The following is a 144,179-nucleotide window of genomic DNA, read 5'->3' on the forward strand; positions in this document are numbered from 1 at the left end:
TAGATGATGTATGCAAGCATGTTTATGTCATTCCATGAAGACCCTGATGAATTATCGAATGTTTATTAATAACGTAAGCTTATCTGCATGAACCCTAACTTAGGACTATTTTCTGGTGTGCATAAGTGGATGAATAGACTGTCAAGGGTCTGCAAAGACCAATTGTAGACCTTCGTGAAGGTCTAAAGGCTGTTGGGATAGAGTTGCAGTACCGAGCCCTAAGGGCTTATAGATCTATGTGAAGGAAGATCTAGGGTGCTAAAAGACATCGCACTGATCTATGGATGCGGAAACTTGGTTCTAGCATCCCCCCATACTACTTCGAGTGAGATTGAAGCCCACACTACACAGGTTGTTGCCGAAAGGGCCAGTAGTGTAGGGTTTCGTTTGTTGGCGCAACTAACTCTGAACCTGGGTCAGGACCCCCTAAGACAACACTTGGAAACCACATGTCCCAAGTAGTGGACTTCATTATGAAAGAAATTGAACTTGTTGAGCTTAGAATACAACTAATGCTCTCTCAACAATCTCAATATTGTTGCTAAGTTTTCGACATGCTCTTCTTCATTTTTTGAATATACCAATATATCATTGTTGGATTGTATGGGCCTAACCCAGGTTCAGAGGTGATTTAGCCAAGAAAATCCCGATACTACTAGCCCTTTCGGCAACATTCCGTGGAGTGTGGATTGAGGTCTCACTCGAAGTAGTATGGGAGAGTGCTAGAACTAGGTATCTACACCCTGGGGATGTCTGATGAGCTTCTAGAGGTCTGCAGGTTGACCCTACGCGCACGTCTCTACACACACCTATTAGTCCCTCACAACCTGTGATGCTTCCTTCGCGCAGCCCTACTTGGGGCGCGACCTATATTATACCCAAGTTCCTTGCTATTTAACCTGTTATTACCCAATTACTTAACTTATCTGTGTAAGACTAGTGATAATTAACGGTAATCCAGCAATCATATAAGTGTGCACGATAAACAAAATAGTATAAATGTAAAGAATGAAATACACAAAAAGATGCACTAAATTCGGAATCAACTTCTCTTTATTATTCTTCATTCAAGATTACAGACTCAACACCACCCTGCGCACTCAGTTGCGGACTCTACTAGGCCTCTGCACACTCAGCTGCAGAGCCTCTTCCTACTACTACAACCCAATACACTTAGACTCTTACTCTATGCTCTATCTTTGCTACTCCGCTTCCTTTACAACCTAGAGCCTTGCTCTACTTATACAATCCCATGGTTCGCGGACCATAGGTAGGCTTACATGACATTACATTACTTTATAATACTTAGGGAAGACAACCCTATGACTCAACCTATACTTTGTGCTCCGCGACCGCAATTCACAGAGTCTTACAATACATTTGACCAAAACTTGGGCTTTGAGCCCCAAAACATGCTGTGGGGGGATTCCATGCACAACAGGCCCATAACACAATCATTGTGACTGGTCCTGAGTCACACTGTTAGCACGGTGATCTTGGCGCAGAGCCCCTCCAACTGGTCCCATATTGCTCGAAGATTCGTAGCGCACTGTTCTGTGGTTTGTTGGACCTGCTGCATGCACTCTTCCTATGCTTCTTTGTGAGGATCGAATCCATACCTTAGCACGTAGAGCCCCTGCATCTGTGTGAGCTTTCCCTCAATATCTGTCGTAATGGTGAAGGCATCATCAATCCATGGCTGCACACATGCTTTGAGAAGTGCCTCTTTCTGTCTTGCGGCATCCACCTGCTCTTTTAGTGCCCTTGCTTGCTGCATCTTTGCTAGCCGTTGAGTGAGGATGACTGTCTATGGAATTCCCCTTAAACTATCGTACTGCTCCTGAAGCTCACACACCTCTGTTTCCAAGCACTGTATGTTGGGGTCCTCCTGCAAGGATGTGAGGACACCAAAGGCTTGGTCCAACATATCGGTACAATCCTGCACTATCCATCCAATTTCTTCCAATCCTGTTTGAATAGCGCTAATGCGCTGCTCTCTAACTTCTAAAGGAGTGGAAGGCTATGCCTTTAGCCATAGCTCGGAAATATGGAGATTCAGCTCCAGCTGAACTCATGTTGTTTCCTCACGCGCGTTTCAGACTCCACTTGCCAAATAGTGGATCCCCATTTCTGTTGGTAGATCTGTGGCGATGGACAACTTTGGGACTTGCCAACATGCTTCATCAACTGTCTGCACTAACTGTTGGTTTTGTGACATCAGTTCATCACGCTATAGGTTGAGCTCTTCGATGTTGATCTTTTGCTCACTCATCACCTGAATCACGTGACCCTCCTTGGCACGGAGCTCTGCTATTATGCCATCCTGCAGTTGGTAAAGTGTATCTCGTGGAAGGGAAACCAAATTAAGGCCAAGTCCCTTGATCCTTCCAACTGCGGCTCTGTCGATTTCATTCTCTACTGCTAACGCCCCTTCCAATAGCACTGTGGTGTTGGCCATCTTTGTACGTAGCAGCTGCTCCACTGCTGATGTGCCTACTGCACCGTAGGTGACTATGGTTCCTCCCTATGGGGGCCACACCTGTAGTTCCTACAGCTACACCCTTAGGGCCCCCAACACAGTTTGATGCTCCGACATGGCTTCTTGGAGCACTTCCTTGGTGACCTCGCGAACCGTGTCGCTGATGTTGTAGAGGTCGTCTTTTGTTAACGTGATCGGGTCGATGGCCAATTTGGAGGCCTTGACCTTTTTCTGTGGACCCGATCTCTCTATGATGCGTGGCCTTTTAAGTTGGGTGGAAGTTGTGGCCAGATCCGCACCTTCTTTTGCACAGTCTATATCCTCTGCCTCCTATCCTGTAGACAATTCCTAGCCCTCCTCTTCCTGCATTGTTGTGGCCCCTGTTGTCTGTGCTACTGCTGCTACTTCAGCGGCCTTTTCCTACTTCGCAGCTGCCTTTGCTGCCTCGCGGACTGCCCTTACTTCTACTACCAATTTTTCATTGCACCTCTTCTCAGCCAACTTCGTGACATGCAACTTGGCCTCATCCTTTCTTTTCTCTGCTGCTTTCCTATCCAGCTCCGCCAAATCTGGGGCGCGCCACTCGGGAGGCCATGATTCTAACACTGTAAAAATTGCATTATCAGTGGTGATGAAGGGGAGCTTGGTCCACTGCTGTGCTGGATCCTTTCACACCTTGATGTAGATGTTGTGCATGTCCACCTTGAAGTCTACAAAGATCTGCAGACTATTATGCACTGTGGGGGACAGGCACGGCTACCTTTTAATCCACATTTGGATGCTTGCCTCCATGAGCACCCAAAAGATCTTTGTCTCGCGAATCCTCTTCACATTGTTGGTAGCCCAGAGCAACGCGTACTTTGCAACCTCTGGTAAGTCCTGCTCAATGCTCAAGAAATGACTATCCTCTAGTAGTTTTCCTGCTACCAGTAAAATGGACAAGAGAAACCATGCGTAGTGGAAGGTCTTACCCTACTCCTCGGCTTCCTTGCAGCTGGTCAAGAATTCCTCAAAAAGGAACTCCACCCAGTTGAATTGGACCCCCTTTGTGCATTATTCGGCCAAGCAACTACCGGTGCTGGTACTTCGTTGTCATGACATTTTCTCATTACCTTCCCGGCCAGGAGTTGGGTGGCTACGCGCAGCCCTTCATCTTTGATGTTGTTGATTGTGTAAACCCTATTTTTCTTCTCGAGCTTATATTTTTTCTTCATGACCTCCGTGAGAGCTAAATCTCCATTTTTTCCTGTTATCGCCATGGGGTCCTTTCACTTATAGGGAATCTGAGAAATTCTGTGGATGAGATCTGCCATGATGGGAATAGGCTCCTCCAGCCATAAGTACCCATCGTGCACTAGGAAAAGTAGCTGCCTAATGACGAAAATAGTGATGGGCGTGTGGTGAAAGTGTGGAATCCATAGCAAATGAAGCAATCTGGCCTTCTCCACACCACATAGCCATTTTCACAGCTCTAATGTTTTGACGGGCCCCTCCATGCTTTGCTTCATGAGGCTTTCTATCTCTAAGTGTGGGAACTTCCTACTGTCCGTGAGGTCCCAATATTCAAACTTCATTGTGGGCACGCAGCCCAGGTGCGAGCCCTCAAACACAATTCCATCAAGGAGGAGCGAGGTCTTCAGTGCGCTTTTGGTGGCATCCAGATCCTTTGGTATCTTAGTTTTCCCTTTCCGCGGAAGGACCTACTCAGGAAATTTTGCTGCAGAGCACACTGGCTGGATGTCCTCTTCCATGTCCTCTACTTCCTCTATCTCATTGACGAGAGCCTGTAGGTCCTCCTCCTCGTCATCTGTCTCAATGGTGACAACCTTGCCCTTTTCTTCCATTGAGAGCTTACCGAACTGCAGATTTCATGGGGACATGCAGACTAGTCCTACTGCCTACTTATCTTTCTTGGGTCTCGGCGTCCGAGGCGATTTCAGGATTTCCAGCACAATCCTAGTATCTTCGGGAACATCGTGTACCATGGGGTTTTGCACGGCCTTGTCAACAGTTCCTTCTGCAAAGCCCAAACCTCTCCTGGTAGCTGCCATCTTGTTTGAATTGTCTGTGGTCGTTTGCAAACTTCGGGGCTCGAATATCATTCGGTGCTCAACACTCTGTGCTCTAATCAACTGCTCAAATCTCAAGCGAACAAGTGCTGTCTCGTGGACAACCCCTGGAGTTTTATAGTTCCTTTTGAATTCAAATTCGACTGTTACCCCCAATTCTAGGCCATCAATGCTTTCTTGGCGGTAGATTGTCCCAAGTCCTTCCCTTAATTCGCGTCTTAAATGCCCGCCACCTGCTCCCTTTTGCCTTAAATCGGACATCCCGTCATGAACAGTGACACCAACGGTCACTTCCCAGCCTATCCGCGCAGCAGCGCAACCCCCCATGTGCGGGCATGAACCTTATGACATGCTGATTCTACGCGCACCTCCCTTATCGCACAGCTCCCAAATAGACTCTTTTATAGTCCCGTGCTCTCTTTCAACTGCCTAGAGCACTGAGACTGTGCTCCCTACGGCTAGTTAGGTGGTTGCACCACCTGTGCGAGACTTCAACTCACCTTCCAGTATAGTCCGCAGAAACTCCTCAATTACCCTTGCGACAGTGAGCATCACATGTTCTATTGTATGTAGTGCACTTCTCGCGTTACTGTGTTTGATGAAGTGCGGTCGTATCCATGGCAGCAGAGTCATAAATTCTCGGCGATAATCTTCTAATCCAGTGGTATGATCATCCTTGGTTTATTGATGAGGCATGCCTACTTGATCTCGTTTTCTAGCCTCTTGATCTTGGTGTCCATCAAAATGCTTTTCCTCCTCAGTCATACCTAGTATTTTTTCAGTTCGCGAAGTCTAAGGTTCCCTCGCTGAATGGCTTCCTGAATCTTTATGTGTTCAACCTCCGGTAGCTGTGTGATCTCTTTGTCCTGGTCTTCACGCATTGTCATAACTACGGGAGCTCTTACGAGTGGACTCCTCTTTGCATTCTCTTCAGAAATTATGGTCTGTACTTTGTTCCACACCTTTGGAATCGTTCTCGCAGTCAGGGTTTTGCACATGGTCTTGTAGGCCCATCGAATCGCTGGTATGCGCAGGTCCCAATCAGTTTGTCTCACCTGGTGAACCCTGTTCAATACTTCACGCGCCCTATCGAATACTTCTCTGTGGACAATTAGTAGTGCGCGTCGCCTTTCCTGCTACTGTGGTTTATTTTGATTCTCTATTCTGGGAGTGGTGTGTACTTGTGTGGGTTGTATAGCATATGTTCGTATCCATCGGGAAAGGTGGGTCCACAAGTTGTTCCACCCCTGCTGACTGGCTCACGTTTTGAGCTGGGGTTTTCCAAAGTGTAGGTGCATCATCCTTCTGTATCCATACCAGTCCTCAAAACTTCTTTTATGCATGCCCCACCATCGTGCGGGCGTTGTGCACAGCGCCCACTTTAGAGCATTGAGTCGCTGCTGTTTTGGTACTGCGATTTCAAATTTGTTTAGGAATTTGTTATAGACATTTTTGTGCCTAACAGCATGGAGCATGAAATGTCAATAATCTGAGGGATCCAAAGTCCCTAAACATGTTGTTCTTACCCTTAGAGGAACAAGGTCAGCAAACCACAGCACTGAAAATCAGTTCTCCACCTGAAAACACTCAAAAACAAGCTATTTCTGGATCATGTCAGCTGCTCCACTGAGCATCTGCGCTGAATGTCAACTGCTCCACTCTGTACCTGCGCTGAATGTCAAATCTAATGAAGGCTACCTGCGCTGGGCGAGATTGGCCAAGTGGCACAGTCATTCTGCAAGGTGTCAATTGCCCAGGAAGCTTCCAAACTGACACTTGGGTCAAGGAATTCGCCTTGTAATGAGTCAGAGGGTCTTGATCTCCAAGTGGAAGCAAGAATCTCCAAGTGGACTCAAGAACTGAAGATTAACTAAAGTGGGAGAGGACACTAGTCAGCTTCATGCCAGTCTCAAGATGACTCATCCTTTCTCCAAAAACCCTATATATAGAGCTCTCTCATGAGGTCTGGGGAGGCTGGAATTTTGTGCAAGTAAGGAAGTGTTGTTGGTTTGTGTATAGAACTATTGGGTGATTGCTTTGAAGGAGGTGAAGAGGAGATTTCTTTCTGCTGGGAGGTGTTGCTGGATTGGGCCTCTTATGGTTGTAACATTCTCAGAACTTTACTTCTTCCATTAATAAAGCATTTGAGGTTCTTCTATATGCATGTGTCTCTATGGCGAATTGATGCTTGTATATTTGATTTATTCTAATCCTTGAATCAGTTATGGATGTATGCTTCTTGTAGTTTCCCTTTCTTGTGCTTTTGCAGGATCTTTGTGTAGCTGGGCCAGTTAAAGAGCAAGGAGCTGGGAGCAAGCAGCAAAGAGGGAAGATTGGATCAACCATTAGCGGAAGATAACGGTTAGTGGATCCCTTTCTCCTCTCTCTTACATCTCATAAAGAAGTAATCTTGAATAGCTTTGTATTCAGTTGTTGCTGAGGTACTATCACCCTTAGAGTGGGATAGTGTCATTCCGTATTGGATACTTTTCCCAACAACAAATTGGCGACTCCACTGGGGATCGTATCTTGTTGGTTGTTTGTGTTTTTTGCTATTCATTTCATAAACAAAGGGAGTACCGAATCGAACTGTGTTTGAATCTTTCAAATGCAAAGTAGAGGGCAGCTACTCTGGCTCAGTTTCTGGGCAAGTTTATGATTTGAAGAGCTGATCCACAAGGACTCTAATAAGCTCTTAGTGATAGCTTTTCATCCTCCTTGTCATCCCTTAGTGTGTCCTTGACTGATAGCTTCTGATTTGAGCAAAAACTGTGAATTTTTGAGCAATCTGTGACCCGGAAACCACCAGAAACGAAAGTTTCGTTCTTCAGTGCAGGCTGTACAAAGGCTGTTTGCATTTCAGCGCAGTTCCCGAAGGGGCTACCTGCGCTGAAGGTCAAACAGGCAGTGTTCCACCTGCGCTGGACCAGTCCTGCCTTGTGCTGCTGGGGTTTCCTGCTGGTTCTTGCCTTGTTTTCACTCTTGTTTTTGCTGTTTGTTACCAGTCAGTGGGCCTATCTGAAACCAACTTTCCTTGTCACTATTCTGCCTCAGTTGTATAAAGAAACTGTGTTTGTTCTTTGTGTATTTCTTGTACATTTACAGTTTCCCATAACGAAAGTGAACTAGTCTTGATGTGGCCTCTTAGATCTAGACCTGTGATAAAGTGTCGTTTTGATCTTAAGAGTTAGTTTATTTGCTGTTCATAGCTGATTGAGCTTTTGCTTTCGTCATTTGGTTTGAATTTATATATTTGTAGTGTCGAAACAAGTAAATCTTAAGGTGTCTTTTGATTTTGGACAAGCTTGTTTGCTTTCACTTGAAATTGAATTCAAAATTATACAACAGCTTTCTTTTTGTATTGTCGCACAAACATTAAGAAAGAGAAAAGAAATACTTGCATCTTTGCATTTTGCATATAAGTTTGTATGTTGATTTAGGGAAAAAGTGCATTAGCGAGTGCTCTTTGATCTGTGCGAAAAGATTTTGTCTCTCTTTTCCCTCAGTAGTTAAGATTTTCATAAGTCAAAAAGATTGAAAAAAGCTTGCTTCTCATCTTAGACTGCATTTAGGAATTTGTATCAATACATCTCGTGGTGAACCTTGAAAGGCAAACTTAAAAATATCAACTTAAAATATATTGAATGAACCTAACAACGCTTTGAAACATAACGCAAACATCTAGAGGTCTAAGCTAGAGACGTGTTCCGACGTCGTTAAACGTAGTGACTGTCGATCTCGACGAAGGTGGGTGATTCCTCCTGAGAGTCGGTGGCACTAATACGGACTTGTGCTCCCACGTACCGTCGCGTATATATTGGGAGACCCCTATAGGAATAAAGCCTTTATCCAATAGGAAACCGTGTCGGCCGCCCTACTGATCGCAATGCAGTGAACACAGCATTCACGAAGATCGACCACTCGTACCGTAAAACGTATTCTGTGGTTTTGCGAAAGGTTTGGCACACCCTCTGCCTAGATCTCCAGAGCAGTTTCTTTTGGCCTTTTTCAAACTCTATAACTGAAAAAGTCCAACCGAGCATTTGTCACTTCGGGCTCGTTAATACATCGAAGGAGACTAGAGTCATCTTTAGCTTTTTCTCGACTCTTAAAAAGTGAAAAAGCAAGTTGTGTCTAAAAGCGTCTAATAAAATTCGTTCAATTCGGAAACACAAATTTCCCCTTTTAATATTTTAGTTGATCGAGTAATCCGCAATCGTGGAAGAAAGTCAATTGAAACCCCGTCGTTCGCGGAGGCTTACGAGTCAACCGTCTTTGTCCCCGGAATCGAAAACAGTACGGGCAAAGCGAACTCGTTTAACCGGTTCAAAATCTCCTTTGAAAGTTAGAACAAGTGTTCCTACTACATCCGAGGTTCCGGTTACTCCTAACATTTCTGGAAACCCTGCCTCTATAGAAGAAGTTCAACAGCCACAGAAGGACAGTAATATTGATCCTAGTCTGGGGGCAAATCCTTGTGTAACTGAACCAGTTCCACCTGTAACCGGTCCAGAAAGTTTTGTTCCCCAAACAACTGTCGCTGTCGAAACAACCACTTCTTCGGCACCAGAAATATTTTACGGACCTGACGGTCTTCCTCTTCCACCGGGTTTGATTGCGATAGAAGAGATTGCAGAGGATCCGCAAGCAAGTACTCCAACTCATTTTGGAGTAGGGGTCACTCTCTTTCCTTCATCAGAGGTTAATCCACCACAAGTGGAAGTCCCTGTAGAATCGCTAGGCAATCTATTGGATAGACTTAAAATGTCTGAACAACCATCATCATCTAGGACTGTGTCAAATGACACAGCGACAGCAGAAGCCCCTGCCGTCACTCCAACGATGTTTGCCGGCATACCAGCTGTCCCAACTAGCTCTCAACAGCTAGAAGGAGTCCACCAAGGGACTATTTCGACAGTATGGTCTGTTCCAGTTTGTTCATCCGGAGTAATACCCGGTAATTCTTATGTTGAAACTCGACAGATTGATCCTCATGGAGGTCAATTTGGGCCATCTAGTCCTCAAGGACTAACAATCCCTCTGAGTTCCGGATTGCTACCATACGGGGGGCAGTATGCCCTTTCATTACCTCCTCCGGGAGGATATGCATATGGCAGTTCTCAACAGTATTCTGGTTATACTGGAATTGCATCAAGTAGTTGGGTACCTATGCTACCTCAACAACCAAGGATTGTATATTCTATGCAACAGTGTGTACCTGTGACAAATATCCCGACCACCCGGCTATTGTAACCGTGTCCCAAGTTCAAGCGATACCTGTTACATGTCAACCTCAGATTTCTCAGGTTGTAATGCAACAGTCGCTTGACCATGGGTCACAACCACAATCGCCAACTGGTGGGATGACACAAGTACAAACGGGTACAATTACCCCACACCTTGGTCCAGTGGTTAGCATGGCGCAACAGAACATGGCGTCACAACCATGGCTTGTACAATACCAACAACCGCAGTTCCAGCAAATGTACCAAGGTCCTGAGCAGCAGATCTTTGCGAATAGTGGACAACCGTATATCCAAAACGGTCAAAACCAACCACTTTACAGTGGTCAAGTCCACCAGCCGTATCAGTCATACCAACATCAATTACATTATGCGGGTATGCAAAGACCCACTGCTCAAGCGATTCCATCGTACCCTGGTTACGCTTCGCCTAACCTGAATCAACAGTTACCATTCGTGGCAACCTTAGAGTTACCCGATTTACACCGTTTAACAAACGATCCGATTGCTTATGCCCCTTGGTGGCCAGCGATTCCTCATAAACTTCCATCTGACATTCCTAAATTCAATGGAAATCCAGGTGAAGACCCGTCGAATCACGTGATGACTTTTCATCTGTGGTGTTCGTCGAACACCCTTAATGACGATTCGATAAGACTTCGCCTTTTTCAGAGGACATTGACAGGTCCAACGGCTAAATGGTATATTGAATTGCCAAGAGCCTCTTTCGACAACTTTAGTTCCCTAGCCACGACTTTCTTAACCCACTTTCAATTACCGATAAGGTATGAAACGGGAACAGAAATATTAACCAACTTCAAACAGACAACTGCTACCCACATATCTGATCATATACATGAGTGGCGTCGTTGTCGTAGGATGGTGAAAACATATGTTCCCGATCAGCTATTAGCTGAATGGTTTATAAAGTCGTTACTTCTGGCTATTACGGAAGATGTGGCCAAAGGGGGAGTCGTAACAGAGGAGCAAGTTATTGCTCGTGCGCAGTATTTGGACTTAGTTTATACTCAGTCCGACACACTCTATGACAAAATACCTAACGCCCCTAGACCAGAATTTTCAATTCCTCCCCCTCCTAAATCAAATAGTGACTCTCATGCCGGTGATGGCGTGATTGGCACGGCAAACGCGAAATCGATAAAGGCTTCGTCAAAGAAAGCCCGTAAGAATTCGGATCAAAATGCAAAAGAAGAAATTCTTGCTTCGGAAGTGAATGCCGTATCAGAAGATAAAGGCAAAGAAACCAATCAACCAGGAAGCAAGAAAAAGCAAAACAAAGGGAAGAAGAAGAAACAGGGTGAGTCATCCCCTGGAAAAAATTCTTCAAACCCTCCTGGAAAAGGGAAACAAAATTATCCATGTCAAATATGTGATGATGAGGATCATTACACAAAGAATTGCCCATTCAAAGCTGAGTTAAAGAGGTTCTTTAAAAGTTCCCAAACCTCAGCTGTGTTAACTGATCCGTTTCCCAACCCAGGTCAAAATTTGGTTGATAGTGGAAATGCTTCCCCGTCGCAAGTCCTTATGTTGTCGGTTTCGAAACAGCAGAATGATGCTTTGATTTCGACAAGGAACAAAGATTATGGGAATCCTCAGGTATCGAACGAAAAAGGTAAAGATCAACCAAGTAGTTCGACAACAACTTCGACAGAAGTTGTAACGCCCACCATCCCTGAATTAACAATAAAACCGCCAAAGGGTGTAGTACACAAGTCGACGTTTAATCCTCGCGCCAGAGCGGCGCAGCATTATAATATAGTGGAAGATTTGGCCCAATCGCCATCTACTATGTCGACTCTTGAAGTGCTACAAAATTGTCCAAACCAAAGGCAGGCATTGTTATCGGCAATTGGTGGGGTTGATCCTAAAGATTCCAATCTTGTATCCTTTGATCACAAGGGATATGATCCTCAGTTACCAGCTCAGCTAGCTTTCCTTATTCAAGTGAAAGCACTCAACAAAACTGTTCACAGAACGATAATTGATGAGGGAGCCTCGACATGTATTATGTCAATGAGTTGCTGGAAAACTTTAGGATCTCCAACCTTGTCACGATCTTCGACGACATTAAAAGCCTTCGAAGGAAGGACTTATACCCCTTACGGTATCCTTAATAACTTGAAAGTTGAACTACGAGGAAAGACAGTAGAAATTGATGTGGAAGTCATTGATGGAAATCTTGACTATAACATCCTACTGGGTAGACCATGGATTTATGCCATGGCAGCTGTCATGTCGACTTATTTTAGGAAGATCGCATTCCCGTTTGAAGGATGGATTACAATCGTCGACCAACAGAATTTCCTCCCTAATGGTTCACAAGTTACAGGAAGCATTCCCATGATCCATGAGAGCAACCATTCAATTCAAGATATCGGAGTAGGATTATTGAAAGACCCCACATTAATGGGAACTTTCGCGCTACCACCTCCTATTTATATAGGAAATGTACCGTTTGTAGCAACCTGCAACATGATATCTTCCATGAAGGTCAACATGGATCATTCAATGGTTTTGCCCCCAAGCCCTTTAGAAATATTGTAGCAATCAATGTTTCAAGCATGGGAGGCGAGCCCAAATCAACGCTCCTCAAGCATTTGGGTAGATAGAACTAGAGAATACGGAACCCCATTAGATCCTTGGTCGAAAGTACATGGGACTGACGAAGGAATGCTACAATCAATGATGATTGAGGGGGCACCATGGAATGATCACCACCATCGTTCCCTTCTTCCGGAATATGAAGAAGATACTCAAAGTGACCTCTATCACCCTTCAGTATTTGAATTCCTAACGAATACTGTAAATACGGTGGATTCCGAGTGAAACCTGTCCAATATTGAAGAGACTATAGCCATAAATATCTCGACCAAGACAGATGTTGTAGAGAATATTTATGTCAGCAAAGGTTGTTCCCCTTCAGAACTGGAAATATATAACGCTCTTTTTCGCGAATTTAGAGATGTCTTTGCTTGGTCATATGATGAAATGCCAGGCATTGACTCGAGTATGGTTGAACATGAAATTAAAATGTATCCTGATGTCAAACCAGTAAGACAACGGCTTTGGCAGGTGCACCCGAAGAAAGCCGCTGCCATTAAGGCAGAAGTTGAAAAACTTCTCCATGCTGGATTCATCTACCCGGTTCCTCTAACCAATTGGGTATCGAATATTGTCCCTGTTATGAAAAAACAAGGGACGATTAGAGTGTGTGTCGATTATAGGGATGTAAACCAAGCTTGTCCTAAGGACAACTACCCTACACCCTTCATCGACCAGATAATTGATGAATGCGCCGGATGTGAAATCTTTTCATTTATGGATGGATTTTCCGGGTATAATCAAATAAATATCCGCCCACAGGACCAGTCAAAGACTGCATTTATTTGTCCGTGGGGCACATTCGCTTATCGAAAATTACCCTTTGGGTTAAAGAACGCAGGGGCGACGTTTCAGAGGGCAATGAATTATGCCTTCCATGACATCAAGAACATCGTTCAACCTTATCTCGACGATCTTCCAGCTCATTCGCGAAAGTGGACTGATCATCCGCAGCATTTAAGAGCGATATTTCTACGTTGCCGACACTACAAGATAAGACTCAATCCACACAAATGTGTGTTTTGCGTCGGTTCTGGTCGTTTACTTGGCTTTGTAGTCTCTAAAGATGGGATTCGTCTCGACCCCTGCAAGGTTCAGGCAATCATTAATTTGCCTCCACCTTCAAATTTGCTTCAGATTCAGAAACTCCAAGGGAAAGCAAACTTTCTGAGGAGGTTCATTCCAAATTACGCAGAACTTGCTAAGGGTTATACTCGTCTTTTGAAAAAGGATGTACCTTTTGTCTGGGACCAGGTGGCACAAGCTTCCTTTGATGCTCTGAAAGAGTGTCTAGTAAAAGCATCATTAATGTACGCCCCAGACTATCAAAGAGATTTTAACCTGTATCTGGCTGCAGCAGATACGACCATTGCGATGGTTTTAGTTCAAGAAGTCGATGGAATTGAACATCCTATCTATTATTTAAGTAAAAACTTAAACGATACAGAAAGTAAATATTCTTATGTTGAAAAACTAGCGCTTGCAGCTGTTCAAGCGATTCAAAGGTTTCGACATTATGTCCTCTTTCGGAAAACTACCATCTTGTCAGATTGCAACCCCATGACGTATATACTGTCGCGACAGTTGCTGGGGGGAAAATATTCAAAATGGATAGCGATCCTTCAAGAGTTTGATCTGGAATTTGTGAAATCCAAATCAAAGAAAGCTCTAGTTTTCGCAGAATTATTATGCGACCTCCCATCATCGTCCAACGATAAAACATCGGAAGAGTCAATCGTGGACGAAAGTTTGTTTCTGATATCTGTAAGCGATGAGTGGTATGGAGATATCATAGTTTATCTCCAAACCCAAAAGTTCAGGTCTAATACCTCTCTCTCCGAACAAAAACGTATACGATACCAAGCAAAAGACTACATGATCGTCGGTGATACACTTTACCGTCGGGGTGTCGATACAGTTCTAAGGAGGTGCCTTACCCATGAGGAGGCCGAAAAAGCCCTGAATGATTGTCATTCAGGCGCGTGTGGGGGGCATCAGTCTGGGTATGCAACAGCATAAAGAATCTTACGAGCAGGATACTTCTAGCCAACCATATTCAAAGATTGCATAACCACAGTCAGAAGTTGCCATGCTTGTCAAATCTTTGAAAGCAAAACCAGACGACCACCCGCACCTTTACAGCCGATAGTTGCTGTTGGGCCCTTCGCCAAGTGGGGCATCGATTTCATGCAATGTAACCCCACCTCGACCGGGGGGCATGGGTATATTATAGTCGCTGTTGACTATTTTACCAAATGGGCCGAGGCGATGCCTACATTGGATAACACTGGTGAAACAGCCGCCCTTTTCTTTTTTAATCATGTAGTCGCCAGGTTCAGCGTACCACAGGCTATAGTTACAGATCATGGGTTGCATTTTCGCAATCACATGATGGTCGAATTAGCTGTCAAGCTAGGGCTATCTCATGACAGCTCTACCCCATATTATCCGCAAGCCAACGGACAAGTTGAGGCAATCAACAAGGTCCTGAAGCGTATGTTGCAAAGGATGATCGGGGTTCACAAAAGAAGGTGGCACCTAATCCTGTACTCAGCCTTGTGGGCCTACCGAACGTCGGTAAAGAACGCAACCGGGTTCACACCTTTTCAATTGGTGTATGGCCTGGAAGCAGTCTTACCGATCCAGTGCGAAATTTCATCGCTTAAACTCGCAATTGATCTTCTCCCCGGAACCTCAGAAGAAGAGGCTCGTTTCTTGGAATTAATCCAGTTGGATGAAACCCGTCGTGACGCCGCTTTGACTACCGAAGCTCATAAGAAATGAGTCAAGGCTCAGTTTGACAAAAATGTCAAACCCCGTGTCTTCTCGGAAGGTGATTTGGTCTTGCTTTATGACCAAGAATCCGATAAATTGGGAGCAGGTAAATTCAAGTCCTTATGGATGGGCCCCTATATTGTTAAAAGGGTGTTAGCAAAAGGAGCCTACGAGTTTATGGATTACGATGGAATTCCACTGGCGCAGCCCCGCAACGGGTTGTACCTCAAGCGTTACTATGCTTAAATAGTAACCTACATGCTTTTGTTGTATTTTGTTTTCGCTAAAGTGTTTGTTCTGGTCGAGTGATCCACCTTTTTCCGTTGCAGATGTCGAACCTTATGGAGACATGTGTTGGATATGCCGACGGAGCGAGTCGTAGTTCGCGGAACCTATCCTCCGCAGCCTAGGCCATTTTTGATCCAAGCAGCAAGTTAGTAAGTTTCAGAGGTGTATGTATTGGGCAATCAATGAATAACATCGCTGAGTATAGCGCGTTGATAGAACTACTCTCTGATGCCATCACACGTGGCATATGCCGACTAATTGTCAGGCTAGACTCACAGCTCATAATACTACAACTCAATGGTATATATTCTGTTCGCAATCCAGCTATTTATTGCATGTTCCTAAGGGTTAAGATCTTGGAAAGACGATTTGATTCAATTCAATATCAACATATTTCAAGAAACTTGAACACATTAACTGACTCATTGGCAAACTATGTGTTAGATAGACATTTGCAACATTTATAAAAAGGACACATCATCAAAAAATTGTACATATGGATCACGTAAATCAACCAGAGTAAAACCCGAAAATCAAAATATATAAGCTGTTTATATAAGTTCATACATAATGTTCTGTAACCAAGACAAAATTGGTCATATGACCTAAGAACTCAAAAAGATGCTAGGGGGCACCCTAGCCTAGTGGTGCTCATGATAGTACGTCACGGCCTGTGCAATCATGCGCAAGAGACGAGTCCATCGTCTAGGCACACCAATGGTATGCCGCTGCATCTGTAAAGGTAACTCGTCAATCTGTACATCCGGAAGGCCACGAGTAAGGCTCTCAACCTGCCCCTGCACAGCTGTAAGGGTCTCGGTGTCATCAAGATCGCGAATAACAACTCTCCTAGCAGGCTCCCCTACCGGGACAGCAGCTGGCGATCTCGGACGAACTGCTGGACGAACAGGACCAATATCTGCATGCACCCAAGAGTACAATTAAAAGTCTTGATAGAATAAAGCACAACAACATTATGAGTAAGAACAATAAACAGTAATATGGTCAAAGAGTTTACCAATGGCACCCCACTGCTCGCCATCCGGTAACACCAAATCCGGATCACCTCGGAAATCCATACCCACATATGGATACTCAGAAAACGCCATCTCCTGGCACTCGAACCACCTAAAGAAGGCCTCAGTGAAAGTGATCTGAGGTTGACCTGCATGCCTAGACATGTGGTCAACCCACCTCTGCATGCGTGGCTCGGTCGGAGAAGGCAAGTCAAGTATGATGTACTGAGGCTGCATCAGTGGGATTTTCTCCAAGGCGAAGGCAGTTAGAATAGAACCAAATCCAAAGTTCTTCAGCTTCCCGTCCTTTACCTTGGTCAATTGACTTTTCATCTGAACAAGTACTGCATCACACCAGTTGAATACTTTCGGTTGGAGACACTCCAAGGCGTGCTGCATATAAGACCTGTTGGCAACATGTAGAGCTGCGCTGCCGGCCATCCTACCAATAGTGAACAGAATGGACCTAAGAGCCCGATCAGTAATCTCTCGGATAACAATCTTGCCGTCTCTGCTCAGCTGAGAACCTTCCCTGCAGTACTGGCGGACATAATCTATGGTGGAATCAGTCCCCCGGGCCGTACGTGATAAGGAAATGGGGGCACCTCGTCTTGACAGTCCAGTCAAGAAGTACATGTCCTCTATGGTCAAGGGGATGGTCTTCCCCCTAATCTGGAACACTTGGTTAACAGGATCCAAAGCATCAAGCATATACTGCAGTAAAGAAATCTGTGCTCTCATGCTAGAGATACGGAAGAACTTCAGCAGGCCACAGTTCCGCAGCGCGTTCACCATGACCGGGTCATGGAGGGCAATCATGTCCTCCTCTTCATGTTCTCGTTCTTGCCATGTAAGGGACATTTTGTTCAAGGTTCCCTGCAAAGCAAACAAGAGAAAGAGTGAATTCCTGATTTGATGAAAACCTGGCGAAAAAATCATCAAAAATAACCTTAAAACTCAGTCTTTTTGAGCCCAGCGCAGGCAAGAAGTCTCCCACTTGCGCTGAGGGTCAGGCTGCCTTAAGACAGCTTGACCTTCAGCGCAGGTTTCGAAAGGGAAACCTGCGCTGATCCTAGGGCGCCCTGGCAAAACCCCAGGGGCTCAGAAAGACCGGAAAACAAGCAAAAAATAGGAAAAGGAAACCGTGAAAAGAAAGAGCTAGGGTTTAGCTCCTACCTGGTCCAAACGGCACCGAAAATCGTCCGCAGAATCTCCCGGAATCAGCTGGTGAAAATCAAGGGGGAAGAGGCACCTCCAGAGCTCCAACAAACCAAATGCAAATGAAATGGTAAATGAGAGGTAAAAACACCTTTTAATGGCTTTTTACAGAGTTTAAAGTGAAATATTAGGGTTATAATCTCATTTTCATGCAAATATTATTCATTTCTAACGAAGTTTGTTGCAGCAATTGAAAATGCAGTACTATATTTGAAAAAAGAGAAAAGCTAGTAATGGTAAAAATCAAAATTTGACCATATAATCGAGCAGTTTTACCGCGGAATTTATGCTCGTTAAAAAATAGAAAAACGAAGATCCGAGCAGTTTTAGCACATAGTTCATGCTCGTTGAAAAATAAACATAAGATTGAGCAAGAGTTTCCTCCAGAGTTTAAGCTCATTAAAAAATGAACCTATTCCGGTAAATAACCATTGTGATCGTAAATTTATTAGCCATAAAAAGCCTTGGTCGTGTTTGCACCTGCCACCTCCATTCCATTTGGCCGATCATTCACCCCATATGATTGTTTACCCATTTTGAGGAATAGCTGCAAAGAGTGATTTCACTTAGCCATCCTTGTGACACTGCCGTGATTGGAAAATTCCAACCTGTACCTGGAATCTGCTGCTATCCCTGTTTATCACTCGTTCCTCAAAAGACGAGTCTTCTTTGAGCTCTTTTCTCCTGACTCGTAAAATATGAAAAGTTTGCCGAGTTTTGGCCTTCCAGCTCGTTAAAAGGACCGGAAGAGCTATCCCTCCTCTAGATTTTAATCTTTTTGGACCTGAGGGATTATTGCACAAAAAGGTCGAGCGCTTGTTTTATTCGGCTCGTTAAAGTTATCGAAAACTCATCCCTTCTGTATTGTTTTATACTTTTTCGGACTTAAGGGATTAGATGACGAAAAAGGAATTTTGGAGTTAACTTTCTGTACCTTTTCAGACTCTCTAAAAATGAAAAGGACCGAGTTTTCCTTGTCGTTAGACTCATTAAAATGATTAAATAGTGACAAACTTGTCTTTAGACGAGAACGAGTTTCCCTATCGCTTGGCTCGTTAAAACATAGCGATGGGCTTGCTCGAAGGGCAGCTTATAGAACAAGCATATGTTATCCTCCTCAAGCTTGACAAAAATAAAGAGGTACTGGTCAGAAATGACTGGGGAAAAATTGGGAGAACCTCAAAGCTCTAATGGTAGCAAGTCGCTCTTGAACATGACACTTTTCCTCCGTATCACATCGGGTTGGGTTGTTTCATTCACCGGTCTCATCACCATGGTCCTCGCCAAACCATCCACATTTGGGGTAATGCTACCGATCCATCGCATCAATGTCGTTATATGTTCAAGAGCTGTTGTTCAGAAAGAGTCAACCGTGTCCCATCCACTGCCATACATTATCCTTCATCCACCCATGATCGCCACCCTGAATCATATTTCACAGATTGTTTTCACCTCCACTAAAATCATTAGCTCCGTTCCGTGTCACTGATGTGGGATTCATTAAGGCCCTCCTTTGACGGATCGCTTCTTGTCGACTTCAGCTCATTATCCAAGAAGTTGATCTAGCAACAACCCCCTCAGTACTTTGAAGCTTGCATGCCTCAATGGCAAGTTTCTCACTTCCGGCGACAGGTATACATCAATGACCTTCGACCAGAAGATTTTACGTGGTGTTCGATGCCAAGTCCTATATTCACACCACGTGAATTGTACTGCAGTACCTTGAGGGTCATTATCATTATCGGTGATTCCTCTCGCGCTTGTTAACGGTTTACATTATTGACCGGTAATCAAGCGATGTCTTTCCATGTTCGACTTCAGCGCAATTCTCACATGGATCGACTTGTACTAAGAGTGAAGATCGAACGAATTTGAAGACCCCGGATCTAGTTTCATCCATCCGGGCTGCGATATATATTCAGGAAAAATAAAGACATTTGATATGTACATAATTGCAGCAGATGATCATCCTACTCAAAGGATGATAATTTCAGCAGAGAATTATCAGTCTACCATCAGACGATCGTCTGTTATATGTACCAAAATGAATTTATAAAGCTGAGCATGGGAATGCCCGCCTCAGCTAGATCATGAAAGCAGAATGAAAAATAATGTATTGTATTGTATTTTATTACAGGTCACCTCTCAGCGATTGAATGAACTTCGGATCCTCCTGATAAATCATTTCACCCAATAAACGACGTCATACTTTAGGGGGCAACTGTTATAGACATTTTTGTGCCTAACAGCATGGAGCATGAAATGTCAATAATCTGAGGGATCCAAAGTCCCTAAACATGTTGTTCTTACCCTTAGAGGAACAAGGTCAGCAAACCACAGCACTGAAAATCAGTTCTCCACCTGAAAACACTAAAAAACAAGCTATTTCTGGATCATGTCAGCTGCTCCACTGAGCATCTGCGCTGAATGTCAACTGCTCCACTCTGTACCTGTGCTGAATGTCAAATCTAATGAAGGCTACCTGCGCTGGGCGAGATTGGCCAAGTGGCACAGTCATTCTGCAAGGTGTCAATTGCCCAGGAAGCTTCCAAACTGACACTTGGGTCAAGGAATTCGCCTTGTAATGAGTCAAAGGGTCTTGATCTCCAAGTGGAAGCAAGAATCTCCAAGTGGACTCAAGAACTGAAGATTAACTAAAGTGGGAGAGGACACTAGTCAGCTTCATGCCAGTCTCAAGATGACTCATCCTTTCTCCAAAAACCCTATATATAGAGCTCTCTCATGAGATCTGGGGAGGCTGGAATTTTGTGCAAGTAAGGAAGTGCTGTTGGTTTGTGTATAGAACTATTGGGTGATTGCTTTGAAGGAGGTGAAGAGGAGATTTCTTTCTGCTGGGAGGTGTTGCTGGATTGGGCCTCTTATGGTTGTAACATTCTCAAAACTTTACTTCTTCCATTAATAAAGCATTTGAGGTTCTTCTATATGCATGTGTCTCTATGGCGAATTGATGCTTGTATATTTGATTTATTCTAATCCTTGAATTAGTTATGGATGTATGCTTCTTGTAGTTTCCCTTTCTTGTGCTTTTGCAGGATCTTTGTGTAGCTGGGCCAGTTAAAGAGCAAGGAGCTAGGAGCAAGCAGCAAAGAGGGAAGATTGGATCAACCATTAGCAGAAGATAACGGTTAGTGGATCCCTTTCTCCTCTCTCTTACATCTCATAAAGAAGTAATCTTGAATAGCTTTGTATTCAGTTGTTGTTGAGGTACTATCACCCTTAGAGTGGGATAGGGTCATTCCGTATTGGATACTTTTCCCAACAACAGAATTCATCCACCGCGGTCAACCCATCATAGGTAGGTAGATCCATTGCCTCTGTTATCATGTAGCGCAGTGATCTAACCATCATGTTGCAATTAAGCATTGTTACTTCGTGCAGCCGATTCTGCCATCGCTCTATCTCTTCATCTAAATTTGAAGTGCAAGAGCTTTTGCGCTCCCACAAAATCCTTCCATCTGCAGTCGTATTCACCCAATCCTCTTCTCGTGCGGTTATTTTGTAAATACAATCGAGATTGTCATCACTATCATCGTCACACACCAGTTCAGTGTATCGCATTCCTTCAACTGGATCTAGTGGTACTACCATGCGTAGTGACTTTTTCTCAAAGATCATTTTGTGGTTCTTCATATTTATGACTCCATTCATATCGGTAACCCAGTCTATTCCTAGTAGTGTGGGATAGGGATTACTATCATTGACAATCTCTATCACTTCAAAATCCACCTACGCGCTCGCACCTTCAATATCTACTGTTACCCCTTGCAATCTTCCCATGGGCAAGATCTTCTGTTGGTTCGCCATTCCTAACTGAATAGGGGACCACTGTAGCGTAGGTCTGCCCATGCGTTCCCATGTTTGTTTTGGCAGTACATTCTCATATGATCCAAAATCCAGGATTACCTTATCCATTTCATATTCATTGATTTGTGCAGTCAACCTCATTTCCCTTCCTATGCACAATGCTGCTTTCCAAGTTTCTGGACCACGCACGGTTCTCCTAACCCCGCACACCTAGTGATAAGTTCCTGTAGTCCTTTTGCTGCCTGGTTGTCATGTAGTAGTTTCATGCATGTCTCCAGAAAGGTAGTGAGCATTCAAGGATCCATCCTTGGTTCTATTTGATCCTTACTACCTGAAGTGGAGGCCTCCGTGAAGCTCTTCATAGCTTCCATGAATGTCTCCTCTGCGCATTCTAAATCAAATTCAGGTTCCTTTGTAGGAGCCTTGCAAACCCACACACTTTCTTCTAATTGTTTTCCTTTATCATCGCTAGTGGTCAAACCGCTCTTGAGCATCATGTTTACATTCGAGTCTTCTTTGTGTGGCTCAGACCTCGTCATTTGTAGATTCTGAGTCGGAGGGGGCTGAAGTACCCCTTTTTCGTGCAGTCTCACTATCAATGTAGGGCAGTCTTCTGCCTCATGATCAAACTGAGTACAGTACAAACATGATGTCCTTGTTAGGTTTGCACAATCGTGGGCATAGTGCCTTGGCCCTCCACAATTATAACAAATTAACTATCCATGACCCCTTCCTGGTCCCATTCCACCTTGACCTCGACTGTGCCCCTGAAATCTAGCATGCTCCATTCCTTCGTTCGAGTGGAGGGCTCGTGTTTTAGTCTGCACCCTGTAGGTAAGAGTCCGATCCATCATTAGTTCGTAGTTTCTGTGGGTGCACTCATCATGGCCTATGGACCTACATAAGTTAGAAAACAATTGTTGGGACGTCTGCGTATACTTCTGCAATAGATGACAATTATCCGTAGTGTGTTTCCATCCTATCTGACAGATCACACACCATAATGCAGGCGCCTCACTCAGTCCTGCCTATGCCTCAGGTCTTAACGGCATTGGCCCTCCTCCTGCCAAGTAATTTGTGAACACTAGGTAGTGGTCCTTGTCATGCCCATGGCCTTTTCATTTTATGCACCATACCTCCTTGTGTGCCTCTGGCTGAGGTGTTCTGTCTTGTTTAAAACTCTGCATTTCCAGACACATATTTTGCAGTTGCCCATGGATTTTTTGGACTCCCAAACAAGGGTCTTGTATAGGGGTCTCATGCAATCTCATTGCCATCTCCAAAGCTTCGGCCTGGGTGGAAATTTTTTGTTGTGACAGCGCCATCCGTAAGTGCGGTGTTAGTGACGTTACAAACCATTCGCGATGCTATCCATCCATCAACATCATTTTGGCTTTCCGAATCATGCTCTTCAGTCTCTGGTCCAAATCCCAGGGGGTCTCACCTAGGAGCGTCGAGATCTCCTTAAACCCGATGATTTATTTTGTTTCTGACTTTGGCCTACTAAATTCCCTGTTCAGGGCGGTCTGGATTTCTATGATTCCTGCGTTTGGATGGTTGTTAGAATGCTTGATGTACCATGTTAATGCGTGATCCTGCAACGCACTCACTAGCGTATCCTTCTTGATATTATCATCCACAACGCCCTGTGCTTCCCATACTACTCTTACCACAAACCAGAATTGGTCCGGATCTTCATTCCCCACTCCTCTGAATACTGGTAGTTTGATCGCACTGGCCATACTAAACTGTGGTGGTGGTGGAGGTGGGGTGGGTGGAGGTGGAGGTGAGGAGGGTGAGATGGGTGGTGGTGTAGGTGGAGGTGGTAGGTGTGATGCAGGAAAGTGTTCCCTTTGCGGACAGAGGCAACCCCTCTAGCCCTAGAGTGGGTCTAGTCACAAACAAGGACAGATCAACAATGGCTTTCCTTAAACAGTCATAGTTGGAGGCCTACCTCAACCGGTGGTCAATGGAGTTCCGTTGCGTTGCTCCATCTTCCACTTCCTTCTCCTAATGAGTGATCAACCCGAAACAATGCAAAGGAAATACAACAAAGCACGTAACCAGAAAACAACAATGATCTATTTACTCACAAAGTCAAGAAGTCATGAGCTATCAAGTAAATTACATACAAGACATAGGAAAACATCATTGATTGTATTAATAATGAAATAAGAGCAAGCTTACAACCAAAGTCTTCACATCACAAGCCTTCTCAGAGGGATATAGCTAGCATGTTATTCAAGCATTCACTCTTTGAAGATGGATCTCCCAACATACAAGATTCTCTCTCACTCATAAGTTTTACACAAGATTAAGGGAACTTCACAACCTTCCACAAACTATCAAAAATCCCACACTTGTCACACTCACACTAGCTATCTAGCAAATTCACAAACTCTAACAACACTGCTCAACTAGCCAACTATAAAAAACTAGCAATATATAGCAATGGTGAGAGTTTAAATAGGAGAAGGAGTCTCCATGAAAGGTGGAAGAGTGAGCTTATCTCCAAGGAAGGTAGCACAAATGATGGAACAGCCACACCAAAGGAGGAAAGGCGACACAAACTATGCCAAAAACCAGGTCTGGAGTCATCCAGAAGGTCGATTGTTGGAACAAATTCGCCCAATCTGGATCATCGCAGGGGCATAACTGAGCTATAGTGCTGACATCGCTAGTGAGTAGTGTAGCTAGTCAGATCATCGCTAAATATAATAAGTAACCTCGCACTGGGGCATGAAATCAGACCATCACGGGAAACAGATGTACTTCCACACTGGCAGCACATCTAGACTATTTATGAGCGCCCTTCAGCGCGTCTATTAAGTCCACAGTCGCTATGAGGCAGATAACTTAGGAAAAGTGGGTCATTTGGCAACATCAGAGAGCATTGTTCAATATGAGCATGTTTGACTTGGACACTTGACCCAGTAGAAGCACTGGAGTGAAGGCAGTGACAAATTACTGTGTAACAGTAGGCGTGGAATTCGTTGCCTTATTAGATTGACCACGCTTCTCGGAGAGACTTTCATGAGCTCTTCCTCGCTTTCCCGCGAGGGGGGAATTAAGGGACTAGTTTCCAATTCTTCACTACTTCCACTTCTGTAGATCTTCCCACTCGCTATCCCTTGAGGAAACATTGCTTAGAAGGAAAGGATGCAAAGAAAATTTCATGGATTTCCGTATACAAGTATTGCTCCAACCACTGTTCCTTAGATACTAGCGGATTTCTATTTTCCTACACAGCGAACGCGTGAATCTTCTTATCCAACCACCCTTCAATTTCTTTCTTTGTTGGATTCTAGTGGCACGACATCAGACATCCCTTATGTAGATCCTGCTCCTGGCAACAGAACCATTTGTTGGCTTGTGTGGGCCTAACCCAAGTTCAGAGGTGATTTAGCCAAGAAAACCCTGGTACTACTATCCCTTTCGGTAACAGTCCGTAGAGCACAGACTAAGGTCTCACCCGAAGTAGTATGGGAGGGTGCTAGAACTAGGTTTCCACACCCTGGGGATGTCTGATGAGCTTCTGGAGGTCTATGGGTTGACCCTGCGCGCACGTCACTACACACACCTATTAGTCCCTTGCAACTTGTGATGCTGCCTTCGTGCGGCCCTACTCGGGGCGTGACCCATATTATACCCAAGTTCCTTGCTATTTAACCTATTATTACTCGATTACTTAACTTATCTATGTAAGACTAGCGATAATTAATAGTATATCCAGCAATCATATAAGTGCGTGTGATAATCAAAACAGTATAAATGTAAAGAATGCAATACACAAACAGATGCACTGAATTTGGAATCAACTTCTCTTTATTATTCTTCGTTCAAGATTACAGACTCGACACCGCCCTATGCACTCAGATATAGGGGTCTGTGCACTTAGCTGCAGACTCTACTAGGCCTTTGCACACTCAGCTGCAGAGCCTCTTCCCACTACTACAACCCAATACACTTAGACTCTTACTTTGTGCTCTATCTTTTCCACTCCACTTCCTTTACAACTTAGAGCCTCACTCTACGCCGACATGACATTACATTACTTTACAATACTTAGGGTAGACAACCCTATGACTCAACCTATACTTCGTACTCCATGCCCAAAATTCGCAGAGTCTTACAATACATTTGACCAAAACTTGGGCTTTGAGCCCCAAAACATGTTGTGGGGGGATTCCATGCCCAACAATCATCAATGAATACAATAGCAAACTTATCCAAATAGGGATGAAACACACTATTCATCAAACACATAAAGGTAGTTGGAGCATTATTCAAACCGAATGGAAGTACAATAACCTCATAATTCCCACACTTGGTCCAAAAAGGTGTCTTGTAAATGTCCTCCTCTTTAATGCATACTTGATGATATCTGGATTTCAGATCAATATTTTAGAACGTCATTGCTCCCTTCAGCTAATCAAACAATTCATCAATCCTCAGAAACATATACTTGTTCTTGTTGATCACTTTGTTCAACTTCCTGTAGTCGATGCGCAATTCGAGAGTACCATCCTTCTTCTTCACAAACAATACTAGTGCACCCAAAGGTGATACACTTGGCCTAATGTGTCCCTTGTCGAGCATCTCTTTCAGCTGCAACTTTAACTCTACCAACTCAGGTGTACTAATCCTGTAAGGTGCTTTTGATGTTGGAGCTACCTCTGGCACAAACTCAATAGAAAATTATACTTCCCTATGAGGTGGATACTTTGAAATCTCTATAGGAAACACATCCTAAAACTGTTGTAGAACCGGGTACCTTCTCAAAACATCTACATCCTCAACTTCCTTACCTTTGTCACTAGAGATATGTACGAAAAATAACACATGCCCTTTTTTGTAACTATGCTTTTCCTACATATTTGTCACCATCCTAACTGATCTGGATTTCTTCTTTCCCTATAAGACTCTTGGTTCCCCATTGTCATCCAAGCACTCAATGGATTTGTCATAACAATCCACCTTGGTCCTATGAATGTATAACCAATCCATGCCCAACAACATACCATATGGTCCCAATGGTAATACATTAAAATGTGTTGTGGTATGCATACCATTCAAATCAAATGAAAAAGATCTTACCCAATGGTGAACTCGCTTCTTTATACTTGTACCCAACTGTACTAGCCAATATTTTGCATGCACTTCTTTATTCAAACCACACTTTTTGACCAAGTCAGGACTAAAATAACTATAATTAAATCAAGGGTCAATCAAAATAGAAAAAACTTGATCATAAAGCTTACCATCCATCTCAACGATCGATGCCTGATGGTCTACCTGTCTGTTGTCCAACACTGCTGTTGGGACAGGGTCCCTTAGGGTCAATTTTACAAATAGTTTTTTTATTTTTTTAAAGTCTCTGAATTTTGAGGAGTGGAGTGTGAAGGTCATTAGAAGTCAAAGGGGCTTTAGGAAGGTTAAAACCCCTTAGTTTTTTAGAAGTTAAGTTGTTTTATGACCCACCCATGATTCGCGGACCATGGTATTATAATGGAATAAGCTATAAAAATGAGTCATAGATGGTCATAAGGGATATATATCAATTGAATATCTATATATGGGTAAGTAAGATAAGTCAGAAGAGTTTGTTTTCTTTACTTAGGCGAAGGGGAAGGCTCCTGCAACTATTTATGCAAAGACTTTCGTAAGTCTGCAACTGAGTGTGTGGGCCCCTGCAAATGTGTGCCCAGGGAAGAAAGAGTCTGTAATAGAATATCTTAATATAATAAAGACTATTTTGGAGCAATATCTATGCATTTGTTCATTTATGTTTACTTTTGAATTTACTATGCATTCGCTCTGTTTATTGCATTTATCATAAGAATTACTTAATGAATGTGTAGAAGTGGTAGATCTAGTCAATTACATGATTCTATGAATGTTTAGAACACTTAGAGAAGAGTTTAGATCTGTTATCTATAATTTGCTATAATTTATGCGTTTCAAAGGTTAGGGTTTGCGAAGGTAGGTATAAATCCCTAGGAGTAACAAAAACACATGACATAGACCTCTGGATGTAGAAACCTGGTTTTGTCATCCCCCAATACTGCCTCAGGTGAGATTGCAGCTTTCTCTACGCGTGTTGTTGCCGAAAGGGACGACAGTGTAGGGTTTTATTGGTTGGCACAACTAACTTTGGACCTGGGTCCAGACACCCTCAACTCAATAAATGGTTCTGTTGCTAGGAGCAGGATCTGTTTGAGGAATGTGCGATGTCAAATAAATGGTTCCCAATTAAGAAGGAGATCGAGAAGTTGATAGATCAGAAGTTGCACGAATTTGTAGCCAAGGAAAACAGGAATCCGTGCCTATCAAAGGAAGAGTGGCTAAATAGATACCTATATATAGATGAACTCGAAACATTCTTCTGCTCGTTTCCATGTGAATTATACGAATGTATGTATAAATGGGCGAACAGTCAAGGCATGTGGAAATTGGATATCCCTATTGTGTGGACTCCAAAGTTGGTGAGGTGCCTAGAAGCTTCATAAAACAAATCATGAGGGCTGCCAATTACTGGATCAATAGCATTTTAGGCAGATTCATTACTGAGTTCGCGATCGATACGTTTGTTAGTTATAAAAAAGTTGAACACTGATTTTTCAAAGGACCAAGAGGTAAGTATCTGAAGTCCCTAAAAACTTGGATTAAAATTCTATTATGAAAGAAAAGTGTTATGCCATTGAATTAATGTTTAGAAGATACTTGACAGGAACTATGCGAAGCCGAAAGAAGTTCAAAAGGGATCTAGATTCAGGTGCTAAGTACAATTCTCTATTGGAAGTGTCTGATAGTGACAAAGAAAGTAGTATTCTGAAAATGCCTCAAGGTATGCCGTAGACAGTAAATCAGGGTATCGCAGGAAAACCAAATCCATCCACTCCACCTCCGCCATCACCTCACCTTACATGCCTACATATACATCTCCACCTCTACCTCCGCCTCCACTAGTCAATATGGTGAATGATATGAAGATGCCCATATTCAAGGGTTAGGGGACAGAAGACCCTGAACAATTTTGGTTTGTAGCAGATGTTGTTTGGAAGTCACAACAGGTAATAGATAATGACCTGAAGAAAGTTCAAGATATAGCGCTAAGTTGGTATATTAAGTATAGTATAGCTCATTCAAATGCGACATTGAAGGAAACAAAGGAAGCATTAAATAATGAATTTAAGAAGCCTAAGTCGCAAGCCCAGTGAGTAATAGAGGTCATAGAGATCCAACAAAAGATGAATGAGTCCGCGTGGGACTTTGATCAGAGGTTGAAATGTCTACTCCAACAGGCTAATATGCAGATCATAGATGACCAACAAAAGGACTGGTATATTTCTTCACTACTACCCCATTTGATATTGCCACTATCGTAGTAGAAGATTAGAACGCAGGCTGAAGCACTAGAGACATTTATGAAATTTGAAGCCTTACTTATTCAGGATACAAATCTGGGAGTATAGTAGATTCAGTCATAGTTGGCCAGCCTGCATATGGAGTTACAGAGCCTCAAAAAGGGAAAAGAAGTCTAGATTGAGGTCCACATAGAAGTATGGTGTTTGAAATGTAAGGGCCATGGTCACAACAAGGACCATTGCTGGGTGTATCATAATTATCTTGTTGGGGGAGGTCCTGTCCCCCTAAAGGCAGAAAAAAACCACTAGACCAAGTACAAGAGTGGTACCATGACATGCTATCTGTCAGATTATAGGAAAAGATATGACGGATAATTGTCATTTATTGTAAACATTTGTACAGACTCCCCAACAACTGTTCTATAATTTTTATAAGTCTATGGGTCATGACAAAGGCAATTTTTGAAGTTATGAATTGATGATGGACCGAACACCAATGTATAGAGTACAGATGGAGGCACATCCTCAGGAACAAGGCACATATGCAACACATGGAGGATTTCAGGGATGAGGAAGAGGACAAGGACAAGGAGCTGGAAGAGGTTGTGGCCAGATCATTTGTTACAATTGTGGAGAACCAAGTAACTTTGCGCGATATTGTCATAATCCAATGCACACCTCATGTGAATATTGTCGACAGTTTGATCATGTCATAGAATATTGTCTTGTTCTCATTGCAAAGATGCAAGAAGAGAAGACCCAGACTCAATAGTATACTCAGAACATCCAAATGATGAGATTAGAATCGTGCAAAGAGGATCACATTCTTAATATCATTGGGCGTAGCGGCATAGCTACCGGGGAGGATAAATGGAAACAACAAGAGGAAAATGTATGGATTCGCAAGGCTGCTAACAAGGAGTTTGGATTTGGTGTGAATAAAGTAAAGGAAATGTTTATGGAAGCAAAAGGGAGCATCATAGATGAAAGAGCTTCTACATCAAGGATTCAAATTATGCGCACGAAGAAACATGAAGGAGTTAGTACTGTGCAAGAAACAGATCCATGAGTGTTAGCATCTTTCTTACAAACCTGCATGAAGCTCTTGAGGGACCAAAACACAGTAGAGGGACTAAGTTGATAGATAATTGGACTAGAAAGAATAAGTCACTGCCAGAATAGCGCACGGTACATAAGGTGGACAAAAGTAAGAAAAGGACCGGCTGTGAAATGAGATTGACTGCCCAAATTGGAGAATTCGAAATGTACCAGGTAATCCTTGATTTAGGGTCTAATGCAAATGTTCTGCCAAAGAAAACTTGGGAAATAATGGGAAGACCAGCATTACAGTGGTCCCCAATCCAACTAAGAATGGAAAATAAACAAAAGATTATTCTTATGGGGTGCCTACATGGGGTGACTGTGGATATTGAAGGGGAGCATGCCATAGCCGATTTTGAAATGATCGAAATAGTGGACGAAAATAACCCATACCCAACGTTGCTTGGAATTCATTAGGCATTTGACATGAACGTAGTCATAAACCTTAAGAATCATTGTATGAAATTTGAAAAGAAGGACCTAAGGGTTATTGTCCCATTAGATCCAGCCGAGGGTGCATGTTATACTGAACCCATCCGTGATTATTTTGAGGAATATGATTTTGAGTAAATATATAAGCTTACTACGTGGGATGAAGATTGGATCAACCTTGTGGAAGATGGGTGAATTACATGGGAGAAGGAAAACTCCTGCAATTCATATTCTAATGAGGAGCTCGAGCACTGGAAGAACATGTTGCATGATGTATCGTTGTTGCAATGCAATAGGCTTACTAAGTCACTATGATGTATATCCACTTAGGTACACAAATTATTGTATTAAGATGGTCTAGAATATGTCAATTTATTTATGGATAAATTTGAAAGGGATGTACCTAAGGAACATCGGTTCCAAGAAATATACATCATACTAAGAGTTACACCTACAATATGGTGGGGTACGCATAAGAAAAACTTTGCATATTGGAAGGAATATCGATGGATGATGAAGTTGCGGTTTGGGTAGGCCAATACCTACATTATGGAGCAATATATAGGGAAGGACAATTCACGTGAGCATCTGGCTTGATGGATGAAAGCATGGGGAGAACCACAGCTAGAATGGGTTCATATATTAGGCCACCCTTTGGATACGATTCCGATGAAATGGTATCTAGAAACAGAGTTGTGACATGGAACCATAGAATGGGATGTTCTGAAAGAAAGTTTTTTGATAAAGTTCAGATTTGAGGATGGATTTGAGTGTATTAAAAAAACATTATGGAGATCAAAGCTGCAATATTTAGAATACTTAAAGAACCTGTTGTGTGGGTACAACGAGATTGGAGTACGTAGGTGCGCCAGGTTCTTGAATGCTACAATGTGAACACTGAGGAAGGCGAAGAGGATCCTAGGAACATCAACATTATTGAGTCAGAACGACAACACGATTTGAGAGGGCCTAAGATGGAAGTCCCTAATATATCAAAGCCCTTGAAGACCAAGCAGGTGAGTATTTGATCAGAAGCACAACTAAAGTTCGCAAACATAAGTGACTATTGGGATGAAGAGATAGTGGACAATGTCGTGGAGTTATTACGGGAGTATCATGACTTGTTTCCCACCAATTTCTCTTATCTGAAAGGGATAGTAGGGGATACGGGTATCATGAAGATCACTCTGAAGCTGGATGCAAAACCAGTAAATTAGAACCCCTATCAGTTGAATCCTAAGTATAAGGAAAAATTAAGCGATGAATTCGATAAGATGCTTGCAGCTAGGATTATTGAGCCTGTCGAGGAATCAGACTGGGTTAGTCTTGTGGTGGTTCAAGAAAATAAGATGAAGCATGAGATTCAGATATGCGTAGACTTAAGGAAGTTGAATGATGCTTGTGTCCACGATCCATTTCCTATGCCATTTATAGACGAAGTACTGGAAAATGTTGGAGGTCAGGAAGCCTATTCATTTACTGATGGGTTCTCAAGGTATCATTAGATCAAGATCACGTTAGAGGATCAGAGTAAGACCATCTTTACGACTGAATGGGGTTGTTTTTAGTATATAGTTATTCCTTTCAGACATAAAAATGCCCTTGCAATATTCTCTAGGGTAGTAGTCACGGCCTTCAAAGAATTTATTCACAAGTTTTTGGAGGTTTACTTCAATGATTGGATAGTGTTTGGGTTAGTAAAGAGACATGTTGCCAATCTTTGCCTCATGTTGTATACTTGTCGAAAGTATCAGATATCCCTTAATCTCAAGAAATGCATATTTTGCATGCCATATGGGATATTGTTAGGCCATGCAGTCTGCAAGCAGGGGTTTATGGTAGATCCTACCAAAATTGCGGTAATCATAAATATGGAGTCTCCAAAGAATTTCAAACAACTACACACAACATTGGGCCACACCTGGTATTATAGGAAGTTTATCAAAGCATATGTGCAGATCACTGCACCCATGGAAAATTGCTGAAGAAGGATGTGACGTTTTGCTGGGACGATAATTGCCAGAAAAGTTTGGATGTCTTGAAGGAAAAAATGGTCACCGTGCCCATTCTAGTGTTCCCTAACTGCAAGAAGGAGTTCCACATACATATAGATGCATCCTGCATAGCACTAGGAGTTGTGCTAACCCAACGAGGCGAATGTTATATTGACCATCCGATAGTGTTTTCGAGTAGGAAGTGATAAAAAGCATAAAAGAATTATTCAAACATAGAATGCGAAGGATTGGAAATGGTGTATGTGCTTGAGAAGTTCAGGCACTATCTGTTGGGTGTGCACTTCAAGATGTACATAGATCATTCTTCTTCAAAGTACCTAATCAAGAAAGTTTTGTTGGGGGAGGGGAATTTTTAGATGGTTGCTGCTCTTTCAAGAATATGACTGAAGTAATTGTGACGCTAGGGTTACTGAATCTTCAACCAGATCACCTCTTACAGATTAAGAATGGTGATAAACCTACAAATATGGAGGAAGGATTTCCTGATGCACATCTCTTTGTTGTACATGTCACATATGACCATTTTGTAGACATAATCCAATTCTTTTCTATAGGTACAACCCCCAAAGGGTATACGACACAACGAAAGAAAGAATTGGTGGTCCGGGCTACAGATTTCTCTGTTATTACCGGACACTTATATAAAATGGGATCCGATGAAATATTGCGTAGGTATGTCCCAAAGTATGAATGACAAAGTATCCTCGTTAAAACACATGGAGGGGTTGTGGGAGGACATTATACAGGAAGAGAAACTCCACAGAAGATCCTACGAGAAGGACTAATGTCGCTGACTGTGCATAAGGATTCCAAGGCTTATTGCAGGGCATGTGATATCTATCAGAGAATGGGGAGGCCATCGTGAATAGATGAATTACCTTTGAACCCGCAAGTGTAATTACAAGTGTTTGATAAGTGGGCAATAGACTTTTTGGGACCAATTAAGCCATTGGAAGATAGGAACCAGATACATCATCACATCGACTGAATATTTAACTAAGTGGGAGAGGCACAACCTATAAAGGATTGTAGCATAGCTACAATGGAAAAGTTCATTTTTTAATACGTCCTTTCTTGGTTTGGCTACTCTAAGATCTTGATGAGCGATAGAGGTTCACACTTCCCGAATGAAACAATTGCTATTTTGCTTGAAGAATTCCAGATGTATCACCAGAAGAGTACGCTACGTTACCCTCAAGAACTTAACAAATATTTGCAATGCGAAGTGAAATGATTGGGATGTGCGCATACTAGTTGTTCTATGGGCGTATAGAACTCCCTACAAGAATTTGACTGGAAAAATGCCATTCAGATTGGTTTATGGATAGGAAGCTATAATTCTGACACACTCCACAACAACACCATCAACTCCCCATGGAAACCTCATTGCAACCATAACCCATACCATACAAATGCAATAACCACATGGTTTACAACACAATAAATGCATATGCAACTGACATGAATGCATGACCAACACACAACCCATCTAGATTGAGGGGTGAACCATGATTTGATACCACTCTGTAACACCCTCCTCCCACATGTACCCAAGTAAATGGCCAACAAGGGTAAACATGTGATGAGAAGTTACTATGATATGATTCTACCTCCTAAGTCACTTTAAGGAAGTGGAACCAGCAAAAACACACCACACAGATCTTCCACATCAGCAACAAGACCCCCAGGAACCATCCCAACCTCTTAAGTAACTAGCCCTTGGGTCCCACTGAGTTTTTTTACCATTAAACCCCCAACCGCTCCCTTGATATGGACAAGCATGCATCCAAGGGGCTCCAAATGCTCCCACATGATGGGTATGTATGCATCCAGGGACTTTTTTGCCTAGTGTTGTGCCTATGTCTTGGGGTTTGAGGTACTTTTTCAAGCCTAGAGCCGAGTTCGCTACCTAGAACTCAATGACACTTTCAGAATTGCAAGATAACAACCAAATAATGATACACATACAATTACTTGAACAAGTACTTGGCTGTACTCCTACTTTCCATGACAGGGATTTCATCAAACATGTCACAAGTATGTAATCTACATGATTAAACAATAGATCTGAGCTTATGTGTCTCATACTCATCTGAGAGTCGCTAAGAAACATTGATGCCTTTGTTATCACTCCGTAAGTTTTGAGGCTGTGGAAAAAATCACAGAGGTAACCACAGAACCACTTTTTAAATTCGGAATCTATCCCTTCCAATTTCAAAGAGGGATCTCTCTTTATGATTTAACTTTGTTTGACTGGAGGTATTAAGCTAGATATTAAGTTCAGGTTTAGGATTTTTGGGTTGTTGGGTTGAAACTGGGAAAAAAGGCCATTGGGAAAATGGAGTCACAGGTTTGAGGTGATCAAATACAGTGTTTACAAACTAAACTTACAGGGCAGGCTAGGCAAATTCACTAGATCCTTTAAGATCTATGGTGTGAAAGAGAGGGAAAGATTTATAAATTTAATTAAAAGCAGAGTAGTTAAGAATTCTAATTTTAATCTTCAGTGGAAAGTATAAAAATTATTCTTAAGCTAGAGATAGAGTGTACATTTAAACAAGTTTTATTCTTTATCTTCTTAGAATAATTCAGATTTTAGAATCATATATGAGAATAAAAAGAAAACAAATTGACTAAGAGAGATACAGTTCACCAATAAAGATGACACAAGAATCCTGTAATGCTTGCACTATATTACTAAAAATATGATCAATGGTGGCTTTGTGAGCTTCTCTACAATACAAGTCCTTTTCTTCAAACAAGTCCAAGCACCTTTTGGTTCAATTGATGAAGTATTTATACAAATTCTTCACAAAATATTTTGATTCAAAATATCAAGATTTGTGACAAATATCTTAAAATTGTTTACAAAAATAGGACTAAAATATAGGACATTGAAAACTAATGAATCTACTTGGCACTATATTTGATGATTTTTGGTGGTAAGGAACAACAATTCGAATTTGATAACAAGTCTTATTTGATGAGGTGACATCCAAGTCTCTAACTGCCCATGATCTTTTTCCTCACGAGATTCTGAAAAAATATGGTCCAGTGATCCCTTTGAATATCTCAAACCATGATAGCTGTGAAAAAATTGAGAGAGGTTTTTGTAGAGGAGGATGTTACAAACAAAAATTTCTTTCATTTTTTGAAAAGTCATTTCCACCTATTTAGAAATATCATTTGAAAATAGTGACTTAAAATAGGAAATTTCTGGAAAATATGCCTTCAAATATTCATGTGAATCTCCTAAACCATAATAACGGTTAGAAAACTGAGAGATGCATTTTTAAGTGGGTCTATTTTGGAAAAAAACTACTTTCAATTTTGAGAAAATTTTTCTCCTTTGTTTTCAAATCATGCTCGAAATAATTGTGTTGTATAGGAAAAAACATAGTTTTAATTGACCGTCTTTTCAACTCGGTGCTAATTGTAATTGCCAGTGTTCACTATTGATCTAGCAGGAGTGGGATGAAATGGATAAATGACATGGAGGCGGGAGGTGACATGAAGGCGGGGAACGAGTAACAGTAGAGAAGCGGGGTCAGGTGGGAGGAGGTATGTGGTAGTAGAGGAGTGGATGTGATGGGAAATGTGGCAGGTGATTCTTGGCATGGGAATTGGTGGTCAACGTCAAACGACTATTCGAAGGGGGGGTGGGGGCATGATGAGTGAAAAGGAAAATGGGGTTGTAAAGTATGGTGAGGGTGACATGTAGCGAAGCCTTTTGGACACCCCCCCCCCCAACCCATGGGTAAAGTGGGATGGAGATCGGGGGGGGAGCACTCCCTTGTCATTGATTCAGGAGAGGTAGAACTCAACCATTGATTCTTGCGTAGTTGATAATCACATGCTGACAAATTCACTTTTGTCTTTTTCGACTTTATCATAAAACCAAAACATTAGCACCAAATGCTTTATTACAAACTGTTAATCATGATTAAATAACACAATTAATTATTCTAAACCTAATTAATTTATCCTAAGCATGATTAATCTATTTCTCATTTTTTTTCTTGGAAATAATTTGCAGGATGAAACATTATTTACAATATCATCATATACGCAAATTATAGATACAATCAAGTCATCCTATAAAATATAGGACTCTAACAGGCTCAACACATTAGCTACAGTTTCATTCATTAGGCCATAGATACAATATTCATTCGTTTACAAGTAAAGACATGATGAGAGCCACACATAGCCACTGTCATAATGCATGTTCATAACCAACATGATAATAACAGAAGTGTCAAGGCAACAACAACCATATAATCCACATATGAATCAGTATAATACTCATGAGATAACAAGGAGAAATAACCTCATATTAATAATGCAAAGGCCAACCAGTTATGGGACTTCCATGAGGCACTGGATAGTAGACATGGTTGAGCCAAATATCTCTTCATCCAGTCACCCCCATGCCATATTCAAAGCATGCATGTGGTATCTCTTAAAACACATTAATCAAAACCATTTATGGATTCTAGAGGCCAAACCACCTCAACCCATCAAATAATGATTCTACCTCATCTTTAGACATCACAAAACCATCAATAGATTGGTCTCTACCCAAGCCTTCTAGGGATCCAGAGCATTGCTCAAACAAAAGCTTCCAAGAACTAATAACTCAACCCACAAATTACTGTGGGCTTCCAGAGCGTTTATCCAACCAGGGCTTCTAGGACTAGTAAATCAACCCACCAAGGGCTTCTAGAGAATTTTTCCAGCCAAGGATTCCAGGACTAATAACTCAACCCAAGTTGTTACAAGGCTTCTAGATCGTTTTTCCAACCAGGGCTTCCAAGAAATATAACTCCACCCAAGCTAAAGGAAACATGATAACCATCTAGAAAAACAAAGAAATGAACCCACAAATCCATGGTTATCCAGGAAATGAAAAGGCTAGGAAAATCCATTGTCAATCTAGGCAATCCTCTATGTCAATGACAGTTCATGACCAATAAACCACATGCATATGTCGTGCATGCCCAAACTAGTGAGGAAAACATACATACAACTCAGTACCTGCAAGAAAAACTTGTTGTAGTTATTGATCCCGATGTCAATCCTCTTATGCTTTCCTGCTTTTCCTTTGCCTTGTTTCTCCAAAACTACAGGTATGCCACACTCTCCAAGAGTTCTCCAAGAAAACACTAAGTGTCCAAGAGTATGAGAGAGAGAGAGAACAGAGAGAGAGCTCCAAAACTGAACTGACAAAAGTCTGTGAACTAATCCTCATAAGCCTTTTTATTAATGAGGCCTCTATTTTCTTCATTTTCCATTATTTTCCTTCATTTTCAACCTCACATGCAACCTGTGACCTTTCACCTCCTTTTTCTCTTAATTTCCATTATTTTCATAAATAAATGTGCCAAAATGCTATTTTTCCTTTTCCAAATCATTTTCCAATGCCTTTGCCAATTTTGTTAGCTATTAATTAATCACCAGTGATTCCCATCACTATAAATTTTCCCAACATTCAACTTGGAATACGTGTCGATCAAGCATGGTTATTATTTTCCCTTTATTAACTTTTATTACATGGATTTTTCACTAGGTTTTTGCAATATTTTTTCAAAGGAAGGAAAAATAGTAGATTTGGGGAAAATTGAAGCAATAATGGGGTGCCATGCGTGATAATATATCAAATGTGAGGTCATTCGTGGAAATTTCTAGATATTACAGAATATTTATGGAATTATTTTCTGATATTGCACATCTAATCGCTTCCATGAAAAAGAAAATAATTAAATTTGAAAGGACACCAAAGTGTGAGGAAAGTTTCCAACTATTAAATAAATTATTTACTAGTACATTAGTTTTCAAAATTGTTGAATCAATTTCAAATATTGCACACATAATCACTTCCTTACAAAACAAAATATTTAAATTTGAGTGGAGATAAAAGAATTAGGAAAGCTTCCAACTATTAAAGAAACTACTCACTGTTGCACTAGTTTTCAAATTTTTTTATCCAAATGAAGAATTTATGGTATCCACTAACACCCATAATGTGGGAATTATTGAAACTACTAGAATGAGAAGCCCATAGTAGTAGTGAAGTGAATAAATGATTTAATGGGATCAAATAGAAGATGTCCTTGAAGTCTATGGATGTAGAGGGTAGATACGAAGATGTTGTAGTGTTAGTTTTCATTGTGAAGGTCGAGACTCATACATCCAAAAGGAGAATATGAATAAAACAAAGGTCTGTAGGAATGGTGAACATAAGGATGATGTCACTACCATAATAGAAGGGAAATAAATGAGGAGAAGGTAGCCCTAATAGTTATGAATCCAATAATCAAAGTTGAAGGGAGGCTTCAAAGTGAACTTTTGTTTTATTGAACCATTTATTTGTTGATGAGTGTATAGGGATAAACAAAATATTAAAGGTTGAATGAGAAGATAAGGAAGGGAACGATAGGAAATCCAAAGGCTAATATGTAGCATGAGAAAATAAGAAATTAAGGATGGTGGTAGTGTTGTCGCTCCTACAACACCCTCCAAAAATTTCATTACATTCAAATTTGGGAGCCTTCTTTATAGTCATGTCAAGTGTCACCTTAGTTTTCAAGTGTCATTTCACACCATCCTATATGTTTCAAGTGTTCTTGAGTGTTCTCAAGTGTCGTTGCATTGAGTAGAACATATTTGGTGTATTTCATGGTCGCAACTTCTTTGTTGTTGTAAAACGACACTTTTGGTCACACTCGCACACACTTCACCAACTGTACTCGGGGAATGCATGTAAAGTAGTGTTTTGATGTATACTTATCATTGTTAAATCTTGCCTAAGTTTTCTCGATGATTTTGTATGTGTCACACACGGTTTTATGTCTAAATCGCATCATGTTCACCGCTTTTCCTATCTTCCAGACTTAGACAAATTTTGGCTTCAAAGAAAACCCATTAAGGTGAGAGAGCGCATGAGCACATTATAAAGCCTTGATCGAGAATCATTTGTTGTTTGAAAGTACACTATGCACCCTCCAAGAGCTTAAAGCACACTCCCTAAGCCATTTCCCCTTCCTTGTTCCAAACTGCACCCTTCAAGAAACCACGTATTCCTTTCAGTGCACTCCCTTGACTAGAAGAAGTACACCCTCCGTGAGTGCACAATGAAGGCCTTAAGCTCAATGCTTCAAACTTCCACAGTTTTCCATGCACCCTCCTGACCATTTGATAACATGAGTGCACTCCGATGGCAAAAAGCTTCACCCTCTAGCCTTCAAACTTGGGGCATGCTCCCTTGTGGGCCTCTTGAGTGCATGAGTACACCTTAAAGGCCTAATGCCTTCCTTGTTTAGCCTTCAAGCGTGTGCATTGTGCCGTCCATCTCTCCCTGAGTGGACAACCTAATTGGGAAGCTCGAAGCCTTCCCCTTTGTCCTTCAAACTTGCACCATGTTCCTTGCCTTGATTATCTCTTCCTTTTGAGCACATAAGCACATGCCGAAGACCTAAAGCCTCAAACTTCTAGCCCTAAGCCCTCCAAATGTTAGCCCTTCAGCCTTTTGAAGTGTGCCCTTGTTCTTGGAAGCTCTCCTTTCTCTTTCTAAAGCCCACTAAAAAGGCATGAACAAAAAATCTGCATAAAACATGTTATACTAGGAGATTTTTAGGTTGATTGTTCCTTTTCTTGAGTGATTGCAGCCAAAGGTATCTCAAGAACAACTTGCAAATCATGTATGAGGAATATCGGTAAAAGAAGAAAACCAAAGGAAGCATTGAATAACAACGAACACATTGAAAACATAGATTGCAAGATCAAATACCCTTTGGATGGTGAAGGCATCAATGATCAAAAGCTACATGAAGAACGAAGTTACAAGTGGAATCCATGTCACCACTGAAGAAAGTGCATGTCAATAGTCACTATTAGTCCCACTCATCGAAGATAGTGACATGTCATTTCTTCATCATATGATGATGTGGAAGTTGTGATGTAATGTTGTAATTATTGTAAAGACAAATAAGTGGAAGTACAAGAGTCATGTATGGACAAAAGTGTCATGGACGTCCAAAAGAAATGTAATACTGAAACTTATATGTAATTCAAAAATTCATTTGGAAGTCCAAAGGTCGTTAGGAGTTGGAAAGTCAAGTGGCATGGGGATGTGAAAGGGTATGCCTCAAGTTATAAAAGGATCCTCATTTCTCATGTAAAGTAACTTTAACCTTGGCTTCTCCCATAAGGCATTAGAGACATAGAGTTAGTACTTTTGGGGAGCAAGTAGCAGCTTTAATGATCCAGTATTAGAGATAGTGATGTTTATTGTATTTATGTATCTCGGGAATTGTGCTTAATATCGAAGCCTTCTAGGCTAGCACATTTTCACAAATAGATTGTAGTTGTTTCTAAGACTATTCTTTGAATTTTTAGGGTTCATGTTTCCTTTAACATGTACTGGAGTAATTGAACTATTTTGGTGACTTCGGTGCTTAACCTATGGGAAATGTGTTGTAATTATTATAAAGATCATCACATCTATCTGAACTATTTCGCTTAACGTTAGATGTGTTAGTGCCTAGATTTACCTCAGGCTGAAAAGGTAGGATCCAGGGCCAACATCAAACCACGCTCAGCTTGGTAGCTAGCCCTACCAGGTCAGGAGAGGGCTCTCTCCAGGTCAATCTCAACAAATTATGATTGATGAGGGATTGAGATGACTGAAATATCTTCTGATCTAAGGCTAGGTATATGTGCAATAGAGTTTGATTGAATAAAATGATGATTTTGTTGGCTCAGATGGAAAGGAAAATTTTGGGTGCGGGGATTGAGGCTCAGTCCTGCAGAGATCTCAATGGGGCAAGGTAGGCAATTGTTTTTGGCACTTAAAATTGAATGAGATGGAAGGAATAGATAGGTGAGGTGTTGAAGAGGGCAAGAGAAATCATGGATCCTCCCCAAACAGCTGAAAACATTAAGAAACTAAAGCAAACTTCAAGTAGAGCACTGCAATTTCAATGGATTCTACTTACACTCTTGTTTGGTTAGTTTAGAAGAAACAAGATAGAGAATGGCATACATGGCATATAAGAAAATTCACAATTACAAAGAAAAGAACTGTACCAAGACAAATTGCCACATGAATCACAAAGAGTGTTGCAAACCCTGGTCTCAATTCCTTAGCCAAAATGCTGAAATGAATGTACAATGAAGCTCTTTGCTTTCTCAAGAGTCCAACCATGCTAATGACTGAAAAACAACATGATATAGACAAACATAGCTCATCCTTGCCTCTAGGGGTCGAGAACACATGTTTAGGATCTGTTTCAACTAATTCCAAACTGAGAACTAGAAATTAGGCAACATAACAGCATGCCTCTAGAAACAAGGGAACTAATTCATTCAGTTTCAAACAACCTTTAAATTGATGAATCTACCTCTACAAGTGAAAATCTAACATATTTACATCATGATCCATCAATGTACATCAAATTAAATCACAAATTTTCCATTAGAAAAGTAAAAAAGTCAAACTAGGCAAAGCTGGACGAAAAACACAGCGAAACTTGGTCAAACTGGCAATTTTTCCTCTATGCACTGCGCCTAATTCTCTATGCATAGCGCCTGTTTGGACCCACTTTTGGAGGCCTTCCCAGTGTCCAAATGAGCTCTAGGTGTGCTTACTATAAAGGTATACCTATCTACTTTCCAACCCAAGTGGAATTTTTCAATTTGGCCTCCATTTTCCCTTCCAAAAGTCCATTCTCCCAACACTGCTTCCTGTGTGTCAAAATAGGGGCAGTAAGGTCATTTTTGGAGTGTTTTTGACCTTTTTGAGGGATCAGAACCTATCCAAACTTCTTGGCCATTGGTAATAAAACATATTTTTTCATGAAAAATCCAAAAATGCTTAGTTTTTGTTCTTTGGAGGCTCCTAGCAAAAGCGAGCGCCACGTGGCGCAGCGCATAGGGTAGAAAAACCTGTTTTTTGTGCCAAAAATTTCAAAAATGCAAAAAGTGCTCCAAATTTTTTGAAATTTGGGCTGAGTCTTCTCCATCAAACATTGTGTTGGGCCAAGGAAACCTCAACCAATATCTGAAGTCCTTCATCCTCTTTTTGCCTCCTTGATACTCTCTTCAACTTTGCCTTTAAAGTCCTGATTCTCGCTTGGCACACCAAGTTCCTTGACAAGTAATGATATGACAGGTTTCTAAGCATATTCTTCTCATTGATGGCCTTCTCTAGCTTCCTCTCCAAGTGGATATTGACTCTTTCAAGCCATGACTCCCTATCGACATTAATCTCCTGCTCAAGTGAAGTGAACTCCACCCTCCTCCTTTGGGCAACTTAGCGATTCTCTCGAATGTTTTGCAAATCCATAATCACCTGCTGGTCATCAAGCTGCTTATTCCTTTGCTCCAAGTACCGTATTGTCCATTGGACTCTATCCAAGTTGATGGAAAAGGAGTCAATGTCCGCCTACTGCTCCTGAATGATTTCTCTAAGATTTGTGTTTTGCAGGCCCATATCAGTATCATCACCCTCAATGAGAATGAAATCAGTCTCCCGCTCACCTGATGGTCCTTCCTGTTATCGGGAAATCTAGTGTCCACTCAGAGCTGCTAGTCCCACTAAGACTGGTAGCTATCTTAGAAACAAACAAGCTAAAACTACTTTCATTTTCCTTTATGAGAAGTAGATAAGAGTGGAATGAAGGACACCAACCTTAGTCTTGCGCTTGGTTCCTTGCTCGGTTCCTCTCCCTTCTGACAGATCCTTGCCACTTCTTCTTCGCCTACCCAGCTTCAAAGAGCACCTATGGAATCAAAGTAGCATAATACTATCAAAGAATAGAGATCTATAATCATAAACAATATAGGACCAGATATATATTGATCACACAAATGCATATATCATCAAACATACAAGAATGTGGAGGACAACTTGAATAGCTTTATTAATATCAAGAATAGCAAAGAGGATTACAATTAATTGTTCTGACCCAGCGTCATCCTCTAGCGTGAAAGCCCTTCTTTCACCTCATGAAAAGCTTAGATCACCCAACACTATGATATTCCAACAAGAAACCAACAACACTTCCTTACAAGATGCAAAATTCCAGCCTCTGGATCTCTGGGATGAGGGATCCATATATAGATGATTGCAGGGGGGTGAGTCAGCGTCTAGGATTCTGATTAGTGTCCTCTCTCTGATAGTTCTTGATTCCACTTGGAGATTGATGATCTCTTACTTATCCCTGGGCAAATTTAGAGAGGCAAGTGTCACAGGAGAAGTTTCTAGAAGATTCCATGATCATCCACCTCGCAAACTGTCTCTGCCATTTGTCCACTCTCGCCCATTGCACCCCATAGAAGGGATTTTTAGTATGAATCACACCTCCCGTGCGCATTAGGTGGGATGAATCGCACTTTGACCATGGAGCAGGTGAGATGGTCCAGTTTTGACCAGTTCTGAGCAGTTTTTCATGGAGAACTTCTAGGAGATGATGTAATCAGCTGACCTTGTTCTTTTAGGGTATTAAACAACACTTTTAGGGACTTAGGAGCCCTTGGTTTATGGACATGTTTGATTGGGGTTGCAGTGCCCAAAAATGTCTATAACAATTGCCCCCTAAAGCATGAGGTCGTTAATCTTTGATGTCGGGTGAAATGCTTTATCTTGAGGATCCAAAGCTTTTCCGAGCTGGAAGGTGACCTGTAATAAGATACAATACAATACATTATCCTCATAATATTTTTCATGATCTATCTGAGGCGGGCATTCCCATGCTCAGCTTTATAAATTCATTTCCATGTACATAAGACAGACAACCGTCTGTGTGGGAGACTGATGATTCTAAAAGAGTCATCATCCTTTGATTCAGATGATCATCTGTGCAGCAACAATGTACATTTTATGTCTTTATTTTCCTGAATATATCGCAGCCCAGATGGATGAAACTAGATCTGAGGTCTTCAAAATCGTTCAATCTTCACTCGGAGTACAAGTCGATCCATGTGAAAGATGTTCCGGAGTCGAACATGGAAAGACATCACCTGATTACCAGCCAATGATGTAATCTGTTAACAGGCACGAGAGGAATCACCGATAATGATGATGACCCTCAAGGTACTACAGTACAATTCGCGTGGTGTGAATAATGGACTTGGCGTCGAACACCACGCAAAATATTTCGGTCGAAGGCCATTGATGTAAACCTGTCGCCGGAAGTGAGAAACTTTCCATTGAGGCATGCAAGCTTCAAAGTACTGAAGGGGGTGTTCCTAAGCCGACTTCTTGGATAATGAGTTGATGTCGACAAGAAGCGACTCGCCGTAGGAGGGCCTTAATGAATCACACATCTACGACACAGAACGTAGTAAATGATTTTGGAGGTGAAAATGATCTGATGATACAGGGTTTAGGGTGGCGGTCATGAAAGAATGGAGCATGAATGTATTGCAGCGGATGAGACACAGGTGAATTCTCTGAGCGACTTCTCTTGAACATACCGGCGACACTGACATGATGGATTGGTAGCGTTAACCCCAAATGTGGCTGGTGTGATGGACCAATGGTGATATGACCAGTGAACGGAACAACCCAACCCGACTCGGATGCGAAGTGAAAGTGTCATGTTCAAGAGCGACTTGCTACCAATAAAGTTTCTTCAAGTTTTCTTCCCAATTTTCCCCCAATCATTGCTGACCAGTACCTATTTATTTTTGTCAAGCTTGAGGAGGATAACATATGCTTGTTCTATAATTTTCCCTTCGGGCAAACCTATGAGCCTAGCGACAGTGAAATTCGTTCTTGTCTGTATTGACAAGTTTGTCGCTATTTGGTTTTAACGAGTTTAATGACAAAGATAACTCGGTCCTTTTCAATTTTAGAGAGTCTGGAAGGGACGTAAAGGAAACTCCAATAATCCTTTTTCGTCATGTAATCCCTTAAGTCCGAAAAAAGTATAAAATAATATGAAAGGGATGAATTTTCGGTAATTTTAACGAGCCAAACAAGACAAGAGCTCGATCTTTTTGTGTAATAATCCCTCAAGTCCAAAAAGATTAAAATCTAGAGGAGGGATAACACTTTCAGTCATTTTAACGAGCTGTAGAGGCCAATCGCTCGACAATCTTTTCATATTTTACAAGTCAGGTGAAAAGAGCTTAAAGGAGACTCGTTTTTGATGAACAAGTGATAATTTCACGTAGCAACTAATTCCAGGTAAGGTTTGGAATTTTCCAATCACGGCAGTGTCACAAGGATAGCTAACAGGATCACTCTTCGTAGCTGTTCCTCAAAAAGGGGTAAACAATCAAATGGAGGTGAATGATCGGCTAAACAGAGTGGAGGTGATGATGAGAACACGACCAAGGCTCAAAAGCTAATCATAATGCATTCACAATGGTTATTTTCTAGAAATTGGTTCATTTTTTAATGAGCTTAAACTCTGGGGGAACGTTCTCTCATTGCTTATGTTTAATTTTTAACGAGCTTGAACTCCACATAAAAACTGCTCGTGATAATGGTCATTGATTTAATTTCACTGTTAATCACTTTGTTCCTCCAAAGGTTGTATCGCCTGTTCAATTGTTTCATCAAACCAATTAGAAATGGACAATATATGTTTCAAAAATGAGTTAAAACAATAATATTTTACTCGAATTACGTGAAAAGTAATTTAAAAGTGGTTTTTTACCCCTCATTTTACCATTTCATTTGAACTTTGGTTTGTTGGAGCTCTGGAGGTGCTTTCCCCCTTGATTTTCACTAGCTGATTTCGAGAGATTCTGTGGATGATTCTCAGCGCCGTCTGGACCAAGTAGGAGCTAAACCTAAGCTCTTTAGTTGCATTCCTTCCTTTTTGAATTATGTGCATGTTTCCCTGTTTTTCTGAGCCTCTGGGGTTTGGAAAATTCGCCTTGCTCCGTCGCACCCTTTCTACATCGAAAGGTGTGATGCATCCTGGCTTGGCCATTGGCTAGTCAGGATGCATCCCACCCAGTACACTGTTGGGGTGCGATGGGCGCGAGAAGGGAAGTTTTTGCACTGTTTTCTCATGGAATTTTGCCTGTTTTTTGCCAAATCAGGATCCCGACTCGTCTCTTGCTTGTTTTGCAGAGATTTATCATAGAAGAATGGTTGTTACATGGCGAGAACGTGAGCATCAAGATGAGGACATGCTTTCTCTACATGATCTGGTTACGGTAACTGCACTGCGGAACTGTGGCCTGTTCAAGTTTTTCCACATTTCTAGCATGAGGCAACAAATCAACTTGTTGCAATATTTTATCGATGCATGGGATCCTACCAACCAGGTGTTTCAGATTAGAGGCAAATCTATCCCCTTGACTATTGTGGACATCTATTTTTTGACCGGTTTATCGAGGCATGGTGCCCCTCTTTCACTATCATGTTCTGCCCGTGGGGGCGAATTCGTGAGAGATTATATTCGCCGGTTTTGCAAAGAGGGATCTCAACCGAGTAGGGACAGCAAGATCAACATCCGAGATGTTGATGACTGGTCCTTGAGGACCATTCTGTTCACTTTTACTAGACTGGATGGCAGTGTGGCTCCTCACGTGGCTAGCAGGTCCTATATGCAGTATGCCTTGGAATGCCTTGAACCCAAGGTGTTCAACTAGTGTGACACAGTACTCCCTGTGATGAAAGAACAATTGACCAAGGTAAAAAATGGAAAATTGAAGAACTTCGGCTATGGTTCTATTTTGATCGCTTTCGCCTTGGAAAAGATCCACTGATGTAGCTGCGGTACATTTCACTTGGCTTACCTCTACTGACTGAGCCACGGATGCAGAGATGGGTCGACCTTATGGCCTGACATGTTGGTCAGTCCCAAGTTTCCTTTTTTGATACCTTTTTTGAGTGGTTCAACCGTCAGGAGATGGTTTTTTCCGAGTATCCATATGCTGGTATCGATTTCTGAGGTGACCCAGATTTGGTGCTGCTGGCTGGCGAGCAGCGGGGTGTTATCGGTAAATTCTCTGATCATATCTCTATTCATCGTTTCTTTTTATAATGTTCTTATGCTTTCTTCTATCAGGACTAATCAAAACTCATGCGCTCATGCAGATGTTGGACCAGTTCGACCGGTAGTATGTCTGAGAGTACCAGCTGCCGCTCCAGCAGGAGAGGCTGTGGGGAGAGCTATCCTTCACGACCTTGATGTGGCTGAGACTCTTTTAGCATTGTAGGATCAGGTCGAGGGCCTCACTATTGGTATTCTGGATGTGAGGACCGATGAGATGCCCTTGAGGTTGTAGCGACATACTACTGGTGTGCCGAGTCGATGGACTAGGCTTTTACGCATGATTGCACAGGCGGTGACTTGTTATCACTAGCATCATTAGACTAGGGTGCCCCCTAAAGTTTTGAGTTTTGGGTCATTTGACCCATTTTGTCCTGGTTACAGAACATTATGTATGAACCATAAACAGTTATATATATTTTTTTATTTTCGGAGCTTTATTTTGGTTGAGTTACGTGATCTTGATGCGAATATTTGATGAAATGCTTCTTTTATAAATGTTGCAAATGTCTATCTAACACATAATTTGCCAATGAGTCAGTTAATGTGTTTAAGTTTCTAGAAGTATGCTGATATTGAATAGAATCAAACTGCCTTTCCAAAATCTTGACCCTTAGGAACATGCGATAGATAGTTGGATTCTGTACGGAGTAGATACCAGTGAGCTGCAGGATGATGAGTTGTGAGTCTAGCCTGATGACTAGTCGACGTATGCCACGCGTAATGGCATCAGAGAGGAGCTCTATCAACGCGCTGTATTCAGTGATAATATTTGTTGACCGACCAATACATACCCCTCTGAAACTTACTAACTCGCCGCTTGGATTGAAGATGGCCCAGGCCGCAGAAGATAGGTTCTGAGAACTACGACTCGCTCCACCGGCATATCCAACAAATGATTCCAATAGGTTCGACATCTGCAACAAATGTAAAAGCAAATCACTTAACCAAAACAATTACCCTTAGCGAAAACAAAAATGTAACAAAAGCATAGGGGTTACTATCTTGAGTCAAGCATAGTAATGCTTAAGGTACAACCCGTTGCAATGTTGCGCCAGTGGAATCCCATCATAATATACTAACTCGTAGGCTCCTTTTGCTAATACACGTTTAATAATATAGGGGCCCATCCATAAGGATTTGAACTTACCTGCTCCCAATTTGTCGGCTTCCTGGTCGTAAAGTAAGACCAGGTCACCTTCTGATAAGACACGGGGTTTGACATTCTTGTCGAAGTGTGCCTTGACTCATTTCTTATGGGCTTTGTTAGCCAAAGTGGCATCACGACAGGTTTCATCCAATTGGATTAGTTCCAAGAAACGAGCCTCTTCTTCAGAAGTTCCGGGGAGAAAGTCGACTGCGAGTTTGAGGGATGAGATTTCACACTGAACCGGTAAGATTACTTCCAGGCCATACACTAATTGAAAGGGTGTAAACCCGGTTGCATTCCTCACCGATGTCCAGTATGCCCACAAGGCTGAGTACAGGATCAAATGCCAACTCCTTTCGTGGACTCCAATCATCCTTTGCAGCATCCGCTTCAAGACCTTGTTGATTGCCTCAACTTGTCTGTTAGCCTGCGGATAATACGGAGTAGAGCTATCGTGGGACAGCCCTAACTTGGTAGCCAACTCAACCATCATGTGATTGCGAAAATGCGATCCATGATCTGTGACTATGGCCTGTGGAACGCCGAATCTAGAGACTACATGATTGAAAAAGAAGAGGGCAGCCGTTTCGTCGTTGTTGTTTAACGTATGCATCACCTCGGCCCATTTGGTAAAATAGTCTACTGCGACTATGATATACCCATGCCCCCTGGCCGAGGTGGGGTTACATGTCATGAAATCTATGCCCCATTTGGCAAATGGTCCAACAACAACTAATGGTTGCAGAGGTGCGAGTGGTATTCTGGTTTTTCGATCAAAGATTTGACATGCATGGCAACTTCTAACTGTTGTTATGCAATCTTTAAACATTGTTGGCCAGAAGTATCCTGCTCGTAAAATATTTTGCACCATAGTGTAACTAGATTGATTCCCCCCACACACACCTGAATGGCAATCATTCAGGAATTTTTCGGCCTCCTCGTGGGTGAGGCACCTCCTCAGAACTGTATCGACACCACGACGGTAAAGTGTATCACCGACGATCATGTAGTCTTTTGCTTGGTATCTAATGCGTCGTTGTTCTGAGTGGGAGGTATTAGACCTATATGTTTGGGTTTGGAGATAGATTATTATGTCTCCATACCACGGATTGCTTGAAGATATCAGAAGCAAAGATTCGTCCACGATTGTTTCTTCTAATGTGACATCGTTGGACGATGATGGGAGATCGCAGAGTAACTCTGCGAAAACTAGGGATTTCTTCGATTTGGATTTTATAAATTTCAGATCAAACTCTTGTAGAATTTCTATCCATTTTGAATATTTGCCCCCCAGCAACTGTCGTGACAATATATAAGTCATGGGGTTGCAATCTGACAGAATGGTAGTTTTTCGAAAGAGGATATAGCGTCGAAATCTCCGTATCACTTGAACAGCTGCGAGAGCTAGCTTTTCAATGTAGGAGTACTTGCTTTCTGTATCATTTAAGTTTCTACTTAAATAATATATATGATGTTCAATTCCATTTACTTCTTGAACTAAAACCATTGCGATGGTTGTATCCGCTGCAGCTAGATACAAGTTAAAGTCTTTTTGATAATCAGGAGTGTACATTAATGATGCTTTTATTAGGGATTCTTTTAAAGCATCAAAGGAAGCTTGTGAGACCTGATCCCAGATGAAGGGTACTTCTTTTTTCAATAGACGAGTATAACCTTTAGCAAGTTTGACATAATTTGGAATGAACCTCCTTAGAAATTTTTCTTTCCCTTGGAGTTTCTGAATCTGAAGAAAATTTGAAGGTGGAGGCAAATTAATAATTGCCTGAACCTTACATGGGTCGAGACGAATCCTGTCCTTTGAGACCACAAAGCCAAGCAAACGACCAGAACTGACACAGAATACACATTTGTGTGGATTGAGTCGTATCTTGTAGTGTCGGCAACGTAGAAATATCGCTCTCAAATGCTGCGGATGATCGGTTCGCTTTCACGAATGAGCCAGAAGATTGTCAAGATATGGTTGAATGATGTTTTTGATGTCATGGAAGGCATAATTCATTGCAACTCTGAAATGTTTCCCCTATGTTCTTTAAACCAAAGGGTAGCTTGCGATATGCAAATGTGCCCCACGGACAAATAAATGCAGTCTTTGACTGGTCCTATGGGTGGATATTTATTTGATTATACCCAGAAAATCTATCCATAAATGAGAAGATTTCACATCCGGCGCATTCATCAATTATCTGGTCAATGCAGGGTGCAGGGTAGTTGTCTTTTGGACAAGCTTGATTTACATCCCTATAATCGACGCACACTCTAATCGTTCCTTCTTTTTTTGTTACAGGAACAATATTCGATACCCAATCGGTTAGAGGAACCGGGTAAATAAAACTAGCATGGAGAAGTTTTTCAACTTCTACCTTGATGGCAGCGACTTTCTTGGGGTGCACCAGCCGTAGCCGTTATCGTACCGGTTTGACATCTGGATACATCTTAATTTCATGTTCAACTATGCTTGATTCAATGCCTGGCATTTCATCATATGACCAAGCAAAGACATCTCTGAATTCGTGAAAAAGAGGGTTATATATTTCCAGTTCTGAAGGAGAACAAAATTTGCCGACATGAATATTCTCTACAACATCTGTTTTGGTCGAGATATTTATGGCAATAGTCTCTTCAATATTGGACAAGTTTCGCTCGGAATCCATCGTGTTTACAGTATTTGATAGAAAATCAAAAACTGAGGGATGATGAAGGTCACTAGGAGTATCTTCTTTGTAATCCTAAAGATGGGAACGATGGTGGTAATTTTCCCATGGTGCCTCATCAATCATCATTGACTAAACAATTCCTTCATCTGTATAATGTACTTGTGACCAAGGATCTGAAGGGGTACCATATTCCTTAGACCTATCTATCCAAACGCTTGATGAGCGTTGATTTGGGTTTGCCTCCCATGCCGAAAACATTGATTGCTACAAGATTTCTATTGGGCTTGGAGGCAATACCTGCAGATGATCCATTTTAATATCGTTTTCATAGATCTTTTGAATAGAAGATATCATGTTGCAGGTTCCCACTGTTGCCACTTCCACCAGATTGATTGGAGGTGGTAGGGCAAAAGTCCCCATTAATATAGGGTCTTTTAGTAGGCCTACTCCGATATTTTGAAGTGAGTTAGGGCTTCAGTGGATCATCGGAATGCTTCCCGTAACTTGTGAACTGTTGGGGAGAAATGTTTGTTGGTCGATGATTGTAGTTCCTCCTTGAAAGGGAAATGCAATCTTCCTGAAGTAGGTTGACACAATGGCTACCATATTATATATCCAGGGCCTTCCAAGTAGGATGTTGTAATCGAGGTTTCCGTCAATTACTTCAACATTTATTTCTACTGTTTTGCCCCCCAGTTCGACTTGCAAGTTACTTAAAATCCCATATGGGGTGTATGTTCATCCATCAAATGCTTTTAATGTTGTCGAAGATCGTGACAAGGGTGGAGATCCTAAAGTTTTCCAGCAACTCATCGACATAATACATGTAGATGCCCCCTCATCAATAATTGTTCGATGAACAGTTTTGTTGATGGCTTTCACTTGAATGAGGAAAGCTAGTTGAGCTGTTAATTGAGGGTCATATCCTTTGTGATTAAAGGATACAAGATCAGAATCCGTTGGGTCAATCCCACCTACTGTTGATAATAAAGCCTACTTTTGGGAGGGGCAATTTTGCAGTACCTCAAGTGTCGACATAGCGGATGGTGATTGGGCCAAATCTTCCACTATATTATAATGTTGTGCTGCTCTGGCACGAGGATTAAATGTCGATTTATGTACTACTCCCTTTGGTGGATTTATCGTTAGTTCAGGAATGATGGGTGGCACAACTTCGGTCGAAGTTGTTGTTGAACTACTGGGTTGATCATTGGCCTTGTTGTCTGACAGCTGTGGATTCTCGTAATATTTATTCCTTGTTGATATCAAAGCATCATTTTGCTGCTTTGAAACTGACAATATTAGTACTTGGGACGGGGAAGCATTGTCATTAGCGACCATATTTGTTCCTGGATTTGGAAACGGATCAGTTAATACTGCCGAGGTCTTTGAATTCTCGAAGAATTTTCTAAGCTCAGCTTTATACGGACACTCTCTTTTCCAATGATCCTCATCACATATTAAGCATGGACGATTTGGTTTCCTTTCTCCAGAAGGGTTTGCAGAAGATTTTTTAGGGGACGACTCTTGTTTTTTCTTCTTCCCTTTCTTTTTCTTCTTGCCTCCTGGTTGCTTGGTTTCTTTGCCTTTGTCAGTCGACACGGCATTTACTTTCGAGGCGAGAAGTTCTTCATTTGCATTTTGACCTGAAACCATACGGGCCTTTTTCGACTTAGCCTTTGTGGTTTTCATGCTGGTCGTTCCTATCATGCCATCCCCAGCATGAGAGTCTTTGTTTGATTTAGGAGATGGAGGAACGGAAAATTCCGGTCTAGGAGCATCAGGGATTTTATCGTAGAGCGTGCCAGACTGAGTATAGATCAAGTCTAGATATTGTGCACGAGCAATTACTTGCTCTTCAGTGACGACTCCTCCCTTTGCCACATCTTCCGTAATAGAAGGTAACAATGACTTAATAAACCATTCAGCCAATAGCTGATCAACATATGTTTTTACCATTCTACGACGACGTTGCCACTCATGAGTATGATCAGATATGTGAGTGGTTGTCGTTTGCTTGAAATTGGTAAGAAGCTCTGCTCCCGTTTCATACCTCATGGGTAACTGAAAATGGGTTTAAAAGGTTGTGGCTAGGGCACTGAAGTTATCAAATGAAGCTCTAGGCAATTCGATATACCATTTTGCTGTCGGACCAGTTAACATTCACTGAAAAAGGTAAAGCCTGATCGAATCATCATTTAGGGTGTTAGATGAACACCACAGGTGAAAGGTCATCACATGATTCGACGGGTCTTCACCTGGATTTCCATTGAATTTAGGAATATCCGATGGAAGTTTATGAGGAATCGCTGGCCACCAAGGGGCGTAAGCGATTGGATCGTTTGTTAGCCGGTTTAGATCTGGTAACTCTAAAGTTGCCACAAAGGGCAACTGTTGATTCAGGTTCGGTGAAGCATACCCAAGATAAGATGGGATCGTCTGAGCAGTGGGTCTTTGCATACCAGCATAGTGCATTTGATGCTGATAACTTTGATAAGGTTGATGGGCATAACCATTATGAAATGGTTGATGTTGACCATTTTGAATATACGTCTGTCCATTGCTTGCAAAGACTTGGTGCTCAGATCCTTGGTAAACTTGTTGGAATTGTGGTTGTTGATATTGCACCAGCCATGGTTGTGAGACCATGTGCTGTTGCCCAATACTGGCTGTTTGACTGAGATGAGGATTAATGGTACCCGTTTGAGCCTGTGTCACTCCAGTTAAGGAGCCACTAACCGATGATTGTGGTGGTGTCGCGGGGACATGTGGCTGTTGGATTACGACCTGAGAGACCTGAGGTTGGCATACAATAGGTAACGCTTGTACTTGTGACACCGTCACAATAGCCGATGTAGTGGGGATATTTGACATAGGCAAACTTTGTTGCATGAGTATACAACTCTTGGTTGTTGAGGTAGTATTGGCATCCAACCATTGGATGTAATTCTAGCATAACCTGAATTCTGTTGGGAACTCTCGTATGTTTGACCTCCTGGAGGAGACAATAAAAGGGCATATTTCCCCCCATACGGCGGTAATCCGATGCTTAAGGGAATTATTTGCCTTTGAGGACCAGACTGCCCAAATTGACATTGCAAAGGATCAATTTGCTGAGACTCAACATAAGAGATTCCAGATATTATTCCAAACGAACAAACGGGAACAGACCATACCATCGAAACAGCCCCTGGATGGATCCCATCCAGTGATTGTGAGCTAGTTGCGACAGATGGTACACCGGTGAACATTGTCCGAGTAGCAACAGGAAGTTCTGCCGCTGCTGTGTCAGATGACACAGTCCTAGATGTCGACGATTGTTCAGACATATCTAGTCTATCCAAAAGGTTTCCTAGCGATTCTACAGGAACTTCTGATAACGGTGGACTAATTTCTGATGGAGAAGGATATAGAGTGAGCCCTACTCCAAATTGCGATGGAGTACTAGATGGTGGATCCTCCACAATCTCTTCTATAGCAATCAAACCAGGTGGAAGAGGTAGACCGTCAGGTCTATAAAATATTTCCAGTGCTGAAGAAGGTATATATTCTGCAGCAACCAATGTTTGGGAAACAACACCTTCCAAATCAGCTATGGATGGAGTCGGTTCAAATATATAGGTGTTTACCTTCACACTAGGATCAATTCTACTATCCTCTTGTGGCTGCGGAACTTCTTCTGTAAAGGCAAGGGTACCAGAAATGTTCGGAGTAGCCGGAGTCTCCGAGGGTGTTGGAACACTTGTTCCAACTCGACCAGGGGACTTTGATCCGGTTAAATGAGTTCGCTTTGTCCGGAATAGTTTCGATTCTGGGGACAAAGACAGTTGACTCGTAAGTCTCCGCAAACGACAGGGTTTCAATTAACTTTCTTCCACGATTGCGGATTACTCGATCAACTAAGAATAAAGGGGAAAATGTTTCCGAATTAAATGAATTTTACACGCTTTGACACAACTTGTTTTTTCAATTTTTTAGAGTCGAGAAAAAACAAAAGATGACTCTAGTCGCCTTCGATTTTTAATGAGCCTAAAGTGACAAGTGCTCAGATGGACCTTTTCCTTTAAGGAGTCTGAAAAGGAATGAAAGAGACTACTCTGGAAATCTAGACAGAGGGATTACCAAACCAATCACAAAACTGCAGAATACTTTGTACGGTACGGCAGTCAATCTTCCCGAATGCTGTGTTAAATGCATTGCGATCAATAGGGCGGAAGACACGGCTTCCTATGGATAAAGGATATAGCCTATTGTGGTCTCCAAATATATACTCGACGGTACATGGGAGCACAAGTCTGTACTGGCACTTGTCGTCTCAAAGAGGAGGAATCACCCAACCAACAGTGAAAGCGACAGTTACCAGGCTTTATGACACCAGAATACGTCTCTAGCCTAGACTTCTAGATATTGTGTGTTAGGTTCCAAAGCGTTTTTAGGTTCATTAAATTTATTTTACAGTTGATCTTTATTAAGAAATTTGCCTTTCAGGTTCACCGTGTGATGTAGATGTACAATTCCTAAAATGCAATCTAAGATGATAAACAATCGTTTAATCTTCTTTTTGCAATGAAAATCCTAGCTACTAAAGAAAGAGAGATGATATTCTTTCAACATAGAGCAAAGATCACACGCTAGATGCACTATCCTAAATCAAACCAACAAGCAGTCTAAATGCAAATGCACATGCAATTATTTGTTTTCAGCTTTCTTAACGTGTGAATGACAAGAAGAATGCTAAGTACAAACCTGAATTATCTTTCAAAGCAACAGTACTAACAGATTTCTCTTCAAAAACAAAAGGAAGATAATGATGACACTTTACTATTTTGAATTGAAAACTGCTTTCGACACTTGAAAAACTACTAATTCAAATCAAATACAAGAGTAACTGTATAATCGACCATCAAGAAGAATAGAATCCTTTTCTTTAACTGAAAACGACAGTTCGATTATGCTACTACTTTGTAAAAGAGAACTGAAAATGGCGGAAAATACACAAAAAAAAATTCATATTTCTTTGCACAATGGAGGCAGAATGATGGAAAGGAAGGGGGTTTCCACAGTGGTATACTGATCACAGATAGCAAAACTCCAGAATAGAGCTGAAAAGAGGGAAGAAAAACCAAGACTTGGAGGCAAAATTAGCCTTTTCTGATCATGGCACCTGTAACACAGGGAAATAGGGATGCATCCCACCTACTACACACGGGAGGTGCGATGCATACTGGTTTCCTTGAAGAGAGGGTGCGATGGTACCAGGACGAGACTTTACTTGGCTCTTGGTCACAGTTTGCAGCTCAATTCAGGGATTTAGGCCAAGCAAATGATGTACAGTAAATAGAAATCACAGGGGCTGATCTAATGAGGGTACTAGAGCCACCACTAGGGCAATTAGAAAGTCTACAAATCAGTTGTTCAGTTTATAAACAAAACCCGGAGATAGACTGAAGCAACATTGATCTACTTTGCACTTGCATAGAAAATGCAGTTCGAAGGCTAGTTGGCTTGAATTCAGGATCTGTCTGTAAGTTTATAAAGCAAACAAATATAGACAAATAAACAATCTATTCACTCCCCAGTGGAGTCACCATTTTGTTATCGGGAAATCTAGTTTCCACTCGGAGCTACTAGTCCCACTAAGACTGGTAGCTATCTTAGAAACAAACAAGCTAAAACTACTTTTGTTTTCCTTTATGAGAAGATAAGAGTGGAATGAAGGACACCAACCTCAGTCTTGCGCTTGGTTCCTTGCTCGGTTCCTCTCCCTTCTGATAGATCCTTGCCGCTTCTTCTTCGTCTACCCAGCTTCAAAGAGCACCTGTGGAATCAAAGTAACATAATACTATCGAAGAATAGAGATCTACAATCATAAACAATATAGGACCAGATATATATTGACCACACAAATGCATATATCATCAAACATACAAGAATGTGGAGGAAAACTTGAATATTTTTATTAATATCAAGAATAGCAAAGAGGATTACAACCAATTGTTCTGACCCAGCATCATCCTCCAGCATGAAAGCCCTTCTTTCACCTCATGAAAAGATTAGATCACCCAACACTATGATATTCCAACAAGAAACCAACAACACTTCCTTACAAGATGCAAAATTCCAGCCTCTGGATCTCTGGGATGAGGGATCCATATATAGATGATTGCAGGGGGGTGAGTCAGCTTCTAGGATTCTGATTAGTGTCCTCTCTCTGATAGTTCTTGATTCCACTTGGAGATTGATGATCTCTTACTCATCCCTGGGTGAATTCAGAGAGGCAAGTGTCACAGGAAAAGTTTTTGGAAGATTCCATGATCATCCACCTCGCAAACTGTCTCTGCCATTTGTCCACTCTCGCCCATCACACCCCATAGAAGGGATTTTCAGTATGCATCGCACCTCCCGTGTGCATTAGGTGGGATGCATCGCACTTTGACCATGGAGCAGGTGAGATGGTCCAGTTTTGACCAGTTCTGAGAAATTTTTCATGGAGAACTTCTGGGAGATGATGTAATCAACTCACCTTGTTCTTTTAGGGTATTAAACAACACTTTTAGGGACTTAGGAGCCCTTGGTTTATGGACATGTTTGATTGGGGTTGCACTGCCCAAAAATGTCTATAACACTTCCTCCTGCAGTGGCCTCTTGCCTTGGTCCTGAACCCATTGTGCTGATGACGGAAGCGAGGCCCCTTCCACCCTGGGTGGAGATAACACTCGCTTTGCTATTGCAAACAACCGTCTAGTGCCCTTCTGATAGGTTATGAACACTGGCATGCTAGTAGCCTGTCTCTCATGGCCCTCATGCTGATAAGAAGGTCCACCTGTCTCATGCAAAGCCTCTGAAGGTCCCTGTGGAGCTCTGAAAAACTCAAGAGAGATGAAATCCTCCCAAGTGATGCCCTGTAAGCCAAGCTGATGAATGACCACAATTTTAATGAGAGCAAAATGGTAGATACTATTGAACTACTGCTGAGGAATCTTGTGCTGCACTAGGGTGGTCATCTTCTCTATGTTTCGGCACATGAAGTAAGGGATGTTCATCATCCTTACCTTGGTAAAATGCATCAGCAGCCTGATATGATAGGCATACAAACGTGAAAACCAGCCCTCACAGCTGAAATACCTCATGATCAATTTCATCAAAGGAGCATAAGCATCTTTGAGGTACCAGAAAGGAAATACTCTGCTGAGTTGCCTCACATAGCTAGGTTTGATGTAGGGTTCATAATGCTGCCGGTCAATTTTCTACCTCTTGTTCCATTGCTCTCCAATGTTGGGAATACCTGTTGCTAGTGAAATGGATTTTGGTGTTAATGTGAAAGTGACACCAGCTAGAGTGGCTTGACCATCATGTAAATGCAGCACAAACAAACGAGCCAACTCATGATGAAACTGAATGCTAGCAACCTTCTCACAAAATTCATAACATGACTGATGTTGGAAACAAGAGAGGGCAAGAGGGAAGGCCTGTAATTTAGCAAGAGTGGTTGGTTCTTCTCTAATATGTTTGCCACCTCTATGAGGCCTCCTGGGTGCATGTCCCTCTGTGGGTGAGGCACTGTGGGTCTCCTCTTCATAATCATATGAAGGATCAGATGCCATGTCTGCTGGTGGATAAACTATCTTGGAGCTACCTTGATGAGAAATAGGTGAGTTGTGATGTGTTGAATTGTCTTGATGGTGTGTTTTGACTTTTGCCACCAAGGGAAGAGTGATACAAGGGACTGTAAGGGGAGGGAAAAATAGTGAGGGATTTAGGGACTGTTGGGATAGGGTTTAGTTAAGGGAACAAGGAATTAGGGAGTAGTTTGGGAGATTTTAGTATAGGACTAGGGTTTGGGAATTTGCATGTGGGATTTTGGGAAATAGGATTTGGGATATGAGATTAATGAAGTTAAGGGTGTGTGAATTTAGGGGATAGGGAAATCAGGGAAGTAATGGAGTAAGGGAGTGGTAAGGTGAGAGGATAACTTGGTAGCAAAACAACAATTTGAAACCCTAGGCAACAATTTTCTTTGAAAATTTTGAAGATATAGGGTTTGTTTTCCTTTAAACAATCACCATACGTTATACACCATAAAACAACCACCAAATTTGGATGCAAAGTAGTAACAGAGGGTCAACCTACTTGAACAAGCAATAATCCACAAGTTTCGGGCGATTGGAGCAAGTTTTGGCAGTTTTCGGGCTTTCTGGCTGTGTGCATTGTGCATCCAACCCAATGCGCCACACCCAGTGTATGTGCCGCGCCCGTGTCTTTTTGCATTGAGAAATGCGGCCAAATGCGCCACGCCAGTTATGTGCGTCGCGCCTCCTGCCCAATGCACCGCGCTTCTGGTTTTTGACCGATTTTCTCCAGCTTTGCTTTGCTCACCCCAAAATGTCTTTGCCTTGTTTCGACTTTGCAAATGAACTCTTGAAATTAAGAAATAGCTTATAAACAAGGAGCTTTTAGATTTTTGGCTCATAAAACCCATTTTACAATGGTTTTTGAAATGACTTTATTTTCAAACTCTGTTTTTTGGACTTTTTCACTTCATTTTAACTTTGTGATGAACTAAATGACCTGAGCTTTGCTTGTTTTGTAGGTGTTGGAAGCTACTGGAGCTAGGGAAAGTGACCAGGGTTACAAATGAAGGGATTTACAATGAAGAAAACAAAATTTCATGATTTTTGTACAATAAAAGAAAAAATACTCTAATTTTTCCTCAAAATAGAGTTTTGAGGAAAAACACATTTTCGAACACTTGATGATGAACTTTATTGATGCTGGAACCTCCTCATGGCGTACTGGTTGTTATTGGGCAGTTTGAAACATTTTTTGACGAAACCCTAATGAAACCCTAGACCTAATTGACAATGAAACCCTAAAGCAAAACCTTTGCAATCTTTAAGACAAAAGATGACTGTATATGCTTTTTAATGAACAAACATGAGCCACCAGGTAAATGACATGAGGGAAACTATAGGAAAGCCACTACTGTTAGATGATCCATGCACCTGATGGATTGCAAATGACTGGGCGGGACACCTAATATGAAATGCAACAAAAGGATTTGATCTCTGACGGAGGGATGAAGATACCGACACTAACATTGACTCAAATGGGGATGGTAGCTCCTTGGAGGTGCCAAGAACTACAAATCTCTGGGAAAGCAAGTAGTACCTTTGTTCCATTGGGCTATGGAGTCAATAACTTCGATAAATCAAAACTGAACTCTTGAATAAAGACTCAATTTCAGGACTGAATGTGACTCAAATTGACTCATTTTCAAGACTAAAATTGACCAAAAGACCTGACTCTAACAAACCAAACCAAAATTGAAATCAAACCTCAGTTTTATAGCCTTCACCTCGAGCCCCAAACTGAAGAATGAAAACAATACACTCTTGCAATGGAATTTAAACAAACCGGTATATACAATGATGGATAGGATAGCAGAAAACAGTTCACACATAATACCGTTTGAGGAGCCGACCATTGACCGGCCCGTTAGGATAGTCTTCACCATTCAGCTCTTGCAAAAGGAAAGCATTCTCGCCCTGATGTGCAGCAATCTTGTACGGTCCTTTCCAAAGATTTTCAAATTTGCCATGTTTACCTTTCTCTTCATTCCTTGCATCCCATTTCAGCACTATGTCTCTAATTTCAAACCTGTCTACCTTTGCTTTCTGGTCATATATCCTCTTAATTCTTTCTTGCAGATTGGAAGTGTTCTGAAATAACTCCTCTCTAGTTTGTTGCAAATGTATCATTTGATTGATCCTCTGCTGCAAACTATCATCTTCACTGCCAGCTTCTTGCAATAGTTTAACCACCGGGACTGCCAAAGAGGTCGGGAAGACTGTGTCCACACCATACACAAACTCAAAAGGAGACATGCCGATAGATTTCTTTTGACTTACCCTATCTGCCCAAAGTGCATTGACTAGCTTTTTGTGCCAACTCTTCTTGTTAGTTTCCAGCAGCTTTTTGATAATTTTGATAAGAGATTTGTTTGAGGATTCCACCAATCCATTGCCTTGTGGGTAATAGGTAGTCGAATGCCCCAAAGTGATTTGATATTTATGACAAAAGTCAATCATTATTTTCGATTTAAAGGCTGCTGCATTATCAGTGATCAAATTATTTGGACATCCAAAACGAGACAAAATGTTGTTTTCAAGAAATGACATAATTATCGAATCGGTGGCTTGCCTTGTAGGAATTGCCTCAATCCATTTGGTGAAATAATTCGTCATTGTGAGGATCCACTTATGTTGTGCTGAAGAAGAAGGATGAACCTCACCAATAAAATCCAAACTCCACTGCTGAAATGGAGTGCTTACTTCAATGGGCTTGAGTGGTAAAGGCTACAACTTCCTCTTACCTTGAAAAATTTGGCATTCGTGATAGCTGGCCACTGTTTTGTACACATCAGCAAATAGACTTGGCCAATACTACCCCACTCTCAAGATTTGATTGGCTATTGTTTTCCAGAAAAGATGGCCTCCGCAATCTCACTTGTGAAAATATTCCTTAACTTTTTTTGCCTCTTCTTCTACTAAACAATTCAGCAGGACACCACCGAGATCTTTCGTATAAAGTGCACCATTCGTGATACAAAATTTTTCAGCTTTCAATTTCAGTGTCCTACTTTTGTTCATAGCCATTCCAGGAGGTGATGAAAGATTTTGGAGTACATAAACAATGTTCGAATACCAAGGATAAAGAAGGAAAATTTCTGATACCTGAGTGGGCAGATTTTCTTCATCTTGCTCGGACATAGTAGCAATTAGATTAATGTCCAAGGCGTGTAGATTTGACGCAGCCATTAGTTTGGCTAGCCCCTATCCTTTGATGAGCTTTGTCAGTTTGATTTCCACGTCATACTCCAATAGGGCAGCAATCCATTTGCCTCTTCTCCCTTCCGGATCTGTTTGCACTAAGATATCCTTGACAATAGCATTAGGAACATAAGCAAGGATATGAGAATGCAAAATATAAACCCAAAAATATTTCAATGCTTTTACCAATGCAAGGGCCTATTTTTCAATGCCGCATCCCTTATGGTTCTGCTAAAGAATGCAATTTTTTTCTCAAGCTGGTCTCCCTTCTGCATCAAGACCACTGCCATAGTATGATCCGAGGCAAATGAAAACAAAATAAAATCCTGAGTATAGTCCGGGTTGATCAAAACCGGAGCTGGAGAAAGAGCTAATTTGACCAAATTAAAAGACTTAACTGCTTCCTCGGTCCACCTTACTGCACTATCCTTTTTCAGCATGTTTGTGATTTCTCTTAAGTGCTCTGCAAGATTGGGCACAAAGCGACGTAAGAAATTTATCTTACCATTGAAGGATTGGATTTATTTCTTGCTTCGTGGGAAGTCAATCTTTTGAATGGACTCCAACCGAGTTGGATCGATGTGGATGCCCTCCTTTGAGATAATATGCCCGAGAAGCTTGCCTTCATCCATGGCAAACAAACTTTTCTTGGGATTGAGTGAGATGCCATATTTCCTACACTGTCGAAAAACAATCTTCAAATGATAGAGGTGCTCTTCATCTCTATTAGAGAAAACTGTCAAGTCATCAATATAAGCAACTAGAAAGACATCTTTTTCATTAGCAAATGCTATATCCATCGCCCGCTGAAAGGTTGCATCAGCATTTTTCAATCCAAATGGCATCTTTGCATAATGAAAAGCTCCCCACGGAGTGGTGAACGCTATTTTGTCACGATCATCCTCATGGACTAGAATTTGGTTATAACCCAAATAACCATCGAGTAGTGACATTTGTGATGCTCCAACTACTCACTGAAGTATGTGATCCATCTTGGGCAATGGATAATTGTCTTTCAAGGAAACTTTGTTCAGATTTCTAAAATCAATGCATAACCGGATCTCACCTGTTTTCTTGTAGATGGGCACCAAGTTTGAAATCCAATCTGAAAATCTTATGGGGACTATGATGGTTGAAGGGAAAGTACCCCTAGGGTCCTTTGGGCTAAGACTCTACCAGACTGAAAATTGCTTATTCAAAGAAACACACACACACAGCCATCATTTTACTTTTAAGCAAATGCTAACGTTAAGGGCACGTACCTAAGGTCCTACGTTCGAGAAGACCTTAAGGGTCCAAACCCTTCTTGGAGTTCCCTTCTTCTTTCTTTGACCTGCAAGACAAACAAATCAAAGAACACAACAATACAAGTGCAAATACTTATATATAAATCATCTTCATGCTATAAAGTTAGTTATAAAAAATCTTTATGTAACCACTTTCATAAGAATTCAACACAAGAATCTCATAAGCATAAAGAAAGATTATTCGGGAACAAAGACGTGTTTCTTTATATATAAAGGAAAATAAAGTACATATATCGGAAAGATATCACCTGAACACCTTCAGCAGGCTCCAAGCAAGCTTCCTCCCGGATTCGTTCCAGCCTCAAGCCTCCAACAAGAGCTCCTTCCAAGTCTTACTCAATGATGATGTCAAGGATGAATGATCACCAATACACATGGAAACAAGGGTTTCCTATGCACAATGGGGGAAGTGCAGAATGCACCAAGGACTTCAGACCTGGTCTAAGGGAAAAATCTCAGCATAATAATCTTGCTCTCCTCTCTCTCTCCTCCCTTTGGCCTTCCCCTTGATGTCTTTTTATACCCTCTCCAAAGTAGTTTTTTAGTTAGGAGTTGGTTGGGAACAGTTGGGCCACGGGCACTAACAGGTGATCCAGCAGGTAAACCCGCGATCTCCGCCCGAAAAAGAGGAATTTATTATTTTTTTAAGTGTTTTAATAGATACACGCGGGTTGGGTATAACAGACCCGCGTGTACACGCGTTTAACACAGGGCAAAGTCGCGTATAGGGAATAAAACACTGTTTTTTAAATTTTTGGACCAGGTCTGGAAGGAGGGGTTGCCCTAGGCCATAAGTGCAGCATCACAAACCATAAGAGTGAGATTTGGAGCTATAACAGATGCCCCCTAATGTATGAGGTCAGAAGGGGAACATGATGGCCGAAATATATTAAGTAAGTACAAGGAAAGGAACTCTGCCGAAAAACCGAGGAGGACTTCACCAGAATTCAGCCTGCCAAGCCACCGAAAGGAGATCAGAAAGAAACACTGTCTGAGGCGGGCATACCCATGCTCAGGAAAAGTAAAGCATGTCCGCATATCAAGTACGAGCGGATCCACTAAGTATACAAGTATAAATGACTGTAAAACACATAATGGATCATCTGATCATAATGAGTAAGTACATGTCTGAATATCACATATAAAACTGTCAATGATGCTGAAAGATGCAACGGATCACTGAAATCAAAGACTGATCCCAAAAGGTACCGACTGAACATGATGGAATAGGATGGTACTACACTGCAAACTCAGGTGCCAGCATATAGAATGTCGCCATGACTGACTGCAACATATAAGGTGGAGTGGTATCAACTAGCAGCAACAGGAGCAACTGTCAAGTGAACCAATGAATGCTGATACAACCTGAGGTCTTCACCGACCGCCGTGGTACATTTCTACACCATGGGAATAAATGATCTGAAGTCGACCATGTGAGAAATCGTTTGATTACCGGTCATTGATGTATACCGTTAACAAACGCGAGACTACTCACCGATAATGATAATGAGTGTCAAGGTACCCAGTACAATCTAACAAGTGTGAATAGATGAGCTGAAGTCGAACACCTGTAAGAATCTATCAATCAGGAGACAATGATGGTTTCCCACCGTCGATAGCGAGGAATCTGCCACTAATGACTGCAAACCCCAAGGTACTGCCAAATGGACTCTAGATCTTTGCCCCAGAGCAATGAGTCGGAGTCGATAGGGAAAGATCCGCTAGAAGGAAGGCATTAAGGCATCCTCCATCAATCTAGTGCGAGTGTAACCCGTAGGCCAATAATGTGGAAGGAATCGGACGAAAAAGATGTAGTAACCCAACCGAAGTACGTTTCCGGCGTACACAAGATGTGGCTAGCGCATGGCAGAAACCCTCTGAACCAACCAATAATGAAAGCTGACATAGAGGCGAGGTATCCACCAATAGGGTCAAATGGAAACCAAGGTACTGCACGAATCCCAATGTGTGATAATGTATGCTGATGTCGAACACAAGGGAAACCACTCAGTCAAAGACCCATGATACTGATCGATGCTGAGCACAAGGTGACCTATCAATAATGAAAATAGGGCCAGGGTGCGGTCTCTAGGTCTGCCCTCAGAGCAATGTGTCGTCGTCGATAAGGACAAGACCCGCCAGCAAGAAGTCAATGGGGACCTTCTCAAACCGGCACGAGTGAAGGACCAATATAACTAATGTGATGATAGACATGACACTGACAACCAGGGATGGCCGACTGAAAAATGAGTCAAGAGACACCGCAGAAAGGCCGACTCAGGCTAACTTCCCTTGAACAAAAGCATGACTCAATGTGACTATGTGGCAGCATATAATGAATCTGTATAAGTTCGTCATGCAGGAGGCACGAACGAACCCTCCATATGATTGGAAGAGATAACCAATCGGGGGAGAACTGACTTGATAACAAGGTTATGGCTTACCTAAGTCAAACTAAATCCCACCCATGCGGAGGAGACTTTGTTTTGAGTGCTTTGTTCAAGGGCGACACGACTGACTCTAGCTGCCAACAATAAATGGAAATAATGTCCCTGTTCCCGCTCTTTTTGGAATATTTAATTTTTTTGTCTTTTTCTGATAAGCCGGAAAAAGAATAAAAGAATGCTATGGTACAGTGGAAAGAACGAGTGTCGGTGAAACATATGATCTAGTTCCTGGGAAAGGAACGTTCCTATGCTCAATGCAGGGAGGTGAAAAACTGGTCAGTGACACTCAGAGGTATGTTCCTTCCACGGATCTGGGTATGTCAAGCTGTAGAGGTCAAGGGTATGCAAGGTTGATCTTGCAGACGTCATGGTCAAAAGTGGGCTTAAACACGAGTCCAAGTGAAGCCGGCTATAGGCCAAAAGGTGCAAATGGTCAACATGCAATGCAGAAGTACAACTCAACACACATAGGAGCCTCTAAGGTATAAGGCCAGAACGAAGTGAAGAAGCAAAGAAGAATGAGTCTTCAACACATAAGTCATGGTGGGACTAAAGAGGACTCCCGAACCTAAGGATGAAAAATCAGCATGAGTGCCAAGCGACAAAAAGGGTACTAACTAGGGCACCCATGATAAGGTAGGCTCTACCACACAAGTCATGATACTTCTAAGCAATGAGAAGGTTCCGCACCATAACTTGGTGGGGTCGATCCTAAGGCAAAATGGGAAAGGAAACTGATAAATGCACAATGCAGGCGGAAAAACCTAACCTATATGCCAGTTTCGAGAACCAATACCTGTCAGAATGGACCAACCATAAACTTCCAAAGGAGAAATCTTCCAAGTTCTGTAAAAATAGGAACACTAGACACGAAGTTAATACATCCCACATATAAACTTCATATAAGATCTTTGTGTTATAGAATACAAAACTTGAAAATGCGTACCTCATATATACAATATGGTACAGGGAACCACGCAGCCTTGCGGCTTACGCATAATAGTTCTGCTGAACAAACCCCTTACAGGGCTCAGGCCAAGAGCTCCTTTGGTAGTCATAACTCATGGCTTCAAAGAGTTCCTCCTGTGAAGGCAAGACAAGATCTGAGAAATCATGAGAACTACAAGGATCAAAAGAGGGAATTAAAGGGTCCCATGTCCCTATAGGAAGAATCTCTCAGTCAACTGCCGGGACCAAGTCCAAGGAAGGAGAATAATAAGTCAAAGGATCCTTCTTAGAAGCAATTGAACATTGAGGATTCAATGCCACATAATTGACCCGTGGCGGGGTAGAGTCTACTTGAACACTTGGAACAAACCAAGGGGCATTCTGCAGTAAAGTCGAATTAGGGTGGTGATTATCAGATGCAAGCTGATCAACAGTGACAATATTCCCATTATGAGGAAAGCACATTACTCGAAAGAGTGAAGACACCACAGCATTCATAGCATAGACATAATCACGCCCAAGTAGCATATTAAAGTCTAAAGGGCTATCAACCACCATCATATCGATTAAGACAGTCTTCCCACCTAAAGTGATAGGCAATTGAGGAAGAATACCCATAGATTCACCAGGCCTTCTATCATAGGCTAACAACTGACTCTGAGCTGTCAACAACTTTGGGGAACCCAAAGCTTTCCAAGTCAAAGAGGATATAATACTTGTAGAGGATCCTTCATCCACCATACATCGATAGACATTTGTGGAATTAACTCTGACCTTTATTTGGAAAGGTGCAGCGGAAGGAAGACAAGGCTCAACAAGACTATCCCAATCAAAGGAAACACTCTTAGAACTTGGAGGGGGAACATTTGGAGAAACCGGAATGCCCCCTATACTAGAAGACTCTGTACTAGAGATCAAACAGACTCTTTTGTTAGGCACTTCACCCCCCAAAAGAGGAGTGTAATCGGCCAGCGATTGCACTGGCTCTACCACATTTTCAACCAACGGTTGATGGGATTGATGAGAAACCGTATCAGATCTAGGAGCAGAAGTACTTTCAGACTCGGACCATATCTTTTGAACCTCTGGAATACCAGGGCATAAATGAGTAAGATGGTCTCCCTTGCATATCTTACAAGGGAACTTAGGTTTAAAACTTCTACGTCCAGGTTTCTTATCAACCTCCATTCCGCCAACATGACTAGCAGTGGTTTGCGGAGAGTCCTAAACATGACTTGCAGAGGTCGGTGACTCTTTGCTAGTATGACTCGCAGTGACTAGACTCATGCCCCCAGCATGACTTGCAGCGGCTGAAGACTCATCTCCAACATGACTAGCAGAGGTTGAGGATGAAGTGCTAGTGTGACTTGCAGTGACTAGACTTGTGCCCCCAGCATGACTTGCAGCGGCTGAAGACTCATCCCCAACATGACTGGCAGAGGTTGAAGATGAAGTGCTAGAATTATTCTTCTTCTTTGACTTCCTCTTTCTCTTCTTTTTAGATTTCTTGTGACAAGAAGGAGGAGAAGAAGGAACCCCAGATTTCTCTTTGACAGAAGATGAACAATTAGCACCCATGTGATGCCCTTGAAATAAAGCATTCATCTGAGAAGCTTCAAAAGCATTTGGAATATTCGGAGTGGACCACAGCCAAACGGGTAGTCCAACATTCAACCCAGGAATATTCAAAGTGGCCATCAAGGGAGTACCAACGTTTCCAAAGAAAGGAAAAGCACAAGGATCCCCTTTTGGAAGGGTACCTTGGTTGGTTTCCCCAGGAATACTGGCCATATTAAATTGATCCAAACACCCTTTCCCTTGCGGGAATATAGAAATAACTCTTCAAAGAATATGGATAAGCAATCAAAACCTTTGCCCTTGAGGAGGCAACTCCACAACTTCCGAAAGAACGCCCTAAAGCCTTTCAAGATCAGTAGAGTGGTAAGCTAGTCACTCAGACCACAAAGTCCAAACGTGACTAGACAAAAATACCTAAAGCCAACTATATACAAGGAGCAAAGAGCACCCACTAGAAAGTCCCTAAAGATATCAGCCAGTCAAACAACTTCCAAGTATTTCCGCTCCGGGTGATGAGGACCGGACACCAAAATACAAGAAAGCAGAGTCAGGGGCCTTCCGAAGATAGTCTGGGATAATGACGGCCCAGTCCTATCAGCGAAGGTAACAGAGGAAGTTACGCTGACCTCCTAACAACAGCCTGCGCCGGTGCAAGCCCCCAAGCTTCGCAAGGGTGCCCTCCAGTAGTACTGTCGAGAGTGATGCAACGTCAACCTCAGGTGCCACGGGATTCCCCTCCGCAGCCACCTGTGTAGTTCCCTAGGAAGAGCAACTATGGGTACCAACTCGTCGCAGAAGCCAGGCGGAACAGTCGTGAGGTAAGTTCGGACAAGTAGGAGAGGGGGTATCTCTCTTCCCTGTCTTCACAGACCCTCGTGCTTAACTCCCAGATCTGGAGCTTTCCTGGTCTTCCTAACGCTATTGGATTTACTCTCGTTAATCAGACTCTTATGTTTGACGTTTTATGTGGCCTTGGAGAGTTAACTCTCCACTCGCCTAATCCAAGGCCCTAAAATCCTAAACTTGTTGGTGTAATAACTAAAACAAAAAGTTCTAGTGGATTTTAATTAAGCGCTTGATTTTATTAGGCTGTTCTTTAAGTCACAAGGTAACGGCAGTGAAACTAGTGGTGTTTTTTGACGCAAAAGAAGTTAATAAAACTTAGCTACATGCACATGCACTTTTGTTTTTCGATGAAAAGTAATCTCTACAGGGTTCAGAGGAAAAATAAAACAAAGTTTTTTGCTTTCTTTTCAGACTCCACACTCACAAAAGCTAACAAAGCTATGTATGCACAAAAAAGGGATGCAAATCTATCCTAATGCAACAACTATATGTGAATGCAAGATTTTAAGACTACTCTGCAAACAAAGAAGGAAAGTTGCTCACTTATCAAATTTGTCTTGCCACTAAAATGCTTAGATAGAATATGATGTGCTACCAATCATTTCGTCCAAACAATAAAAACAAGCTCTAAGATAAACACAAAGCACTTTCACTTCGCAAAAAAGGAAATCAAATGAAAAGCAAGTTTAAGAAAGCGAGACTTAAAACTTTCAAAAGATTTTCTTTCAAACAACAAAGAAGTCTTTCTCAAGGAATCTCTCAAAAATACTGACACTAATGATTGAAGAAAAGGCAACCGAACACTTTTGCGAATTCACACCTTTGAAATGATGAAAACCCAACAAAAATAAATGTGTTCGAAATCACTCTTGACAATCAAAAGCAGCAATGAAAGTCCAAGAAATCAAAAGACAAGTTTCAAGAAAATGGTAACAAACAACTTTCCCGAAACGAAGGAGCAAATGGTCATAAAAATGATTTCGTTAAGCAAACAAAAATGTCATGAAAACAAAATGGACACAAAGATTGAACACAATCTTCCCACTCTGCCGAAACAGAGCAATCAAGATTCTTAAACAGAAATCTTGTGTGTCAACAATCAATGACGCTTGCAATCAACGAAAAACAAGACTAGTACTCCTTATAACTAGAGAGAGTTCAGAACAAGATGCCCCCTGCTAAACAGAGAACTGTCACAGGGAATTGACTGCTTTAAACTGACCCAAACCACCAGACAGACATTCAGCAAAAAGAAGAATTATAAATCTTGAAAATTATGGAATATACGCGCCTGCAATTATTTGCAGAATGCGTGTACACGCCTCTGTAACTAAGGAAACCTGCGTATACGCGGGTTTACTTAGTGAAACTTGCGTATATACGCTTCTGTAATCCAGACAAAGAGCGTATCTGAAGTCTTTCAAGAAAAAAAAAAAAAAAACAGACTGAAAAACTGAAAAAGCTTGGATTTCAAGAAAAGATCAGACAGTCAGAGCCAACAAACAGAGGGGCTGAGCCTTGATTGGCTTGAGGACTACCCAAACTAGGAACAACAAGAGTGTTGTCCCCAGCGGAGTCGCCAATTCTGGTTGAAGGGAAAGTACCCCTAGGGTCCTTTGGGCTAAGACTCTACCAGACTGAAAATTGCTTATTCAAAGAAACACACACACACAACCATCATTTTACTTTTAAGCAAATGCTAACGTTAAGGGCACGTACCTAAGGTCCTACGTTCGAGAAGACCTTAAGGGTCCAAACCCTTCTTGGAGTTCCCTTCTTCTTTCTTTGACCTGCAAGACAAACAAATCAAAGAACACAACAATACAAGTGCAAATACTTATATATAAATCATCTTCATGCTATAAAGTTAGTTATAAAAAATCTTTATGTAACCACTTTCATAAGAATTCAACACAAGAATCTCATAAGCATAAAGAAAGATTATTCGGGAACAAAGACGTGTTTCTTTATATATAAAGGCAAATAAAGTACATATATTGGAAAGATATCACCTGAACACCTTCAGCAGGCTCCAAGCAAGCTTCCTCCCGGATTCGTTCCAGCCTCAAGCCTCCAACAAGAGCTCCTTCCAAGTCTTACTCAATGATGATGTCAAGGATGAATGATCACCAATACACATGGAAACAAGGGTTTCCTATGCACAATGGGGGAAGTGCAGAATGCACCAAGGACTTCAGACCTGGTCTAAGGGAAAAATCTCAGCATAATAATCTTGCTCTCCTCTCTCTCTCCTCCCTTTGGCCTTCCCCTTGATGTCTTTTTATACCCTCTCCAAAGTAGTTTTTTAGTTAGGAGTTGGTTGGGAACAGTTGGGCCACGGGCACTAACAGGTGATCCAGCAGGTAAACCCGCGATCTCCGCCCGAAAAAGAGGAATTTATTATTTTTTTAAGTGTTTTAATAGATACACGCGGGTTGGGTATAACAGACCCGCGTGTACACGCGTTTAACACAGGGCAAAGTCGCGTATAGGGAATAAAACACTGTTTTTTAAATTTTTGGACCAGGTCTGGAAGGAGGGGTTTCCCTAGGCCATAAGTGCAGCATCACAAACCATAAGAGTGAGATTTGGAGCTATAACATATGATACCATCTTTATACAACCTATTCACTTCCTTCTCGATTGAGGGCAGCAGCTTTGGATTTATTCTTCTTAGCTTCTGACGAAAAGGCTTTTGATTTGGCTTGATCGGGATGACATGCTGAATTATGCTCATGTCATATGCCTTCAAATCTGAATAATCCCAAGCAAATACATTAGTAAAAGAGGATAACAAACTGATATACTTCAATTTTACTTGTGGGGGCAATGCCTTTGATAATTTCACCATCTTGGGATTTTCAGCTGATCCAATGTTCACATCCTCAACTCCTTTTTCGGTTGGCAGCAAGCTCAGTTTTCTAGCCACATCGTCCTGATTGAAGAGCTCCTCCAAAGGTATTAGACCTTTAGGAATGATGTTGTCTTTGAGCTGCAAAACTTCCATCTGATTGACTTCCATATCCTCATCACCATCATCATACTCCACATCAATAGAAGTGTCCTTGAATTTACCTTTATTTTGCAGAAATTCATCGATCTCATCATCATCTTGGAACACTTGCCAATACCTTTGATTGTTGGGGACGGTTGGGTGATGCTTCACATGAATCTCAAACTTGTTGTTTGAATTCATCGGAATTTTCAAATTACTTGTTGCTATTGCAAGTGAATCTGCAATGACATTCTGAGCACGGGGCACACAGGTTATAGTATAATCTAAAAATACTTTCAAAATATCCAACACCGCATTGCAGTAGGCCCGCATTCGAGGATGCTTACCTTGGTAATCCCCTTTCACCTGCTTGATAACTAACTCAGAGTTGCCATACACTGAAATCTTTTTAGCATTCAATTTTCTAAGAACTTTTAGACTAGCAATTAAAGCTTCATATTCAGCCTCATTGTTTGAACAGTCAAAAGATAATTTATAAGAGTAGACCCTTACATTGCTTGGCACTTTGTTTGGGGTGAAAACCGGGCTGCGTATCCATATACCAATTCCAGAACCTTCCCTTCCTACTGCACCATCAAAGTCTATGCTCCATAGGCCTGTTTCATCCTCTTCCAAATGCTGAAATTCTTTTCCTTTTCCTTGTTTTCCATCAATATGTTGCTGTCGTCGAACTTCTGATTGCTCAGTGGTACCATCAAGTCTTTGTCGTTCTTGTTTTAAGACCTCTCTGAAATTTTCAGTGATTTTAGGAATGTCTTCTACTTCAACTATTTGGCTATTTACATCATTAAAACTATCAGAATATAAAACAAATGATTCTAGATCAGTATGTACATAGTTGATTGGATGATTTACCGGTTTCTCCTTGCTAGTGATCATGTACTTCATTTTCTGTTCTCAGTATAATTTCCTCATCTGACAGAACACGAGAATGGTAGCATAGGAGAAATCAAGTTGTATTGTCCCTTTAATCTTTGCTCCCCAAGATCTGGAAAGAAGCATGCCAAATCTTGGAGGTATATCCACCACCACCATGTCCATCAAAACATTTTTAGCTGGAATCTGATCCAAACTCACCACCAAATCCTTGATAAGACCAATGCACCTTACTCTACCGGAATCGAAAGAGTAAAGGTCATGGTATTTTCTAGTGATATCCAATCCCAATTTCTCCATGATGGCTTTCGGCATGAGATTATGAGAGGCTCCTGAATCAAACATAGAATTATGTAATACAAAGTCATGCACCCTGAGACTGATATAGAAAGGAGAAACATCACTATCTTGGGAATGACCTTCCAATGCTGGCCCAAAAATCAGCTCGGGACTGTCATCCTCCACGTTTACCATGTCGGATGATGGATCTAAACTCAAAATTTTAGACACCTGACTTTTTTAATTGTTGTTCTTCATCAACTCAGTCAAAGGAATGGATATTTTCAACTTAACAATTTCATTTTCTAAGTTAAAAACTGAAAATTTTTCTACCTCTTTTGCTGGAACATCCTTCTTTTCCGTTTTCTCCTTTGACACATTTGGCTGATTTGGTCTTTCACTTGCTGATGTCTGTTGGCATTATGATGCATGTGTTGTACTTGATGGCAACCCTCTCATAGAAGAATATCTCACTTATGTATAACTGGGTGAATCTTCAGAAGAGATATCAGATGTGACTGATGGAGGACAGCTCAAAGGAATCAGATGATAGTTCTAAGTGTGACAAGTTAGCTTTGCCATCAAGTCCAAAGGGGGAGATTGTTGGCATTATGAGATAAGTGTTGTCCTTGATGGCAAACCTCACTGATGACAAATCATAGTACAGAAGGTCAGCAGCAAGGAATTGATGATCAGACTATAAGAAGAAGAGAAAGTTCATACACGCAGGTTCGTTAAGCCCAAGTCGCGTGTACACGCTGGTTGGCTTCAGCAAAAGCGTGTGTATGTGGAAAAGTACCTTTGGTCCATGGCGGTTATTCCTTGGAAGTTGTGCCTATGGTTTTGGACCTTGGCATCTCGGCGGACGTGTTGATCCCTAGTTTTGAAGTTGATGGTATTGGATTTCTATGGTTTTGGCTCTTGGTATTGAACAAGGCCTAAGGCTATATAAAGGGAAGGAAATCATTAGGCAAGTGCATCTGAAATGTCTTGAATATCTGATGAAGCATTAGATCTAGTATGCAGGGTTATGGGTTGATGATGCATTGCTTGATCTGAGCTAAGGAGAGATCTCACCGGTTGATGGAGAACTAGATCTAAGGAGAGATCGGGATCAAATGGTTTGAAATGAACTATCTTTATGATGCTTATTCTAGATCTACATACTGACGCATGTATAGTTCTATAAGTGTTATGAGTTTGACTGATGTCTGGTACAGCTGCAAGTTATGAGAAATTATTTTTAGATCTGTACGCGGGTTGTCTTTGGTAAAAGCGCGTATACACGCGGGTTTGATTCATCTAAGTAGCGTATACATTGTAAAGCTTGATATTTGAAGTTGCAGATGGATCTGATGGTTATTACAGAGTTCTGTGTCTACTCTGTGTTCTGGTGACTGTTGTTAACAGGGTTTCAGTGATTCAGGGTTTGATGATTGTTTTGAGCTTCAATGATAGTTATGGGTCCAGTATGAAAATTGGATGAAATGTGGCCTTTCAGATTATGTGTTGTGCTTCAGTGTATCCAGTCTGAAAATTGATGAAACGTGGTACCTGGAGGTGAGAAGATTGTAGGCAAGCACCTACGTACTAGTATCTAAGCTAGTACAAAAGCTAAAGGAGATCTTTGGAGCATTGTAGCAGGTAGTAGCCTGCGTACTAGTAAATGGATCGGATAGTACAAGAGCAAAGGGGGTTGTAGCTCCCGTACTGGTATAAGACTGCACCAGTACAAATATTTTAAAAGGATTTTCTTATTAAGAAGAAGATTGAGATGACTTGCAGCAGGTGGTTTTCACCCACATTGGGTTTCCACCTTATATCTTTGTGTTCATGTGTGTGACTCTTGTGTGATGTTCTGTTCTGTTATTCTGCACCTGTTTACTGTTAATATGCTTAATAATGATCTGATGCATTTACTGAAGATTAAGCTAACTGAATTATAAGATCTCTGGATATACGCGAGTTTCATTAGACACAGTAGCGTGTACACGCAGGTTCACTTAATTGAAGTAGCGTATATGTTTCTGAGTATGAAATTGAAAAGTTTGATTGATCTGATAATACTGATTCACCCCCCCTCTCAGTATTATTTCCAACAATTGGTATCAGAGCAGGTCCTTTGGTAGAAGCTTGATCGCTTGAAGGAGATCCGTGGAACAATGGGAAAGAAGCTTAAGAAGAAAGCTCATAAGAAGAAGAAGACATCTCAGAAGATCTATGACAGTGGGAGAGTCGATTGGGGATTAGGTATAAGAAGTTCTTCAGATTCAGAATCAGATTCAGAATCAGATTCAGAATCATTATCAGGTATGAATGTGTTATCCTCTGATGTTCCTGCTATATTTCCTTGTGAAAGTGATGGAAGTGATAGTGAAACTACTGAACATGCTTTTATGGGTGAGCAAGAAAAGTGTCAAATAGAGGCAGTGTTTAGAAGGCTTGCAGACAAAGTTAAAGATCAACAAGATCTATTGAACAAAAGGGAATGTGCTTTCAAAGAAGAAGTTACCAAACTAAAGGCCCAAATAGAAGAAGGAAACAAGGTAAGAAAGCTACTCAAGGACAAGGAAGACCAATGTCAAAAATTGCAGCATGAAGTGACATCATTAAGAAAAGAAGTCAACGAAAGAAGCACAACCATCAAGAAACTCAAAGATAGATCCAGCTACTATGAAAATCTTGAAGCTACAATCCCCTCACTAAAAGGAGATCTTGAAGAATCAAAGAAGCAGAATACAAATCTACTCCAAGCTATTGCAAAACAAGAAAACGAAGTCACCAGCTTAAAATCTCAACTAGAATGTGCCTTCCGAGTTCGTCAAATGCAGCAGGATCTGAATGAAGAACAAGAAAAGGAGATTCTCAAACTAAGGCATCAGTTGGAAGAAGGAAGGAAAGATGGAGAAGACATGAAGAAGCAATGTCTAGAAAAGGAGGAACAACTTCAAGTTGAGGTAAATATCTTGAAAGGTAAAATAGAAGAAAAGGATAAGCTTTTACGATTTCAAGATAGTTCTAAAGTCTTGGATGATATTCTTAGTAGTCAAAGGTCCCCTGCTATAAAGACTGGTCTTGGTTTCCATGAATCTGTTGAAGGTGAATCTAGTTCACAAGGTGAGGCAAGGAACTCTAAAGAGAAATCCAAAATGATCAACAAGGAGATGAAAGGTCAATCTCATCATCAACCAAGGAAAGAAAGTCTTCAAAGAAAATCTTTTACTCCTCCTATGAATAATATTGAATGTTATGTATGTCATAATCTTGGACATGTTGCAGCTAGATGTAGAAGAAGAAGAGTTCAAGACTATTATGCGGACAGGTCATCTCAATCAAGGTACTTTAATGGATATTGCTTTGCTTGCAATATGTATGGTCACAAAGCTGCTGATTGCTACAGAAGGAACATGAAACATGTTAGATGTTATGCATGTAACAAGCTTGGACATATAGCAAAGGATGGACATCACACCGAAAGGAGAAAACCTCATCACACTTGAAGATATGGAGGAAGAAGGAAGTACAGTCAGCACAATGTACTGAGACACAGCACAGCACAGACATATCAGACTCAGGGGGAGCTGAAAGTGTAAACCTTCAGTGTCCTGAATCTCATACGCAAGTTCCTTAAAGGGAAGTCGCGTATATACGCGAGTTCGACACTGCAAAGTCGCGTATATGTCAGTCTGAAGAAAAGCAGTGGGGACAGGCTCAGAAAAGGGATCTGATATGATTCAGTCCATTATTTGCTCTATTGGTTAATAGCTACAGTCTGCTGAGGATGTGTGGAAATGTTTTGTTACTTGTATGATGTCTGGAAGTGTTTTGATCCTAACTTGAGGATGAAGATGTTTTGATGCTTACTGCTGATATATGCATGATCAGATCTAACAAATGGCACTGGTTGAGGGGGAGCATATGCCTTTAGTAATTCATTGTTGGCATTATGGTTAATAATCCTTGGTGATGATTCTTATATGGATAAATGATATATCTTGCTATGATATGATGTTGTGAGTTGTCTATGATAAACTCTCATATGATTCTTGAAGTTACATAGAAGATGTTCAGATCAGATTTATGGTTGATTCTTTGATGATGCATGTATGGTGCTTACATGGTGATCTTCATAAGAACAAGGAGAAGTACAAAGCTTGAATACACATCTTCCTCACTTGATGATGAGTCACTTATATACTGCTGTTGTCATATGCATAAAGATCATACAGTTATGATGCAGGCACTCATGTGGATAAGGATTGTTGCTGTTGATGATATCAAGAAGTTTTGTCAAATGAGCTTGAGGTCAAGATACATAGTGCTGACACATGGATGACTACTCAAAGTTGCTTTATTGGAGACATGGTGATGAGTTCTTATCTATATGATGATAGGTTGATACTTACATATGATGATTGATGCAGATGTTCCCAAGAAATGATACTTGGAGCTTGTAGATCTTGACGTTGATGTAATGGCTATGGTGGTTTCACATGTAATGTGAATGATTTCATGATGATGTTTAAAAGGAGGAGTTGACATCTATGTTCAGACATACCTTGCTGCAGGACATTTACAGGTTGTTGATATGGAAATTTGTGTACGCGTGCTGTTTAAAGGATATTCGCGTGCATACGCGGTTTTACAAGAGGATAGTCGCGTATATGGTATACGCGTGTTGCGTAAGGGATATCCGCGTATATACGCTTGTTTATGTGTATACAGACGCGTGTATGGAGTTTTGAAGAAAATCAGCAGGGACAGATGTTGGTTGCAGAAAGTCTGATATGGGTCTGACAGAGATCATCTGGCACAGGTTCAGGGGGAGCAGATAATCTTCCAATGATGCATTGTTGGCATTATCTTAAAGTTTTTGGTTCTGGTTCACTTTTGTTGTTGGTTTCAGATGGAACAAAGGCGAAAGGAGAACAGAAGGATCTCTTGGTTGTTGATTTGAATGGTGATTATCAGATGCTGCTGGTGACTTTCATAAGTCTTGGTCTAGTTCTTACGTCTCTATGTCATATATCTCTTTTGTGGTATCTCTTTCATGGTGTCAAGGTCATGTAACGGCCTATTTTGGTTTCCCCACTATGCCTGGGATGATTGATGCAATATGATTGGTTGTCATATGTAAACTTTTGATGTATCCCCACTTGGTTGGGTGGATGAGTCAATGTTTGTATATCCTCACTTATTTGAGAGATGGATGTATGTATGAGTCTTTGGTGATAGGAAGGTCTTTTATGATGTATAGAGTCATGTTCTTCTTGAAGAACATCTTTTGTAGATCTTGCCTACAGTCAGGAAGAGCATGAACAGCACACTTCAGCGGTACAGAGATTCAGCATGCACTCAGAGGGAGCATGGACAGATGGGTACACCTTGGCATATACAAAGGGGGAGATTATTCAGAGATTTCAGCAGGTACTCAGGGGGAGTATGGACAGTGGAATGATTCAGCAAAGGAAGAGAATATCTTGGTCCACCCTTTGCCCTTGATGTCAAAGGGGGAGAGTGATTTGGTGTTGTTGCCATCAAGTCCAAAGGGGGAGATTGTTGGCATTATGATGCATGTGTTGTACTTGATGGCAACCCTCTCATAGAAGAATATCTCACTTATGTATAACTGGGTGAATCTTCAGAAGAGATATCAGATGTGACTGATGGAGGACAGCTCAAAGGAATCAGATGATAGTTCTAAGTGTGACAAGTTAGCTTTGCCATCAAGTCCAAAGGGGGAGATTGTTGGCATTATGAGATAAGTGTTGTCCTTGATGGAAAACCTCACTGATGACAAATCATAGTACAGAAGGTCAGCAGCAAGGAATTGATGATCAGACTATAAGAAGAAGAGAAAGTTCATACACGCAGGTTCGTTAAGCCCAAGTCGCGTGTACACGCTGGTTGGCTTCAGCAAAAGCGCGTGTATGTGGAAAAGTACCTTTGGTCCATGGCGGTTATTCCTTGGAAGTTGTGCCTATGGTTTTGGACCTTGGCATCTCGGCGGATGTGTTGATCCCTAGTTTTGAAGTTGATGGTATTGGATTTCTATGGTTTTGGCTCTTGGTATTGAACAAGGCCTAAGGCTATATAAAGGGAAGGAAATCATTAGGCAAGTGCATCTGAAATGTCTTGAATATCTGATGAAGCATTAGATCTAGTATGCAGGGTTATGGGTTGATGATGCATTGCTTGATCTGAGCTAAGGAGAGATCTCACCGGTTGATGGAGAACTAGATCTAAGGAGAGATCGGGATCAAATGGTTTGAAATGAACTATCTTTATGATGCTTATTCTAGATCTACATACTGACGCATGTATAGTTCTATAAGTGTTATGAGTTTGACTGATGTCTGGTACAGCTGCAAGTTATGAGAAATTATTTTTAGATCTGTACGCGGGTTGTCTTTGGTAAAAGCGCGTATACACGCGGGTTTGATTCATCTAAGTAGCGTATACATTGTAAAGCTTGATATTTGAAGTTGCAGATGGATCTGATGGTTATTACAGAGTTCTGTGTCTACTCTGTGTTCTGGTGACTGTTGTTAACAGGGTTTCAGTGATTCAGGGTTTGATGATTGTTTTGAGCTTCAATGATAGTTATGGGTCCAGTATGAAAATTGGATGAAATGTGGCCTTTCAGATTATGTGTTGTGCTTCAGTGTATCCAGTCTGAAAATTGATGAAACGTGGTACCTGGAGGTGAGAAGATTGTAGGCAAGCACCTACGTACTAGTATCTAAGCTAGTACAAAAGCTAAAGGAGATCTTTGGAGCATTGTAGCAGGTAGTAGCCTGCGTACTAGTAAATGGATCGGCTAGTACAAGAGCAAAGGGGGTTGTAGCTCCCGTACTGGTATAAGACTGCACCAGTACAAATATTGTAAAAGGATTTTCTTATTAAGAAGAAGATTGAGATGACTTGCAGCAGGTGGTTTTCACCCACATTGGGTTTCCACCTTATATCTTTGTGTTCATGTGTGTGACTCTTGTGTGATGTTCTGTTCTGTTATTCTGCACCTGTTTACTGTTAATATGCTTAATAATGATCTGATGCATTTACTGAAGATTAAGCTAACTGAATTATAAGATCTCTGGATATACGCGAGTTTCATTAGACACAGTAGCGTGTACACGTGGGTTCACTTAATTGAAGTAGCGTATATGTTTCTGAGTATGAAATTGAAAAGTTTGATTGATCTGATAATACTGATTCACCCCCCCCTCTCAGTATTATTTCCAACAATTGGTATCAGAGCAGGTCCTTTGGTAGAAGCTTGATCGCTTGAAGGAGATCCGTGGAACAATGGGAAAGAAGCTTAAGAAGAAAGCTCATAAGAAGAAGAAGACATCTCAGAAGATCTATGACAGTGGGAGAGTCGATTGGGGATTAGGTATAAGAAGTTCTTCAGATTCAGAATCAGATTCAGAATTAGATTCAGAATCATTATCAGGTATGAATGTGTTATCCTCTGATGTTCCTGCTATATTTCCTTGTGAAAGTGATGGAAGTGATAGTGAAACTACTGAACATGCTTTTATGGGTGAGCAAGAAAAGTGTCAAATAGAGGCAGTGTTTAGAAGGCTTGCAGACAAAGTTAAAGATCAACAAGATCTATTGAACAAAAGGGAATGTGCTTTCAAAGAAGAAGTTACCAAACTAAAGGCCCAAATAGAAGAAGGAAACAAGGTAAGAAAGCTACTCAAGGACAAGGAAGACCAATGTCAAAAATTGCAGCATGAAGTGACATCATTAAGAAAAGAAGTCAACGAAAGAAGCACAACCATCAAGAAACTCAAAGATAGATCCAGCTACTATGAAAATCTTGAAGCTACAATCCCCTCACTAAAAGGAGATCTTGAAGAATCAAAGAAGCAGAATACAAATCTACTCCAAGCTATTGCAAAACAAGAAAACGAAGTCACCAGCTTAAAATCTCAACTAGAATGTGCCTTCCGAGTTCGTCAAATGCAGCAGGATCTGAATGAAGAACAAGAAAAGGAGATTCTCAAACTAAGGCATCAGTTGGAAGAAGGAAGGAAAGATGGAGAAGACATGAAGAAGCAATGTCTAGAAAAGGAGGAACAACTTCAAGTTGAGGTAAATATCTTGAAAGGTAAAATAGAAGAAAAGGATAAGCTTTTACGATTTCAAGATAGTTCTAAAGTCTTGGATGATATTCTTAGTAGTCAAAGGTCCCCTGCTATAAAGACTGGTCTTGGTTTCCATGAATCTGTTGAAGGTGAATCTAGTTCACAAGGTGAGGCAAGGAACTCTAAAGAGAAATCCAAAATGATCAACAAGGAGATGAAAGGTCAATCTCATCATCAACCAAGGAAAGAAAGTCTTCAAAGAAAATCTTTTACTCCTCCTATGAATAATATTGAATGTTATGTATGTCATAATCTTGGACATGTTGCAGCTAGATGTAGAAGAAGAAGAGTTCAAGACTATTATGCGGACAGGTCATCTCAATCAAGGTACTTTAATGGATATTGCTTTGCTTGCAATATGTATGGTCACAAAGCTGCTGATTGCTACAGAAGGAACATGAAACATGTTAGATGTTATGCATGTAACAAGCTTGGACATATAGCAAAGGATGGACATCACACCGAAAGGAGAAAACCTCATCACACTTGAAGATATGGAGGAAGAAGGAAGTACAGTCAGCACAATGTACTGAGACACAGCACAGCACAGACATATCAGACTCAGGGGGAGCTGAAAGTGTAAACCTTCAGTGTCCTGAATCTCATACGCAAGTTCCTTAAAGGGAAGTCGCGTATATACGCGAGTTCGACACTGCAAAGTCGCGTATATGTCAGTCTGAAGAAAAGCAGTGGGGACAGGCTCAGAAAAGGGATCTGATATGATTCAGTCCATTATTTGCTCTATTGGTTAATAGCTACAGTCTGCTGAGGATGTGTGGAAATGTTTTGTTACTTGTATGATGTCTGGAAGTGTTTTGATCCTAACTTGAGGATGAAGATGTTTTGATGCTTACTGCTGATATATGCATGATCAGATCTAACAAATGGCACTGGTTGAGGGGGAGCATATGCCTTTAGTAATTCATTGTTGGCATTATGGTTAATAATCCTTGGTGATGATTCTTATATGGATAAATGATATATCTTGCTATGATATGATGTTGTGAGTTGTCTATGATAAACTCTCATATGATTCTTGAAGTTACATAGAAGATGTTCAGATCAGATTTATGGTTGATTCTTTGATGATGCATGTATGGTGCTTACATGGTGATCTTCATAAGAACAAGGAGAAGTACAAAGCTTGAATACACATCTTCCTCACTTGATGATGAGTCACTTATATACTGCTGTTGTCATATGCATAAAGATCATACAGTTATGATGCAGGCACTCATGTGGATAAGGATTGTTGCTGTTGATGATATCAAGAAGTTTTGTCAAATGAGCTTGAGGTCAAGATACATAGTGCTGACACATGGATGACTACTCAAAGTTGCTTTATTGGAGACATGGTGATGAGTTCTTATCTATATGATGATAGGTTGATACTTACATATGATGATTGATGCAGATGTTCCCAAGAAATGATACTTGGAGCTTGTAGATCTTGACGTTGATGTAATGGCTATGGTGGTTTCACATGTAATGTGAATGATTTCATGATGATGTTTAAAAGGAGGAGTTGACATCTATGTTCAGACATACCTTGCTGCAGGACATTTACAGGTTGTTGATATGGAAATTTGTGTACACGTGCTGTTTAAAGGATATTCGCGTGCATACGCGGTTTTACAAGAGGATAGTCGCGTATATGGTATACGCGTGTTGTGTAAGGGATATCCGCGTATATACGCTTGTTTATGTGTATACAGACGCGTGTATGGAGTTTTGAAGAAAATCAGCAGGGACAGATGTTGGTTGCAGAAAGTCTGATATGGGTCTGACAGAGATCATCTGGCACAGGTTCAGGGGGAGCAGATAATCTTCCAATGATGCATTGTTGGCATTATCTTAAAGTTTTTGGTTCTGGTTCACTTTTGTTGTTGGTTTCAGATGGAACAAAGGCGAAAGGAGAACAGAAGGATCTCTTGGTTGTTGATCTGAATGGTGATTATCAGATGCTGCTGGTGACTTTCATAAGTCTTGGTCTAGTTCTTACGTCTCTATGTCATATATCTCTTTTGTGGTATCTCTTTCATGGTGTCAAGGTCATGTAACGGCCTATTTTGGTTTCCCCACTATGCCTGGGATGATTGATGCAATATGATTGGTTGTCATATGTAAACTTTTGATGTATCCCCACTTGGTTGGGTGGATGAGTCAATGTTTGTATATCCTCACTTATTTGAGAGATGGATGTATGTATGAGTCTTTGGTGATAGGAAGGTCTTTTATGATGTATAGAGTCATGTTCTTCTTGAAGAACATCTTTTGTAGATCTTGCCTACAGTCAGGAAGAGCATGAACAGCACACTTCAGCGGTACAGAGATTCAGCATGCACTCAGAGGGAGCATGGACAGATGGGTACACCTTGGCATATACAAAGGGGGAGATTATTCAGAGATTTCAGCAGGTACTCAGGGGGAGTATGGACAGTGGAATGATTCAGCAAAGGAAGAGAATATCTTGGTCCACCCTTTGCCCTTGATGTCAAAGGGGGAGAGTGATTTGGTGTTGTTGCCATCAAGTCCAAAGGGGGAGATTGTTGGCATTATGATGCATGTGTTGTACTTGATGGCAACCCTCTCATAGAAGAATATCTCACTTATGTATAACTGGGTGAATCTTCAGAAGAGATATCAGATGTGACTGATGGAGGACAGCTCAAAGGAATCAGATGATAGTTCTAAGTGTGACAAGTTAGCTTTGCCATCAAGTCCAAAGGGGGAGATTGTTGGCATTATGAGATAAGTGTTGTCCTTGATGGCAAACCTCACTGATGACAAATCATAGTACAGAAGGTCAGCAGCAAGGAATTGATGATCAGACTATAAGAAGAAGAGAAAGTTCATACACGCAGGTTCGTTAAGCCCAAGTCGCGTGTACACGCTGGTTGGCTTCAGCAAAAGCGCGTGTATGTGGAAAAGTACCTTTGGTCCATGGCGGTTATTCCTTGGAAGTTGTGCCTATGGTTTTGGACCTTGGCATCTCGGCGGATGTGTTGATCCCTAGTTTTGAAGTTGATGGTATTGGATTTCTATGGTTTTGGCTCTTGGTATTGAACAAGGCCTAAGGCTATATAAAGGGAAGGAAATCATTAGGCAAGTGCATCTGAAATGTCTTGAATATCTGATGAAGCATTAGATCTAGTATGCAGGGTTATGGGTTGATGATGCATTGCTTGATCTGAGCTAAGGAGAGATCTCACCGGTTGATGGAGAACTAGATCTAAGGAGAGATCGGGATCAAATGGTTTGAAATGAACTATCTTTATGATGCTTATTCTAGATCTACATACTGACGCATGTATAGTTCTATAAGTGTTATGAGTTTGACTGATGTCTGGTACAGCTGCAAGTTATGAGAAATTATTTTTAGATCTGTACGCGGGTTGTCTTTGGTAAAAGCGCGTATACACGCGGGTTTGATTCATCTAAGTAGCGTATACATTGTAAAGCTTGATATTTGAAGTTGCAGATGGATCTGATGGTTATTACAGAGTTCTGTGTCTACTCTGTGTTCTGGTGACTGTTGTTAACAGGGTTTCAGTGATTCAGGGTTTGATGATTGTTTTGAGCTTCAATGATAGTTATGGGTCCAGTATGAAAATTGGATGAAATGTGGCCTTTCAGATTATGTGTTGTGCTTCAGTGTATCCAGTCTGAAAATTGATGAAACGTGGTACCTGGAGGTGAGAAGATTGTAGGCAAGCACCTACGTACTAGTATCTAAGCTAGTACAAAAGCTAAAGGAGATCTTTGGAGCATTGTAGCAGGTAGTAGCCTGCGTACTAGTAAATGGATCGGCTAGTACAAGAGCAAAGGGGGTTGTAGCTCCCGTACTGGTATAAGACTGCACCAGTACAAATATTGTAAAAGGATTTTCTTATTAAGAAGAAGATTGAGATGACTTGCAGCAGGTGGTTTTCACCCACATTGGGTTTCCACCTTATATCTTTGTGTTCATGTGTGTGACTCTTGTGTGATGTTCTGTTCTGTTATTCTGCACCTGTTTACTGTTAATATGCTTAATAATGATCTGATGCATTTACTGAAGATTAAGCTAACTGAATTATAAGATCTCTGGATATACGCGAGTTTCATTAGACACAGTAGCGTGTACACGTGGGTTCACTTAATTGAAGTAGCGTATATGTTTCTGAGTATGAAATTGAAAAGTTTGATTGATCTGATAATACTGATTCACCCCCCCCTCTCAGTATTATTTCCAACAATTGGTATCAGAGCAGGTCCTTTGGTAGAAGCTTGATCGCTTGAAGGAGATCCGTGGAACAATGGGAAAGAAGCTTAAGAAGAAAGCTCATAAGAAGAAGAAGACATCTCAGAAGATCTATGACAGTGGGAGAGTCGATTGGGGATTAGGTATAAGAAGTTCTTCAGATTCAGAATCAGATTCAGAATTTAGATTCAGAATCATTATCAGGTATGAATGTGTTATCCTCTGATGTTCCTGCTATATTTCCTTGTGAAAGTGATGGAAGTGATAGTGAAACTACTGAAAATGCTTTTATGGGTGAGCAAGAAAAGTGTCAAATAGAGGCAGTGTTTAGAAGGCTTGCAGACAAAGTTAAAGATCAACAAGATCTATTGAACAAAAGGGAATGTGCTTTCAAAGAAGAAGTTACCAAACTAAAGGCCCAAATAGAAGAAGGAAACAAGGTAAGAAAGCTACTCAAGGACAAGGAAGACCAATGTCAAAAATTGCAGCATGAAGTGACATCATTAAGAAAAGAAGTCAACGAAAGAAGCACAACCATCAAGAAACTCAAAGATAGATCCAGCTACTATGAAAATCTTGAAGCTACAATCCCCTCACTAAAAGGAGATCTTGAAGAATCAAAGAAGCAGAATACAAATCTACTCCAAGCTATTGCAAAACAAGAAAACGAAGTCACCAGCTTAAAATCTCAACTAGAATGTGCCTTCCGAGTTCGTCAAATGCAGCAGGATCTGAATGAAGAACAAGAAAAGGAGATTCTCAAACTAAGGCATCAGTTGGAAGAAGGAAGGAAAGATGGAGAAGACATGAAGAAGCAATGTCTAGAAAAGGAGGAACAACTTCAAGTTGAGGTAAATATCTTGAAAGGTAAAATAGAAGAAAAGGATAAGGTTTTACGATTTCAAGATAGTTCTAAAGTCTTGGATGATATTCTTAGTAGTCAAAGGTCCCCTGCTATAAAGACTGGTCTTGGTTTCCATGAATCTGTTGAAGGTGAATCTAGTTCACAAGGTGAGGCAAGGAACTCTAAAGAGAAATCCAAAATGATCAACAAGGAGATGAAAGGTCAATCTCATCATCAACCAAGGAAAGAAAGTCTTCAAAGAAAATCTTTTACTCCTCCTATGAATAATATTGAATGTTATGTATGTCATAATCTTGGACATGTTGCAGCTAGATGTAGAAGAAGAAGAGTTCAAGACTATTATGCGGACAGGTCATCTCAATCAAGGTACTTTAATGGATATTGCTTTGCTTACAATATGTATGGTCACAAAGCTGCTGATTGCTACAGAAGGAACATGAAACATGTTAGATGTTATGCATGTAACAAGCTTGGACATATAGCAAAGGATGGACATCACACCGAAAGGAGAAAACCTCATCACACTTGAAGATATGGAGGAAGAAGGAAGTACAGTCAGCACAATGTACTGAGACACAGCACAGCACAGACATATCAGACTCAGGGGGAGCTGAAAGTGTAAACCTTCAGTGTCCTGAATCTCATACGCAAGTTCCTTAAAGGGAAGTCGCGTATATACGCGAGTTCGACACTGCAAAGTCGCATATATGTCAGTATGAAGAAAAGCAGTGGGGACAGGCTCAGAAAAGGGATCTGATATGATTCAGTCCATTATTTGCTCTATTGGTTAATAGCTACAGTCTGCTGAGGATGTGTGGAAATGTTTTGTTACTTGTATGATGTCTGGAAGTGTTTTGATCCTAACTTGAGGATGAAGATGTTTTGATGCTTACTGCTGATATATGCATGATCAGATCTAACAAATGGCACTGGTTGAGGGGGAGCATATGCCTTTAGTAATTCATTGTTGGCATTATGGTTAATAATCCTTGGTGATGATTCTTATATGGATAAATGATATATCTTGCTATGATATGATGTTGTGAGTTGTCTATGATAAACTCTCATATGATTCTTGAAGTTACATAGAAGATGTTCAGATCAGATTTATGGTTGATTCTTTGATGATGCATGTATGGTGCTTACATGGTGATCTTCATAAGAACAAGGAGAAGTACAAAGCTTGAATACACATCTTCCTCACTTGATGATGAGTCACTTATATACTGTTGTTGTCATATGCATAAAGATCATACAGTTATGATGCAGGCACTCATGTGGATAAGGATTGTTGCTGTTGATGATATCAAGAAGTTTTGTCAAATGAGCTTGAGCTCAAGATACATAGTGCTGACACATGGATGACTACTCAAAGTTGCTTTATTGGAGACATGGTGATGAGTTCTTATCTATATGATGATAGGTTGATACTTACATATGATGATTGATGCAGATGTTCCCAAGAAATGATACTTGGAGCTTGTAGATCTTGACGTTGATGTAATGGCTATGGTGGTTTCACATGGAATGTGAATGATTTCATGATGATGTTTAAAAGGAGGAGTTGACATCTATGTTCAGACATACCTTGCTGCAGGACATTTACAGGTTGTTGATATGGAAATTTGTGTACACGTGTTGTTTAAAGGATATTCGCGTGCATACGCGGTTTTACAAGAGGATAGTCGCGTATATGGTATACGCGTGTTGCGTAAGGGATATCCGCGTATATACGCTTGTTTATGTGTATACAGACGCGTATATGGAGTTTTGAAGAAAATCAGCAGGGACAGATGTTGGTTGCAGAAAGTCTGATATGGGTCTGACAGAGATCATCTGGCACAGGTTCAGGGGGAGCAGATAATCTTCCAATGATGCATTGTTGGCATTATCTTAAAGTTTTTGGTTCTGGTTCACTTTTGTTGTTGGTTTCAGATGGAACAAAGGCGAAAGGAGAACAGAAGGATCTCTTGGTTGTTGATCTGAATGGTGATTATCAGATGCTGCTGGTGACTTTCATAAGTCTTGGTCTAGTTCTTACGTCTCTATGTCATATATCTCTTTTGTGGTATCTCTTTCATGGTGTCAAGGTCATGTAACGGCCTATTTTGGTTTCCCCACTATGCCTGGGATGATTGATGCAATATGATTGGTTGTCATATGTAAACTTTTGATGTATCCCCACTTGGTTGGGTGGATGAGTCAATGTTTGTATATCCTCACTTATTTGAGAGATGGATGTATGTATGAGTCTTTGGTGATAGGAAGGTCTTTTATGATGTATAGAGTCATGTTCTTCTTGAAGAACATCTTTTGTAGATCTTGCCTACAGTCAGGAAGAGCATGAACAGCACACTTCAGCGGTACAGAGATTCAGCATGCACTCAGAGGGAGCATGGACAGATGGGTACACCTTGGCATATACAAAGGGGGAGATTATTCAGAGATTTCAGCAGGTACTCAGGGGGAGTATGGACAGTGGAATGATTCAGCAAAGGAAGAGAATATCTTGGTCCACCCTTTGCCCTTGATGTCAAAGGGGGAGAGTGATTTGGTGTTGTTGCCATCAAGTCCAAAGGGGGAGATTGTTGGCATTATGATGCATGTTTTGTACTTGATGGCAACCCTCTCATAGAAGAATATCTCACTTATGTATAACTGGGTGAATCTTCAGAAGAGATATCAGATGTGACTGATGGAGGACAGCTCAAAGGAATCAGATGATAGTTCTAAGTGTGACAAGTTAGCTTTGCCATCAAGTCCAAAGGGGGAGATTGTTGGCATTATGAGATAAGTGTTGTCCTTGATGGCAAACCTCACTGATGGCAAATCATAGTACAGAAGGTCAGCAGCAAGGAATTGATGATCAGACTATAAGAAGAAGAGAAAGTTCATACACGCAGGTTCGTTAAGCCCAAGTCGCGTGTACACACTGGTTGGCTTCAGCAAAAGCGCGTGTATGTGGAAAAGTACCTTTGGTCCATGGCGGTTATTCCTTGGAAGTTGTGCCTATGGTTTTGGACCTTGGCATCTCGGCGGACGTGTTGATCCCTAGTTTTGAAGTTGATGGTATTGGATTTCTATGGTTTTGGCTCTTGGTATTGAACAAGGCCTAAGGCTATATAAAGGGAAGGAAATCATTAGGCAAGTGCATCTGAAATGTCTTGAATATCTGATGAAGCATTAGATCTAGTATGCAAGGTTATGGGTTGATGATGCATTGCTTGATCTGAGCTAAGGAGAGATCTCACCGGTTGATGGAGAACTAGATCTAAGGAGAGATCGGGATCAAATGGTTTGAAATGAACTATCTTTATGATGCTTATTCTAGATCTACATACTGACGCATGTATAGTTCTATAAGTGTTATGAGTTTGACTGATGTCTGGTACAGCTGCAAGTTATGAGAAATTATTTTTAGATCTGTACGCGGGTTGTCTTTGGTAAAAGCGCGTATACACGCGGGTTTGATTCATCTAAGTAGCGTATACATTGTAAAGCTTGATATTTGAAGTTGCAGATGGATCTGATGGTTATTACAGAGTTCTGTGTCTACTCTGTGTTCTGGTGACTGTTGTTAACAGGGTTTCAGTGATTCAGGGTTTGATGATTGTTTTGAGCTTCAATGATAGTTATGGGTCCAGTATGAAAATTGGATGAAATGTGGCCTTTCAGATTATGTGTTGTGCTTCAGTGTATCCAGTCTGAAAATTGATGAAACGTGGTACCTGGAGGTGAGAAGATTGTAGGCAAGCACCTACGTACTAGTATCTAAGCTAGTACAAAAGCTAAAGGAGATCTTTGGAGCATTGTAGCAGGTAGTAGCCTGCGTACTAGTAAATGGATCGGCTAGTACAAGAGCAAAGGGGGTTGTAGCTCCCGTACTAGTATAAGACTGCACCAGTACAAATATTGTAAGAGGATTTTCTTATTAAGAAGAAGATTGAGATGACTTGCAGCAGGTGGTTTTCACCCACATTGGGTTTCCACCTTATATCTTTGTGTTCATGTGTGTGACTCTTGTGTGATGTTTTGTTCTGTTATTTTGCACCTCTTTACTGTTAATATGCTTAATAATGATCTGATGCATTTACTGAAGATTAAGCTAACTGAATTATAAGATCTCTGGATATACGCGAGTTTCATTAGACACAATAGCGTGTACACGCGGGTTCACTTAATTGAAGTAGCGTATATGTTTCTGAGTATGAAATTGAAAAGTTTGATTGATCTGATAATACTGATTCACCCCCCCCTCTCAGTATTATTTCCAACAATGTCATTTTGCTGGTGCTAGGATCAGCTGTCTCTTTTCCCTTTTTCTGCACATTGGGAGGATCATTCTTTGATGCTACTGCTTCCTTCCTTTTCTGAATTGGATTCACGGGCACATCTCTATTTCGAAGTGAATATTGCCACTGCTGAGCTAACAAAGCATTTATGTATCCTCTTTGGTATTCATCGTATTCTTCCTCAAGAACTATCTCATTTGCCAAAATGAAATTTTCATCCCTTCGTTCAGCTGAATTCTCGGAGTACTCATCTTCAGTGATGAAAATTGGCATGTCATCAGGCGTAAAGAAATGATTTTCTTCTCCAATCACATTCTCCTCTTCTTCTGATTCCGAACCATGTACAAAATTTTGTTGTAGAGGTGTCTGCACTTGCTGCTGCGCTACTTGGTCTTGAGCTCGCTGCTCTCTTTGTTTGATCCTATATTGGGGCTGCTGCTGGCCACGGAAGTTTGGATTTCTAATTTGTGGTTCAGACTTGTCAAGCTTAATTCTATCAAGCATCTGTTACACCTTTCGAAGCACTTAGTCTGATGAGGAGGAATCTTCTTTTATTGTGAATTCTTTTCAGCTCTAGCTCTAGCTCTCTTGGCAAGCATATTTGCTTCAACGCTGATAGCAATCTTCTGCATGTCTTCCAAAGTAGCCGGATCTCTCTCTCTTAATTGATAAGACATATCAATATCAAAACCATCTAGAAACTTAATCAACGCTAGCCCCATGGGTGGCTTTATATGATTAGGGATTGCATTGTAAACTAAATTGAATCTAATACAATAATCTTGAACAGACTCACCAGCGTTTCGCTTGATGTGCTCATATTTGGAAAGGATCTGAAGAGGATTTTTCTTCACTTCCCAGTGGTCTAAGAATTGTCTCTGTAGATTGGCCAATGTAGTGATACTTGTAGCCGACAAGGCCCTGAACCATTTCCTTCACCACCAAATGTTTGTACAAAGAGTCTCATGGTTACATTTTCTGCATCAATCTCATGGAGATCAAAGAAATCCATCATTCTGTCCACATGTTGCTGAGTTGTAACACTATGAGGAGTGCCATCAAACAAAGGAATTTTTCTTTGATAGTCGGTGGGCATATCATCCAAATTTTGAGGCAGTACAAGAGGTGCAAAATGAGCAGCCATTGCTCTTGGTGGATTTTCAATCGGTCTTGGGGATGTTGGGGGAGTGGGTGCAGCTGATGTATGGGGGGTATGAGGAGGTGTATGCAGAGGCAAAGCAATCTTGGACGTTTGAGGAGTAGAAGGAGTAGATGGAGGAGACACTACTGCAGATTTTTTATCAGAAACAATAGGCTGCACGGGAATGGTAGGAATGAAATGAGGTTCGGTGGGAATTCTTGAACTAGATGCAATTGTAGATGATCCAAGGGTTGCAGAAGCAGTCTCTAAGAAATCAGCAATATTATAAGCCACAATTGTTCAGTCTAGAGCTGATTCAAGATATAATCGTCAATAGATTTATTGGCCCTTTCAGTTTCAAGATTTCTAAGAAACTCAGGATTTAAAGCAGTTGAAGCAACAACGCTTTCTGATTTGGTTTCAAACAAAGACAACTCAAATTGCTCAACAAACTCAAGATCCCCGAGATACTCAAAACCAATAGGAAACGATTGAGCTTTGAACATGGGAATGACAGAACTTCCTTGGCGAAGGATTCTTGGAATAAGATTGGGATTTTCATAGATAGGAGGGGGATCAGGATTTGGATTTGCTCTGGTATGTCTTCTGGAAGCCAGTGTGCTATTTTTTCCAAAAAATCAAATGGACATTAACAACTTGTTCAGCCTATCAAATCCTAAACTTATCATCCAAAAGCGTAGAACTATCAGATGTACTGGGGTGATCTACAAGTTAGATATTCCGTTTATAAGAATAGACTGGAGATTGAATGAACTAGCATTTATCTACTTGTGCTAATTTGCAAAGCAAAAGCATTTCGAAGGCTACCTGGCTAATCTTCAGGCTCCGTCTGTAGTTTATAAAACGAAGAACACTAACAAACAAACAATTTCTTCCCCAGTATGGTCACCACTATGTTAGTGCCTATATTTACCTCAGGTTGAAAAGGTAGGATCCAGGGCCAACATCAAACCACGCTCAGCCTAGTAGCTAGCCCTACCAAGTTAGGAGAGGGCTCTCTCTGGGTCAATCTCAGAAAATTATGATCGATGAGGGCTTGAGATGATTGAAATATCTTCTGATCTTAGGCTAGGTATATGTGAAATAGAGTTTGATTGAATAAAATGATGATTTTGTTGGCTTAGATGGAAAGGCAAATTTTTGGGTGTGGGGATTGAGGCTGAGTCTTGCAGAGATCTCAATCGGGCAAGGTAGGAAATTTTTTTTGGCACTTAAAATTGAATGATATGGAAGGAATAGACAGGTGAGGTGTTGAAGAGGGCAAGAGCAATCATGGATCCTCCCCAAACAGCTGAAAACATCAAGAAACTAAAGAAAACTTCAAGTATAGCACTGCAATTTTAATGGATTCTACTTACACTCTTGTTTGTTTAGTTCAGAAGAAACAAGATAGAGAATGGCATACATGAAATATAAGAAAATTCACAATTACAAAGAAAAGCACTGTACCAAGACAAATTGCCACATGAATCCCAAAGAGTGCTGCAAACCCTGGTCTCAATTCCTTAGCCAAAATGCTGAAATGAATGTATAATGAAGCTCTTTGCTTTCTCAAGAGTCCAACCATGCTAATGACTGAAAAAGAAACATAATATAGACAAACATAGCTCATCCTTGCCTCTAAGGGTGAAGCACACATGTTTAGGAGTTGTTTCAACTAATTCCAAACTGAGAACTAAAAATTAGGCAACATAACAGCATGCCTCTAGAAACAAGGGAATTGATTCATTCAGTTTCAAACAACCTTTAAACTGATGAATCTACCTCTACAAGTGAAAATCTAACATATTTACATCATGATCCATTAATGTACATCAAATTACATCACAATTTTTCCATTAGGAAAGTAAAAAAGTCAAACTAGGCAAAGCTAGGCGAAAAACAGAGCAAAACTTGGTCAAACTGGCAATTTTTCCTCTATGCGTTGCGCCTAATTCTCTATGCACAGTGCCTGTTTGGACCCACTTTTGGAGGCCTTCCCGGTGTCCAAATGAGCTCTAGGTGTGCTTGCTGGAAAGTTCTGCCTGTCTACTTTCCAACCCAAGTGAAAGTTTTCAATTTGGCCTCTATTTTCCCCTCCAAGAGTCCATTCTCCCAACACTGCTTCCTGTGTGTCAAAATAGGGGCAGAAATGCCATTTTTTGAGTGTTTTTGACCTTTTTGAGGGCTCAGAACCTATCCAAACTTCTTGGCCATTGGTAATAAAACATATTTTTTCATGCCAAATCCAAAAATGCTGATTTTTTGTGCTTTGAAGCCTCCTAGCAAAAGCGAGCGCCACGTGGCATGACGCATAGGGCAGTAAAACCTGTTTTTTGTGCCAAAAATTTCAAAAATGCAAAAAGTGCTCCAATTTTTTTGAAATTTGGGTTGAGTCTTCTCCATCAAACATTGTGTTGGGACAAGGAAGCCTCAGCCAATATCTGAAGTCCTTCATGCTCTTTTTGCCTCCTTGATACTCTCTTCGACTTTGCCTTTAAACTCCTGATTCTCGCTTGGCACACCAAGTTCCTTGACAAGTAATGATATGACAGGTTTCTAAGAATATTCTTCTCATTGATGGCCTTCTCTAGCTTCCTCTCCAAGTGGATATTGACTCTTTCAAGCCATGACTCCCTATCGGCATTCATCTCATGCTCAAGTGAAGTGAACTCCACCCTCCTCCTTTGGGTAGCTTGGCGATTCTCCTGAATTTTTTGTAACTCCATAATCACCTGCTGGTCCTCAAGCTGCTTATTCCTTTGCTCCAGGTACTGTATTGTCCATTGGGCTCTATCCAAGTTGATGGACAAGGCATCAATGTCCGCTTGCTGCTCCTGAATGATTTCTCTAAGATTTGTGTTTTGCGGGCCCATATCAGTATCATCACCCTCAATGAGAATGAAATCAGTCTCCCACTCACCTGATGGTCCTTCCTCCTGTAGTGGCCTCTTGCCTCGGTCCTGAACCTGTTGTGTTGATGATGGAAGCAAGGCCCCTTCCACCCCGAGTGGAGATAACACTCACTTTGCTGCTGCAAACAACCGTCTAGTGCCCTTCTGATAGGTGATGAACACTGGCATGCTAGCGGTCTGTGTCTCATGGCCCTCATGCTGATAAGAAGGTCCACCTATCTCATGAAAAGCCTATGAAGGTCCCTGTGGAGCTCTGAAAAACTCACAAGAGATGAAATCCTCCCAAGTGATGCCTTGTAAGCCAAGCTGATGAATGACCACAATTTTAATGAGAGCAAAATGGTAGATACTGTTGAACTGCTGCTGAGGAGTCTTGTGCTGCACTATGGTGGTCATCTTCTCTATGTTTCGGCACATGAAGTAAGGGATGTTCATCATCCTTACCCTAGTAAAATGCATCAGTAGCCTGATATGATAGGCATACAAACGTGAAAACCAGCCCTCACAGCTGAAATACCTCATGATCAATTTCATCAAAGGAGCATAAACATCTTTGAGGTACCGGAAAGGAAATACTCTACTGAGTTGCTTCACATAGCCAGGTTTGATGTAGGGTTCATAATGCTGCCGGTCAATTTTCTGCCTCTTGTTCCATTGCTCTCCAATGTTGGGAATACCGGTTGCTAGTGAAATGGATTCTGGTGTTAATGTGAAAGTGACACCAGCTAGAGTGGCTTGACCATCATGTAAATGCAGCACAAACAAACGAGCCAACTCATGATGAAACTGAATGCTAGCAACCTTCTCACAAAATTCATAACATGACTGATGTTGGAAACAAGAGATGGCAAGAGGGCAGGCTTGTAATTCAGCAAGAGTGGTTGATTCTTCTCTAATATGTTTGCCACCTCTATGAGGCCTCTTGGGTGCATGTCCCTCTGTAGGTGAGTCACTGTGGGTCTCCTCTTCATAATCATATGAAGGATCAGATGCCATGTCTGCTAGTGGATAAACTATCTTGGAGCTGCCTTGATGAGAAATAGGTGAGATGTGATGTGTTGAACTGTCTTGATGGTGTGTTTTGACTTTTGCCACCAAGGGAAGAGTGATACAAGGGACTGTAAGGGGAGGGAAAAATAGTGAGGGATTTAGGGACTGTTGGGATAGGGTTTAGTTAAGGGAATATGGAATTAGGGAGTAGTTTGGGAGTTTTTAGTATAGGACTAGGGTTTGGAAATTTGCATGTGGGATTTTGGGAAATAGGATTTGGGATATGAGATTAATGAAGTTAAGGGTGTGTGAATTTAGGGGATAGGGAAATCAGGGAAATAATGGAGTAAGGGAGTGGTAAGGTGAGAGGATAACTTGGTAGCAAAACAACAATTTGAAACCCTAGGCAGCAATTTTCTTTGAAAATTTTGAAGAGATAGGGTTTGTTTTCCTTTAAACAATCACCATACATTAAACACCATAAAACAACCACCAAATTTGGATGCAAAGTAGTGACAGAGGGTCAACCTACTTGAACAAGCGATAATCCACAAGTTTCGGGCGATTGGAGCAAGTTTTGGCAGTTTTCGGGCTTTCTAGCTGTGTGCGCCGCGCATCCAACCCAATGCGCCACGCCCAATGTATGTGTCGTGCCCGTGTCTTTTTGCACTGAGAAATACGGCCCAATGCGCCGTGCTAGTTATGTGCGCCCCGCCTCCTACCCAATGTGCCGCGCTTCTGGTTTTTGACCGATTTTCTCCAACTTTGCTTTGCTCACCCCAAAATGTCTTTGCCTTGTTTCCACTTTGCAAATGAACTCTTGAAATGAAGAAATAGCTTATAAACAAGGAGCTTTTAGATTTTTGGCTCATAAAACCCATTTTACAATGGTTTTTTGAAATGACTTTATTTTCAAACTCTATTTTTTGGACTTTTCCACTTCATTTGAACTTTGTGATGAACTCAATGACTCGAGCTTTGCTTATTTTGTAGGTTTTGGAAGCTACTGGAGCTAGGTAAAGTGACCAGGGTTACAGATGAAGAGATTTACAATGAAGAAAACAGAATTTCATGATTTTTGTACAATAAAAGCAAAAATACTCTATTTTTTCCTCAAAATAGAGTTTTGAGGAAAAACACATTTTCGAACACTTGATGATGAAATTTATTGATGCTGGAACCTCCTCATGGCCTCTTGGTTGTTATTGGGAACTTTGAAACATTTTTTGATGAAACCCTAATGAAACCCTAGACCTAATTGACAATGAAACCCTAAAGCAAAACCTTTGCAATCTTTAAGACAAAAGATGACTGTATATGCTTTTTAATGAACAAACATGAGCCAGCAGGTAAATGACATGAGGGAAACTGTAGGAAAACCACTACCGTCAGATGATCCATGCGCCTAATTGAATGCAAATGACTGGGCGGGACACCTAATATGAAATGCAACAAGAGGATTTGATCTCTGACGGAGGGATGAAGATACTTACACTAACAAGACGAATCTTTCTCATCCCTGTGTGTCTCCGGTAGGGTAGTACTATTACTTCTCTCTAAGAGGCTCACTTTATTTTCTCCCTTGCAGTAATAGAACCTTGATACATTTGTAATTGAACATTCACAAGGAACACCCACTTTCTTATTCTAAAGTACATTTTTGCTTCTCTCTCGTGTTGATAGTTAAAGCCAAGGCATATATTTAAGTAAACGACAGTCGGGCCGTATTCTGGATGGGACTCCTACACCAAACAGTGTGAGGTCTAATCGGGACCTTATATTGAGGATATCCCATGTATATTGGTGGTATTTTAATAGGATGGAGTGGGAAAGAAATATGTACTAGAAGAAGAATTCATAGGAACCATTATTTTTCCTAGGGCTTATTATCATTTTTCAGTTGTAGGAATATGAAGTATGTGCAATGTTGCACATGTAGACAATAGGCCCATTACAATTGAAAGGTTGGAGGAAGTAAGGATGGAGTAGTGGAAAATGTTGCAACAAAGATGTATAATGAATATTTGGTCAACATAGCCAATGAAGAAAGAAAAGATTCGAAGAAGAAATCTTCATGGCTTTTAGCACCAATAAGGAACAAAACCATAAGCATATGGGGAAATGAAAGAATATGATTAGAGGGAATTTGATGAATTAAGGAGATGACTAGAGTAAAAGAAGGAAGTTTATTATTTCCATGCAATATGAAGATGGAATTTTTATTACCATGTTAATGGCCCAAGAAAGAAAGGAAATTGCACTTTCAAGTGCAATTTGAAAGATAAAAGGCATGAGGGGTTGCATTGAGCTAGAGATGAAGCCATCTTACACTATGAGAAATCTTATTATTGTGAAAGGCTCGATGAACAATGGGAAAGTATCCAAAGCCAAAGTTTAGAATTGAATGTCGTTCAAGGTGTGGAAGAAGGAAAAGAGATACAAATTTTCCTATGTGCATGTTGAAATTGTGTGTGCATTGAAGAAAGTGGATGAATAGGAATATGTATATTGAATTGTCTCCCAAGTAAGTGAAGTGCATAAGAAGGTGTATCAATAGTTACAATGGAGAAGCCAAGTTTCTAAGCAAACTGTTGATGTAAAAAATTTAGTAAAGAAGTTTGAGGAAGGAGACCTTGTGTTAGTGCATCCAAGGAAGGCAAAGGCTTGGAAGAATCCACTTGGATCTAGGAAGTAGAGTTGGAATGAATCACTTAGCATTCACAAGATTGTTTTATGAGCCTTATTAGTAAGGGCACACATTTTACTCTTAAGTAGGGCATACAGCTATCACCCTCCCATTAGCTCCCATCACATGTATATTATGATCAAAGGCGGCCAAGTCATCAATGAAGCTTGAGTTTTTCAATCTCAATCCCATTTGTTAGTAGTGGCTCATCCATGCACTTATGGGAACCTTTTAATCTACCACTCCTTGGTTTATGTGAGGTCTTCTAGTCGATTGGATCCTGCAACCCTCATCCAATAACATGTGCTTAAAGAGGAGGAGGGCTCATGAAATAAGGGACAAGATAGAGAGGTAAGAGAGTGCTACTCTTTGATAAATGGGAGGTGTATGAGAGTAGTGGAACAAAATAGACATAAAATAATAAGCATTAAAAATAAGAAACATGGAGAAATAAAAGAAGGGTGAAAAAATAGAGAACAAAGTCGAAAAGAGAGGAAAACTTGAGAAGAAAAAAATGAAAGAAACTTGTATAACAATAGATAAATCATAAGCATTTGGATAAATAATTAATTTTGCTTTATATCCATGCTTGTGAGCCATTTCTAATCATTGTTTAGTAATTAAAGATGTGAATATTAAATTAAAAGTAGTGGCCATAGATAAAAGTAAATTAAAATACTTAAACATGTACATTTATACAATTAACACCTTAATATTTTTAAATTACATGTGCACACTTTGACATTTATTATAACTCAATGATTACTTTTAAATTACAACCACAAAAATTGTTCTATCACCTAATAATTAATAAAAAAAATTCCTTTTTCTTCTTGAGTCTAAAAATATATACCTTTTCTAAAGTATGATTTTCATGTTTTTTTTTTAATTTATATAATTCTTATTAAAAAAAATTATTTATGATTATAATTGGAGAAAATTTGAATAGTGAAAATTAATATTAAAATGTAAAAAAATTGATAAATTTTATTAACCATTAATATATAAATTATTTTTATAAAATTATTTAAATTTCTAATAATTTTATATAACTGAAATCTTGAGGGTAGATTATGTACATCTATGTGAATTTTAGCAGTCAAATTATTAAGCGAACACAGGTCCTTCATCCCATAAATAAAGAAATATTAAATACCAAATTGGTTTATCCTTTGACCAAAACTTAAAATTAAATTATTGTTATTTTTTTGTGTCTAGAGGAATGAGCAACTCTCCCAACCTCTTACTATCCCTAGTTGGTAAGCGAACACAGGTCCTTCGTCCCATAAATAAAGAAATATTAAATACCAAATTGGTTTATCCTTTGACCAAAACTTAAAATTAAATTATTGTTATCTTTTTTGTAGCTAGAGGAATGAGCAACTCTCCCAACCTCTTACTATCCCTAGTTGAGGTGCCCCCTTTGGGGCTAAAATTAAACTATTGTTATTATTATAATATACAATTTTAATATTTTTTGTAAAATGGACAAAAAAAATTACTGGCTATAAAATTTAATTTTCATTTTTTTAAAATGAAAAATTAAATCCTTTAAAATTTGAACTCTTAAATTTTTTCTCAATCTTTCTATATTAATTATTAAACACATTTTCATTTAAAACACATTTATTTTATACCATATATATAAACACTAGTCTCCTTGCACATAATACTTCATTTACAAAGCCATTATAATATTTTATTTACAATGTCATGATTAGTTGAACTACCCATTAACAAACAAAAATAAACTATTATTATTATTATTATTATATAAAATTTTAATAACTCCTATAAAATGGAAAGCAAAAATACTATCTATAGAATATAATTTGCATTCCTTTTTAAATGAAAATTAAATCCTTTAAAATTTAAATCTTAAGATATTTCTAGACCTGCTTATATTAATTATTAAAAACTTTTTCATTAATATATAATCTATTATTTTATAAATTTATTTATATAAAAAAATATAAAAAATAATTATTTGAGAATTGAAACTTACTTAATACTTTTATATATAATTGTTCATTTTAAAAACAGTTTTATTTAATATAATTTACATTAAAAAAAAATATTTTCAAATTGAGCATTTTATTTAGTTGCAATGTATTTATTTTAGGGTTTCATGTGTCTATAATTTGATGGAGATTTGTTGACATCCCAAATTTAAAGTTTAAATTGTGAACTTAACCAATTTTAATTATAAAAATCAAGATTTAATCAAAAAACAATTTCATTTAGGAAAATTCTAAAATTTATAATATTTAATATTTAGAACACTGGTGGGACTTTTGCAACTAGAAATCAAAATCAAGATTTAATAAAAAAAACAATTTCATTTAGGAAAACTTCAAAATTTATAATATTTAATATTTAGAACACTTGTGGGACTCTTGCAAATAGATTTCAAACACCAAAACTGCAGATGCTGGAGTTGGTGATGGGACTTTGGGCTCATGGGTGACACCTTAGATTTGAAGGCGGGTGAGACTCTTGCAATTCAAATCAATTCCAAACACCAAAACTGCAAAGGCCAGAATTGGTGATGGAACTTGCTTTCTTATTGCTTGTATCTTCCTACACTACCAGCCTAGAAAAAGCCCATAATTATTTGAATAATTTATGAATGTCACTATATTTATTTGAATAATTGATTTTAAGAGACTGGTTGGAATGGGATGTTTTTGACATGTTGTTTAATTTCCGTATCGTGTGGAAGTGTTAAACCGTCTCCTTGCTGGTAAAATAGCTGCATCATTCTTGCATTGTCAAAAACCAGTCCCCTGCATTTGTCCGGCACATCTTTTGCCTTCAAAAATTCCTCCTTCAAATTTGTGAGGGCGTTTTCCATAAGAGTATAAACATGTTTGAGAGCTTCTCCCTCTGTGAACAGCTTGATGTCTTCTGCAGATCCATGAGCGTCATATAGGTCGTCTAAAATGACTATGCAGATGCTAGATTTCGTATAAACAGCTCTACACATAGCGAGTTCTGGTTCAAACATAGTAGACGCGATTGAGAAATATATTTCAGCCACACGGTCGCGTGTAAAATTGAGCTCTGCGAAACCTGATGATTTCCACCACCTGTGAACAATGCAATATACACTAACTCTCTAAGTACCGAAGATAGAGTTAAATGGAATGAAATTTTGAAAGGAGAGAAATAGAAAGTACGTAACATAAGCTTAAATGATTGAAACATTGAAATATATATAAATGAAATATTGAATAGAAAGAAATATCAAGCACGTAAGATAGGCTTAAATGATTGAAACATTGAATATATAGCACGTAAGTAGCACCTTCGAAGCTCGCGAAGCTCGTTTTGGTGTATAGATTGCACATTATTGAAGTCCAGTTTGGCCAGTTCCAAGAATTTCCCGTTGTTAATGTATGGCATGCTGCTCCCGTCAATTATATATTAAAATATTTTACGTTTAGTATGCTAGACCAATATTGGCTTAATATAAACTTAAATTACAAATATTATAGCGTTTGTATCTTACGTATACATAGTTTTCCCAAGCCATGCATCGTTTGGCCCGTAATGTTCAATATAGCTTCTAGCCTCCAGCCTTGGCAGACTCCTATGCCATGGATATTTGAGGGCGTACTCCACCTGCAAATAAAATTAAATTCCTAAAGTATATGGAATATATATATGATCATCGATGTTAGGTTTAGGTGGCAGCAAGACTGAGGTGTTAAAAGAACCGGCAATATTATATACCTCTCCCATAGTGTTCTTTTTAAGACGCCATTTGTCTGACGCATCCATATTTTCCAAAGCGTTCCACAGATACCTTTCGGTACAGAGCTTTGCTTCTTCCATCACCGTTTCTCCGGCAAATGCAACGTGTGAGCAACGATTGACGTTTAACATGTCTGTAACTCCTCTCTCTCTTTGACCCATGAAACGGAAGAACTCGCCATTCTCATCTCTAAAAGTTTTTAAAACATCTGCCAGGAATGTTGGTTGCAGAATTCAAGAGGGTGAAAGAAATCAAAGACTTGGCTGTAATTGGCACAACTGCCAGCTAAAACTACATCAGCTAAAACTAGGCTCTTCATGTCAATATTTTCATTTACCTGAGGATAAATTGTATCCATGCAGTCTCAACATTCGAAGGCCCATGGCCGTAACATCAATATCAGCGACATGATTGTCTCTCGCCCATCCAATGCCTCTTTCGTTCCAATGGCTGCGCATCAATTTCGGAGATTAAAAATTTGGGCACTAATGAGCCCGAATCGTTTAGAATGCTTAAAGACATAATACCTGTAAACATAATCCAATGCCTCCTTGATCTCTTTTTTGAAATGGCGACCGATCCCTAGTCGTTCAATAGTATCAATGGCCCACAGACGTTCAAATAGATCAACCGGATAGTGACACGGCACTACAATAACAAATTCTCCGTTGTTAACATTCATTTTAATTCAATTATTTTCACAAACGAAATAAAAAACGGCCTTCATGAAATCAAATTGGTAGGTTGCTACCATGGTTTCCGAATTTCATTAAAACGAAGTTCAAAAATTCTAAGCACTTGGTGTTCCCTGTACGCATGAATACAGCCGCCGTAGATGCGGGCGAGCTGACGAATGATCCATCCTTGGATTGAAGTTTGATGATTTTGTGCCACTCTACTATTTCTTGCAGGCCTTCCAAATGGTACAAGAATATTGTTGGAACGGTATAGAGAACATCAGTGGGAATCCTGATCATCCAAACACCGTAAGGGTAATTAATAATGAGTGGAATAGCAGTCTGCAGAGCATCGCGATCAGAGTTTAACCAACCTTTTAAGCTTAGCCTCCCGCTTCTCAATGATATTTTTGATGAATGACAATTCATAAGGCAGATCCAAGCATAAGCTTTTAGCTTCATTTATCATGGCAGGAAAGACAAGGTCAAATCCGCTAGGCTGGTGATTGTCCACCTCATCCTCCATCATTCCAGCGTGCCTTCTGAAGAATTCATTACCTGCAAGATATTTATATATATTATTTAGAGCTATAAATATGGATTGTACAGAAACGGGCATACCCCTCGGCATAAACAGAGTTTACCGTAGCTTTTGTTATTAAATAAAATATTTTTTGCAAACCTTTCTGCACTTGTGTCTTGCCAGTCCGCCATAGGGTGAGAGTAATAATACACGCAAGAGTACTGAGTAGTCTGTCATATGTTAAGAAGTGGTGCTCTTCTCCCAAAGAGCCATCTTTCAACTGATTTTGGAGAATCCATTCGAGTGTCCCGGGAAACTGAGGGTGCTCAGAGCCATCAAGTCCTGGAATCCTTGCAACCCAAGCAGTGTCATACGCAGAGGGAGTCATTTCCCCATCCCACATACCTCTAAACATACTCTTAATCTCACATATTAATGTCTCCACACGCTTCTCGTCCGCTACTCCCACCTGAAATTAATACAGGTCAACCAAGAGACTCTTTCGACCTCACCCATAACAGTTTACAAACAAGAAACAGCCACTGGGAATACCAACCTTGTTAGATGACATTATAGAATCAATGATATCATCATTCCAAAATCCCGGAGGGAATTCTCCTCTCGCTAGTGGAGCAGCAGAAAGCAAAGATGAAAATATCCCATAAAAATGAAAAAAAATAATAGTGCAATCAATCACTTGGCAGGTTGTTGAAAACATTTAAATTATCATCAGCCCAGGGCATGAGAATAAGCATACCAGTCTTCTTTTTATTAGAGTGATTGGAAAGGGAAGTTGAGTCTTCGCCAACACAAGCAATGATCTTGCTTGAACCTGCATATTCAAAAACATTATAAGAGGTCGAATTGAAACTCACACGACATAAAATACTAATAAACTTAAAATCATGTGCATACCCGATTGTAGGCAGATGCTTCTCCGTTTGGTGGCACTGCTTCCGGTATTGAGCGTGCTGAAGAAACGTGGAATGCATTGTGTGTTCACAGAGGCGTTGACAGTGAGATGATGTAGTGCACTCTTCACTGTCGTAGTAACGGAAACATGGGATGACAATGAAGACAAGGGCATGGCCATCTTTCCAAATGCGCCACTAGATTTCCCAGAGGTAGTGAATGTGAAATGTCAAGTTGCAGGAACACACTATAAATAACCAATGGACAACTTCTCTGAGTTTCGTAACTGGGTTGAAAATATATGTCCCTCTACACAACTCAACTCTCCAAAGATTTCAGATGCTTAATTTTGTCTCTTGTCCATAAATTTTTGTTAGTTTTCGTTAAACTGTACATAAATTTTTGTTAGTTTTCGTTAAACTGTACAAAGATTTCAGATGCCTAAATTTGTCTCTTGTCCATAAATTTTTGCTATTTTTGTTCGTTGGGGTATGCTTCCTTTTTCAAAAGAAAGTGTAAAGAATTCAATAGGAAAGGTACTTCTACACAAATATTAAAGCTTTTGCTATTTTTGTTAGTTGGGGTATGCTTCCTTAAAGAATTCAATAGGAAAGGTACTTCTACACAAATATTAAAGCTACTAGAATTTACTTTACAAAAAGGCATTATGTAATTTCCAAATATTTATCATAAAAATGTAAATGTACAGATTTACTAGAATTTAATTTACAAAGAGGTATCATGTAATTTTCAAAGAAAGACATGTCTTTTGGGTTTTTTTGGGTATAAAATACATTTGAAATTTTTTACTTTTTACACACTTTTCACACAATTATCTCTCTCACACAAGTTGTGATCTCTACTTTTCTTTCATGATTATTAGTTGAATATCTGAAGACCTAAAGTGTGATTGCTTAATGAAAATAAATGAACTGTAATATATATATTCACAAGTAATTACCATAGTTTATAAATAAAGTACTTGTATCAATTGTACTAGTATCAAAGATTTGGTGAAAACAAGGAAGTTGAAGATCACAACTAAGCCTATGAAAAGAATTAATTAGATCTCTGTCTACCAGCAAAGCTAAGTATCAAGGACATTAGTTCATAGGAAGGCTATTACAAGCAGACATGCTAAGCTTGGTTTATGTCATTGAATTTGTCTGTCGCAAAATTTGAAGGACTTCTGTCAAAGGGAGTTATTGTGGAATAAAGAATTGCCTCTCGGAGAAGTGAGAGAGCCTTGTACCAACTTCAGAGAGAGTAGATCTCTGGGTTCGAAGTTATGGATTGTCAAGCTATATAGTTAATATGATGAAAGGTTGTTGTGGCAGAGAAAGCAGCCAGAATTACCACATCAGGATATGTCTTAGTATGAGAGGGAGCACCTAGTGAGGATGACATGTAAGAAACTATGGTGATAGACCCAGTAAAAGAGTTTTTCTACAAACATGGCACAATTGGTCATGGAAAAGTCAACTAAGTTTTGAGATGTGTCACAAATAATGAAGTACAACTGCAGATTCAGAATAGGAAGAGAGTGTCGAAGAAACAAGAAGTTCATTAGGATATTGTTTTAGTCTATGCTTCTTTATGAATATGAGCATGAAGAAGACATTTGTCTCACTCTGTGTTGCCATGGCCAAGTATATTGCAGTTGGATGGCAAGTTGTGAAGCAGTAGGGATTTAGAAATTACTACTTGTAGAAATATTTGATCACGTGTTAGGTGACAACATGATGGTAGGTTGGGTCACCCTTAGATGTAGTACTAAGACATGGTACAAAAGATAACATTATGGATCCATTTATACAGTCAATTAGATTGATTCGAGGAGGAAGTCTATATACTTTGAGGACAAGCTTGAAATTATTGACCATGTATCTCTTAGAAAGAGGTAGTGATGAGATAGCAGGATCAAGGACAAACATTCTCTCTAGATCAGGTTGACTAGAAGAATGGGCCAGATTGTTGATATGCTAGCATCAGAGGATAAACATTGTACCTTAAGGAGAATGGTCCAACAAAGGATAAACATTATTCCTGAGTGAAGGATATCGACCAAAATGAGGAAGAATGGTCCTAGAGACCCATACACTTAGTTGAGTGGGTGCCTTTCAGCATCAGGCTCAAACTCTCCAGATAGGATGAGGAGCACACTTAGCATCAGAGCATAAATCACTAATGAAGAGTGAGGCCCTTGGAGATTCACCGTGGGTCAGGGATATTGACCAGGATGATGGTGACTATTTTGTATACCATATGTCAGTGTGACCATAGTATGGTGACTAGTTTATGCTAAGACATGCCACGTGTACCAACAAGTAGTTGATGCTAATGATTTACCATGAGTTGGTAATTAGATGATGTTATTGATTTACCATGTGTCAAAGATGTTTTGACCAGATTATGAATTATGAAAAAATTGGAAGTATTTGTGAGCACACTACAACTATGATCTACTATATATGTAAAGATGATTTGTCTCTATTCAAGGCCGAGGATCTTGACTGGAAAGTGACCATGAGGAGATCATAACATGGAAGAATATTAACATCATTAAAGTTGTCTATAAAGGTCTTGGAGATGCCCAAATACTTACTTGTAATCAAAATCCTAGATGCATTTTCAATGAAGTCAAGCTTGATAAATGTTTCCTTGCATATATTACTATAATGGGATAACTAAGTTTGAAGATCAATGACTTCTTGAATCGTTGGAATGGGTGTTATGCATCATCACTGTAATCTTGTTTGAATTATAGTTAGATGATCACTTATCATCATAAGATAAGACCACTCATAAGTTTGAAGACTTACATCATAATATTCCGATATATGCATGGTCTATGACAAAGACTTCTTTCTCAAATTACCTAGGAGTTGACATTCTCCTCAAAAGAAAATGAGGATTGCAGGTACATGGCTCTGATAATAGAGGAAGATGAAGTGGAAGAATGAAGTAAAGCTCGTGACAAAAGTATTTGTTCCAGAATGAAAATTTGAAGATCTAAGCTTAAGAGGGAGTAGATAGATAAGCAAATTTTAAATATGTCTGTCTAGAGATGAGAGAATAGAAGATTCTCCAAGTGAGAGGGAGATCATGTTCTTCTTTAGTTTTCAGGGCATTGAGGACGTATCATAATTTATGAAGGCCTTAAGGACTCAATTGGAGCCTACCATGATATGTTGTACTAAACAAGGGGTGAATAGAAAAACTTATGTTAGCTTCAGAGGGAGCTCAAAATTATCACAGTAGAATATGTATGAGATTAAGAGGGTGTTGGCCATTAAATGATATATTGAATTGATGAAGTGTGATGAATTTTTTTTTACAAAATTTTGATGATGATAAGCAGTTCATTGGTTCTTTAGTGAACTTAGCAATGAGTTTAGGCTACTAGAATACTCTTACTCTGATTGGCTTGAGAGTGTTGTTGATGGAAATATTACATCTTGTGAATGTTTTTGATTGGGATTAGGAATGGTTTCTTATATGAGTAGGAAATATTTTTCCGTAGTACTACTAAAGTTGAATATATGGTAGCCTGTGTAGTTTTTTGTGCAGCAGTTTGGCTTTGGAAATTTCTTGCCAAAATGTTTGAGCAGGTGCTATAATCGCCCATGATATTTTGTGCCAGTCAAAGTTGCATAGCAGGTTGAAGAAAATTGGCATCAAGTACCACTAAATTTGTGATATGGCATAGAAGGGAGTGTTGAATCTCCAATATATCTCCACTAATGAGAAAATGGTTGACATTCCCACAAATCCTCTATCTCGAACAAAGTTTGTATGCTTTAGAGACAAGCTTGGACTAGTGGAGAAATCCTTTATAAAGTGAAAGGGAGCATTAATGTGACATCAACAAGTGTATGGCTTAGACTATTGCTAACAATAGGAGCATGAATCAGTCTATCGATCGATGGAAAATAGGGGTATGGCTTAGATTGTTGGTTACAACAAGAGCATGACCCAAACTGTTGATGGATGGACAATAGGGGTATGGCTCGAATTGTTGGTGACAACAAGAGCATGACCCAAACTCTTGATGGATGGACAACAAGGGTATGGGTCAGTCTGTTGGTGACAAAAAAAGCATGAGTTGAACTATTGATGGATGGAAAATAGGAGTATGGCTGAGAATGTCGGTGACAATAGGAGCATGACCTGAATTATTGATGGATGGAAAATAGGGGTATGGCCTAGACTATTGGTAACAACAAGAGCATGATCCATAATGTTGATGGATGGAAAAAAAGGGTATGGCTTAGACTATTGGTGACAATAGGTTAATGAATTATACTTTTGATGGATGGAAAACATGGGTACATCTCATACTGTTAGTGACAATACGAGCATGGCTTAGACTCTTTATGGATGGACAATAGGATTATCGGTCAAAGTATTGGTGATAGTATGAGAATGACCTAGAATGTTGATGGATGGATAACAGGGGTATGGCTCAGACTGTTGGTGACAACAGGAGCATGACATGCATTGTTGATGGGTGGAAAACAAGGGTATGGCTCTGACTGTTGGTGACAACAATATCATGACCTTGATTGTTGGTGAGATAGCATGAGGGACAAACATTCTTGAAAGGAATGGTCTTTGAGGGTTGGAAACTTGTGGAATTAGTGCCTCTTCAAAATCAAGGCCTAGAGGGAGACCTTTAGATTTGGGACATGGGTTTCTTTAGGGTTTGATTATGGGGGATGTCAAATTTGATCTAGTTAGAGTACCATGAGGTGAGGCACCCACCAAATCATGGTGACTAGTTGAGTAAGTATCATCAGTTAAGAGAGATAACTTGGTTTGTGGTACATATTGATGATGATGTTGATGTAGGTACATGGTATTAATATAGATAAAGATGCTATCAATAAGATTTACCTTTATTTTTAGAAAGATCATGTATATAGAATTAGGGATATTATCCCTATGTCAAGTTGACAAGAATTAGAAAGAATGGTTTCATGGATAGAGATTCCTCTTGCATCCTCTACTATGACCAAAATTAGGGATGTTATCCCTATTTCAAGTATATTGATCAAATTTAGGAAGAATGGTTCGGTGAATAGACATTTTTCCCTATATCAAGTACATTGACCAAAATTAGGAATATGGTTCTAGAGGTTGAGTTGTAACCTCATATCATCTTGCTCGAATCTCTGAGACAGTTGCTTAGATCTCTGAGAGAGTTGCTCATATCTTTATTTAGAGAGAGTTTCTCATATCTCTGAGAGATTTACTCGAATCTGTGTTTAGAGAGAGCATGTTTTGGCATCTAGCTTGGGTTGAGGTCACTTAGAGTTTCACCTGAACTATGTCCACTAGCCATGTGATGGTTAACATGGACTAGTCTAGATACCATGAGGTTGAGATGCTGACTGGATCATGGTGAATAGTTGATATTAATTTTGTACCATAGGTATTGGGTGGATTCCATGATTATTATAGGTCAAGAGGGTTGACCTAGATGATTGTGGTGATGGTAATGTTGATATTGATTTGATAATGATGCTAATCTAGAATTTCCTTAAAAAAGTTATCAATTAGCTGACATCTCGTTAAACATTATGAAAACCTCCCTAGCTAAGAGGGAGTGTTGAAGAAAGTAGCTACCGTTGGTCTTCATAATCCTTGATGTATTTATAATGTACTATGTAAAAAAAATGAAATTAAAATTAAAATAAATGAAATCAACAAAAGCACCTCAAGTTAATATCCTTAAAAGTAGTGCACACTCACGTAAAAAAGATATTTATCATCATTTACTTCCCACCATAATTTAAGCAAGTATTTGCATAAAATATAGAATAGGAACAATATGTAAAAAATATGAGTAAAAATGTAAATGTGTAGACTTACTAGAATTTTATTTAGAAAGAGATGTGATCTAGTTAGAAAGAGACCTGTCTCTTGGGTATATTTGGTATAAAATACATTTGAATCTTTTCTTTTGTCACACACTTTTCACACACATCTCTCTCCCTTGCACACATTCTAATATCTACTTTTCTTTCATGATTATTAGTTGAATTTTTGAAGTGTGATTGCTTGATGAAGATAATGGAACTAAAAAACCAAGATATTACCAAAGCTTAGAAATGAAATACTTATATCAATTGAACTAAAAAATCAATAATCTACACCTGCCATTTTCCATTTCTCCCTTCGTTGTTCCACTATTGAACCATAGAAGTCCAACCTTTCCCCTATTCTCCACCTATCATAAGTAGAAAATACCTCCCCATCACCACAAGTAAGTTCCTCCTGAATTATGAAAAATTTATAGAGGCTCCAGTAAGAAGAAATTGTGAGTCTATGGCACTTATGTGGTTGTTACATGGAAACAAACAGTCATGTCACAGTCTTCAAAAGCGTTATAGGCCCACATCTAAATTGCGAATAAGAAAAGCCATGAATTCCACCATATTCAGAGGACAAATAAATCAACCTCGAGTACCTACGTGATCTCCTATAGGATACTATAAGATCTTCTACCACCTACATCAACAACATTCAACCACCTACAACAATAGTATTTAAGCCATTTGAACCAAATATATTTGGAGAAACAACAATATCCATGGAAATATTCTAAAGGTCCTCAAAAGTAGTAGCAACAACATTAGGACCTCCAATGGACCATCAAAGGCGACAACAAAATTCAATAATTCAAGATCATTAAGGACATTCTCAACTATTAAATCAACAACCTCATAACATCTGCAAGAAAAAACAAAGGTAAGGCCTAGGTATGCATCCCTTAGAACCCCCCTTCAAACCTATTCTAGCTTGGAGAAGCGTTAGAATTGTAAGAAGAAAACGTTTTATAGCAAGATTTAGTTAGAGCAACCTTGACCATATCTAGCAATAAACTTAATTTTTCTCCAAGAGACACCCACACATGTGGGCGAGGAACAAGGAAAAAGTGGAAAAGACTCAAGAAAGTGGGTTATTATCTTTTACTCATGATAAATAACAAGGATTACGAAGGGGTAAGTGAGGGCCAACTCACTTAACTCAAAGCACTCCAAACCTGTTTTGCATGCAATTTTGTTTATATTAATTTTTTTTTAAGAAACAATTAAAAAGATAAAATGAAAATAAAATGGTTGACTCTCCATCTCTTGACATGAAAAGTGGATGCTATAGGAACATATAAGAACTACTACAAGAGACAGAAAGACTACTATAGGAACCTACAAGCATTGCTAAAGGAAAAAAAAAAAAAATCTACAGGAAGTTGAATTTTTTCCCAAAACAACCATAAAAGTTTCAAATGACTTAAAGGGAAAAGGGATATCCAAAAGAAACGTAAGTAAAAGTTCTCCCCACTCACATTTTTCATAAGAAGGAGACCTCTCAATCATCGAAAATAATTTTATGTGTTAGATAATCTGAATTAAACAAGTAGCTAACTAATTTGATATTTTTTTCAAGAGACACAAGTGGAAAAATGATGAGGAATTGCATGGAGTAATTTGTTGTATTTGTTTCTCAAAGGTAGTTCTTGGTTAAATTGCGCCGAGAAACCAACTCAACCAATCTTTAGGTTCAAGCTAGCCTTCAAACCAGAGGTGGATCCCTCAAGTGTTACGACGCTTTTCAATGTTGTTCACTATCACTGGGAAATAGTCTATGAAGCCCAATGACTAGATCAAGGATTTGTATATATGGTTGTTGATGAGTCAGAAATCCCTGCTTGCAAACAAATCCCTCTCTTGTAGAGGCCTTATCAACGTGACAACGTTCAACTATGGCAGAAACACATAGCTTGAAAGGTTGGTGATGAAGGAATGGAGGAGAGATATTAGAGAATTGGATATCCTCCTTAAATACCTAATTATCTAATAAAGAGCAGAAGGGTGTAGAAGGATCTCTATAACAAACAACAACATATTTAAGAGATAAAAGAAAGCAACAATTTAGTGATGTAGAGGTATTAATTCAAATAAACTGTTCAATTAGCTAATCTTAGTGTAGATGATAACTTTGCATTGGGTTGTCAGGGGGGTTGATAATCAACCTAGCCTTACCATGTACTTTTGTATTACCTCATACATATGAAGAAACAAATTATAAAATCACTGGAAAAGACATACATAAGAAACAAATTTTGTCATGAACTAGAGTCATAAAACTTTAATTGAAAATTTTGCAATAGAAGTCTTTACAAAAATGGTAGGGTTTTGGCATCAAAATCCAACCCTTGCTTATTCAAAATGAAACAATATATAGAGAAATTACAATCCTAAAATGTCACAATATTCCTAGAATAAAAATCTAAACATTATAACGAAAATAAAAGCAGTCTCTAGATAACTACAAGAAATTTGGAATTGACTGAAATTATTGTGCATTAGAAACTGGAGTTAGTTCACTGACTGCTGATATTTTTCCTCGAATATCTGAAACAGAAAATAATTTGTCCCGGAAATTTGAATTTTTTGAGATATTCTATGAAGATTTGGTAATCGTCCTTTAACTATACCTGTTGATCCTTTGATTGTTTGTTCTCTTGATGAAAAAATTGAAATTAATCTTCAACTTGTTAATATTGTGCAACATGTTTGTTTTACTTCTTGAATAACAAAGATTAGGAGTCAATTTTCCAAGTGTTCATAATCATTCAACTAATTGTTTGCATGTTGTCTTTCTCTCCTTAAAAAACTAGATTTTATTTGTAGCTAATTTCTGACTCAAAAAACTCAATGTAACATTAATACAATCTCTTAAAATCTAGGAAAATTACTTTGGTATTCTTTCTTTTGGAACCCTGAAACAGTTAGTTGTTATTTTAATAATTTGGCATAACACTTTTCTACTGTTGAAGAAAATAAATATTCACAAGTGTTTTTCTCATTTTGATTGCTCAACCAAGAATTATGAAATTTATATATAATTTAATCAATAAAGTTTGATAAAACCCCACGAAAGAATGCTAATTAGATGGACCTCCATCTCTAACTCCATTAGATTCTCTTGAAAAATCCTCCAAAATTGAGCCAATATGCTCAATTTTATCTAAGTTTTTTAGAATATAATAGTCTGGTGCCTCTCGAGTTTCAAAATAGATTGGATCCAGTGTGTCAAAATAAAATGTATACGAGAGAAATCTTCTAACAACCTGAGCATGGTACACATGTAATTTTACCTATAACTTTCTCACTTCTAAAATCCAGCCAACAGCTTGATCTGCAACATTCCCCTAATGCACAAAACCGTCTTTAGCAATTTAGTGTTTGTAATGTATCTTTGTAAATCTATCTCAAAAATCCAGGATTTAGATATTAAAACTACTGCCAGGTACACTTGTCCAATCACATAAGCAATTTTTGTAATATTTTCTCATCATATATACAATGAAAGAGGTAAATCCTCCAAATATTTTGTAATCATCGCGGAGTTTTGCCTAGAGATGGATTCATGAATAATCAACTGCTCAAGCTTTGGGAATCTTTATTTCAGGCATTTGAAACCTAAGGGGTACGTAATCCATACAAAGTTTCCACGTTTGAAGAAGCGTTTTTGAAGAAACCAACAATTGTAACCCCCCATTAAACTATGAATGGGAAAGGGGTTCCACAATTCTTCCTTTCATCATTCTCATATAAGAAACGCTTATTGAATCTTCTCGAGCTATTTTATACTTTCACTCTTTATTTCCTAATTGGAACATTGTGGGTGTGAGCTCTTATGGTATGTATGGAGGCTTTATCGCCATGTGGGATCCTTAGTGGCCATATTTGTGTGCTTTCAGTCTCTTTGTAGGAATTCTTTTGACTGGCCATGTTAGTGTGTTACCCAGTCATGTTCATCTTCTTAATCTATATGCACCTTGTCGAGATCGTGTTGTCTTTTGGGACTGTATGAAGAAATGTGACTTGCTCAATATTGGAGGCCTTATCATGGCAGGTAATTTTAATGCTACATTATTGACACAGGAATCATGGGGAACTCACTATTGACTAGACCCTTTGGCTGATCAGTTGTATAATATTTTTGCAGATCATCACTTGGTCAATATGTGCCCCTTTCTACTTTTCCCCACTTGCAATAACCATAGGGCTAGTGATGAACATGTCAGGAAGCATTTAGATCGTTTCCTCGTCCATGAGAACTTGGTAGAGACTCTGGGCAATATGAAGTCTTTAATACACAGGACATATCTATCTGATCACCTTCCCATTATTTTACAATGGAGGATGGAAATTATTCGTTCAGGGATCCCTTTCAAATTTAATAGGGTTTGGTTGGATGATAAAGATTTTAAATATATGTTCACTTCTACATGGGCCAAGATAGCGCGGACATAGGAGGCCACTGCCATGCATTCCCTTACTCAAAAACTCAATTTATTAAGAAGAAGGAATATAACTTCAAAGAGAATGAAAAAGAAACAATTGAGTTTGGAATTGCAATAGATTATCAAGGATATATCTTGTTTTGGCCGATCCATTAAAATGAACAATCCAACACATCAGGATTTGGAATTCTTAAAATCCCTAGAAGACAAAAAGAATGAGATTCTTAAGATTCAGGAAGCTACTTGGAGACTCAAAATTAGGGCAATATGGTTGTGAGAGGGGGATCGTAATACCCGTTTTTCATCATTATGCTAACCACAAAATGCACATAAATGCTATCTGGCACATTGAAATTTGATGTAGCAGCAGCAATATAAAACCCGTATCAGCCCTTCTTTCTAACTTTCAATCAGCCAAAACAAAGATCAACTTTCAATCTAACAAATTAAAACTGTAATTTATTTACAAGAAGACAATCCAACAAACTTTGATCTGGTGGAGAACGTTTTCCTACGTTACAGGTCATGTGAAATTTTTTTTAGCAGTTTGCAGCAAATGTAGCATCAGATACCAAATGATGTAGCATTTTGTGGCACAAACATAGCTCCAAACTCCTATGCGCAGCGCCAAGTCGAAGATGTGCCTATTATCTGGATTTCTTCTAGAAATTTGATTTGTTTGCCTACTCTAACAGTCGTAGAGACCCGATCTACAGGTTCCTGACTAAATCGAGGATTTGCCACTGGATTTATATTCCCAAATGTGTGGTTGACCAAAACAATGATCGCATAGGGTTGTGTCAAATTAATCGAATCAAAATTGCGTCTCTGCTCATTGATTAGCTGAGACATGGACTGTGCGAGGGAAGGCTGAACTGACTATATTACAAATTTGTTGTCTCCATGTAAAACTGAAACATCAGTCTATTATTATGACTAAAATCGAAAACATGGATGCACAAAATAAAAAAAACAGACTATTTCCCTTTAGCCTGGATAGCTCTATTACAGTATTGTTATACACAGGAAAATAGCGTATATCTATTACTGCCTTCGATGGATTTATTACATTACTACACTCATTTTTTTTCCCACTCTCACCCTCTCTCTTGGCATAAATCAGTAAACTAATCCTTAAGTAAATATCTCCTACCACAATTGAAGGAATTTTCTAATTTTTAAGAAATAGAATCCTAATTTAACTTAATGACTTAGCTACTTGGCTTGATCTCCTCCCATTTATTCCTAATTTCCTCAGATTTTTAGCATTGAACTAACTACTTGGATAATTAATAACTATTAAGAACTTAATAATCAATTTTCTTCTCCACTCTTTGTTAACCACAACATGTGATCACACTATCACATTGCTGGCTGGGTCTAGCTCCTGCATCAGACTTCCAGGGAGGAAAAACACTGTTCCATCATGTCTTATGGATCCACTTAATACCTACGTAACTATGTAGTTGTCATCCAACTGGCATCTTCATCTAGCTGCCCCTTCCATTTAACTAAGTACTGATAATATGGTTGGCCTCTTTTCTTCTTTGCTACTCTTTTATCCAGAATAGCTTCCACTTCTTTCTTTATTGTCTTTGGCATTTGCTCCTCCCAGTTTGGGGTCTCACTCTTCTTTAAATTTCTATCAACTCATCCTGTAGCTCTTCCTCTGACTCCTTGTATGGGTACAAATCTGCAATGTTGAAGATTGGTGATATGCCAAACCCTTCTGGTAGCTCAACCTCATAGGCATTGGTTAAAAACTTCCTCATTATTCTACACGGTCCTATCTTTTTCATCTTTAATTTGTTATAAGTCCCAACATGAAACCTCTCCTTTCTCAGGTAGACCATGACTAGATCACCCACTTGAAATTCTTTTTCTTTCCGCTTCATATAAGCTCTCTGTTTGTATTCGCTATTGCTTTCCTGTAATCTATCTTTGACATCTTCTTGTAGTTTTTGTATATGCTCTGCAAACTCTTCCGCCTTTGTGCTCCTTATCTCCTGTTTGCCCAAATTTCTAAGCTCATATACACCTCTTGTATTCATCCCATAAACAATCTGGAATGGACTCATCCTAGTACTCCAGTTAGGAGTATCATTATAAGAAAGCTCAACTTGAGCAAGTGCTAAATCCCACTTCTTAGGATTTTGATAAAATAAGCTCCTCAATATGTTTCCCAAGCTTCTATTTGCTACTTCAGTCTATCCATCCGTTTGAGGATGATATGCTGAACTAAAACTAAGATTTTCACCTAGTTTCTTCCACAGAGTTCTCTAAAAATGCCCAACAAACTTTGTATCCCCGTTAGACACAATACTTATAGGCAACCCATGTAACCTTACAACTTCTTAAAAAAACAGATTAGCAATATGAGTTGCATCACTAGTCTTCTTGCATGCAATGAAATGAGCCATTTTAGAAAATCTGTCTACCAAAACAGAAATGGAGTCATTTCCTCTTTGAGTTTTTGGAAAACCCAAAACGAAATCCATACTAACTGCATCCCATGGTCGATCTGGTATTGGTAATGGCTAGTACAGTCTTGTGTTTTGGCTTCTTCCTTTAGCATGCTGATAGATCCTACACTTCTCAACAAATTTCTTAACATCAGTTTGCATTTTTGGCCAGTAGTAAAAATCATTTACCTGAGCAAAGGTTTTGTCCTGTCCATAGTGTCCAGATAAGCCTCCGCTTTGTTTCTCCTTAATTAGGTTTTCCCTCATAGAACATTTGGGAATACACAGCTTGTTATCTTTAAAAAACAAACCTCCTTGGATGAGATAATCCAACCACTGAATTCTATTGTAAATTGCTAGATTTTGCACAACTGCATAAATGTCTTTAAATTCTGCATCTCCCTTATACATGTCAACCATTTCTTCAAAACCTACAACACCAATTTTTAGTTCCTGCACAATTAAATTCACTCTGCTCAAAGCATTAGCGACTTTGTTCAACTTACCGCTTGTGTGCTTAATCACAAAAGTAAAACTCTGCAAAAACTCCACCCACTTGGCACGATTCTGTCTCAATTTCGAGTGATTATTTATGAACTGTAATGCATGGTTATCAGAATATAATATAAATGTTCTTTTGGTAACAAATAACGTCTCCATTTTTTCAAAGCTTGCACAATAGTATAAAACTCCTTGTCATATGATGGGTATTTTTTCTTTAGCTTCATTCAATTTCTCGTTGAAATATGCTATTGGTCTCCATTCTTGACTTAAAATCGCTCCAATTGCAACTCCACTAGCATCAGTTTCAACTTGAAAAACTTTCTCAAACTCTGGCAAAGCTAAAACTAGCTTTTCCGTAATTTTCTTCTTCTGTAATTTAAAGTTTTGGTCCGCTGCCTCTGTCCACCTTAATGGCTGATTAATCTCTTCGATTGTTTCAATAATGGGTGCACAAATCTGACTAAAGCTTCTGATAAATTTTCTATAGAAACTGGAAAGACCGTAAAAGCTTCTTACCTCAAATATGTTTTTTGGAGTAGGCCAATTCAAAATTGCTTGGACTTTCTCTGGGTCCATTTTTAGACCTTCTCTAGAAACTATGAATCCCAAATAGATTAGCTCTTCCTTCATAAAATTGTGGTTCTTCAAATTTATTAGTAGCTTCTCTTTCTACAAAGTTTTTAGAACTAATTTAAGGTGTTCCAGATGCTCTTCTTTACTTCAAGTAAAAACCAAAATAGCATCAAGATAATCAATTACAAACTTGCCAGCATACTCCTTAAAAACTTCATTCATTAATCTCATGAATGTGCTGGGTGCATTAGTGAGTCCAAAATGCATCACTAACCATTCATACAATCCACTGTTTGTTTTGAACGCAGTCTTTCACTCATCCCCTTCTCTAATTCTTCTCTGATGATAGCCATTTTTCAAATCTATCTTGGTAAAATATTTTGATCCACTCAAGGAATCCATTAAATCATCCATGCGTGGTAAATGAAAACGATACCTAATGGTGATTTTGTTGTTGGCTTTGGAATCTGTGCACATGCGTCATTCACCACCTTTCTTTGGATTGAGCACTGTTCGTACAACACATGGACTATGACTCTCTCTGATCAACCCCTTATCCATAAATTCCTGCACTTTTCTCCTGACTTCTGCATTATCCTAAGGATTCAACCTGCATGCTGCTATATTCAACAAACTTTCTCCAGGGATTAGATCAATGTGATGACTAATACTCTTGATGGGTGGTAATGCATTTGGCAACTCATCCACAATAATATCAGCAAAATCATTCAATAAATTTTTTTATTTCTTTATATAAATCATCTAAGTTTGTGGAAGTTAAAATTACCTTAGGTCTCCCTATGATGGAAAAATGTATCTTTTCATCCTTCTTGACTTCTTGCAGCAATTATTTCCCACTCATCAGTATAACACTATTTCCAGGCGCATCTTTGCCTCCTTCATCCTTCAATGGCAGCAATGTGTGTTTATTTCCATCCTTCTCTAGAGTGTAAGTGTTTCTTCGACCATCATGCATAGCTTTCCGATCAAACTGCCAAGGTCTTCCCAACAATATGTGACATACATCCATTGGCATTACATCACATAATATCACATCCTTGTAAGTACCAATCTGGATCTCTACCTTGCATTATTTTGTCACAATAAGTTGATGTACTTTTTTCATCCAGGATACTTTGTAAGGAGTAGGGTGTACTATTTTTACCAATCCCAATTTGTCCACCATCTCTGTAGAAACAAGGTTATCAGTACTTCCACTGTTAATTATTACTTTATAGCATTTTCCTTTGGACTTGCATGTAGTCCTGAATAGATTATTTCTTTGAGTTGGCTCTCCTGTCTCTTTTTCTTCTTTAAGCAATACCCTTTTCAATAACAAGGATTCTCCTACTTCGGGTGGCTCTTCTTTACTTGCAATTTGAGGATTTTCTTCCTTTGCCTCAGCCACATTCACATTTTGTTGATTTGTTGTTTTATTATGAGGACAATCCCATGATCCATGTCCACATTCTCCGCATGTGTAACACCAAATTTCTCTTCCTTGACCTCTTCCTCTGGGTGCAAATCTCCCTCTACCAAAGTCTCCTCTTTGCGGCAGTCTACTACTCAAACCTCCTGCTTCATTCTGAGAGTGCTGGAATCTTGATTTGGAAGCTCCTCTTCCTCTTGCTAGACTTTTACCTCTATGCCTCTGACTTTTCTTTCTCAACATTTTCTCCTTTGCCTTCAAGGCTGCTTGATAGGAACTCTTAATCGTCTTCAGACTCAGTAGACTGATTTCATCTTGTATGTCATATCTCAAGCCATTGATATATCTGGCTACCTTTTCTATGTCATGCTCTTCATGTCCTGATCTAATGATCAACTTATAAAACTCTTCCGTGTATTCTTTGACAGTCATTCCTTTCTGCCTCAAATTTTGTAACTGTCTGAAAAGATTTAACTGATAATCTTGTGGCATGAATTTACTTTTCAATTTTCTTACCATTTTGTCCCACTGCTTAATATTAGGCTTTCCCTTTCACTCTCCGGATGTTTGTAGTTCATCGCACCAGATAGCTTCATGGCCCTTCAATCTGGTAACTTAAAATTTCACCTTTTTTTTCATCAACCTACTCATAGTCGAAATACTTATCTAATGAACTGATCTAGTCCATCAACATTGAGGTTCTCATCGTACAATGGTATTTCCACCTTTGGTCTTCCACTTACTTTGGCCAAATTTTGAGAACTTTGGCGGCTTCGCTTTCATCCTCTTCTTCTTCCTCAGAAGATTCCTCAGTGGCACTGACATCTCCTTCATCAGGTGCTCTCCTCTGAGCAGTTTCCATTGTCTCCATACTTGTACGAAGGTGTCGAATCTCTTCTAGCAAAACTGCATTGGCTACAGGTCTTCCCTGACCTACACCATCTCCTCTCCTAGGTGGCATGTTTGTTGTAGCAGAACTTAATCCCTGTTTTCTCTGATACCAAATGATGTAGCAGTAGCACTATAAAACCTGTATCAACCCTTCTTTCTAACTTTCAATCAACCAAAACGAATATCAACTTTCAATCTAACAAATTAAATCTGTAATTGATTTACAAGAAGACAATCCAACAAACTTTGATCTAGTGGAGAATGTTTTCCTATGTTATAGGTCATGTGAAAGACATATTAGCAGTTTGCAGCAAATGTAGCATCAGATACCAAATGATGTAGCATTTTTTGGCACAAACGTAGCTCTAGAATCCTATACGCAACGCAAAGTCGAAGATGTGCCTATTATCTAGATTTCTTCTGGAAATTTGATTTGTTTGCCTACTCTAACAGTTGTAGAGACTCGATCTACAGGTTCTTGACTAAATCTAGGATTTTCCACCGGATTTATATTCCCAAATGCATGGCTGACCATAACAATGATCGCATAGGGTTGTGTCAAATTAATCGAATTAGAATCGCATCTCTGCTCATTGATTAGCTGAGACCTGGACTATGCGAGAGAAGGCTGAACTTACTATATCACAAATTTGTTGCCTCCATGTAAAACTGAAACATCACTCTATCATTATGACTAAAATTGAAAACATTGATGCATAGAAAAAAAAAAAAAAGCAAACAAACTATTTCCCTTCAGCCTTGATAGCTCTATTACAGTGTTGTTATACATAGGAAAAACAATGTATATCTATTACTACCTTCGATGGATCTATTAAATTACTACACTCCCTATTTTTTTTTCCACTCTCACCCTCTCTCCTGGCATCAATTAGCAAAAAAATCCTTAAGTAACTGTCTCCTACCACAATTGAAGGAATTTTCTAATTTTTAAGAAACAAAATCCTAATTTAACTTAATGAATTAGCTACTTGGCTTGATCTCCTTGTAGGGAGGATCAACTTGCCATTTATTCCTAATTTCCTCAGATTTTTAGCATTGAACTAACTACTTACATAATTAATAACTATTAAGAACTTAATAATCAATTTTCTTCTCCACTCCTTGTTAACCACAACATGTGATCACACTATCACATTGCTGGTTGGGTCTAGATGCTCCTGCATCAAAATTTCTGACGGGGAGACTAAATAGACCACCCCAGAGATCCAAAATAAGGTTGTAACATACTTTGAGTAGTTTTATAAGACTAGACTGGGTGTGAACTACATGGATCAAATATGGGCTTCGGATCTTTAGTTTTTGATGAAGCATCTAACGAAGCCCTTTTTCGTCTTGTTCAATTGGAAGAAATTTTACAGGTTTATAAATAATTTTCTAAAGACAAATGCTCACTCCCTAATGGATAGACTATGGAGAACTTTATGCATTTCTTTAAATTGATGGGACAGAGTCTATTAGAAATTGTGGAAGAGTCCAAAATTCTAGGAAATATATATGGTGCTATAAATTCTACCTTTATAACTCCTATTCTGAAATCTTCTTCTCCTAACAATTTCATGGATTTCCGACCAAGCTCCCTTTGCAACATCACTTACAAGTGGATTTCAAAGGTGATTGTGATACATATCAGTAATGTCCTCTCTGTGCACATATCCCAAGAGCAATTTGGATTTTTTAATAATCATCTGATCCATGATGCCATTGCTACTGCACAAGAATGCATTGATACTATTCATATAAAAAAGAATGAATATCGTGTTATGAAAGTGGATTTACAAAAGGCCTACGACAGTGTGGACTAGTCCTACATCCGACTCATTATTAACAAGATTGGTCTACATCCATACAATGTAGAGTATATTATGGCATGTATATCTTCTGTTTTTTATGTTGTTCTGATAAACAGATTTCCCACAAGCTTCTTTAGGGCAGGTGGAGGACTTCAATAGGGGTGCTCTCTATCCCCTTTACTTTTCATTCTTTTCAAGGATGGACTTAGATTGAAGATAAAGGATGCTTAGTCTTAGTGTCTCTTTTGGGGTTTATGCATATCTCCTCATGTGAATATGACTCATGTATTTTTTGTTGATGATATCCTTACTTTTGGTATTATTTCTAGATCACAATGGTCTACTCTACTCTATATCTCTTTATGCTATGGTTATGCCATAGGATCTTAACTTGGATGACACTACCCTCTAAAAACATTGGATCTATCAAATATTTATCCTATCGTCATTGTACACCTGTTCTTTGTTTCCCTGTAGGTCTATTTGATGGAGCGACACAATAGGGAATATGTGGATGCAACGCTTGGCTCAGAATAAATGAAAGGCCACATTACAAACTCTCCTGTAATGGCAGCCCAGGTACCAACACTAGGGTTGAAATATTAGCATTATGGGGATTACTTTGGTTTGCAAAAGAAAATAAGGTAAATAATATACATGTCTATGGAGATTCGAGATCCCTCATTGAGGGAATAAAAGGAAACATAGTTTTTGATGCACCTTTCTTATCTGGATGGATCAACTGCATCAAACATCTCATGGGGACTTTCCTAGGTATTTCTGCTTGCCACATATACCGTGAATCTAACATAGTGGCATATACACTCTCTGAGGGTCTCAGTGGTGTATTTGGGGTTATGAGGTACAAGTACATATATGACAATATCACTTGTTATATCTATGTTTTATAATTTATGTTTCATTACTGTGTAGTCTTTTTCATAATATCTAATATGAAGCATATGCTCTATGTTTTGACACACACACACACACACACATATATATATTTGGATTGTTTGATAAGACTCTAAGTTTTGTTATGAAACTCACATATAGGTGTATATGATCCACACATTGACTATATGTATTGGATCTATCTTTCATTAATATAAATCCAGCGTTTTTTTCTTCTCAGAAAAAGGGGTCCCACACTTCAACTAGAGCTATTTGTTTGTGCCAATACCCACCGTTGAAAGTTTCATACTCTTTATTGAACTTACGCCAAAGTTTAATATACAATCCATTTGTAATATTTAGGGCCAGTAATGACAATCATAACTTCTCTACCGAACTCTTTGAAAAATAGAAACCCTTTTGAATGGTCTACAATCTTGGAAACAAAATTAAATACACATAACATAAGCATTTCCAGATACTATTATGTAGGAAACTGGTACTTTAGTGATGCATGGACACTAGTTTTTAAAATCACCACATGTGGAATTTTTCTTGACACATTAGCATTTTCACTTTGAAATTTGACCTGTGGTTGCTTTCGGTATGATCATCTGGAGATTATAAATATGTCCATATCAAAGAAAATGTTAGGATAGATGCCCAAAAGAATGAAGGCAAAAATAAAATGTTAGGCTAGAAATAAAAATAATAAACAATCAACTATGAAAGTGTGAAAGTCCAGGTGCCACTACTTTTGACTTTTTTATGCAAAATATTGGTTGTGTGTAGCTTGTCATAAATGCCACAACCCATGATAGTAAAACTTTTTAACCTTGACTAGTTCATGCTTAAATTTCATGTTTATAGTTAGAGAATAAAGATCTAGCCAAATTTTTATTCTTGGAAAATCAGTAGTCAGGTAGAGAATAATAAGGAGCTCATCAGTTTAATCTGAGCTCTTGGATGTTATAAGGTTATAATTATATAGTTTGTTTTTCAAAAGAAAAAGGAAAGAAATGGGTATGCTAGCCTCAATGCACCCAATTAAGTGAAGAAAATATGTTAGGGTAAGTAAAAGGGTAGGTAGAAGAAACGTTGTAGAAGTACATTTACCATGCTTGATCATGTGTTTCAGTGTGTAGGAGCAGTTATGAAAGTGAAAAGAGGTTCACAATTTGATTTGGTTAACTTCCCCTCATTCATTTCATTCCCCACTACATCCTTACTAATTTCATCATCATCCCTTCATTTCCACCTTTTCCTATCATTTTCACCTTTGCCCCTTGGTTTCACACAATTTCCTAGCAAATTACCCTCCAAAGGTTATTTTCTCACTCGAAACCCCTTTTCCCTCTTGTGAAACTCATTTCCCCATTGAAAAATTCACTTTCCCGTGTAATTATCCTAAAAACCCATAATACCCCTTATCCTAAGGTTTTGTCCCCCCTCCGCTTCATTTAACTTTAACTCTACTTTTACCATTTTCACGACAAAACCTTAAAACCCCTTTACTCTAAGTTTTGTCTCCTCCCGCATTCTATTAACCCCGCTACATTAATCGTGGTTAAACAGGCCCCGCATTTGACCCTCGGTGTGGTTAATAAACCCTTCTCGACACCTGTTTAACTTACAAATCCTTTGTATTTTTCCTCGGTCCCACTTTTATTAAACCCATCGCGATTTGTCTAACCCGCTCTTTATTCATAAAATAATTACAAATCCTTTGTAATTAACCCCTGGGCCCCGCTAATCTCCGTGCTTGTTCCCTCTGTGCATCTCGACCACGCGATAGCCGTCTGATCATCCATTCCCAGATCCAACCACTCACAGCCATATCGTGCACTCGCGATCTCTGAACTTTAAAGGCCCAAGAGCATGCGAGATTCGTGGTTTTTTTCGGGCCCCTTGTAGTTACGTGTCATTTCCTCGTTAACTCGCGTGTCCTCGGAGAAAAACCACCCTACGGCCAAAAGCATTGTGATGAGCCTCTGAAACGGCTCCCTGCATACGACAAAATCATCCACTGTTCACTTTGTGCCAAATTTCAAAAAAGTTAACCGTTTAACCGTTTAAATGACAAAACCCTCACTTTCGCTCCTTTCGCTCGTTTTTCACTGAAACCCGTCTGAACCCTGTCTGCGCCACCTTAAGCCTCTACAACTAAATTCGGCCTCCAATTACCATTTAAACATCACTGGGACTTCATCCAAACACATGCGCCATGCCTAAAGCCATTTATCTCTTCCCTGCCAACCTCTATTTTTTTAAGAAATTGTTGTATTTTGCAGGTGATCAACAGAAGACTAGGAGACTAGATAAATAGTTTTGACACTAGTTAAAAACCTGTTTACTCCAAGATTCTCAGGAAATCTATTCAAAAGGATTCATTTATCAGAAGTTTGTGTACAAATAGAAAATCAAGTTTAAACTAGAGACAGAGTAGAAACAAGTCACTTACACAACAAATGTTAAAACAAACAATTTACATAGTGAAAGTTAAAACAAAGGAAATAGATAAAAGACAAAGAAGATGATCAATATCCAAACTACCTGATGCTGAGACATGTAAAAACTAAATGATTTATTGTTGAAATATACAGTAAAAACTTGAAATGTACAGTAAAGGTAAAAAGGCACAGTAAAGGATATTGACAGGTCATCAACGTCAAAGAGTATCAGATGAAAGGTCATATGTAAATATGACATCAAGCATGAAGATCAAACAGAAAAGCAGCTTAAAGGGCAAAATATCAAAGACCAAAGGTAGAAGAACCTAAATAACGGGGACAGCAAGCAGCAGTTCAATAGCTGTCTTTATCTTTTTGCATGAAGATATTTCCTTTTCCTAGAATAAATCCTTAAACAGTTTAGGATATTTTCTTAGTTCTACTATTGTATAAATAACTCTCTTCTCGAGAGGTTTAGGGTTCAAACAATGAAACAAGTTAAGCATTGAACCAGGTTCACTATTCACCACTAAACCAGGTTTACCATTGAAGAAGTGCTGCACTCTTGAAGAAGACTGCACCTTGATGAAGCATTTGTAAACACTTGATGTACTTGAATTTTTTGAACCATTAATACAAAGTAGAGGATTCTAAATTCAGTTTTACACAGTTTTTGTTTCCTGTAATTTTTTCCAGTTTACACATTATGTCTTTCTTCATATTCTTATGTCTTACAGTGATACCTAGGTAGGAATAATTGTGTCTCAATTTACTCCTATAAGCTCCTGAAGTGATAATAATTAAAGAGAATGGATTAATGAACTGTCTGCTTAATTAGTTCCCTCTAAATAAATAAATCATCAGCATCTTTTTGTAAGCATAAGCATATTCTCTTGAACCTTCTGAACATCGGTCAGATGTTTTCATACTTATCATTATTCAACTATTTGTCTGAAAATTGTCATAATCATATTATTTTTTATTTCAACTCATCACTATTCAAGCTATCTCACTGTTTAAAGTTTTATAACATCCCTTTACTTTGGGATTAATATTATTCAAAAGGTTAAACATTAAAGTGTTACATATGTGTTATTCATTGGTCTTCCAAACTTAAACGAAAACCCCCAAAACAATTATCGTAGATGCTTTGGCATTGATAGCCGACCACTATTATCTCAGAGGTACAACACCACATTTTCTAGATAAAAAGGGTTGAAGGCATAATTTATATACCATTATGTGTAAAACCTTCCAACATGTAGTGCACTCTTATGCACTCTTATCCTGTGGCTTGGCATTGTCTATTGGTGCTAACTTGGCTTGAGAATTGGTGTAAATTTCTTCATGGACATTCGAGCTTCATTGAACTTGGAGATTGGGTCCCAAGCCTAGTACTTTTTAATGCATAAAATTAATATTTTAAATAAATTATTTTATAAAAATATAAGATTATATTTTTATAAAATTAAATTTATTTACAAATTAAAATTATGTTTAAAAATAACCCAGAAGCTTATAAAAACCATTTCTTCATGGACATTTTCATATTCCCAAGAATCTGGCCAGGATATTAATTAGCAATTTTCAACAAAAATTGTAGCCTTTCTTTGACAAGAAAAAGCTACAACATTGGCTCCAACTGGGGACTGCTTCCCCCTGCGAGATGCAAAGAATTGGTAGACCATGTGTCTTGAGTGTTGGGAATGGAGTCATGGCATAAAACCATCAATTATTTGTCACCTGTAATGTGTTCTACACTATGAAATATTTAATATGCCAACTAAAGACAAACTATCAGTTGCTGCAGGTAAAAGTAAGTAGAACAATGCCTAATCCATTAGGCTAGTAGAGTCAAAAATCAACAATTTTTCTTCTTCCAATATCCTGCAACTTATTACACTCAACCAAACCAAATTTCATACTACAAACTGAAATCCAAACTGAAACAACTATTGATCTACTGCAAAATTAAATAAGAAAATAACTTATCGAATCACAAACACCTCTACCTAACATAGCTAAAAATTTATAGTGTTAGGTGTAGTTGTACTTCTAGTGTAACCATGTGAGCATTGGATTAACTGACATACCACCTTGCATGCAGCTGAAAATATGGCAAGAATATACACTATAAACATTAAATTCCATGAATTGTTGATACTTATTGGTGAATATGAGTAAGTTGTTGAGACATAAAACATTGAAGAACTTTGAATACTGTATACTCTGTAAATTTGTGAATTTTGTGATCACTACCAAGAGGAAGAAAAATCTACTACTGATTGCAACCATCACTGAGCCTTGTGCTATCACATCAATGGATGCAACTGACATCTCAAACTAGTGAAGTCAGTAACCGACTGGAATTGCCATATAGACAAAGTGGATCTGCCAGGTGAAGAAAATGCAACCAATTTCAAATGCCTAATGATTGTTCACTAGCAAGCAATAGATCTAGTCTTGATCATTCTGTAAGTAAAAATATCTTCGTTAATTTTCTCCCTAACAATGATGCCAAATGTTACATTTATTTCTCGAAGATAGTTCTTGGCTACAAAACTATGCCAAGAAACCAACTCGACCATCTTCAGTTTCAAGTTGGCCCTAAAACTAGAGGGGGGCTCCCTCATGTGTTACGAGGCTTTTTAATGTTGTTCACTATCACTTGACAACAACCTATGAAGCACAATGACCATATCAAGGATTTGTATAGGTGGTTGTTGATGAGTCACAAATCCCTACTCACAAACAAAGCCCTCTCTTGTAAAGGCCTTATCAAAGTGTCAACGTTCAATTATGGTAGAAACACATAGCTTGAAAGGTTGATGATGGAGGAATGGAGGAGAGCTTAGAAAATTAGATATCCTCCTTGAATACCTAATTATCTAATCAAGAGCAGAACTGTGTAGAAGGATCTCTACAACAAACAACTATATATTTAAGAGATAAAAGAAGGAAACAATTTACTGATGCAGAGGTACTAATCCAAACATATTGTTCAATTAGCTAGTCTTAGTGTAGATGATAATTTTCTAGTGGGCTATCAGAGGGGTCGATACTCAACCCAACCTTACCTTGTACTTTTGTATTACCTTAAACATATGAAGAAATGGGTTATTGAAATCATTGGAAAATACATACATAAGAAACAAATTTTGTCATGAAATGGAGTCAGAAAACTTTAATTAAAAATTCTGCAATAGAAGTCTTTACAAAAATGGCAAGGTTTTGGCATCAAAATCCAACCCTTTATTATTCAAAATGAAACAATATAGAGAGAAATTACAATCCTAAAATGTTACAATATTCCCAGAAGAAAAATCTAAACAATCTAACAAAAATAAAAGAGATCTCTAGATAACTACAGGAAATTTGGAATTGATTGAATGTCTTGCGCCTTGGAAACTAGAGTTACTTCACTGACTACTGATATTTTTCCTCGAATATATGAAACTGCAAAATACTTTGTCCTAGAAATCTGAATTTGTTGAGCTATTCTATGAAGATTTGTTAACTTTCCTTTAACTATCCTTGTTGATCCTCTGACTATTGGTTCTCTTGATGAGAAATTTGAACTTAATCTTCAACTTGCTAATACTGTGCCACTTGTTTTTTGACTACCTTAAGAATTTGGATTAGGAGTCAATTTTCCAAGTGTTCATAATCATTCAGCTAACTGTTTGAATGTTGACTTTCGCTCCTTAAAAAACTAGATTTGATTTGTCGCTGATTTCTGCCTCAAAAATATCAATGTAATCTCAATACAATTTGTTAAAATCTAAGCAAATTTCTTTCACATGCTTTCTTTTGGGACCCTGAAACTACCAGTTGTTCTTTTAATCATTTGGCATAACACTTTTCTGTTGATAAAGAAAATAAATATTCACAAGTGTTTTTCTTATTTTGTTGGCTCAACCAAGCATTGTGAACTTTGTATATAATTTTATCAATAACGTTTCATAAAACCCCATAAAAGCATGGAAATTACATGGACCTCCATCTCTAACTTCACAAGATTCTCTTGAAAATCCCTTCAAAATTGAGCCATTATCTCCAAGTTTATCTGAGTTTTTTAGAATATAATAGTCTTGTGACTCTCGAGTTTCAAAATCAATTAGATCCAGTCTATCAAAATAAAATGCATAGGAGAGAAATATTCTAACCATGTGACCATGGTACATACATGTAATTTTACCCATCCTTTTCTCACTTCTAAAATCTAGCCAACAGTTTGATCTGCAACATTGCCCTAATGCACAAAACCGGATTTAGTAATTTGAATGTTTGCAATGTACCTTTGTAAACCTATCTCAAAAATATAGGATTTAGATATGAAAACTACTGTCAGGTGCACTTGTCCAATCACATAAAAAAAGTTGTAATGTTTTCTCATCAGATATACAATGAAAGAGGTAAATATTTCAAATATTTTGTAATCATCCCGGAGTTTTGCCTACAAATCGATTCATGAATAATAAATTGCTCAAGTTTTGGGCATATTTCTTTCAGGCCTTTAATCCTGTCAAACTTAAGAAGAAAGGAAGGTGAAAGGTCATAGGTTGCATGTGAGGAAGAAAATGAAGGAAAATAATGGAAAATGAAGAAAATAGAGGCCTCATTGATAAAAAGGCTTCTAAGGATCAATGGGCAAGACTTGATCAATTCAGTTTTGGAGCTCTCTCATTATTCTCTCTCTCTCTCTCATACTCTTGGATACTTAGATTTTTATTGTAGCACTCTTGGAGGGTGTGGCCTACTTGGACTTTTGAAGCAAGAAGGCAAATTAAGTGTAGGAAAGCACAAGAGGGCATTAGTATCAACAACTACAATGGGTTTTTCTTGCAGGTATCGAGTTGCATGTATGTATTCCTCACTAGTTTTGGCATGCATGGCACATGCATGTGGTTTCTTGGTCATGATCTATCACTGGCATGGAGGATTGCCTAGATTGATAGTCGATTTTCCTAGCCTTTCCATTTTCTAGATAACCATGGCGTTTTGGGTTTATTTTCTTTGTTTTCTAGTTGGTTATCATGCTTCCTTAACTTGGTTTGAGTTATAAGTTCCCATAGCCTTGGTTGAAAAAATGATCTGGAGCCCTGTAATGGCTTGGGTTGAGTTATTAGTCCTGTAGCCTTGGTTGGACAAATGCTTTGGAGCCCTGTAACAGCTTGGGTTGAGTTACTAGTCCCGTAGCCTTGGTTGGACAAACACTCTAGAGCCCTTGGTGGGTTGAGTTACTAGTCCCATAGCCCTAGTTGGAAAAATTCTCTGGAGCCTGGTAAAAGTTGTGGGTTGAGTTACTAGTCCTAGAGCCTTAGTTGGAAAAATGCCCTGGAGCCCATTAAAATTTGTGGGTTGAGTTACTAGTCTTGGATGCCTGGTTTGAACAAACACTCTGGAGCCCTAGTAGGCTAGGATAGAGACCAATCTGATGTTGGTTTTGTGATGTTTGACCGTGAGGTGGAATCACTATTTTATGGGTGAGGTGGATGGCCTCTGGAAGCCATAGATGAGTTTTGATTGATGTGTTCTATGAGATCCCACATTCATGCTTGGAATATGGCTCATGGGAGAATGACAAAAGAGAGATTTGGCTCAGCCATTCTATGATCAGGTGGAATGTGGAAGTCCCATCCTGGGTTTCTATTTTGCATTATTAATGAAAGGTTATTTATCCTTGTATCTCTATGAGAATTATGATGGATTATATGTGGTTTATATGGCTGTCACTTCATTGGTATTTATGTTTCTATTATGCTGGTTATTTATATGTTTTATTGTAGCAACCATGTATAGATTTCATCATATTTTTACTTATAATTGAATGATCAATGTATCTATGACCTAATGGATGGAATGGAAGTTAAAGTGATAAGGAAACAATGCTTCATGGCAAATATGAGATAAGTATGATACCCTTATGCTCAAATCTATTATTTACACTTGTAGGTTGCATATTTCTCTAAGTGTTTGACAAAATTTCTGTCATGGTTAGGCTTGGTTAGGCAAGCCCTTGATCAAGTTTTGTGTTAGAGGATTTACCTTGGTGTCATTTAATGTCTTGGAGAGTCTCATCAAGTTCTAGGAATTAGTTTGGAGACTAGCCCTGAAAATGTGGCTTAAATCTCGTAGTCTCTGACACATAACTAGTTGAAAGAGACTGCAATCTCTCCCTTGCAGGCATTGTGGGGGCGACTATAGGGTTAGAGTCACATGCATGCCTTTTCATGGGAGTGACTCTGGGTCTAATTCATTTAAATTCTAGGTTAACTCAGGGGTTGGGCACTTGGATTGGTGGATTATCTCTTGGGGGTCCTCAAGCACCTGAGTGTGGTCTGTGTGCTGTGTTTCCATCGATTCCATTTCCTTAAGGTTACCTAGGAGGTTAAATCATATCATAGTATCCTCTTGTCACATGTTTAGCCTAGTGGGCTAGTAGCTTGGGTGGATTTGGGAGGAGGGTGTTACGAAGTGGTATCAGAGAATGTGTTGGGTCCCTATAATACTAGTGATTACCCCATTACTATTGTAGTTATACCCCTTATTTATATTGTTGTGCCCCTATTACCCCCATATTGTTATTTATGTGCCCCATAGAATCCATCTATTGTTATTTTTGTGGCTTTATATTATTATTGTTAGGTCGGCTGGATTATATTGTGACTCCTTAGACTCCTATATATAGAAAGGAGGTTTTGTCATTTGTATCATCCAAGAATTGTTCATTTATGTAATGTAAAGGAGGTTCCCCCTCAAAGAGGCTGAATTCTAAGGCGTTGATCTATCTTTTCTATCTTTTCTTGAGCTGGTTTCATAACATTTGGTATCAGAGCTTTGGATTCTAGGGTTTCGCTGCTCCAAACAGGTCATCGTGGCATTTTCGCTATAACTTTTTTTCTGTGACATTTCAGAAGTCGCAAAAAAACCCATTTTAGAAGAAATCGCTCTGAACCTTGGGTCCGAATTTCAGAGCTTTTCGTGTGATATTTGCGGAGATATGATCTGAGGAAGTTGGTCTTTTTGCAGACTCCTGAATTACATTCAAAACAGGTGACCTAGGGAAAATCGTCATAACTTTCTCTCTGGGGATTGGATTGAAATTTTGTAAGAAGGTACAGAAAGAGGACGGACTGTAGTTTCTTGTATGCATGTTTCAGATCCAAAGGTTGAAACAGTGACTCGTGGCACGTCGTACAAGTTCGCTCTACTGAACTAGTCTAAAAGCAAGTCATTGTGGGAGATTTCACATAACTCTTCCTCGGAGAATCCAATTTGGGTCAGACTTGTGGCATTGGAAAGAGGACGCAGAAGGCTACTACAGGTCGCAATTTCAGAACTGGATGATCCGAAATTACAGAGATACATCAGATTCAATATCAGGCTTCTATAAAGTGAAAAAAGGTGTGTAGTTTTTTTTTAATTTTTGTGTAAGCTTGGTTTAACGGAATTTAAAGGGCATAGTAAAGCATTATTATCGGTAACTGATGCCCCGAGGAAAGAAAATTCAAACACCTAGTAAGGAACCTGAAAGCTCTAGCATGACTCATGAAGAAGAGGAAGAAATGCTACATGATATATCAAAATTACAAGAACAAGTGCAACAAATGTCACGCTCACAAAAGCTAACAGAAGCTAAGATAAATGGCGTGGAATCTAAGATAAATGGCATGGAATCTAAGATAAAGGGCATGGAAGCTAAGATGGATGATTCGAAGATAGATTTGAAGAGAGACATGGCAGATTTGAAGATAGATTTGAAGACAGACATGGAAGAATTGAAGAAGTTGCTACAAGAAAGGGTCACTAATGGTGAAAAGGTAGTAAAGGAAACTCATGATGAGAACAAAAGAAATGTTAATCATGATTCCATAGACGCTAATGTTGGATCGAAGAATCACCATATTCCAAAAATCGATATGAGGAAGTTTGATGGCAAGGATCCCGCCACATGGATATTACAGATGGAGCAATTCTTCGATCTCAATAATGTGCAAAACGCACAAAAGGTACGTATGGCAACTGTATATTTGGAACCAAATCAGTTTGTATGGTATCAATGGCTTTGCTCTCGTAAAAAATTTATCACTTGGGCAATTTTTACGGAAGAATTGATAGCACATTATGAAGATACAAAAAGCAACACTTTTTTTAGCCAATTGATAAGTCTCAAACAAAAGGGTTCAGTAATGGAGCACATTGAGGAGTTCCAAAAATTGAACATAAGGGTAAAAGATATTCCAGAGGAGCATAGGATTGATGTGTTCATAGGGTCTTTAAAGGATAATATCTAACATGATGTTCGCCTTTGGGAACCTGATTCATTAGAGAAGGCATTCAGGTTAGCAAGAAAAATGGAAAGCAAAATTATGGCAACCAGGAAGCATACCACTCACAACTATAAAGACGGAAGTGTTGTTGCCCCTAGTCTTCCACAACCTATAAGGTTGACACCACAACAATTGGAAGAAAAAAGAGCAAAAGGGCTTTGTTACAGTTGTGATAGCAAATACACTAAAGGTCATAAGTGTGCTGAGAAGAAATTATTCTACATAGATTGTGAAGAGGAAGAAGAAAAGGAGCAAGAAAGGTCAAAAGAAGAAGATATACTCCAGGAACAAAGCCTAGATGAAGAACAAATAAATCCGACCATATCTTGTAATGCATTGGCAGGAATTACCACTCCTCAAACCATCAAGATAGAAGCACAAATCAAGAAGAAAAAGGTAATAGTGTTGATTGATTCAGGAAGCACCCACAATTTTATTCATTGTAGGGTAGCAAAAGAATTGAATTGCTTCCTATATCCAGCACCAGAGTGTCAAGTGATGATCGCAAATGGAGGAACAATAAATTGCTCTGGAAAGTGCCATAATATCAAGCTATCCATGGGAGAATATGTATTGACTAGCCCAATGCTTTCCATTCCAATGGGAGGTGCTGATGTTGTACTAGGAGTCCAATGGCTACAATCCTTGGGTACAATAGCTTTTAATTTTCAAGAACTTTTCATCAAATTTTCTACGGAAGGAAAGGAAGTTGAATTAAGGGGTATTGCAGGGAAACTAGGAAAGATAATCAGCTCTAATGGCATGACAAAGCTTCTAAAAAAGGAGCAAAGAGGTGTAATTGCACAATTATGTTCGCTAGATGTTTCCACATTGGAATCATCTATTTCTCCAGATCTCCAAAAAGTCCTGGACAATCATTCCAAGGTATTTGAGACTCCCAAAGGTCTCCCACCTATGCGTGATCATGATCATGCTATTCATCTGATTCCAGGAAGTGTTCCTCCAAACATCAGGCCGTACAGATATCCCTATGTCCAAAAAAGTGAAATTGAACGTATGGTTGCAGAAATGCTAGAGGCTGGTATAATTCAACCGAGTCAAAGTTCTTTCTCAGCTCCAGTAGTATTGGTGCACAAGAAGGATGGATCATGGCGCATGTGTCCGGATTATAGGGAGCTCAACAAGCTCACTATTAAAGATAAGTTCCCCATTCCTATTATTGATGAATTACTGGATGAATTGCATGGATCAATTTACTTCACCAAGTTGGATCTTCGTTCGGGATATCATCAAATCAGAATGAAGATTGAAGACATTCCGAAAACGGCATTTAGAACTCATGAGGGTCATTATGAATTTTTGGTCATGCCTTTTGGCCTTACCAATGCACCTTCAACATTTCAAGGTTTGATGAATTCAATTTTCAAACCATTCCTTAGAAAATTTGTGTTAGTATTTTTTGATGATATACTAATCTACAGCAAGTCTTGGAAGGATCATGTTGAACATGTTGATAGGGTGCTACAACTATTGGAGGAGAAACAATTATATGCAAAAAGATCCAAATGTTTCTTTGGAGTCCAGGAGGTGGAATATTTGGGTCATATTGTATCTCATGAAGGAGTTAAGGTAGACCCTAGCAAAATTAAAGCCATTAAGGAATGGAAAATCCCCACATCCATAAAGCATCTGCGAGGATTTCTTGGGTTGACAGGGTATTATCGCAAGTTTGTTAAGAATTATGGGAGAATAGCAGCACCTCTAACAACATTATTGAAGAAAGATTCATTTTCATGGACTCCGGAAGCAACAAAGGCCTTTGAACATCTTAAAGAGGCAATGTGCCAAGCACCGGTCTTAGCTACACCGGACTTCACAAAAACCTTTATTGTGGAATGTGATGCTTCAGGAAATGGAATTGGTGCTGTTCTAATGCAAGATGAAAGATCCATTGCTTTTGAAAGTCGTCCAATCAAGGGAAAGTTTTTAAGCAAAGCTATTTATGAGAAGGAAATGTTGGCAATACTCCATGCACTTAAGAAATGGCGACCCTACCTAATGGGAAGACACTTCAAGGTAAAAACGGATCATGATAGCCTTAAATACTTTTTAGAACAAAGATTATCCTCTGAAGAGCAACAAAAGTGGGTCACAAAGATGTTGGGTTATGACTTTGAAATCATATACAAAAAAGGGAAGCAAAATGTGGTGGCAGATGCACTCTCAAGAAAGGATGAGGATGTGGAAGCATTGTTGTGTGCCATTTCTATTATCCAACCAGATTGGATAAACGAAGCAAGGGAGGAATGGAAGAATGACGAAGAAGTGTGGGCACTTATTCGAAAGCTACAACAAGATTCCAGTACTTCTGATACATTTAGCTGGCAAAATGATTCGTTATGGTACAAAGATCGCTTATACCTCTGTAAGAATTCCCAGCTAAAACAAAAGATTCTTATGGAATTGCACACTTCTCCCTTAGGAGGGCACTCAGGATTTTTAAAAACTTACCACAGGGTTAAGAAGGAATTTTTTTGGGATGGCCTTAAATCAGATATTCAAAAGTTTGTGGCGGAATGTTTGGTTTGCCAGCAAAATAAAGTTGAAACAATTAAGACACCGGGTCTATTACAACCTTTATCCATTCCAAGCCAACGTTGGGAGGAGGTTTCAATGGATTTTATCACAGGTTTACCCAAGTCTGAGGGAAAGAGTGTCATCATGGTGGTAGTTGACAGACTTACCAAGTATGCACACTTTTGTGCATTATCACATCCATTTAAAGCCAGTACAGTTTCTACTGCATTTATGGAAACAGTTCAAAAGCTACATGGAAACCCAAAGATTATTGTAAGTGACAGAGATCCCATTTTCACTGGAAATTTTTGGACAAATTATTTTCTTGTCTTGGTACTCAGTTAGCTCATAGCTCATCTTATCATCCTCAATCTGATGGGCAAACTGAGATAGTAAACAAATGTTTGGAAGGATATCTTCGTTGCTTTGTATCTGATAAACAGACACAATGGGTCAAATGGTTGCCTCTGGCTGAATGGTGGTATAACACTTCCTTCCATACAGCAACAAAAATGACCCCATTTATGGCACTTTATGGGTATCAACCACCATCCATCACATCATATTTAAGAGAAAATTCTGAGGTTCAGGCAGTGGAACATCACATCGAACATCAACAACAAGTCCTCCAACTCTTAAAGGATAACCTCGTGTTGGCACAAAATAGAATGAAACAACAGGCAGATCAACATCGCAGTGAAAGAAGTTTTGATGTAGGTGATTGGGTATTCCTACGGCTACAACCATATAAGAAAATGTCCCTAAAGCAAGCTAAGAAGGATAATAAATTATCACCAAAGTATTATGGTCCGTACAAGGTGTTGCAAAAGATTGGTACTATGGCATACAAATTGGAGCTTCCTGCAGCTTCTCGATTGCACCCAGTTTTCCATGTTTCATGTTTAAAGAAGGTTATAGGTGACAAGCTCCCAATTCAAACAATATTGCCAGAACTTGATGAGGAAGGAAAAATTATATTGGAACCGGAAGCAGTCACAGAAACAAGAACTCGACAGCTACGAAATCGATCAATTTCAGAGTATCTTATCAAGTGGAAGAACTTATCCGCTGAAGATTCCACATGGGAGGATGAGAATTTTATGCAGAAGTATCCAGAACTACTCAAGCATTGAGGACAACACTTTTTTGAAGGAGAGGGGCATGTTGGGTCCCTATAATACTAGTGATTACCCCATTACTATTGTAGTTATACCCCTTATTTATATTGTTGTGCCCCTATTACCACCATATTGTTATTTCTGTGCCCCATAGAATCCCTCTATTGTTATTTTTGTGGCTTTATATTATTATTGTTAGGTCGGCTGGATTATATTGTGACTCCTTAGACTCCTATATATAGAAAGGAGGTTTTGTCATTTGTATCATCCAAGAATTGTTCATTTATGTAATGTAAAGGAGGTTGCCCCCTCGAAGAGGCTGAATTCTAAGGCGTTGATCTATCTTTTCTATCTTTTCTTGAGCTGGTTTCATAACAGAATGATTGTGCTCTCCTTGGGTTGTGTGTTGATCATGCTTTCATGTTGGTTGCATATGTGTTCCTTATGCATGTATTCCATGTGCTTGTTACATTTTCATGGTGCTGATCATGGTTGTAGTGATGTCTCCATGTGAAGGTTGAAGTTGTTGTCATGGAGTATGTCTTCATGTGTGAATGGTTGATTATGTAGTTGTTATGCATGTATGATCTTCGTTATATTTATGGATGAATAGTAGGGAAAACATGCCTTGTGAAGTCATTATATGCAATTTAGGTCATCATGGTGATATTGGTTGTTATGATGCTAATGTGTTGGTTGATATAGAATAAGAGATGCAGATCATCATAATGAGGTCGTAGCATTGGAATTTGGGGTATGAGCTGATCATCATAGAGTTATTGTATGTTTGGCATGCAATTCTATAAGTCAAGGATTGTGTTGAAGGTGCTGGACCCGCCAACATGTCAGGGGATCTACCTAGTAAGAAGTCCCAACTAGTCCTCAACTCATTTGATGTAGGAGTCCTAGCAGTGGGTCGTAAGTTATCGCCTTGACCACGGTTGCGTGCAGAGGAAAATAAGATGTCCCTGTTGGTAGCAAGGGTGTGACATGCACAACAAGCCAAGGAAGGTGTATGAACAGTTCTAACACACGGAAAGTGAGGTGAGTGCACCCCTTGGAAACCTGTGAAAGCATGTCTCTAAGAAGGGAACACATGAGCAAAGATGCATCACAAACTGGAAAGAAAGTAAGCTAACAATCCAAAGTGATGGTTAAACCAACAACACATTTCAGTAAGATTCATACATACTTATATAGAAAAAGTCCATCCATGCATGTGTAAGCAAGCAGATACATATATCATTAGAGTAAACAAGTTAGTTAAAATACAATAACAACATATGCACGAAACATGTCGGCTTTGTTATATTAAGAAGTGAAATTTCCAATCATACAGTACAACCATGATGAACCACTAGTCCCGATAGCGGAACATTACAGTCACTTCTGCCTGCTCCTCCAAAGAGATGTGCTAGCTCTACATCGTGGAGAAGCCAAGGCTCATTACAATACTCTCCAAGCTTTCTCTAAGATACTCTTATCAGAATCTTGGCTAACCAAAATCCTCTACAATGAGTTATGAGGGACAATATATAGCAAAGGGTGGGGTGGACCTTGACATTCCCCTTTATGATTGTTCATCTACCCTCATGACTGTTATAGACATATTTGGGCACTGCTACCCCAATCACATATGTCCATAAAACCAAGGGCTTCTAAGTCCCTAAAAGTGTTGTTTCATACCCTAAAGGAGCAAGGTCAGCTGATTACATCATCTCCCAGAAGTTCTCCATGAAAAACTACTCAGAACTGGTCAAAACTAGACCATACAGACTGCTCAGTGCTAAGGGTGTGATGCATCTCACCTGCCACATGCAAAAAGTGTGATGCATACTGAAAATCCCTTCTGTAGGGTGCGATGAGCGAGAGCAGACAAATGGAAGAAGCAGTTTTCTAGGTGGAAACCCAGAGAATCTTCTAGAAGCTGCTCATTTCACACTTGCCTCTCTGAATTCGACCAGGGATGAGTAAGAGATCATGAAATCTCCAAGTGGAACCAAGAACTATCAGAGAGAGGACACTAATCAAAATCCTAGAAGCTGACTCACCCATTTGCAGACATCTATATATGGATCCCTCATCCTAGAGATTTGGAGGCTAGAATTTTGTATTTTTTAAGGAAGTGTTGTTGGTTTCTCTATGCAACATTGTTGGGTGATCTAATATTTTCATGAGGTGAAGAGGGTTTTCATGCTGGGAGGATGGCGCTGGGTCAGACCAATGGGTTGTAATCCTCTCTTCTACTACTTCTATCAATAAAGCTATTTGAGTTTTCCTCCATATTCTTGTGTATCTCTGAATCTTGTATTGATATATGCATTTCTATTTTTAATATATATCTGATCCTATATTGTTTATGATCATAGATCTCTATGCTTTGATGGTATCATACTGCTTTGACTCTACAGGTGTTCTTTGAAGTAGGACAAGCGAGGAAAGAGTGGCAAAGACCTATCAAAGGGGAGAGGAAACAAGCAAGGAGCCAAGCGAAAGACTGAGGTTGGTACTCTCTGCTTCTCTCTCATCTGTTTCTCATAAAGGAAGACACAAGTGGCTTTAGTTTGTTTGTTTCTAAGATAGCTACCCATCTTAGTGGGACTAGCAGCTCTGAATGGACACTAGTTTTCCTAATAACAAAATGGCGACTTCGCTGGGGAGCGAATAGCTTGTTTGCTTGTTTATATTTGTTTGCTTTATAAACTACAGACGGAGCCTGAAGTTAAGCCAGCTAGCCTTCGAACTGCATTTGCTATGCAAGTGCAAAGTAGATCAATGTTGCTTCAGTCTATCTCCGGGTTTTGTTTATAAACTGAACAACTAACTTGCAAACATCCTAAGTGCCCTGGTCGTAGCTCAAGTAACCTCATTAGATCAGCCCCTGTACTTTGTATTTACTGACTATCATTAGCTCAGCCTAAATCCCTGAACTAAGCTGCAAACTGTGACCAAAAACCAAGCTAAAGTCTCATCCTTGGACCATTGCACTGTCTCCTTTTGACAATCTGGATGCATCACACCTCCTGTGTGTTGTAGGTGAGATGCATCCCTGTTTCCCTATGTTATAGGTGCGATGATCAAATAAGACTGTTTCTGCCTCCAGATTTTGGTTTTTCTTCATTCTCTTCAGCTTTATTTAGGAGTTTTGCTGTCTGTGATCAGTATACCACTGTTGAAACTCCCTTTCTTTGCATTATTCAGCCTCCATTGTACAAAAAATTGTGAACGTTTTTATGTATTTTTTTCCATTTACAGTTCTCTTTTGAAAATAGTAGCTTAATCGAACTGTCGTCTTTCGATTTGAAAGTGTCGCAAGTGTCGTTTTCAGTCAAAGGAAAGAGTCTTCCTCTTTCTGATAGTCGATTACACTTTTGCCATTGTTTTTTATTTGAATCACCAATTCTTTGAAGTCTTGAAAGCAGTTTTCGAGTTGAAATTGAAAGTGTAGCTCTTAGTCTTCCTTTCGTTTTTTAAATTCGAAATCGCAAAGTGTCGTCTTAGCTTTCCTTTCATTTTTTGAATTCAAAATCACAAAGTATCGTCTTAGTCTTCCTTTCATTTTTTGAATTTGAAATCGCAAAGTGTTGTCTTCGTCTTCCTTTCACTTTTGAAAAGAAAATCATTAGTACTGTCGCTTTGAAAGGAAAATAGTTCAAATCTGTACTTAGCATTCTTTTTGTCATTCACACATTAAGAAAGCAGAAAAAAAATACATGCATGTGCATTTGCATTTAGGCTGCTTGTTGAGATTGATTTAGGATAGTGCATCTTAGTGTGTGCTCTTTGCTCTATGTTGAAAGAATTTTTCTTCTCTTTCCTTAGTAGCTAGGATTTTCATTGCAAAAAGAAAGTAAACGACTGTTTATCATCTTAGATTGCATGTTTAGGATTTGTATATCTACATCACACGGTGAACCTTAAAGGCAAACTTCTTAAGAAAGATCAACTGTAAAATAAATTCAATGAACATAAAAAGCTTTGGAACCTAACGCACAACATTTAGAAGTCTAGGCTAGAGACGTATTCCGGCATCGTAAAGCCTAGTAACTATCGCTTTCATCGTAGGTTAGGTGATTCCTCCTCTTTGAGATGACAAGTGCTAGTACGGACTTGTGCTCCCACGTACCGTCGAGTATATATTGGGAGACCACAATAGGCTATATCCTTTATCCTTAGGAAGCCGAGTCTGCCGCCCTATCGATCGCAATGCACTGAACATAGCATTCGGGAAGATTGACTGTCGTACCGTAAATTGCATTATGTAGTTTTGCGATTGGTTTGGTAATCCCTCTATCTAGATTTCCAGAGTAGTCACTTTCATTCCTTTTCAGACTCCTTAAAATAAAAGGTCCGTCTAGCACTTGTCACTTCAAGCTCATTAAAAATCAAAGGCGACTAGAGTCATCTTTAGCTTTTTCTCGACTCTTAAAAATTGAAAAAGCAAGTTGTGTCAAAGCGTCATAAAATTTATTTTAATCGGAATAACATCACTCTTCCCTCGTGGGTCTTAGGTTGAGAAAATGGAGTCCACCATTCAAGGATTTCCCCTGGGGGAAATCCTAGTCCCTTCTCTTCTTGGGGAGATGTTGGTGTGCCTCATATGGACACATTGTCCCTTCCAGGACTGACAATTGGCCTGCCAGTATGGCTCTTCCTGACCTCTGTCGTTCAAAACACCGTGATTCCTGAGAAATGAAATCAACAACTAGATGATACTAGAGTTACTCCCCAACCTTATACTTCGTTTGTTTCTCCCTCTCCTTCTTCCTCTTCGCTTGGTGAAGCTAGTGAAACTAGAAACCAAGTAACTGAGAAGAAGACGAAAGGGAAGGAGAAGAAGAAGAAGAAGCCAATGGTGAAAGGGGGAAACCATGCATCATCTGGTGAAAATCCACACACTGACCATCCAATCCTAAATCTCCATGTGTCATTTGCAAAGGGGACCACTATCATCGAGATTGTCCCTGCATCCCACGGACCTTAAGGGACTGGTCTCCCCACTTGCACAATCTAGCGTCCTCAACCTCTGACGATCATGTTGAAAGTACACCATCAACTAGTGAAAATGAAGTCAACAGACAGAAAGGAAGATCTAAATTTCCTTGCAGACTGTGTGAAGGCGATCATGCCCTCCACCATTGTCCCTTCCTGGACGAAGCTAAAAGAGTCTTGGATAACCATCCTGCGTCACTGCAGCGACTTCCTCCTGGATACAAGAAACTCTTGTCGAGTCCATCGCTTGTTGAAAATCTGATTGACACACCTTCATTGTCGGTTGAAGCACCTATCATTGAAGATAAACCCTCTGAGTCCACATCGGACCAAAGTCAATAGGTCGAGACGGTAGTCGACCCAATCTTGTCTTCAGAGGATCCACCTTCAGATGATACTGTCACCAAAGAGAATGAGAATGATACCGTTCAAATTCTTTTCGTAAACATAGACTCCGATGAACATGGGGGCAAGCTACCTGTTCCTTTACCACAGGAAGGAAGTTCGTCAGAGATTTACCTGGCTGTTTATTCGGTCCCTCCTCCAAGCAACCTAGTCGTTTCCTTCGACTGGAATCTACTAGGCAGACCTCGCCTACCATCTAATGTACCATTCTGAATCATAGTATAAGCTTACAGAATGATCATGGTTGGTACTATCATAGATGAAGGGGCTTTTGTGAGTATCCTTTCCTCAACTGCTTGGAAAGTGCTTGGTTCACCATCGCTTCTGCCTGAGATTCGAAATCTAATAGGCTTCAACAAAGGAACCAGTCGACCGTTAGGGATCCTTCCAAATTTGCCTATAACTTTGAGAAGGAAAACCGTTCATCTAAATGTGATGGTAGTCTAAGGACCTTTAGATTACAATATACTCCTTGGGCATGACTACATTTATAGCATGGGAGCTATTGTTTCCTCAATCTTTCGAGTGATGTGTTTTCTGCATGAAGGCAGAGTGGTCCAGCTCGTAGACCAGCTTTCATTCCTCGGTTCACACATAGCTAATAGTCAAGTGCCATACCTATCTGGTCTTTTTGTGCAAGGAATGTCTCATCAATCTCCATTCCGTCCACTTGATGAGCGCGAGTGATTCGGTGATTGTCACTGAAACCCAGGAGGCATGTGCCCTGGTCTGCTTCGGCAGGAAAACCCCAGATATAAGGTAGGTTTCCATGTAGGAATATGACTAGTCTGACTATCCTGTCCGTTTAGGAAAATGGATCAGACTGGAAAAGGATTCCTCCATCAGAAGGTATGTCTATTCCCGACAGAGCCAAGGAAGTGTT

The 144,179-nt window shown here is 39.7% G+C and overlaps 1 protein-coding gene across 1 annotated transcript; it reads right to left on the reverse strand.

The window, feature by feature from the left end:
* Positions 1-2,899: 2,899 nt before the first annotated feature.
* On the reverse strand, positions 2,900-104,811 carry LOC149229303 (monofunctional isopimaradiene synthase, chloroplastic-like). Its single transcript, XM_089381003.1, has 13 exons — positions 104,582-104,811; positions 104,424-104,498; positions 104,223-104,290; positions 103,826-104,135; positions 103,518-103,701; positions 103,218-103,435; positions 102,994-103,114; positions 102,804-102,916; positions 102,445-102,674; positions 102,221-102,333; positions 102,017-102,115; positions 101,440-101,798; positions 2,900-3,084 (listed from the first exon to the last, which is right to left on the reverse strand). The coding sequence occupies exons 1-13, from the start codon at positions 104,757-104,759 to the stop codon at positions 2,900-2,902; spliced, it is 2,253 nt and encodes a 750-aa protein (XP_089237129.1). The 5' UTR covers positions 104,760-104,811.
* Positions 104,812-144,179: the final 39,368 nt, after the last annotated feature.

Source organism: Pinus tabuliformis, chromosome J, assembly GCF_031772625.1.
Source record: "Pinus tabuliformis cultivar Carrire ecotype Pingquan chromosome J, CPIR1, whole genome shotgun sequence".
In the NCBI taxonomy this organism is placed as follows: domain Eukaryota; kingdom Viridiplantae; phylum Streptophyta; class Pinopsida; order Pinales; family Pinaceae; genus Pinus; species Pinus tabuliformis.

What these genes read in the sequence shown, in the direction of transcription:
- LOC149229303 (XM_089381003.1), bottom strand. Translation starts at nt 104,759, where the DNA reads ATGGCCATGCCCTTGTCTTCATTGTCATCCCATGTTTCCGTTACTACG. An exon ending in CAAGACACAAGTGCAGAAAG is followed by an intron (nt 103,702 to 103,825) that starts GTTTGCAAAAAA and finishes AATATCTTGCAG; the next exon opens with GTAATGAATTCTTCAGAAGG. An exon ending in AATGAAATTCGGAAACCATG is followed by an intron (nt 103,115 to 103,217) that starts GTAGCAACCTAC and finishes TTGTTATTGTAG; the next exon opens with TGCCGTGTCACTATCCGGTT.